Source organism: Cervus elaphus, chromosome 23 (genome assembly GCF_910594005.1).
Source record: "Cervus elaphus chromosome 23, mCerEla1.1, whole genome shotgun sequence".
NCBI lineage: Eukaryota > Metazoa > Chordata > Mammalia > Artiodactyla > Cervidae > Cervus > Cervus elaphus.
The window spans coordinates 5,606,347-5,750,525 of record NC_057837.1 but is presented as its reverse complement, the minus strand read 5'-3'; the positions used below and the strand labels follow the sequence as shown (position 1 = coordinate 5,750,525).

Here is a 144,179-nt window from a genome sequence, read left to right as displayed (position 1 = left end):
CTCAGAACTAAAATTAACTGCAGCCTCTCACTTCCCAGATTCATCATAACCCCGAGCAGCACAGGGAGATGTCAGTAGGCATCCTAATCTCCCTCAATTGACCTCTTTACCATCTCCTTATCACTACAGCAAAGAACACTTCCTTCCCAGGGAGGAGATTTAAAACCATTCCAAGTGGCCAGAATTGCCCAGAGGAGATAAGAGGGCACTGCATTAACCTTTTCACCCAATATGCTCCTGGTTCCAAGAGGAGGAAAAAACCAGACTGAAGTTAATTGAGGTTATTACTGACATACTTCAGGCAGGTGACAGATTTTAGTCTGACTCTTTCTCCCAGGTCTGGACATCCCCAGAAAAGCTTTCTCTGGGATACAGGAGCAGGTGAGTGATGTAACCTATTTACGACTAGCTCAAAGGGTTCCCTGGTGGCTCAGAGGTTAAAGGGCCTGCCTGCAATGCAGGAGACCTGGGTCTGATCCCTGGGTCAGGAAGATTCCCTGGAGAAGGAAATGGCAATCCACTCCAGTATTCTTGCCTGGAGAATCCCATGGACGGAGGAGCCTGGTGGGCTGCAGTCCATGGGGTCCCAAAGAGTCAGACACTACTGAGCGACTTAACTTTCACTTTCACTTTGAGATGGTAAAGCGTCTGCCTACAATGCGGGATACCTGGGTTCAATCCCTGGGTTGGGAAGATCTCCTGGAGAAGGGAATGGCAACCCACTAGAGTATTCTTGCCCCCCGCCCCAAAAAGGGGCTCAAAGAAATATGGGCTTCCCTGGTGACTCAAATGGTAAAGCGTCTGCCTGGAATGCAGGAGACCTGGGTTCGATCCCTGGGTTGGGAAGATCCCCTGAAGAAGGAAATGGCAACCCACTCCAGACTCTGGCCTGGAAAATTCCATGGACTGAGGAGCTTGGTAGGCTGCAGTCCATGGGGTCACAAAGAGTCGGACACGACTGAGCAACTTTATTATTTATTTATAAGATTTAAGAGACAAATGCATCTTGCAATATCTGCCAGCTACACAGCTTTCTCAAACGCTGTCTCAAAAGTACTTAAAAGGCAACTAGGATGGGAGGTCTGAAGTATAGTGTGGACAAAGGACTTGGCAGAGATAATTGGTCAATATGCCACACTGGTACCCAGTAAAGTTGAACTGGCCATAAATCAGCTGGGCAATCATAAATTTAGCTTTTGTTAAGTGTGTTAACAATGTTGCAGGGAAAGGTCAATTCTGACTCCATGATGATCTATTTCTTTGACTTTAACCTTTGCTTGTCATTCTTTTGTTATTATAATCATATAAAATGATTTGCCTCAGGGAAACCTGCCCCTCTGCTTGAAGAGATTAACACATCCCCTTCTTGAGATTGGCCATTCCAGCAGATGTCTGCAAGATAACGATCTTTATTTCCTCAACTCCTCTCCATCTCTGTCCTAGAAAAGAACCTGGCATCCAGGCCCTGAAGAGATGGTTATTTTGAGACATTAGTCTGCCATCTTCTCGCTCAGCCAGCTTTCCAAATAAAATCTCATTCCTTGCCTCAACACCGCCTCTCTCAGTTAATTGGCCTGTCATGTGGCAAGCAGACAGAGCGTGGACTTGGTAGCAATAGGAGAGAAGGACATGTTATTTCCCAAACCAGACATGAGAAAATACAATGTGTGCCATATGCCTTTCCCTACATTATCATAATCTGACCAGCATATTAGAAAGCCATGAACTTATCCACTTTATACTAGTGCTTATCATCTGTTATTGCAGTTCACTGAGATCCATCTCTCTGAGCTATCCCTGTTCCAAGATTCCAATTTTCAATGAGGATTGTATTTCTTCAGTTTAATTTCCTGTCAGTTCCTGTTTAAAATCAGTGTGGTTGCTTGATATTTAATTTAATTAACTGAAATGCAATTTAACTGATAAATGCTGTCTTTGCATCCATGTCTGTTCTGGAACTTTTGAGCCCCTCACATTCTGAGCTCAGCCATGTGACTTAGGCCAATATGAAGTTAGCAAAAGGGGAAAAGCAAAGGCGGGGGAAACGCTTGCATATTTCTGCTTCCTCTATTGCTTCTCTTGAATCCACTGGGATCAGAGTCACACATGAGCTAGCTTAGTGGAGCAATAGGAGAGATGCCTCAATAGAGGCCAGTTCAAACTGGTCAGTTCCAGTCTCAGAAAATGAGCTGGCCCAGACCAGACCAGAAAGTCTCCCAGTCAACCCACAGTTCTGTGAGGAATTATTTAAAATAATAATAATGTTTTAAGACACTGATTTTGGAATGATTGCTATGTAACATTATTGTGACAACAGCTAAGAAAAAGGAAAGGTGATGTGAATAATTTAATTTATGGCTGTTGAATAAGAACTAATAATAAGTCTTGCCAAATGAGTGAGAATACATTTTATCATTGATGAAATAATTTGCTATTTGGCCATCTTATGTCTTATGACAAAATCTGACTGTCCCTAAAAATTGACTTGGGGGCTGGGGATATTGCAGAAGTTGCCCTGCTCCTCCCCTGAGCTTGGGGGTTGTCCAACAGTAAGCCTGTCTGCTGGGGGTGGAACAGCATAATTTTTTCCCACCTGAAGAAAGCAGTGTGCTCTCTCCTGGATTTCTGGCAGTCCTGCTTCAAGCTAATCCCACATGGGCTCTAAGACATCTAGTGTGTATGCTTGATATGATAGTAATTGTTTTCCTTTTGGCTATAATAAATTTGCCTTTCTCTTTCTTGGAGAGAAAGTGTATTTGTGAAACTTTTACGCTGAATGAATGTTGAGAATCATCTAGTCAAACAATTTTCTTATTTGCATAAGGACCTTTCTTTCTCAAGAGGAAATATCTGGACACTGCTAACTAATTTTTTTTAAGTTAAAAACCAGAATTTCCTATTGGACACAGGTCAAAGGGAGCACAGTGAAGAGAACCCCTCTTCTCTGTAGCTTCTCTTTCCCTCTCCCACAGAGCCACCAGAGCCCCTGGATCAGTGCTTCTCAAACTTTACCAACTGTAGCAATCACATAAAATCTTGTTAAAATCCAGAGTCAGAATCCTTGGATGGGGACCTGAGATTCTGTATTTCTCACAAGCTCTAGGGTGATATAACACAACTGGTGCAGGAGCATACTTTGAGTGAGAAGGCCCTAGAACATTTCAGAACAACCCAAACAACACTGACTTTTCCCAGTCTCTCCTTTTTATAAACAAGGGGTCTGACTCCTGGAAGGTGACATTCAAGTTCAGGCAGGGACTCCCCACACACATCAGTGTCCTCTCTTCTCATCACTTTCTCTGATCCAAATCCTTGGAGATTCATATCCAATAATAAAAATACTACTTAATAAAAATGCTGACCTAGGTTTATACATAATTTTTCTTTCTGCTAAGGTATTTTCACTCACCAAAAGAATCTATGGTTTTAAAATCAACTAGTTCCAAGAAGTTTTGCAGGATAAAAATACATGCAAAGACATCAAGAGTTTTAAATAGCATCTCTTAAAATACCCTATATGCCAATAAAACACATATAAATACACAGAAGGCAAAACAAACAAAATGACCACATGACCGCAAAATGAAGGGTGCCAAGTAACCTAACTCCAGAATTTAGAAGGAATATCCTCTCTCTGTAATGTCAGTGAGAGGGAGTTGTTTGTGTTTTGCTTCCTGATACAAAGCAGTTTTACTTGCTAGGAAAAAAGAAGAGAAAAATATTTCTCACTGGTTTCTGATCCTGATTACTAGAATCTTGGCATCTAACCCCCCAGCAAAGTCACATTTAAGTGACAGACCACATGGGGGGAGACACATCCAGGTCAGCAACTTCACAGTGGATGAAATCCACACATCTAGACTGGTAGCACACAGCATTAGGTTTCAGCCTGGACCTGAGAAAGACCTTCCCCATCACCTTCCCCATCACTCAACAGCATGCCGAGCTTAGGCCAATCTGTAGGCTCTGTGCCCTACCCCAGTTCCAGAGAAAAACACCCCTCAAAGATAAACACAAAACTCCTTCATGTGATCTCCTTAAAAATCCTGCAGACCGAAAGAAAGAGGATTTGGGGCTTCTCTGTTGGCTCAGCAGTAAAGAATCTGCCTGCCAATGCAGGAGACACTGGTTCATTCCCTTGTCTGAAAAGACCTGACATGCCATGGAGCAACTAAGCCTGTGCCCCACAAATACAGAGCCTGTGCTCGAGAGCCCCAGAACCCCAACTACAGTGGCCAGAGCACCCTAGGGCCCGCGCTCAGCAGCAAGCCCAGCCACCACGATGAGAATTCCCTGCCCACTGCAACTAGAGGAAAGCGCATGCAGCGACAAACGAAGGCCCGGCACAGCCAAAAATAAAAATAAATGAAATTATTTTAAAAACAGAGAAAGAGGATTTTATCCTAAATATTCAGATGATGAGTAACTGGAAGGAGCAGAATCTTTCACCTCCTGTATACACTTTGCCTATCAGACTCTCAGCCCACTCCTCCATCACTAGTTTACTCTTGCTCCTCATTCAGGTTTTAGTTTCAATGCTACCTTTCCAAGGAGTCTGTTTCTTACTCTAGATTGCATACTCTCAAGGGACCCTGTGATTTTGTCAGGATATAATTATTTGTGTGATTATTTTGTTTAACGTCTGATGAAGATGCTACTGAGCATGATAGCTGTTTGGGAAATAATTGTTGAATGAATGACTGAATACCTGTTGAAACAAAACTTGTATTTTTTCTGTTTATTTATTTATTTTTGACTGTATAATGCAGCTTTCAGGATCTTAGTTCCTTAACCAAGGATGAAACCTGGGCCCTGGCAGTGAAAGTGCCAAGTCCTAACCTCTGACCACCAGGAAATTCCCAAAAGCCATGTCTTAATCAGTATAAAATGGAAAGAGAAAATCAAAACAACAGCAGCAAACAAGATGAAATATAGAACCTCAGACTAGAGTACCAAATATGAGTGAGGAGATAGAAAAGGCTTTTAAGGACACTGGTTCTGGAAAATCCAATTCAAATCCTTACTCAATAGAAGAGAACAGATCCAACATCATTGAGAATTTAATCCACGATGAAGCAGAGACTGCAAAGGATAGAATTGAGATTTTTTTTCCTCAGAATTTAAAGAAAAAAGATAAAGAAATGAAAACAATATGGTAGAAAATCTTATGTAAGGAGTTAAAAAATAAAAATCTAGTTTTAGAGTTATAAACATATCTGGTGGGATGAAACAAAAGAAAATCAGAAATAAATGCTGTAAAGACTAAGTTTAAATGAGAAGAGGTCAATAAATCACTGAAGGATGATGGTTTAAAACTTCAATTCCAAGAAAAACAGTAAAAAAAAAAAAAAAGAAAGAAAAGAAAACCCACAAATAGACACCTGCTAGTTGCATTCTTGAATGAATAGAACATAAAAATTAAAAACAAAAAATCCAACAAAACAATGTGAGACACAGAAATTATCTCAAATGAAAGGAAAATGAGTGCCGGTAAATAATGATGGAGAGTCTAGAAAGACAAAGTTGGTAAACCAGTAATTGCATGCACAGATTAAGTCACTACTTGTAGGAAGGAACAAAAATAAGATAGTAAGCCTGCAAGACTTCAGAAATTATATCAATCCTGTATCCTTTCTGAATAATATTAGTAATAAACTACCAAAAGCTTACATTACTGCTGAATGAAAGATGATTCAAATTAAAGTGTCATGTTTTATTGTTCAAATATACACTTGCTATGTAAATTCAGCAGTCATAAAATGGTATGCATAAAGTAACAGTTCACTCAATGTATAAATTAAAAACTCTAAGATGAAATGGGCAGAATTACAACTAATGGAGAAGACTTTAAACAAGGTGCTTTAGATTTTGTTAAAAGAAGAACACAGAAGCAGATGAAGAGGTAAATAACTGCATGAAGAATTTAAATAATATAAAATAAAATGTGCAAGGAAGGGCTGAAAGATATAATCTGTAAACATCCAAAAAAATGCACCTCTTTCCCAACTTGCTTTGAAACAGTTACAAAAATTGATCATGTATTAAACAACATCAACAACACTTTGCAACTTGTAATTAACAAAAATTATGTTTGTCACATTTTCTAGCACAGATGTTTTACAACTAGAAATTGCCAGTAAAATTTTAAACAGGATAAAAATAAATCAGCCTTTTGAAAAGTGGGAATTTTGTCATAACTTTGGTTGAGCCTTATATAGGAGTGTGAGTTTTCACCTTAAATTGTGTGGCCTGAAGCTTAAGATATTTGAGTACAAATAGAGAATAGATAGTGAAGGGAAAGTTGCTCAGCCGTGTCTGACTCTTTGTGACCCCATGGACTGCACAGTCCCTGGAATTCTCCAGGCAAGAATACTAGCCTTTCCCTTCTCCAGGGGATCTTCCCAACCCAGGAATCGAACCCAGGATTCCCGCATTGCAGGTGGATTTTTTTACCCGCTGAGCCACAAGGGAAGCCCAGAGAATAGATACATGTATGCATAATATTCCCTGGGGTCGCGCGCTGGCTGCGATGGACCGCGCAGAAGCGTGGCTGTGAGGAGCTACCCCTCGCCTAAGGTCAGGGGTAGCGACAAAGGGCGCCAGGCTGAGACAGCGCAGGAGCTGTGGCCGAGAGGAGCTTCCCCACATCCGAGGTAAGGGGCGGCGGCCGAGAAGAGCTACCACACGCCCAAGGTCAGGGGCGGCAGCAGAGAGGAACTACCCCACCCCCGGAGGTCAGCGGCCCCAACCGAGAGGAGCTATCCCACCGCTGAGCGGCTGCTAAGCGGGCACAGGAGGGCAGAGAGGAGCTACTCCACGTTCAAGATCGGGAGGGGCGGCCATGAGAAGACACCCCTCCTCCAAGGTAAGGAGCAGGGGCTGCGTGCTTCAAGGTAAGGAGCAGCAGCTGCGCCTTGCTGGAGCAGCTGTGAAGAGATACCCCACGTCCAAGGTAAGAGAAACCCAAGTAAGACGGTAGGTGTTGCCAGAGGGCATCAGAGGGCAGACACACTAAAACCGTAATCACAGAAAACTAGCCAATCTGATCACAGGATCAAAGTCGTGTCTAACTCAGTGAAACTCAGCCATGCTGTGTGGGGCCACCCAAGACAGCTGGGTCATGGGGGAGAGGTTTGACAGAATGTGGTCCACTGGAGAAGGGAATGGCAAACCACTTCAGTATTCTTGCGTTGAGAACCTCATGAACAGTATGAGAAGGCAAAATGATAGGATACTGAAAGAGGAACTCCCCAGATCGGTAGGTGCCCAATATGCTGCTGGAGATCAGTGGAGAAATAACTCCAGAAAGAATGAAGGGATGGAGCCAAAGCAAAAGCAATACCAGATGTGGATGTGACTGGTGATAGAAGCAAGGTCTGATACTGTCAAGGGCAATATTGCATGTGAACTGGGAATGTTAGGTCCACGAATCAAGGCAAATTGGAAGTGGGCAAACAGGAGATGGCAAGACTGAATGTCGGCATTCTAGGAATCATCGAACTAAAATGGACTGGAATGGGTGAATTTAACTCAGATGACCATTATATCTACTACTGTGGGCAGGAATCCCTTAGAAGAAATGGAGTAGCCATCATGGTCAACAAAAGAGTCCAAAATGCAGTACTTGGATGCAATCTCAAAAATGACAGAATGATCTCTGTTTGTTTCCAAGGCAAACCATTCAATATCACAGTAACCCAAGCCTATGCCCCAACCAGTCATGCTGAAGAAGCTGACTTTGAACGGTTCTATGAAGACCTACAAGGCATTTTAGAATTAACACCCCAAAAAGATGTCCTTTTCATTATAGGGGACTAGAATGCAAAAGTAGGAAGTCAAGAAACACCTGGAGAAACAGGCAAATTTGGCCTTGGAGTAAGGAATGAAGCAGGGCAAAGGCTAATAGAGTTTTGCCAAGACAACGCACTGGTCATAGCAAACACCCTCTTCCAACAACACAAGAGGAGACTCTACACGTGGACATCACCAGATGGTCAACACCGAAATCAGATTGATTATATTCTTTGCAGCCAAAGATGGAGAAGCTCTATACAGTCAGCAAAAACAAGACCGGGAGCTGACTGTGGCTCAGATCATGAACTCCTTATTGCCAAATTCAGACTTAAACTGAAGAAAGTAGGGGAAACCACTAGACCATTCAGGTATGACCTAAATCAAATTCCTTATGATTACACAGTGGAAGTGAGAAATATTTTAGGGGATTAGATCTGATAGAAAGAGTGGTATTTTCCAGACAAGAATTCTGAAGTGGATTGCTATTCCTTCTCCTGGGGATCTTCATGACCTGGATAAAGAACCTATGGGCAGAGATTTGTGACATTGTACAGGAGGCAGTGATCAAGATCATTCCCCAGGAAAAAGAAATACAAAAGGGCAAAATGGTTGTCTGAGGAGGCCTTACAAATAGCTGAGAAAAGAAGAGAAGCTAAAGGCAAAGGAGAAAAGGAAATATACCCATCTGAATGCAGAGTTCCAAAGAATATCAAGGAGAGGTAAGAAAGCCTTCCTTAGTGATCAGTGCAAAGAAATAGCAGAAAACAATATAATGGGAAAGACTAGACATCTCCTCTAGAGAATTAGACCTACCAAGGGAATATTGCAGGCAAAGACAGGCACAATAAAGGACAGAAATTGTATGGAACTAAAAGAAGCAGAAGATATTAAGAAGAGGTGGCAAGAATACACAGAAAAACTATACATAAAAGATCTTCATGACCCAGGTAACCACGATGGTGTGATCACTCACCTAGAGCCAGACATCCTGGAATGCAAAGCCAAGTGGGTCTTAGGAAGCATCACTATGAACAAAGCTAGTGGAGGTGATGAAATTCCAGTTGAGCTATTTCAAATCCTAAAAGATGATGCTGTTAAACTGCTGCACTCAATATGCCAGCAAATTTGGAAAACTCAGCAGTGGCCAGAGAACTAGCAAAGGTCTGATTTCATTCCAATCCCAAAGAAAGGCAATGCTGAAAAATGTTCAGATTACCACAAAATGCACTCATCTTACATGCTAGCAAAGTAATGTTAAAATTCTCCAAGCCAGGCTTCAACAGTACATGAACTGTGAACTTCCGGATGTTCAAGCTGGATTTAGAAAAAGCAGAGGAACCAGAGATCAAATTGCAAACATCTGCTGGATCATCAAAAAAGCAAAAGAGTTTCAGAAAAACATCTAGTTCTGCTTTATTGACTATGCCAAAGCCTTTGACTGTATGGATCACAACAAACTGGAATACTCTTTTTAAAGAGATGGGAATACCAGACCACCTTACCTGCCTCCTGAGAAATCTGTATGCAGGTCAAGAAGCAACAGTTAGAACCAGACGTGGAACAACAGACTGGTTCCAAATCAGGAAAGGAGCACATCAAGGCTGTATATTTTCACCCTACTTATTTAACGTTTATTCAGAGTTATATCATGAGAAATGCTGAACTGGATGAAGAACAAGCTGGAATCAAGATTGTCGGGAGAAATATCAATAACCTCAGATATGCAGATAACACAACCCTTATGGCAGAAAGCAAAGAACTAAAAAGTCTCTTGACGAAAGTAAAAGAGGAGAGTGAAAAAGTTGACTTAAAACTCAACATTCGGAAAACTAAGATCACAGCATCCGGTCCCATCACTTCATGGCAAATAGATGGGGAAACAGTGGAAACAGTGATGGACTTCAGAGAAATTACTTTGCCAACAAAGTTCTGTCTAGTCAAATCTATGGTTTTTCCAGTAATCAAGTATGGATGTGAGAGTTGGACCATAAAGAAAGCTGAGCACCAGAGAATTGATGCTTTTGAACTGTGGTGTTAGAGAAAACTTTTGGGAGTCCCTTGGACTGCAAGGAGGTCAAATAAGTCAATCCTAAAGGAATTCAGTCCTGAATATTCATTGGTAGGACTAATGCTGAAGCTGAAACTCCAATACTTTGGACATCTGATGGAAGAATTGGCTCATTGGAAAAGACCCTGATGCTGGGAAAGTTGAAGGTGGGAGGAGAAGGGGACGCCAGAGGATGAGATGGTTGGATGACATCTCTGACTAATTGGACATGAATTTGAGCAAACTCCAGGAGCTGGTGGTGGACAGAGAGGCCTGGTATGCTGCAGTCAATGGGGTTGCAAGGAGTTGGACACAACTGAGGGAGAGAACTAAATTGACAACTTGCTGCCTTTGTGTTAGTTGGGTATTTTATGGAAATTACTATTAAATCACCAGAAAGTAGACACATAGCTTTTATTGAGCCCAGAGCAGAGTTGTGTGGAGTCTGAAGTCTGCCTGCCAATCAATGTCTGTAGGTGAAGTAGAGCTAACTAGTTCTGAGACTTGGCTTCATTGCAACCTTTCAGCGGGTTCTCCACTATGTTGGCTGCTGAAAGTCCCCCTAACAAATAAACTGGCTGAGTTTGACCTCGTCAGTTTATGCCAGCCTTGTTTCAAATATGGCAAATTAATGGTATATGTTGACTTATTATAGGAACTTCTAAGTATAATAACACAATTTTTCACCTCACTAATTTAGAGTAAAATATTAGCAACAGTAATCAGTATACTGCTAGATATTAATACATAAAATGTGGCTATTAGAGTTAAGAAACTCATTTTCCAATTTTATCTCATAAATTAAATAGAAACTAAATAGCCACATATGGCTTGAGGCCACCATATTGGACCTCATAGATATAGGACATTTATATTAACATTGAAAATTCTATGGGGGTGACACCAGAGTCAAGAAGGTGACAGCATGACTCTCCTGACATATTGGTTTTCTTGATTCTGTTCATCATCTTGTTTAGTTGCTCAGTTGTGTCTGACTCTTTTCCAGGCCTCCCTGTCCATCACCAACTCCTGGAGTTTACTCCAACTCATGTCCATCGAGTCGGTGATGCCATCCAACCACCTCGTCCTCTATCATTCCCTTCTCCAGCCTTCAGTCTTCCCCAGCATCAGAGTCTTTTCTAACAAGAGTCAGCTCTTTGCATCAGGTGGCCAAAGTATTGGAGCTTCAGCTTCAGCATCAGTCCTTCCAATGAATATTCAGGTTTGATTTCCTTTATAAGGGACTGGTTCAGTTGGCCCATGAAAGGATATGTGACACAAGTAGAAACTTTCTACTCTTGGTTTTCTGCAAACATCATGAGGACATGTCCACGCTGACCTACTGAAAAGATTTGAGAAACATATGGAAAAGACTTATGTTGTCCCAAGTGAATTCAACCTAGATCAGTGAGTCTTTAGCTGACCCTCCAGCTGACCACAGGCAGATGAGTAAGTGGGCCCAGTCAAGATCGGCAGAACCATCCAATTGATTTACAGATTCACAAGAAACAATGAAAAGTTATGATTTTAAACCACTAAGTCTTAGAGTGGCTTGTTATAACTGTCCTGAAGAATCAGTTACGATCAATCTCAACTCTTGACCTAGCTGTTAAATTCAGTTACATAAGAGGAAATAAAAGTCTGGGGAAGTCTGGGCAGATGAAGGATGGTATTGTGGACTGTAAGTTTATTTTCTCCCCTATTTCACCTGCTGAAGTTCAAATATTAAGTTTGAAATTATTTGGAACTGGGGCATTTAGCAGATAATTAGATTATGAGGCTAGAGCCCCAGGAATGGCACAGTTCAGTTCAGTTCAGTTCAGTTCAGCCACTCAGTCGTGTCTGACTCTTTGTGACCCCATGGACTGCAGCACGCCAGGCCTCCCTGTCCATCAACAGCTCCTGGAGTTTGCTCAAACTCATGTTCAACAAGTTGCGGGGAGCCGGCCTGACTGCTCAGGCCCCTTCTCGGCCCTGAGAGAGATCTAAGAGGTCCCTCTCTGTCCCGCCACCCCTGATTTATTAAAGTGCAAATTGGCCTTTCTCACCTCCCTCAAGGAAATCGCTGCAGCCACCATTTGCCCATTTTCCTGACTCTAATAAGATTATCTGGCTCCTGTGAATGGCTTATGTCTAGGTAGTCTTTACCTGATTGTAAGACTCTGGTGCCATGCTCTGCTGGAGTTAAGATAAAACTCCTGAGCTAAAACTAGTGTCTGCAGTTCTGCACGTATGCAAGTCTTTGATCTAAAATTTGGTGAATCCTGTTAGTATATATATGTATGTTACCCCTCAATAAAGTCGTCGGAATCAGTCACAAGCTGATTCCGTCCCTCTCAACCCCATCTTTCCGAGTCTTTTATTTCTCAGGTGCTCTGGTGATTGCGTCCTCGACCTGTTCGTTTTGCCGGCAGGCCCGGCAGCAAGTCAGAGATGTCACTCAACCATCTCATCCTCTGTCGTCCCCTTCTCCTCCTGCCCTCAACCTTTCCCAGCATCAGGGTCTTTTCCAATGAGTCAGTTCTTCAAATCAGGTGGCCAAAGCTTTGGAGTTCCAGCTTCAGCATCAGTCCTTCCAATGAATATTCAGTATTGATTTCCTTTAGGATTGACTGGTTTGACCTCTTTGCAATCCAAGGGACTCTCAAGAGACTTCTCCAACACCACAGTTCAAAATCATCAGTTCTTTGGTGCTAAACTTTATAGTCCAACTCTCACATCCATACATGACAATTGGAAAACCATAGCTTTGACTAGATGAAACTTTGTTGGCAAAGTGATGTCTCTGCTTTTTAATATGCTGTTTAGGTTGGTCATAACTTTTCTTTCAAGAAGCAAATGTCTCTTAATTTCATGACTGCAGTCACCATCTGCAGTGATTTTGGAGCCTCACAAAATAAAGTCTATAACTGTTTCCACTGTTTCCCAATCTATTTGCCATGAAGTGATGGGATCAGTTGCCACGATCTTAGTTTTTTGAATGTTGAGGTTTAACTCAACCTTTTCACTCTCCTCTTTCACTTTCATCAAGAGTCTCTATAGTTCTTCTTCACTTTCAGACATAAGGTGTCATCAGCATGTCTGAGGTTATTGATATTTCTCCCAGAAATCTTGATTCCACTTTGTGCTTGATCCATCCAGACATTTTGCATGATGTACTCTGCATATAAATTAAATAAACAGGGTGACAATATACAACCTTTAGGTACACTTTTCCCTATTTGGAACCAGTCTTGTTCCATGTTCAGTTCTAACTGCTGCTTCTTGATTTGCATATAGATTTCTCAGGAGGCAGGTAAGGTGGTCTGGTATTCCCATCTCTTGAAGAGTTTTCCACAGTTTGTTGTGATCCACACAGTCAAAGGCTTTGGCATAGTCAATAAAACAAAAGTAGATGTTTTTCTGGAACTCTCTTGTTTTTTCTAAGATCCAATGGATGTTGGCAATTTGATCTCTGGTTCCTCTGCCTTTTCTAAATCCAGCTTAAATATCTGGAAGTTCACAGTTCATGTACTGTTAAAGTCTGGCTTGGGAAATTTTCAGCATTAACTTGCTAGTGTGTGAGATGAGTGCAATATTGCAGTAGTCTGAACATTTTTCAGCATTGTTTTTCTTTGGGATTGAAATGAAAACTGACCTTTTCCAATCATGTGACCACTGCTGAATTTTCCAAATTTACTGGCATATTGAGTGCAGCACTTTCACAGCATCATCATTTAGGATTTGAAACATGCCAAATGGAATTCCATCACTTCCACTAGCTTTGTTCACAATGATGCTTCCTAAGGCTCACTTAAGTTCACATTCCAGGATGTCTGGCTCTAGGCGAGTGATCACACCATCATGGTTATCTGGGTCATGAAGATCTTTTTTGTATAGTTATTCTGTGTACACTTGCCACCGCTTCTTAATATTTTCTGCTTCCTTTAGGTCCATACCATTTCTGTCCTTTATTGTGTCAATCTTTGCATGAAATGTGCCCTTGGTATCTCTAATTTTTTTGAGGAGATCCCTAGTCTTTCCCATCCTGTTGTTTTCCTCTATTTCTTTGCATTGATCACTAAGGAAGGCTTTCTTACCTCTTCTTGCTATTCTTTGGAACTCTGCATTCAGATGGGTATATCTTTCCTCTTCTCCTTTGCCTTTGCCTTTAGCTTCTCTTCTTTTTTCAGCTATTTGTAAGGCCTCCTCAGACAACCATTTTGCCTATTTACAGTTCTTTTTCTTGGGGATGGTCTTGATCACTGCCTCCTGTACAATATCATGAATATTTCCATAGTTCTCCAGACACTCTGTTTATCACAGAGTGATAGAATCCCTTGAATTGATTTGTCACTTCCACTGTATAATTGTAAAATATTTGATTTAGGTCATACCTGAATGGTCTAGTGGTTTTCCCTACTTTCTTCAATTTAAATCTGAATTTTGAAATAAGGAGTTCATGATCTGAGCCACAGTCATTTCCCGGTCTTGTTTTTGCTGACTGTATAGAGCTTCTCCATCTTTGGCTGCAAAGATATAATTATTCTGATTTCGGTTTTGACCGTCTGGTGATGTCCATATTTAGAGTTCTCTCTTGTGTTGATGGAAGACAGTGTTTGCAATGACCAATGCATTCTCTTGACAAAACTTGGTTGGCCTTTGCCCTGCTTCATTTTGTTTTCCAAGTCCAAACTTGCCTGTTTCTACTGGTGTCAGTTGACTTCCTACTTTTTTTATTCCAATCCCCTGTGATGAAAAAGACATCTTTTTTGGGTGTTGCTTCTAGAAGGTCTTGTAAGTCTTCAGCTTATTTAGCATTACTGGTTGGGACTTGACTTGGATTACTGTGATATTTAATGGTTTGCCTTGGAAATGAACAGAAATCATTCTGTCATTTTGAGATTGCCTTCAAGTACTGCATTTCAGACTCTTTTGTTGACTGTGGTGGCTACTCCTTTTCTTCTAAAGGATTCTTGCCCATAGTAGTAGATATAATGGTCATCTGAATTAAATTTGCCCATTCCAGTCCATTTTAGTTCACTGATTCCTGAAATGTTGATGTTTATTCTTGCCATCTCCTGTTTGACCACTTCCAATTTCCCTTGATTCATGGACCTAACATTCCAGATTTGTATGCAATATTGGTCTTTACAGCATTGGACTTTACTTCCATCACCAGTCACATCCACAACTCGGCATTGTTTTCACTTTGGCACTGTCTCTTCACTCTTTCTGGAGCTATTTTTGCACTCTTCTCCGGTAGCATATTAGGCACCTTTCGACCTGGGGAGTTCATTTCAGTGTCATATCTTTTTCCTTTTCATACTATTCATGGGGATTTCAAGGCAAGAATACTGAAGTAGTTTGTCATTCCCTTCTCAATGGACCACATTTTTTCAGAAGGGTGGCCCTACATGAGATAGTTCATAGTTTCATTGAGTTAGACAAGGCTGCAGTCCATGTGATCATTTGATTAGTTTTCTGTGATTGTGGTTTTCATTCTTTCTGGCCTCTGATGGATAAGGATAAGAGGCTTATGGAAGCCTTCAGATGGGAGAGATTGACTGTGGGGGAAACTGCTCTTGTTCTGATGGGTGGGGCCATGCTCAGTAAATCTTAAATCCAAGTTTCTGTTGATTGGTGGCGTTGTGTTCCCTCCCTCTTGTTTGACCTGATACCAGACTCAGTTCAGTTCAGTTCAGTCACTCAGTCGTGTACGACTCATTGTGACCCCATGAATCGCAGCATGCCAGGCCTCCCTGTCCATCACGAACTCCCGCAGTTTACTCAAACTCATGTCCATCGAGTCGGTGATGCCATCCAGCCATCTCATCCTCTGTTGCCCCCTTCTCCTCCTGCCCCCAATCCCTCCCAGCATCAGGGTCTTTTCCAATGAGTCAACTCTTCACATCAGGTGGCCAAAGTATCGGAGTTTCAGCTTCAGCATCAGTCCTTCCAATGAACACCCAGGACTGATCTCCTTGAGGATGGACTGGTTAGATCTCCTTGCAGTCCAAGGGACTCTCAAGAGTCTTCTCCAACACCACATTTCAAAAGCATCAATTCTTCAGTGCTCAGCTTTCTTCACAGTCCAACTCTCACATCCATACATGACCACTGGAAAAACCATAGCCTTGACCAGATGGACCTTTGTTGGCAAAGTAATGTCTCTGCTTTTTAATATGCTATCTGGGTTGGTCATAACTTTCCTTCCAAGGAGTAAGCGTCTAATTTCATAACTGCAGTCACCATCTGCAGTGATTTTGGAGCCCCAAAAAGTAAAGTCTGATACTGTTTCCACTGTTTCCCCATCTATTTCCCATGAAGTGATGGGACCAGATGCCATGATCTTAGTTTTCTGAATGTTGAGCTTTAACCCAACTTTTTCACTCTCCTCTTTCACTTTCATCAAGCGGCTAAAAAGTTCCTCTTCACTTTCTGCCATAAGGGTGGTTTCATCTGCATATCTGAGGCTATTGATATTTCTCCCGGCAATCTTGATTCCAGCTTGTGCTTCTTCCAGCCCAGCATTTCTCATCATGTACTCTGCATAGAAGTTAAATAAGCAGGGTGACAATATACAGCCTTGACGTACCAGTCTGTTGTTCCATGTTTGGTTCTAACTGTTGCTTCCTGACCTGCATATAGGTTTCTCAAGAGATGGGTCAGGTGGTCTGGTATTCCCATCTCCTTCAGAATTTTCCACAATTTCTTGAGATCCACACAGTCAAAGGCTTTGGCATCAGCAATAAAGCAGAAATAGATGTTTTTCTGGAACTCTCTTGCTTTTTTGATGATCCAGTGCATGTTGGCAATTTGATCTCTGATTCCTCTGCCTTTTCTAAAACCAGCTTGAACATCTGGAAGTTCATGGTTCACGTATCGCTGACGCCTGGCTTAGAGAATTTTGAGCATTACTTTACTACCGTGAGATGAGTGCAATCGTTTGGTAATTTGAGCATTCTTTGGGATTGCCTTTCTTAGGGATTGGAATGAAAACTGACCTTTTCCAGTCCTGTGGCCAGTGCTGAGTTTTCCAAATTTGCTGGCATACTGAGTGCAGCACTTTCACAGCATCATCTTTCAGGATTTGAAACAGCTCAACTGGAATCCCATCACCTCCACTAGCTTTGTTCATAGTGATGCTTTTTAAAGTCCACCTGACTTCGCATTCCAGGATGTCTGGCTCTAGGTGAGTGATCACACCATTGTGATTATCTGGGTCATGAAGATCTTTTTTGTACAGTCCTTCTGTGTATTCTGGCCACCTCCTCTTAATATCATCTGCTTCTGTTAGGTCCATACCATTTCTGTCCTTTATCGAACCCATCTTTGCATGAAATGTTCCCTTGGTATCTCTAATTGTCTTGAAGAGATCTCTAGTCTTCCCCATTCTGTTGTTTTCCTCTATTTCTTTGCATTGATCACTGAGGAAGGCTTTCTTCAGTGTTCCAAAGAACTTTGGAACACTGCATTCAGTGTTCCAAATGGAACTCTGCATTCAGATGGGTATATCTTTCTGTTTTTCCTTTGCTTTTTGCTTCTCTTCTTTTCACAGCTATTTGTAAGGCCTCCGCAGACAACCATTTTGCCTTTTTGCATTTCTTTTCCATGGGGATGGCCTTGATCATTGTCTCCTGTACAATGTCATGAACCTCTGTCCATAGTTCATCAGGCACTCTGTCTATCAGATATCAGTCCCTTAAATCTACTTCTCACTTCCATTGTATAGTCATAAGGGATTTGATTTAGGTCATACCTGAATGGTCTAGTGGTTTTCCTGACCTTCTTCAAGTCTGAATTTGGCAATAAGGAGTTCACAGTCAGATCACAGACTGTGATCTGTGCCACAGTCAGCTCCCAGTCTTGCTTTTGCTGACTATATAGAGCTTCTCCATCTTTGGCTACAAAGAATATAATCAATCTGATTTTGGTGTTGACCATCTGGTGATGTCCATGTGTAGAGTCTTCTCTTGTGTTGTTGGAAGAGGGTGTTTGCTATGACCAGTGCATTCTCGTGGCAAAACTCTGTTAGCCTTTGCCCTGCTTCATTCCTTACTCCAAGGCCAAATTTGTCTGTTACTTCAGGTGTTTCTTGACTTCCTACTTTTGCTTTCCAGTCCCCTAGAATGAAAAGGACGTCTCTAATGGAGGTAATGAAGATACCAGTGACTTCCTTCAAAAGGTCCCATGCATTGCCACACTCAGTGCCTCCGACCTGGCAGCTGGCCACTGCCAATCTGCACCTCTGCCAGACTCTTGGACACAAATTTGTGTCAGATTCTTGTGGGGTCACTACTCCTTTTTCCTGAGTCCTGATGCGTGGAATGTTTTGTTTGTGCCCTCCAAGAGTCTGTTTCCCAGTCCTGTGTAAGTTCTGTAATTAAAACCCACTGGCCTCCAAAGTCAAATTTCCTGGAGTTCTCAGTTCATTGGGAGATCCCCAGGTTGGGAAATCTGTGGTGCATCCTAGAACTTACTTAATAGTGCAAGAATTTATTTGGTATAATTATTCTGCAGTTTGTGTGTCGTCTGCTCTGCGGCTCTGTGGTGTGCTTAATGGTGTCCTTTTTTAAGACACATTTTGTGTGACCCAGGTCTTTTGCACCTAAAGCCCCTACCCCTGCAACAACTTTGCAACAGGCCACTACTGACCCATATTTCCACAAGAGATACTCAAACACTCAAAGACAGATCTGACTCAGTCTCTGTCGGGTCTCTGGATCCTGGTGCATGCAAGATTTTGTTTGAGCCCTCTGAGTGTCTCTGGTGGGTATGGGGTTTGATTCTAAATGCAGTCTTTTCCCTCCTACTGTCTTGCTGGGGCTTCTCCTTTGCTCTTGGACATGGGATATCTTTTTTGGTGGGATCCAACTTTCTCCTGTTGATGGTTGTTCAGCAAGTTGTAATTTTGGAGTTCTTGCAGGAGAAGATGAGTGCACGTCCTTCTTCTCTGCCATCCTGCCAGAAGTGTGAAAGGATGGCACTAGTGCCCTTATATTAATACCTTAAGAGACCTGAGATAGTCAGTCAATCAGTCTGGTTTGTCTCCCCTCACTCCTTCTCCATCAGTGTCCCTCCACCTCCTACCATGTGAAGAATCCAGAAAGAGGACCTTCTCCAAGAGTCCAACCATGCTGGCACCTTGACTTCACACTTTTTGCTTCTGGAAATAGAAGAACTGAATGTTGTTCAAGCCACTCAATCTCTGGTAGTCTGTTTTGGCAGCCAGAACTGGCCAGGACCAATGGTGTGACCCTATTCCTCAGGTAGTTATTTTGGCCCTCTCCCTCCTCCTCATGCAGGAGAATGCCTGCAAAGGGGTTTCTTGCTCCTCTCTCCTCAGTTATTTACTCCTCCCACAGAAGCATGAGTTAATAACCAGATGGACCACAGTATGAAACTCTTATTGGATTGGGTACTGTAGGCAAGGGGATCCTGTTTATAAAAGGCAGTGTCTGAGGCCCCACCTCTTTCACTTACTGTTCCACATGCGGAAGTTACTGCTTACTCTCAGCATGGTCTAAGCACACAAGGGAAGATTATAGACCTGCTTTCAGGCCCCCATGTGATCAACTGGAAAAGAGCTGTCAGAGTCACTTCATTGTAGCAACATGATTTAGATTCTGAATAGGACATGGGTGACAAAACACTTTGGCTCCAGTGCTAAGATCAGCTCAGCTGTAATTTGAATATTGGATTTAAGCTGTCTGACACTCGAGTGCCATAAATTAACAACATTGTTCTTTGCTTCTCTTTTGTCTACTGAGCCTTGTGTACATTTTTTTGCATGGTCAAGTCCTACCAGGAAAAGAAGAATAAGACAAAGCCAACCCCTTACAGCTTGTTTAAAAACAATCTAAATTGATTTAACTCAATCATGGCTGCCTTCCCTTATTCAATGTGTCCCACTCCTTAAATAAATGTCCAACAGGAAAAATTTCATACATTTTGATTAAATTGGCTTAGAGAATTGTCAGAGACATGTTGGGAAAAGATAAGAACAAATTTTCTATTCTTGGACAGTACACACTTAGAAAATCAGTAGTTCAGGTTGAGAAAGTGATTAATGTGAAAAAATAATCACTTTAAAATATTGGTATCATGACAGCAAGATGAACAAAGGCACAGAGATGGAGAAAATATCACCTTAAATGAAAAACTTGATATAGAGTTTGTTCCTTTAAATAAACTCAGGCTGCCTACACTCAAAAGAAAAGGCAAGAGGAAATCAGTTGAAATCCTATTCAAAATGATGGAATGTTGGTGATCCAAAGGGTGCAATATATCAGACATTAATGGAGGAAATCAAAGAGTTGGGTTTTTGTTCCTTATTCAAATGTGAGAATGTAAATTTGGAGCAAAGGTTTTGAGAGAAAACATTCTGCTTTATAGCTCAAAAGTTATCAGAAAATGTTACTCTTATTGGCCAGTCAGACCTGGGGTAGGAGGGGCATGGAGAGATTGAAGAAATGCAGAAATAGAGTGCCTATCAGCAGATTTCAACTCAGTTTTGGAGCAATTGCTTCTTCAAATTTCCCTCAAATAAATGAGGGCCAGTCTAAGAAAAATTTGACTCAGAGTGCATCTCCATTCTTGCCCCCAAATCCCAAAGCTTGCTTTCCAATCATCTTCACTCTGTCTCAATCCACTTATATCACCATTCTAGTCAATCTCGGACTACTCTATGTTTTGATGCTTAACACTCAGCATAATCTTAAAGGAAAGCTTCTAAGATGCTAGCATCTCTCCCTACCTTGAGTGCTCCCCACATGTAATACCATGACCTGCGTCAAATAAACAGATGCTCCCACAACTGGATGTAACCAGGTACCCTCCACAGCACAGTAGGTGTTAGTCACTTACTGCTCTGTCACAGACCACTCATTACATTAGTGGCTTAAAACCATGGTCATCGTCTAGTATCTGTTATATTCCTGTGGGTCAGGAGTTTGGGGTTGAGTCGGTCAGATGGTTCTGGCCTAGGGTCTGTCATAAAGCTGCAGTCAGGTGGTGGTGGAGACTAGAGTCACCTTTAAGCCTTCTTCACGCACTTGACAGGGCTGCAGAGACTTAAATACTGGTGACTTGAGTATCTAGGGTTCCTCAGGCTATAGTCCCTACCTCCATGTGGCCTTTCCATATGATTTCTTCAGAATGATGGCCTTGAGGTAGCTGAATTTTTCACACATCAGCTCATAGTCCCAAGGTGCATATCTCAAGAAAGAACCAGGCAGTTGCAGTGTGATCATCTCTAATTTAGCTTTAGAAGTCATGTAGAGTTATGTCCACCCTACTCTATTGGTTGAGGCAGGTGAAGACTTGTCTAGGTTCAGGGAGGCACAGCAACATCACAGTATAAGAGTTTGTACATGTGTTGGTGTAGCTGTTTCTGAAATATGCAACCTCTCTTGGTAACACACAGAGCTCTTCAATTTGTCCTGTCTGATTAAACATTATACTGAACATAAATGAAGTCAAATGAAAGAGTTTATCAAAGTGAGTAGAGAATGTTAATGCAAGATGCATCAAAATCAATATTCAAAATTATCTCTTGACAGCCTTGGACTGTTGCATTGAAAATAACAAGGTGAAGTTTATAAAGAGCCATGTGTGAAGTTTAAAAATAATTTCATGAATACACAATAGGGACCTCCTGGGTTGGCAGGAGTTCTGAAGAAAAAGAGCTGGAAATTTTTGTGGATAGTAAGCATGATATGTATAAGAATGGGATGTGATTGCTTAAACAAATGAGAAGCTGAGCTACACTTGAGTTGTATTTATGATATATAGCATTCATATTATGAAAAGTAAAAGCCCAACATCCCCTGCATTCATTTAACAATTGATTAATTCCATCAGTATATATTGAATGCCTATTATGTGCAAGGCACTGTCTTAGGTGCTGGCAATACAGGAATGAACAAGCACTCACAAAAACCTCCCCTCTTAAAACCTGAATTCGAATGGAAAAGACATATAATAAGCCTGATGAAAATGCTAGAGAAAAAATTAAGAGGGTGGAAAGAAGGAAGGAATGGAAAAAGGGAAGAAGGAAGGAAGGGAGGAATAAAGGCAAGAAAGGAGGCAGGGAAGAAAGAAAAGAAGGAAGAGGTGAAGAAAGAAGTGGAACAAATGTTGGGAGTGAGAGGGTTACAATTGGATAGTGAAGATAAATCAGGTAGGGAAGTCTTCACTGAGGAGGGCTATTTGAGGAAACATATGAAGGACAAGAGTAAGCCGTGCACACCTCAGGAAGGAAAATTCCAGACAGAAGTAACATCTGGGGTAGAGGCCCTGAATCAGTGATGTCTGGTGGTGAGAACCCTAGGGTAGCTGGAATTAAGTGAGAACATGGGAGAGTGAAAGTGAAAGTCGCTCCGTCTTTCTGACCCCATGGACTATACAGCTATACAGCCCATGGAATCCTCCAGGCCAGAATACTGGAGTGGTTAGCCTTTCCCTTCTCCAGAGGATCTTCCCAACTCAGGGACTGAACCAGGTCTCCCACATTGCAGGCAGATTCTTCACCAGCTGAGCTACCAGGGAAGCCCTGATTGAAGAGTAATGAGATGCAATCAGAGATGTGATGAAGAGCTTCTTCCAGGCCCTCATGGTTGTGGTGGCTTAAACTATGGTAACAATGAAGGGTCTGAGAGGTTGTCAAACTGAGGACATATTTTGAAGGAAGTGTAATAATATTTTTTTGTTTTTGTTTTTTTTTAATCACATACAGTTTATGAAACAGAGGATTCAATAATAATACTAACAGTGTGGGCTTGAGCATTTGTTGAGGTGAAGAAGATTGCAAATGAGCAAGTTTGGAGTCAATTAATGGGAACCCAGCTTTGGATGTGCTTATTTTAAATATCTGTGAGACAACACATTGGATATAGCAGTGGGCAAGAGGGGTTGGTTAAAAGAGTCTATAGTTGAGGAGAGAGGTCCAGGCTGATAAAATAAATTTGGTAGGTATCAATAAATATTTATTATTTATTTATTTACTTATTTTTAAGATATTTAAAACCATATCTCTGGTTGAAACAACCAATGCAGAGACTAGAAAAAGTTCCAAGAACTAAGTTCCTATATCCCCCAACTTTTAGAAACTGGGAAGATGAAGATAACTGGAAAAATAGTGGAAACCAAAGGAGGAGAAAATCAGGCAAATATGATCCTTGGAAAGCCAAATGGAAAAGGCATTTCCAGTAAGAGAGGAGTTTATCATCTGCTCAGATAAAAAAATAAAAGGAGTTAGACTGAACATATGATGACATTTGTAAATGTAGAAATCACCTGAGGCCTTGATGGAAACAGGTTTAATGGTATAATGAGGGCAGAACTTGATGGAGTGAGTTCAAGAGAGACTGGAAGACTGAGCAACTAACACCTTTTTGAGGATTTACTGTAAAGAGGATAGAAGTGAGTAATGGCTGGATAGACAGAACTATTGTTAGGAATGAAAAAAGCAACCATGTGCTTCCAAGTGTGAAAATTTCAGTAAAGCAAAAATATTATGAAAGGGAAAGAAAAAGAATTTTTGGATTGATGACCTTGACAACTTGAGGAATGGATGGGAGCTAGTGAGCAAATGGAGTTATTCTTTTAGCTTGGAGCATAGGGCTTCAGACATCCAAATAGGAGAAAAGTTAAATAAAAAGGCAGGATGCAGTTAGGTGCATATTAGTGTTGATGGGAGAGCACAGGAGTGCTTTTCTGAATGTTTCCATTTTCTTTATGACATGGAAAGTATGGCCATCATCTGAGAGTAACAATGAGGAGATTGGTGTAGAAGCTTAGAGATGAGAGGGTACAGAATGCTTTTCTAGAACGTTGAGAGCATAAATGAATGGGATAAATATAAGCGACACATCGTGGTAAGATGCACTTGACGCTGATGACCATGAATGAATGTGAGACCCATCCGTATGGCTGTATATTTTTCTCCAGCCACATTCAGCTATAGGTGAGAAGGTACAGGGGAGGATGCTCTAGACATATAAATGGAATCATGTAGCATGAACTCTTTTTTTGTCTGGCTTCTTTCCACAAAATACTCCACAAAATATCTATGAGATTCATCTATGTTGGTGCATGTATCACTTTTGTGGCCTTTCTTTAATTCTGGTCTTTCAGTTCTTAGCAAGAGCTCAAGTTCATTGTCAATGTGTAAATTAAACAATTATACAGATACAAGGACTGAAGGACAAGTTAAAGGTGAGAAATTCCAAAGAGGTTGAAACTCAACTAGGGTAAACCTTGCCATGAGAAAAGAAGGAATCCTTCAAGGTAAACCCCAGCAGAATCTCCAGGGGTAAATCAGAGCAGTGCTTCACACCAGTACCACCAACCCCACCAAGAAATCTAAATGTTTTCAAAACAATCTTCATGAATTGTGCATATGCTAATGTTTGAGAACCATTGCTGTGAACTTTAAAAAGACTGTAGATAAGGCGCTTTTATTAATGGAGTTGCCCACAGGCTGCTTAACAAAAGCTCAGGTTTTGAAATTTGGCTTACAGGGATTACCACCTGGAAGGTCTGAGTTTGAAGTAACAGTGAGTTTAAGTCAGCGCTTTTCCCCCCTCTTAATTGAAAGCTGTCTGCCCTAGGGTAAAAACTCTTTTGCATATGACTTAAGAGAGCATTTTTAACCTGAAGGAATAGAGAAAAAGATGGGCCAAACAAGAACAGTACTGATTTCTTTTCAAGCATAAGGTCAAAGCTGATTATCAAAGCCACTCTCAGGGGTTCCAGGGAGGATAGCCTTCAACAAAGCCACTGGAGCCCTCTGTTAACCTCTGTGGTCTGCTATGCTTCCACCACAAAGGCCGACAGATGCACCCACGGCAGAACCACTAGGCTCTCCTGAGCCCTCCAACAACAAAAGAACAGGAGTCTCAAATACAGTTTCAAAATTCTTTGTGAAACACTATGGCGGCCTTCCCTGGGTTAGTCTGTATTTATTATCTAACACAGTTTTCATGTGCTAAGTTCCAAGCAAATAAAACAGTCAATCAATGTGTTATACTAATCATAGCATTGCATGGGTTTCTGGTTGCTGCCCCTTAACTTTATTGCACTGTGGTCTTCTGAGGTAGGGTTGAACACAGGAAAACAAGTTTTACAGAACTCACAGCATCATAGACCCTCCAAAAATGTCCCACTGGGCAAACGTTTTATTAGAACTTTCAGTGACACTGACAACTGGCACTGGTAACTATGGCTCACAAACCTCTTGATATGATGGATTTTATTTGATTTCCCAGCAGAATCTTGTGAGATAGAAAATGCTCTACTCATCTTGAGGCAGGAATAGATGGGCTCCAAGTTAGACATTTACAACTGGCCTCCTGTTTGCCCTTCATGGGGCACAAAGGCTGGATACTTACAACTGTTAGCATTGCTCAAGACAAGAGATAGATGGGCTCTAGTTAAAGCATTACAATCAGCCTTCTGTTTGGCCTCGGAAATGGAAGTAACAACAGAGACAGGGTAAATAGCCAGTCTTTGTCTCTTGTAAACACCTTAAGGTAATACTGAAGGCAATGGTCAAGGTAACATTCAAAGCAAGGACAAACAGAGGCAAAACCCTGTTTGGGTAAAGGATTAAGGGATCTGCACTCCCCCCATTTTGGGGACAAAGGAGATGCTACACATGTGCAGAAAGGCTCTTTGGGTGTCAAAAGTCAGGGGATAACACCAGACCATAATGAGTCTTGCTCCTCACAGAGGTCTTCACTTCAAGATCCATCTTCACTGAGGAGGCATGTGCACTCAGAGGAGGGTCCCAGGGTAGGTCAAATGTGGAAAAAGAAATGGGGATAGTTGCCTACCTGTAAACAAAGGTCCGGGAAAACTGACCTACGTAAGTGACTTAACTGCCTCTTTACTGCACTCCTCCTCACTAGGAGGATGCTCACACCCTTTCTCTCTGGGTGTGCATTTCTTCCTTGCTTCTATCTTAACTAAACAAACCATTTCTCTGTGTCTTCTCCCACTTGCTGTTATCCTATGTCTCTAATAATAAACTTTGTACCTGCATTTACAGTTTCTGCCTCCATGATAAGTGTGTTTTTCACTGGGGGCAAAGGTCCAGGGAAAAAATAGTTTCTAGCCTCTAATCTTGCCTGGTTTGGTGGCTAGGATTCCTGGTTTTCATCCAGGCTACCCAGGTTCAATTCCTGGACAGGAAATTAAGATCTTGTTTCATGCCATGGCTCACTGCTGCCTCAACAAGATCAATTTCACTGATGAATAAACCAAGTTTAAGCAGTCACTTTGCCTGAAGCTTTTCAGTAAGTAGGCACAGGGTTCATTATGCAAACTAATGGTTTCTGGCACCAAATAACATGTGGCTTTATTCTTTATTTTTCTCTGATAAAATGCTTCTGTTAAGAATAAATCAGGAAAAAGTCATATTCCTAGAAGCAGAGAGTACAGAAGTGGTTCCCAAGGTAAGAGGGTTGGAAGATTTGGAAGAGGCTCATAAAACGGTACAAACTTTTAGCTATAAGATGAAAATAGGGTTCAAGGACTTAATGTAAAACATGGTGACTATAGTTGATAAAACTGAATAGCAAAATTGAAATTTTCTAAGAGTAGAACTTAAATATTCTCACCAAAAGTAAATGAATAAGGAAGTAAATAAGGAGATGGATGTGTTGATTAACCAGATTGGCTGGGGGGGGCGGGGTGAGGGGGGATTCTTTCACAGTGTGTACATATACCAAAGCTCCACAATGTATACTTTATATATCTTACAATTTTGTATGTAAATTTACCTCAAAAAAGCTGAAAAAAAATTAAGCTAAAGGAGGAAAGGGAAATATCAAGTTCTTAAAAGAATACATTTCAAAGCATCAGAGGATATTTTGCTTTGTTCTCATGTTAATATCGAAATTGTATTTGCAGAGTCCACAGTCCACAGACACAGCGCCAACATGTGTGCCCTGGAATGGACATCAGGAGTCTGGGTATCTGGTCGTGCTCTACCAAAACTCTGTGTGTGGTTTAAAATCACTCTTACCTCTCCCAGCCACTAGTAGACATCATGAAATAAGCCTCTTGTCCCTATACCATCTTTAAGGATCTCCTTCAGCTTTAGCTGTGATAAATGGAATATTGCCTGTCATAGCAGTAAGCAGAGGATGTCACAGTCATCAGGAGTTGCAGCCACCACTGATGGTAAACTGGTGAGCCCTGAGGGAACTCAGGAAAGAAAAGAAAACTTGCCACTTAGCAGCCATCAGACTGCAGCCACTAGCTACTGTGAGCCCTGAGGAAACTCAGGATGTGAAATACAAGATACTGGTCCCAGGTGGCTGAGATGCATTATCAAAGGAATGTTTTCAGTGAGCCCAGACTCTTCCATCTTCCCATCCATAGAAAAGTGCTAAATTTTTTTAACCTGACATATCTGGTTTTCCTTTAATTAACAATAATCTTTTGACATTCAGACTACCTGCCCTTTGTTGCAAAACACCCGGCTTCCCCCTCACCTCCACAGAGCAGTTCTCTCAGGGGTACTTGAGATGCTGCCTCCCAGGCTTGAAGTCCTAAAAATTCCTGAAGAATAAAATATAACTCTCAGTTGTTATGTTCTGAATAATTTTTTAGTTGACAGCTGGATTTCTTTAGGGTGGAAAGAACAATTACAAGCAGAAATATGAGTGTGCTATAGACAACACTTCCAGTGTCTTGTATCTATCATTTCAGCCTACCTGGTTTTTGTACAACTAGGGGTAAGATACAGGGAGTGAACAATAGCATCTCAGAGATAAAAGGTGGCCAGACCACAGGACCCCAAAACCCAGGGTGTTAATGTTCCTGGGGGCAGCTTTCAACCATAGGTTGGAAGGAACCATTGGTTAATTATTCCCAAGTCTCCATCATCCTGTGGAACCAATCAGGGGTACTCTCCACACAATTCACCAGAATCTCATCAGGACTGGACCCATCTCCCAGTATAGTACAGTTCATTAACAGACCTTTGTTGGCTTTCTCACTCCCAATAAACTACTTGCACTGGTATCCTTGTCTCAGGCTCTGCTTTTTAAAGAACCCAAAGTAAGGCTTAGGCTTTAGAGAGGTGTTACTATCTGAATACAGAATTGGGTGGTACACAACAGATTAGCAATTAATGTATATGCAATTAAACCCTTTCAGTTGTTTCCTTACAATTTACTGTGATATGTTCTAAGTAGCTCTTTATGTGTACTTTCAAAGTTTATATAGAGAGATGAGGCTCTGATATAATTATTGTGTGATATGGCCACTTCTATATAGGGGAATCCTCATGAAGCCTCTTTTTTTTTTTTTTTTTAATAGAGACTATTGCATACATCCCCTTTGCATTTACTACAATTATAATTCATTGATTAACATCCCAAATCATATCCTTGCTTAACTAATTGATTTGAGGGTGAGGCATTAAGGTGAAAATCTCCACCAAATTTCTCATTAGGTGATTTGACCACAATAGTTTCCTACCTTATTAGTCAGGACAATTTTGGTTGTCAATTTTAGAAACCCTCCTTAGAAATTCAAAGGTGATCAACTATCCTGATTTTGGGGGAATTATCCTGATTTTAGCCCTGAAAATCTTACTTCCTTGGAAACACCTAAGTCACAGAACAGCTGGTTACAGTACCAAGTTCCCCCATCTTTCTCCTTACCATTTAACCACCATTCTGTTTAGCCCTTCTTGGTTGCTTTTGTTGTTCAGTCAACTTTTTGTGATCCCATGACTGTAGCACACTAGGCTTCCCTGTCCTTCACCATCTACCAGAGTTTGCTCAAATTCACGTCCATTGAGTCAGCAATGCCATTCTTGGTAGTACACTCCATCCTCTTAGGGGATTCAGTGTTGCCCATATCTACAGGAACCACTTGATGGGAATCCAGGGGAAGAAGAATTATCCAGATGAGGGGGATGATACTGAGTTTTCCAAAAGAACTGGTATAGATCAGGGTGGGGGGAGAGGGAGGAGACTTGAATGGAGACAAATATATGTAAAATATGATGTACCCTCTACCCTTTCACTCCAGAGGCCTCATCATCAATACAGGCAGACCTCAGAGATACTGTGGGTTCAGTTCCAGACCACTGCAATAAAGTGAATCTCACAATAAAACAAGTCACACACATGTTTTTGATTCTCCACACATGTGAAAGTTATGTCGACACTCTACTGTAGTCTACTACTAAGTGCACAATAGCATGATACCTAAGAAAGCTACATACATGCCTTAATTTAAAAAAAAAAAAATTGTCAAAAAATGCTAACCATCGTCTAATCTTTCGGTGAATCACTGTAGTATACCAAAGTTCACTGATCATGGATCATTGCAGCAGATATAATACTAATTAAAAAGTTTGAAATATTGCAAGAATTACCAAAACATGACACAAAATGAGCAAACTCTGTTGGGGAAATGGCACTAGTAAAGTTGCTTGGCTTGTTGCCACGAAACCAATTTGCAAAAACTGCAGTATCTGTGAAACACAATAAAGTGCAATAAAGCAGGGTAAGCTGGTGTTATTTATATTACTTTTGCTCCTCTTTTTTCCCTCTATCTCCTACGTGAGTCTTCCTCATTTATATTCTGGTCCCAACCTCTCATTTTCTTAGCACCCCTAGGGATTCACACTTCCCTCCATCTTCACACTTCCCTCCACCATCTGCACCACCAGGTCCAAGTAAAAATATGCTGCAAAAAATATGTTACTCTGAGAAAGAAATGTATAGATGCATTACAAACTAAACATAAAAATATGTTATAAAAATTTTAAATGTATACCTTCTTCCTTTCGGCTCATTGCTTTGGTTAAAGCTATTTTCTCTAGAAATTTTAAATGCCCTTCTCTTAATTCATATAAAGCTTTTTGCTTACAAAAATTGTGGCCAGAAAGCAGGCATTTTGAATAGTCACTAGAGCCCTGTTTAGTGTCTAAAGTAGTAACTCACCACAGGCTTAAAATCCCACCAGATATACTGTTAAAGATGCTGACTAGCCAACTATTGAACTTGAGATTTAATTTCCATGTTTAAGGTGGAAATGGCAAAGCACAGAAACTCGGAAAGACCATTTTGACCAAAAAGGTCTTAACAGTCTCTTCATCTTGAGCAAACCCTGCAAGGGCTTCTTCCAGACTCTAATTCAGAAGACTTTCCTTTTTTGGAGCACCAACTTTAGGAACTTGTAATTGCTTTCTCTGCTTTTTGATATGTAAATCTTTTCTTAAATAGCCCCTTACCAGTTTTCCAACCCAGAAACGTCTTTCTCAGGAATCTGGGAACCACTTCTTTTTCTTTTTTTTTAATTTTTTTGCATTGAAGCATAATTTACAATGTTAGTTGTACAGCAAAGTGAATCAGTTATATAGATAGATACAGATGTATAGAGATATACATATTCTTTACCATTATAGTTTATTACAAGGAAATATGGTTTCCTGTCCTATACAATAGAATCTTATTGTTTATCTACTTCATATACAGAAGTTTGTGTATGTTAATCCCAAACTCCAATTTATCCCTCTCCCATTTCACTCAGACACGACTGAAGTGACTTAGCAGCAGCAGCAGCAGCATTTCACCTTTGGTAACTGTAAGTTCATTTTCTATCTCTATGAGTCTTTTTCTGTTTTGTAAATAAGTTCACTTGTATCATGTTTTGTTAGGTTCCACAAGCAAGCAATATCATATGGCATTTGTCTTCTTCTTTCTGGCTTACTTCATTTAATATGATAATCTCTAGGTTCATCCATGTTGCCACAAATAGCATCACTTCATTCTTTTTTATGGCTGAGTGGCATTATTGGTTGTATACACACCGCATCTTTATCCGTTCACCTATCGATGTCCATTTAGGTTGCTTCCATGTCTTAGCTGTTATAAATAGTGCTGCTACAAACACTGGGGTGCGTGTGTCTTTTCAAATTATAGTGTTCTCCAGATAGATGACCAGGAGTGGGATTGCTAGATCCTATGATAACTCTCTTTTTAGTTTTTCAGGAGGCTCCACAGTGGCTGCACTGATTTACATTCCTAGCAGAGGAGCAGGAGGAGGGGGTCGTCTCCTTTAATCACTTAGAAGACAGCGTCCCTGTCTCCCAGTCTCTGTGGGAAGAGATCCCTGCCTTACAAGTTGTAAAGTGACCTCTATCGTGAAGACATAACAAAGATTACTTTTATTTCAGACAAGCCCAGTTAGTAAACATGGTGAGCTACGATCTTCTCCTCACCTCAGCTCTTAGAAACCTTACTCTCTTCTGTATCATCAGAGCTGAATTCAGAGTCAGCTCTTGTGTTTCTCCTACTGCAATTGCCTTGAATAAAGTCTTTCTTACCTATTTAACTTTCTCCAGGGACACATTTGATCTGACAGTCTACAGAGATGCCGTCAGTTGATAAATAAACTGTAATTGCTATCAAGAACAATATCAGGCAAAATGGTGTATTAAGAAAAGTCTTTGTCCGGGACACCTCATCCTCCCACTCCTATCTGCTCACGTTCACATATAGAAACATACTCACTGCACCACATTGCTAAAATTGACCTGAAAACAGGACTAACATTTACATGGAGGAAGCTTAACATATACCAAGCCCTGCTCTAAACATCTTCCATAAATTAACTTACTGAATCCTCAAACAAGCCTGTGATGTAAGCAAAAATTTTATCTCAATTTTTTTACTTGAGGAAGCTGAGGTTCTGAAAGGTTAAATGTCTTTTAATCAAAATCACACAGTCAGGAAATTTCAGAGATGGGAATGGAATCTAGGCAGTTATAGATGTGGAGTCCTGTGTTCACACCTTTGAGTGAATACACCAATTATAGATATCGCTGGCCTGAAGAGTCCCAATTCCTCACACGTCCTCCTAGCCATAGCCTTTGGTAATGCCCTCCCATGCTGACTCTGCACTTGACCATGTGGCTTGCATTGTTCCATGATTACAACCAGCGTCTTTATGAAGTACCTGTGCATTTTGGTGTTCTCTCCTATGTCCCTTAGGGCTTCCCAGGTGGCTTAGTGGTAAAGAATCCACCTGCCAATGCAGGAGAAACAGGAGGCAGGGGTTCCATCCCTGGGTTGCAAAGATCACCTGGAGGAGGAAATGGCAACCCACTCCACTATTCTTGCCTTGAAAACTCCATGGATAGAGGTGCCTTGTGGGCTACAGTCCATGGGGTTGAAAAGAGTTGGACACGACTGAGCACTCACAGACGCACATACACACAAACATTACTGTTGCTTGCTACCAATATGTGAATAATACCAGGCTACCATGCAGGAAAATTTTGGAAACAAAGACCAGAGACAAGTTCCCCTAGCTGAGGTCATCCAACTAACCTATCAGCTGAATGCAGATGCATGAGAGAATCTAATCAAGATCAGCTAAGCCTGAACCATAGCAGCAAAACTCTCCTGTAAAAATTAATAAGCAGTTGTTACATTTCAGGTTTGTTTGCTACACAATAACAGCTAATTAACTGTTTGTGTAAAATTCCAAGTCTTCAAAACTTTGGTGTCAACGTCTTGCCACAGTCCTAACTTTTATCTCAAGAGTATTCCATATCATGTTGGGTCATTCTAAGGAATGAGTCCTATGCAGCACCAGCACTCTACTATCTTATCAAAATCTTGACGAACCCTTCAAGGTTTTGGAGCCCTGGCATCTCTCATATGAAGATTCTCAAGATCGATATCACCAGAATTGTTGTATTACTGTTCCTAATTCCTTTGGCATCTATGTTCTTAATCTGTCTTCATTTATTCAAGTTTTTCCCCTCCTGCTATGTTGCAGAAGAGTACTTTAGAGCAGGGCCCTATCTCTTCCATCTTTGGATTACCTAGGATCAGCCCGGTGCCTTGCATTGGCTCAGAACTGCTTGATGTGGCGGAACCTAATGCAGCATTGTAGAGCAGCCATGTTGCTATTGTGGCTCAGGTGCTCAGTCTTGACCAAATCTTTGCAACCCCATGGACTGCAGCACGCCAGGCTTCTCTGTCCTTCACTATCTCCCAGAGTTTGCTCAAACTCATGTCCATTGAGTTGGTGATGTAATCTAATCATCTCATCCTCTGCTGCCCTCTTCTCCTTTTACCTTCAAACTTTCCCAGCATCAGGGTCTTTTCCAAAGCAACTATACTCTGATAAAAATTAAAAAAAAAAAAAAAAAAAGAACATTGCAGAGTATTTTAAATACATGTGGACCTTTAATGAATTTTAATAGTATAAAAAATCTGCTGGATACAGTTTGGTCAATGATTTTATGTATTGGTTGGGATGGACTCACTGCTAAAGCAAACAACCCCCAAATTTCATCCAGGGACTAAAATGTTTATTCCTTGCTCATGTTACAGTCCAATGGGGGGTGACTGGTGGTTGAGTTGGGAAGGAGGAATTATCCCATACAGTCACCCAGTGATCCAGGATCCTTCCATTTTGTCCACTGATCTTTCTCTATTTCCTTTGAGTCCTCATTACTTGACCAGCCGATACAGGAAGAGAACACTGATGGCCACCTGAGAGTTTGTCTGAGGCAGCCTGGAAGTGATGCTTCTAGGCACATCACATCGCATCCCAGGACTGAGCCACATGCTACGTCCAGCCACAAGGGAGGTTAGAAAATCTAAAATCTCAGTGATTGAGAATCCTTTGTCTTATTGTTCAAAATTAGTGTTTGAATATTGTGTATCACTTCATGGGAAATAGATGGGGAAACAGTGAAAACAGAGTCAGACTTTATTTTCGGGGCTCCAAAATCACTGCAGATGGTGATTGCAGCCATGAAATTAAACAATGCTTACTCCTTGGAAGGAAAGTTATGACCAACCTACAGAGCATATTTAAAAGCAAAGACATTACTTCGCCAACAAAGGTCCATCTAGTCAAGGCTATGGTTTTACCAGTGGTCATGTATGGATGTGAGAGTTGGATGGTGAGAAGAAAGCTGAGCACAGAAGAATTGATGCTTTTAAACTGTGGTGTTGGAGAAGACTCTTGAGAGTCCCTTGGACTGCAAGGAGATCCAACCAGTCCATCCTAAAGGAGATCAGTCCTGGGTGTTCATTGGAAGGACTGATGCTGAAGCTGAAACTCCAGTACCTTGGCCACCTCATGTGAAGAGTTGACTCATTGGAGAAGACCCTGATGCTGGGAGGGATTGGGGGCAGGAGGAGAAGGGGGTGACAGAGGATGAGATGGCTGGATGGCATCACCGACTCGATGGACATGAGTTTAAGTAAACTCTGGAAGTTGGTGATGGACTGGGAGGCCTGGCGTGCTGAGATTCATGGGGTCACAAAGAGTCGGACATGACTGAGCAACTGAACTGAACTGAACTGATCATGCCTCTCCAAAACTGCAGATGTGGACTAGAAAGTGAACTCAAGTTAGAGTCAGGAGAAAAATAGTCTGTTTGGGCTCTGCCCCTAATTTTGTGGGCATGGTGATTTCCTTGGTTCTGATTTCTTCATCTTCAAATTGTCATTGGGTTGAATGGTGTTTGAGCATCTTATGAATTTCTGTTCTGATCTATAATTCTATGGGCCTCTCATCTCTGCCTTGGTTGCTCTCACAACTTTTGCTCTCAGACAATTTTTAGTCTGCAGATTTTACTGTTTTTCAATTCAAGAATTTCAGGGTCTCTGAGTCAGTGTCACTCTAATGTCATTTGAGTGACAATTTTAATTCTAACAAATGTCATTCTGATGACAATTAGGGAATTGCCACCTATAACAAACACTGTTTTTCTCTGCTCATGTTCTCTACCCCCATCCTACAGCTTCTGCTTGCCTTGCAGGCTGGATTTCAGACGTCAACCATTGGGCTGTTGGAATTGCTTCACCAATCTTCACACAGAATTAGAAGGCTCTGTTAGATCATATCCCTGGCATAGCCAATGACCTACGCGGGGAGTAGGAATCTTAGATTGTTTGCCTGTGTGCATAACTTCTTTTGAGATGTAATTTCCATTCCAGAGCTCTCCAATGGGATTAAGCTGAGACTGGGATTTTGCCTGAAAGTGAGTTTGTTTGTTTAACCAAAAGAAAAAAATCCACACTTTCATTTATTTACTTTTCAGTTAGTTTAAATCCTTGAATGGTACCACATTGCACAGATACTATGCCCAGTGGCCCTAATAGGACAGTTGCTTTGGAATTTGGTCCACACCATGCCACTCTTTCCGTGAGCCTGAGTTATCTTTCCCCAGATTACTCTGGCTTTTTAAGATTTTCCACCAGTAGTTACTGCATTCTTCCTTGCTTTGTGCACACAAGCACATCTCTTGCTTAGATAGAGGTCAGTTTCATCTCGAGCACACACACCTTCAGTTTTCAGAAGCGCTGAGTGCTCCCTCTGGTTCCATAGACCCTGCTCGTAGCCAGCAAAATTCGCCTTGGACCACAACCTTCTATATGTCCTTTTAGAAACCCTGTTCCCAGCAGGCCTCCACAGGATCCAAGATGGCTGAAAGACTAAAATGATCTATTGATTGACCTCTTTCCCTTCTCTGTCTTCCTTCATCCACCTAAGTTCTCCTGAGGGTGTTTCCTTAATAAATCGCTTGCATCTGGATCCCTGTCTCAGGATCTGCTTTTGTGGAATTTGTCCTAAGGTGTCATCTTCTGTAATAATTTTGATGTTTTATCAAGCTTCTCAACATGTCAGGCTCACTAGCGTCATGCTGACTTTCCCATCCTTATTTCTCACCTCTCTTTCAAGCTTCCCCAGTGTTTCATCCTGAGCTAACTGTTATTTGTTCAAGTTTCTGTTCTTCCATCTATTCATATGTTCTTCTCATTGCCCCATCCACTCACCCTTTAAGACTCATCTAAAATATGACCAGTGCTGGAGAACTTCCACAAGTTCTCTTCCTTCCTTCCTTCCAATTCCAGGAAGAGTTTCTTGCTTCCTTCATAAAAATAAAAATAAAAACAGCTCAAACATAATTCTTTAAAATATACAATAAAGTGATTAGAAGCCTGACCTCAGCAGAGGAAATGATGGGCAAGTTTAAATAACTTTCCAAGGCTCCAGCTTATTTACCGATGAGGAAGATACGATCCTATTTTCTTTACAAGTGAATATAAGGTGCTTGGCAGAGTATGTGAAACATAGTATGTGCTAAATTTATCATCGATGAGAGAACTGTATTTGTTTCTCTGAAACCTAATTGGATTTCAAAGTTGTAAATACTAAATCTTGTTTATCTCTGTATAACAAATGGACAGTGTCTGGCATGGTAGATACCCAATAAATAGTTGATGAATAAATAAATGATATGCAGGCATTGAGTACTGAGGCCAGTTCCTCTTATTTTTCTGTTTTAGAATATAGCTCTTCTACACACATACAACCAAGAAACAAACTCTGGAAATCTGCTTCAAAATTCAAACAGGAGAATGTAAAAGTAAACATTCTGGTATATGTGATATTTTCATTCTCTTTATCTTTTATTCTCTATCTTACTTTCACTCTCAAACTGTGAAAGTTTTCCCTTTTTTATTTGAAAAAAAATGATCCATTTTTGGATGGATTTTTGGATCATATATGATCCAACATATATGAATACAAGGTCTTTTTCAAGCTCACTAATATTTATTAGTAAGTGTGTGTTCTCCTTCATTCATTCTCTTCCTCTCTCTCCTCTTCCTTCCCTCCTTCTTCTCATTTCTCCCTCTGTGTTTCAGAAATCTAGAGATGAGATGTGACTTAATATTCTACTTTCTCCCTTTTTATTTTTGATGACTTTTGAAAACCTGTGACCCTGAAAACCTTAACTGCTCAAAATGAGATTCTTCATTTTCAAAAGATGCTAGAAAAAGCATTATTTTAATATATGGACTTCATCAAAATAGCTCTTCCCTGGGACTTTGTCTGTAGAGATTTCAGAAGAGAGTTTTCCATTTAGTGAGTTATTCTAATGTTCTCGGAAGTGAAGTGAAAGTCGTTCAGTTGTGTCCGACTCTTTGCTACCCCACGGACTATACAGTCCATGGAATTCTCCAGGCCAGAATAGTGGAATGGGTAGCCTTTCCCTTCTCCAGGAGATCTTCCCAACCCAGGGATCACATCCAGGTCTCCCAAATTGTAGGTGGATTCTTTACCAGCTGAGCCACAAGGGAACCCCAAGAATATTGGAGTGGGCAGCCCATCCCTTCTCTAGTGGATCTTCACAACCCAAGAATTGAACCAGGGTCTCCTGCATTGCAGGCAGATTCTTTACCAACTGAGCTATCAGGGAAGCTTGGAAGTTTTCTTTAAAAAGTTTTTAGATTCTCAAAGAGTTTGGGGAAAGTTTCTAGTACTGAAAATTACTAGAAGATGATTGCAGTATATAAGGAGATTAACTCATGAAATCATAGCCCTGTTTGTCCCTATTTAATGTGTAGAATTATTCAGTAATATCTGTAATGATGTAGATGATGGTGGCAGATATATGCTACATTTTCCTATAGCAGTCACTGTAGCTGAAGATGATTTTTCTCTTCCTAATCCCTGTGGTGTTTCATGTTTGTCATTTGCACCCTGATGTAATTCTATTTGTGTCTTTATTCCTTCATAAGATCATAAGGTTTCACCAAAGTCTAACACTAAATCAAGGGTACAGTAGGAGTTTTAAAATATTGGCTGAATGATTGAAAATGACTGGGAGGCACCTTGTAAATTTATTGATAAATCAGTGAAATACTCTGGACAGCACAGCTTTCATCATTATAAGATAACATATAGATTCATGTGACTCACACAAGCATATTGATCATATTAATGACCAAGAGCATTGAGCTTCCCTTCTCTAAATATATTCAATTTTTGTCTTCCAAAGAATTTAAAACCTGTAACCAATTTTCTTCACATACTCACATCTCCATGAAATCAGACAATGGAAACAAGAGAGAACACAAGACACATCTAAACGCAGCTCGTGTCTACAGTTCTCTCCCGACTGAGGGAACAAAACCAGCTCTGACTGTAATACTCTACACAAGTGAATGAAACTTCACCCTTCAGTCAGGTCCTTAGGGGAATATACTCATTTCCTTTCTTCTCATTTCCTAATTAGAATCTCTTGTCCAGTCACTCTGCCGCCAGAATTCCGTGTCTGACTCAGTATGAGGTGTCTAGTTACGCTTTTTGCATCTACATATTAATTTCCTCTGGGCATCTGGCTGATATTACAGAGAACATTCCCTGCTAGTCCATTCCCCTGTAGAGCCTGAAATCAATTTTATGACAATCCCAAACCACTCTACCTTCTATGGTTCCTCGATTCTATTCACCGGGGTAGCAGTAAAATTAATCTTAAGGTAAAGATACTTTACTAGATTGAAGATTCTTCTTTTCGGTGGTTTGACTATGTCAGTGAAATTTAGAGTAATTTAAGGTTCTGTAGGATTCAGTAAACATCTTACTTTCACACAGTGAATAGTTTCCTCCCTGTATAAAGATTAGTTTTATAAAATTTTCAGTAGAAGATACCTAAGTTTTACCAATTCATTTTAAAAATCAGGAACTAGAATGGCCAAGATGGTGTAGTAGGAAGACTCTGGGCTCACTTTCTTGAGCGGGCAGTTCAAAAGAAAAACTACAGAGCAACTATTGATGAGAAAACTAGCAGAAAATGTCTACAACTGAAGACATGAAAAACCACAATGAGATGGGTAGGAAGTACAGAGATGGGATATAATTAAGACCCACACCCCCCCCCCCCAAAGAGTGGCCACAAACAAAAGGATAATTACAAGTCAGAGGTTCTGACTTGAAATGGGTTTAAGTCACACATTAGGCTCCCCAGCCTGGGGTTTCTGCACTGAGATGATGAGCCCCCAGAATGTTTGGCTCTGAAGGTCAGTGAGGTTTTCTTTTGGGAGAGCCAGAGGACCAGAGGAAATAGACTCCACACTTAAAGAGTGTACACAAAGTCTCACCTCCCATGGACCTAGGGCAGAAGCAGTCATCTGAAAGGAGCCTGGTCAGACCCACCTTCTGACATTCCCCTAGCCCTCCTTGGAGGTCACACAGCTCTGGAGGGAAGGTCCTGACTGCAGGTTCCCACTCAAGACTCGACATCTACGTCTCTGTAAGGTGTTTTTCTTTGTTTGTCCTTGTTTTTGTTTTTTCTGGTGTAGAAGCCATTTCGGCTAATGGATCAAACTTCAATTAACCAAGAATAGGAAGAGGCAGACAAACTTTCCTTTTTCTTCCCCTCTTGGGGGAACAATTATAAAGTATATTTTATCAAGTATCCCAGAACATCTCAACAGGGTTTAATCCCAGTTGCACAAGAAAGCAGCTCAACAATCAGTGTTCCCATTACTGACTTTCTTCTTTCCTTGTCTCACTTCTCTACTTTGTTGAGAATCTGAGATCACACACCAAATAAGGTGCCTCCACTTACAATGCTTGTCTTAGTGTTTGTTTTAGGTCACTCTTCAAATCAAGGCACTTTTTAAGGGGATATTGTCTTAATATAATAGAATATATATTTAATGATCATTCTTTTTTATTACTTTTTACTAAACTATATTTTGAAGCATAAAGCTACCAATCAAACTTTCTTCACTGTACAGTCTAAAAATATTCAATAGACCATGCCCCTCAAAGAACCATTTTATAAACACTTAATTTTAAATGACCATTTTTTAAAGATGGAAGCACTGGTTAAACATAAATCCATCCCCCTACTAGAAGCATGAGGGGATTTTTCTCATGCTTCTGAGAATCTGAGATGATGGGAATCTGGTAGGGCTCCTGACGATAAAACTCATGAGTGTTCTATACTTCCCCACTCACCATGACTGGGTCCCCCTGGAGTTTTTAACTCTTAGGCCTGTCCCCACTAAACCAACTCATCAATTAAAATTGTGGGTTTTCTGTCCCAGTTCTGGTTCTTACAAAGACTTTTGCTTATAATTTTTGTTATAATTAATTATAACTTAATTATCTGGTAAGTTGTGATTCACTGTATCTGCCTGTCCATTTCCAATTTTGGGGGCAGTGGTTTATCCTCATGATCTCAATTTTCTGACAGAGCTAAGAATTGTTGATTTTCAGTTTGTTCAGCTTTTTACTTATTGTTATAATGGAGTGATCACTTCTAAGCTCCATGCATGCTGGGCCAGAAACCAAAAATGCACTTATTTTTTTTTTCCTTAATGAGTTGTGTTTCTTTTAGGAGTTTGATGAGCTGCTCCTTTCTCTCCCCTGCATCTTTATTTCTGTTTTTCAACTCTAAATTTTCTTAGCCAAAGCCGTCTTTACTGTTCTGATTAAAAGTGGCTTCTTTCACTGTTTTCTTCCTGTGATTATGGTTATTAACCTTCTCTACCCCAAGTCCATTGGGCCTAAAACTCATTATTACATCTCAAATGTTCTTTTTACCCTACTTATAAAGAAAGCTGTCACAGTGACTCAGTCATTAGGAATTCTTTCTTTATACAGTGGCACACCACATAATCATTTCAAACACTTACAGGGCATATGTGGCAATTATAGGATGCAAAAAGCAGTGAGTGAATTGTGATGGCCATTTAAGGCTTTTTTGAAGACTTTTCTCTGTTCATCAGAAGAAGAAATAAAACCCAAGTAGAGGTGCCATGTTATCTGCAATTTGTAGCTTTGTACTGGATAGCATGAACAAGGGACTTCCCAGGTGGCACTAGTGGTGAAGAGTCTGCCTGAAAATTCAGGAGACAAAAGAGATGCAGGTTCAATCCCTGGGTCAGGAAAATCCCACATAGGAAATGCAACCCATTCCAGTACTCTTGCCTGGAAGATTTCATGGACAGAGGAGCCTGATGGGCAACAGTCCATGGGGTTGTAAAGAGCTGGACATGACTAAGCAACTGAACTCACACACACACTGGATACTATAAGTACTCTGGATTCCTAAGGAACAGTCGGACTGATTACGGAATTTCAATTTCCCATACTTTGGCTTTCATATCAATATATGAATAGATAAAATATATTTTCATCTTGCCCCATCCTAGACATTTTTACAGACTTGTCAGCTTTGAGCAATCAGATTACAGTAAATTCAGGGTTATCCCACTAGGCCAGGGAATAATCTTGTCTAGTTAATCATGTTACCTTATTAATTGAGACACACAGATTTTCAAATAATTAAGAAATATGTCTCACACAGGTTCTGTGTTAAATGCAATCTAATTTTCTTTGATGATTCAGAGGGCATTTTTACCCTTATGTCACTTAATCATCATTATTAGGAAAATCATTTGCCAGTTAGTTAAGCAGGATTTCCAGTCAATAATATGCAGATTAAACAGTTGTTAGAACCTAATACACCAAGCTCCATTCTTTCAGAAGTTTTTCATATTCTCTACTATTTAAATCAAAGATCACATTTCTAAAGTTATATGTCTTCCTCCCATGATCTCCCCAGATGACACAGATTTCTTCAAAGTTGTCTTTTCTTCTGTAAACCAAGGGCCAGGAATAATGTCTAACACATATTAACAGCTCAAAAAGTATGTGTTGAATGGCAGAATGAATGATTATGTTCATAAAATATGTTCTGTGGCATCCTCCGTACTCAAGGGAGAACCATTAACTCGACCTGAGGCTTTCAGTTTTGCATGCTGCCATTCCTGCTGAACCATCCAGAGGATTCTTAGAAAATAACCGTTGCTCATTTTCTTCAGACTGTTTAAGGAAGAAACCTCAGAAATGGTATAGAATTACTACGTTGTCTCTCTATAAAGGCCCCTCATGTCAATTTATGAATATCATCTCAATATCAAATATTATCTCTTATAAGTAGTCCTTTCTGCCGGCCAATGCCAATAACGGTAGCCCTTGCAGAAGCAATGCTGATCACGTGATATCTCCCACCTGTCCTCAGGAGGCTCTTCCACTCAATAGTCAGAGCCACCTCAGAGAAGCCTGAATTCCATTTCTTAAACATTTATTTACCCAACTGTACTGGGTTTTAGTTGTGGCATGCAGTGTCTTTAGTTGCAGCATGTGGGGTCAAACTCTGGCTCCCTGTCTGATAGCACCAAAGTCTTATCCACTGGACTACCAGCAAAGTCCCCGGAATCCATTTAACAGGGAAAAGTCTGTTTGTTCTTTCACTCTTCCAGCAGAAGAGGGTTTAGATTCCAAGCCCCAAGCAGGTAAGAACAATGGCTTATATTCTTCCTAAGGTGGATTTCTGAGAGTAGATTTGAGACAGATGAAGGTAAGCAGATTCACAAAGACCTCTGAAGCCAGAGACTAGATCTTAGGCCTGGGGGCCTAAGAGTCAGGAGAGGATGAGAGAAAGCAAAACAAATGCAGCCTTATCTACCCATCTGGGGGTAATTTGAATATACAATAGCTTTTACACAGAGTTGAAAGTTTGTTCTTTAAACCTTTGGTTACCACCTGCTTCCAAACTGTCTTACAAAATGGAAGATGCTTTTTCCAAAGGAAAAGATGCTTTTGTTTTCAAATTTTACATTCTCACTTGGAAAAAGTAGAAGGACTAAGAAAAATTTCTATTAAATTCATGAATGTACTGCATAACTCATACTTTGCATCTCTTAACTTTTTTGTCTGAGATTCCTTTTCATCCTTATCTATTGATCACAGTCTGCACATATTAAGCAAGACAAAGTGTACCTCTGGTATTTCCATAAGTGCCTCTATTTTCCATTCTTTCTCAAACTTTGCACCCTAACTTTCATCACGTTTGTTTTAAACATGATGATTACACCCAATCTAGTTTCAAAAAGCTGTGACCATTTCAGCCTGTGAGTCTCAAATAGTAACAACTCACTAAGTCACACGTAACATTTTCCTCTTGCACTGAATATTCATTCCCTATGTCCATGCTTTCTTAGAATTTTACCTTAAAAACATAACAAATAGTCGATTTTATGCATCAATTTTGATTTTTTTAAAGTACTGTCCATTGCTCCACTCTTGCAGCAAAATAAAGTTTAAATGCAAGGCCCAGGTAAGGGAGAGCAATGCCTGAAGTTTCAAATAAGTAAAATCAGAAGTGAAAGAGAGAACATTACAACCTATGCTACAGAAATAAAAAGAACTATAAGAAAATGCTCCGAACTCTTAAAACTCAACATGCAAGAGGCTTCACAAATAAGTGAAGCACATAGGATCTCCTTTATGGCAGAAAGCAAAGAGGAACTGAAGAACCATTTGATGAAGTTGAAAGAGGAGGGTGAAAAATTTGGCTTAAAACTAAATATTAAAAAAATATTAAAAAAAAAAACTAAGATCATGGCATCTGGCCCCAGTGCTTCACGGTAAATAGAAGGGGAAAGGTGGAAATAGCGACGGATTTCTTCTTCCTGGGCTCTAAAATCACTGCGGATGGTGACTGCAGTTGTGAAATCAGAAAATCTCTTCTTAGCAGGAAGGCTATGACAAACCTAGACAGTATGTTGAAAAGCAGAGACTACTCTGTCAACAAAGATTCATATCGTCCAGGCTATGGTCTTGCCAGTGGTCAGGTACAGTTGCGAGACCTGGACTATAACGAAGACAGAATGCAGAAGAACTGATACCTTCTAACTGTGGTGCTGGAGAAGACTCCTGAGAGTCCCTTGGACAGCAAGGAGATCAAACTAGTCAATCTTAAAGGAAATTAACCCTGAATACTCCTTGGAAGGACTTAAGCTGAAGCTGAAGCTGAAGCTCCAGTATCTTGGTCACTTGAGGTGAATAGTCAACTCGTTAGAAAAGACCCTGATGCTGAGAAAGATTAAGGGCAGAGGAGAAGAGGGCACCGGGGGTGAGATGGATGGATGGCATCATCGATGCAATGGACATGAACTTAGGAGATGGGGAGGGACAGGTAGGCCTGCTGTGCTGCAGTCCATGTGGTTGCAAAACAAAAACAACCTCAACATAATAAAGAGACATTTATGAAAAGTCCACAGATAACATCACACTTAATATGAAAGACTGAAAGCCTTTCCTCAAGATCAGGAACAAGGCAAGAAAGGCCACTTCTGTCACTTCCATTCAACATGTTATTAGAAGTTCTAGCCAGAGAAATTGCACAAGAAAAAGAAATAAAATTAACCAATCAAAAAGAAAGAGGTAAAATTACTCTGTTCATATACAACATGACAAGAAGAAAATTCTCCATATTCAATATAACAAAGACGAAAAGACAGAGAACTTTTCAAACTAATCATCAAATTCAGCAAAGATGCAGGAAAGCAGGTTGAAAAATCATTACAAAAAATTAGTGTGTCCTATACATAAACAATCTGAAAAGGAAATTAAGTCAACAACTCCATTTACGATAGATTCAGGTACTATTATAAAAGACACGGGAATAAAACTGGCCAAGGAAAACTATCCTTAAAACTACAAAACATGGCTTAAAGTAATTCCAGAAGGCACAGATATGGAAATAAATCTTGTGTTCATGGATTAAGATTCCACATCATTAACATGTCTGTGCTACCCAATGGGACCTACAAACTCAGAGCAATCCCTGTTAAAAGCCCAAGAGCAACTTGTACACAAATTGAAAACTTTATCTTAAAATTTATATGGAATCTCAGGGGACACCAAATAATTAAAACAAGTTTGGAAAAGAAAAACAAAATCAAGGAACTCACTTTTCCTGATTTCACAACATTGAAAAGTTTCAGTAATCAAAATTGTGCTGTTAGTTTCTCAGTCAAGTCTGACTCTCTGCAACCCCATGGACTGCAGCACACCAGTCTTCCAGTCCTTCACCATCTCCTAGAGCTTGCTCAAACACATGTCCATTGAGGCAGTGATGCCATCCAACCATCTCATCCTCTCCCCTTCCCTTCTCCTCCTGCCCTCAATCTTTCCTAGCATCAGGGTGTTTTCCAGTGAGTCAGTTCTTTGCATCAGGTGGCCAAAGTATGGGAGTTTCAGGTTCAGCATCAGTCATTCCAAAGAATATTCAGGATGGATTTCCATTAAGATTGACTGGTTTGATCTCCCTGAAGTCCAAGGGACTCTCAAAGTTCTTCTCCAACACCACAATTCAAAAGCATCAATTCTTCGATACTAAACCTGCTTAATGGTACAACCCTCAAGTCCATACATGACTGCTGGAAAAACCATTATTTGACTATATGGATCATTGTTGGCGAAGTAATGCCTCTGCTTTTAATACACTGTCTATGATTGTCATAGTTTTTCTTGCAAGGAGTAAACGTCTTTCAATTTCATGGTTGCAGGCATCATCTGCAGTGATTTTGGAGCACCCCAAAATAAAGTTTGTCACTATTTCCAAAGCTTCACCAGCTATTTGCCATGAAGTGATGGGACAAGATGCCATGATCTTAGTTTTCTGAATGTTGAGCTTTAAGCCAGCTTTTTCACTCTCCTCTTTCACTTTCATCAAGAGGCTCTTTAGTTCTTCTTCACTTTCTGCCATTAGGGTGGTGTCATCTGCATATCTGAGGTTATTGCTATTTCTCCTGGCAATCTTGATTCATTCAGCCTGGCATTTCTCATGATGTACTCTGCATGTAAGTTGAATAAACAGGGTGACAATATATAGCCTTGACTCCTTTCCTGATTTGGAACCAGTCTGTTCTTCCATGTCCAGTTCTAACTGTTGCTTCTTGACTTGCATATAGATATCTCAGGAGGCAGGTAAGGTGGCCTGGTATTCCCATCTCTTTTAGAATTTTCCACAGCTTGTTGTGACCCACACAGTCAAAGGTTTTGGCATAGTCAATAAAGTAGAAGTAGATGTTTTTCTCCAATTCTCTTTCTTTTCTGATGATCCAGTGGATGTTGGTAATTTGATCTCTGGTTCCTCTGCCTGTTCTAAATCCTGCCTGAACATCTGGAATTTCACAGTTCATGTACTGTTGAAGCCTGGCTTGGAGAATTTTCAGCATTACTTTGCTAGCATGTGAAATGAGTGCAATTGTGAAGTAGTATGAACATTCTTTGGCATTGCCTTTCTTTGGGATTGGAACTAATACTGATCTTTTCCTGTCCTGTGGCCACTGCTGAGTTTTCCAAATTTGCTGGCATATTGGGTGCAGCACTTTCACAGCATTATCTTTTAGGATTTGAAATAGTTTAGCTGGAATTTCATCACCTCCACCAGCATTGTTCATAGTGATGGTATCTCTAATTTTCTTGAAGAGAACTCTAGTCTTTTCCATTCTATCATTTTCTCCTATTTCTTTGCATTGATCACTTAGGAAGGCTTTCTTATCTCTCCTTGCTATTCTTTGGAACTCTGCATTCACATGGATATATCTTTCCTTTTCTCCTTTGCCTTTTGCTTGTCTTCTTTTCTCAGCTATTTATAAGTGGTGTTAGCATAAAGATAGAAAAATTGACCAATGAGAGCATGAAGAAAAAACACCCTCATGTATATAATCAAATGGAGAAAGAGTAGTCTCTCAAATAGTGTTGGGAAAACAGGATGTCCACATGCAAAAAAAATTAAGTTGAAATTTTATCTTTCAATGTGTACAGGAATTACCTCCAAGTGAATTAAAAACACAAATATAGGACACAAAGCTATTAAACTCCTAGGGGGGAAAAAAACTTGGAAAAGCTTCATGACACTCAAGTTAGTGAAGATTTCTTACATCTGACACCACCAAAATAACAGGCTTACAAAAGAAAAGCCAGAAAGATGGGATTATATTAAATGAAAAACTTTTATGCATCAAAATACACAATCAATAGAGGAAAAAGTAAACCTACAGAATGGGAGAAAATATTCTTAATTACATATCTGATAAGGGGTTAACATAGAGAATATATAAAGAACTCTTACAATTCAACAAGGAAAAAGATTAAATAACCTGATTACAAAATGGGCAAATAACTTAAATAGACATTTTTCCAAATATGGTATGTAAGTGGTCATAGTCAACAAGCATATGAAAAGATGCTCAACATTATTAATCATCCGGGAAATGTAAACCAAACTATAATGTGACACCACCTCATAGCCATTCAGATTACTATTACTGAAAAGAAAAGCCGATAATAACAGTTGTTGGCAAGAATATGAGAAAGCAGAATCCTTGTGACCGTTTGTAGAATTGTAAAATGGTGCAATCTCTTTGGAAAACAGTACAGATATTCCTCAGAAAATCAAAAATAGAAGTACTGTGTAATCTAGCAATCTTACTTTAGGCTATACATCCAAAAGATTTTTAAATGAGTTTTCAAAGAGATACTTGCCCACTCATGTCCATAGCAGCATGATTTACAATAGCCAGGAGGAAGAAGCAACACAAATGTCCATCAATGGATGAATAGAAAAAGTACATTTGGCATACAATGAATGAAAAAGTATATTTTGTATGCAATGAACTTTTATTCAGTCTTATGAAAAGAAGGAAACCAGGTTACATACTCAATATGAATGAACTGAGAACATTTTACTAAGTGAAACAAGTTAGCCACAAAAGTACAAATACTACATGATTCCACTAGTATGAGATATCTAAAGCATTCAAATGCATAGAAACAAGGAAGCAGATTTTTTTTTTATTACCAAAAATGACAAAAGTGGAATTGTTGTTCACTGGGTATAGAGTTCCACATTTGCAAGATAAAAAACTTCTGTAGAGCTGTTTCACAGCACTGTTTATAAAATTAATGCCAAAGAACTCACTGGCAAGCCATTCAATATCACAGTAATCCAAGTCTATGCCCCAACCAGTAATGCTGAAGAAGCTGAAGTTGAATGGTTTTATGAAGACCTACAAGAACTTCTAGAACAAAACCCAACAAAGATGTCCTTTCCATCATAGGGGACTGGGATGAAAAAGTAGGAAATCAAGAGATACCTGAAGTAACAGGCAAATTTGGGCTTGGAGTGGAGTACAAAATGAGGCAGGGCAAAGGCTAACAGAGTTTTGCCAGGAGAGTGCACTGGTCATAGCAAACAACTTCTTCCAATAACACAAGAGAAGACTCTACACATGGACATCACCAGACGGTCAATACCAAAATCAGATTGATTATGTTCCTTGCAGCCAAAGATTGAGAAGCTCTATACAGTCAGCAAAAGCAAGACCAGGAACTGACTGTGGCTCAGATCATGAACTCCTTATTGCAAATTTCAGATTTAAATTGAAGAAAGCAGGGAAAACCACTAGACCATTCAGGTATGACCTAGATCAAATCCCTTACAATTATACAGCGGAAGTGACAAATCAATTCAAAGGATTAGATCTGATGGACAGAGTGCCTGAAGAACTATGAACAGAGGTTCGTGACATTGTACGGGAAGCAGTGATCAAGACCATTCCCAAGAAAAAGAAATTCAAAAAGGCAAAATGGTTGCCTGAGAAGGCCTTACAAATAGCTGAGAGAAGAAGAGAAGCTAAAGGCAAAGGAGAAAAGGAAAGATAAACCCATTGATAAACCCAAAGATAAACTCCCATGAATGCAGAGTTCCAGAGAAAAGCAAGGAGAGATAAGAAAGCCTTCTCAGTGATCAATGCAAAAAAATAGAGGAAAACAATAGAAGGGAAAGACTAGAGATCTCTTCAAGAAAATTAGTGATACCAAGAGAACATTTCATGCAAAGATGGGCTTAATAAAGGACAGAAACAGTATGGACCTAACAGAAGCAGAAGATATTAAGAAGAGGTGGCAAGAATACACAGAAGAACTATACAAAAAAGATCTTCATGACCCAGATAATAATGATGGTGTGATCACTTACCTAGAGCCAGACATCCTGGAATGCGAAGTTAAGTGGGCCTTAGGAAGCATCACAGGTGGAGGTGACGGGATTCCAGTTGAGTTACTTCAAATCCTAAAAGATGATGCTGTGAAAGTGTTGCACTCAATATGCCAGCAAATTTGGAAAACTCAGCAGTGGCCACAGGACTGGAAAAGGTCAGTTTCCATTCCAATCCTAAAGAAAAGCAATGCCAAAGAATGATCAAACTACTGCACAATTGCACTCATCTCACACACTAGCAAAGTAATGCTGAAAATTCTCCAAGCCAGGCTTCAACAGTACATGAACCATGAACTTCCAGATGTTCAAGCTGGATTTAGAACAGGCAGAGGAACCAGAGATCAAATTACCAACATCTGCTGGATCATCAGAAAAGCAAGAGAATTGGAGAAAAACATTTACTTCTGCTTTATTGACTATGCCAAAGCCTTTGACTGTGTGGATCACAATAAACTGTGGACAGTTTTCAAGAGATGGGAATACCAGACCACCTGACCTGCCTCTTGAGATATCTGTATCCTGGTCAAGAAGCAACAGTTAGAAGCAGACATGGAAAAACAGACTGGTTCCAAATGGAAAAGGAGTATGTCAAGGGTGTATATTGTCACCCTGCTTATTCAACTTATATGCAGAGTACATCATGCAAAATGCCTGGCTGGATGGAGCACAAGCTGGAATCAAGATTGCCGGGAGAAATATCAATAACCTCAGATATGCAGATGATACCACATTTATGGCAGAAAGCAAATAGGAACTAAAGAGCTTCTTGATGAAAGTGAAAGAGGAGAGTGAAAAAGTTGGCTTAAAACTCAACATTCAAATAATTAAGATCATGGCATCTTGTCCCATCACTTCATGGTAAATAGATGGGGAAACAAGGGAAATAGTGAGAGGCTTTATTTTCTGGGGCTCCAAAACCACTGCCAATGGTGACTGCAGCCATGAAAGTTAGATGCTTGCTCCTTGGAAGAAAATCTATGGCCAACCTAGATAGCATATTAAAAAGCAGAGACACTAGTTGACAAAGGTCCATTTGCCAAAGCTGTGGTTTTACTTGTAGTCATGTATGGATGTGAGAGTTGGATTATAAAGAAAGCTTAGTGCCAAAGAACTGATGCTTTGAACTGTGGTGTTGGATAAGTCTCTTGAGAGTCTCTTGGACTGCAAGGAGATCAGACCAGTCAATCCTAGAGGAAATCAGTCCTGAATATTTATTGGAAGGACAGAGGCCAAAGCTGAAACTGCAATACTTTGGCCACCTGATGTGAAGCACTGACTCATTGGAAAAGACTGTGATGCTGGGAAAGATTGAAGGCAGAAGGAGAAGAGGACAACAGAAGATGAGATGGTTGGATAGCATTACTGACTCGATGGACATGAGTCACAGCAAGCCCCAGGAGTTGGTGATGGACAGGGAAGCCTGTTGTGCTGCAGTCCATGGGGTTGCAAAGAATCAGACATGACTGAGCGACTGAAATAAACTGATCTGAACGCTAGATTTAAAAATGACTAAGATGATAAATTTTACATTATATGTTTTTACCACAATAAAAATATTGCACTAAATATTATTTGTCTTTATTATTGAGCTTTTACTGGCATCCACTTAAATTTTGCACTTTAGATGAGGGCCTTATCCTAGTCCCAATTCTTTACTCCCCTACTAACCAAACATTATAACAGAAGTGGTGGGGAGGAAATTGAAATAAAAATATTCTGGTGGTGCATGTATGCATGTCTAGTCATGTGTGACTCTTTGCAGCCCCATGGGCTGTAACCTGCCAGGATCCTCTGTCCATGAGTTTCTCCAGGCAAGAATACTTCTGGAGTGGATTGCCATTTCCTTCTCCAGGGGATCTTCCCAACCCAGGATCCAACCAGTGTCTCCTGCAACTCCTGTCTTAGGAGGCAAATTCTTTTACCACTGAGCTACCTGGATAGCTCATATCTTAGGGGTGAAACAGGCTAAATTTCTCCAAATTCCTTTCATTTCTCTATATATCAAGAAACACGCATATCTGGTCCTTAATAAGAAAGATACCAGGAAAGATACAAACTCCACTGAATACTTCAAAGATCCTGATATCATGTCCTGATCCCAAAACCATTCAAACAGTAGAGGAATCCTATTATTCATTCAGCACCACACACAGTCTCCCCAAATGGCCAGAGACCTCAGATGATCTGAAAAAATGTCCAAACTGATTTGTGAAATGACTAGTAATGCAATTCATAGAAATTGTAGCTTACAGCCCAGATATTATAGATATTCGAACACACAATTCTGAAACAGCTAATTTCTCTATAAGAAGCATACTCTCTACAAAAACAAAACAATCAGAATGCAAAAGAATGGGGAAGATAATTAGTATTTAATAAGACTTGTTCCACTTCAGTGAAAAGAAGTAAAGTTAATAAACCTAAAAGTAGGTTAATCTTCTATTTTATCCCATAAGCCTGCCATTTTTAAAGTCTTTACTGTATTCCAAAATGCACTCAGAAATGTCCATCAACAAGATATTTTGGAGTATTTGTTCAAACACATTCAAGAGGTATTTGAACACTCTCTCTTATGAACACCTAGGATACAGCTGTGGGGGAAAAAAGCAACAAAAATACTCCAATTTCTTGAATAAGAAAACACACTAGAAATCTTACTTTCTCTCCTGATTTTCACACATTGAAGAGAGATTTGGGAAACTTGAAAAGGGAATGAAATCCTGCATTTCTAAATCAAATGTCCCCAAATTGTTTACTGCAGACCTCAATTTTACTGTGGTCAGCCCCCGCCAAGCTTCATTCTTTGTGGCCTTCAGCCATCTTTACTATGTCAAGCTGTCTAGCAGCAGTAACCTAGAAGTAGTTTTTGTTTGTTTGTTTGGGCTTTTTGTTGCTGTTGTTTGATTTTGGGGGTTAGATGGACAGGGAGGCCTGGCGTGCTGTGATTCATGGGGTCGCAAAGAGTCGGACACGACTGAGCGACTGAACTGAACTGAAAGGCTTTTAAAATTTTTATTTTATGTTGGTGTATAGTTGATTGACAATGTTATGTTAGTTCCAAGTGCAATTGGAACTAGTGACTCAGGTACACATAAACATGTATGCATTCTTTTTCAAATTCTTTCCCATTTAGGTTATTACATAGCATTGAGCAGGGTTCTCTGTGTTATAAGTAGGTCCTTGTTGGATATCTATTTTAAATATATCAGTGTGAGCATGTCAATCCCAAACTCCCTAATTATCTCTCCCCCCACTTCCTCCCAGTAACTGAAGTTTGTTCTCTAAGTCTGTGAGGCTGCTTCTGTTTTGTAAATAAGTTCATTTGTATCATTTTTAAACCATTTTTCAAAAGTGATATTATATTTGTCATTTTCTGATTTAATTCATTTAGTACGATAATCTCCAGGTCTACCCATGTTGCTACAAATGACATTATTTTAGTCTTTTTAATGGCTGAGTAATATTCCATTGTATATATGTACCATATCTTCTTTATCCATTCATTTGTTTTTTTAATCCATTCATTCATTGATAGACATTTAGGTTCCTTACATGTCTTGGCTATTGCAATGAGCACTGGGGTGCATGCATCCTTTTGAAAAATGTTTTTCTCTGGATATATGCCCGGTAGTGAGATGGCTGGATCATATGGTAGTTCTATTTGTAGTTTCTTCAAGAACCTTCATACGACTCTTCATAGTGGCTGTACCAGTTTACATTCCCACCAAAAGTGCAGGAGGATTCTCTTTTCTCTGTGTCCTCTCCAGCAGGTATTGTTTCTGGACATTTTGATGATGGTCATTCTGACTGGCATGAGGTGGTATCTCATTCTAATTTTGATCTGTATTCACCTAGGAGTGCTAGAGTTTAGTTGCTCAGTCAATTCTGACTCTGCAACCCCACGGCCTGTAGCCTGCCAGGCTCCTCTATTCATGGGATTTTCCAGGCAATAATACTGGAGTGGGTTGGCATTTCCTTCTCCAGGGGATCTTTCTGACCCAGGAATTGAACCTGAGTCTCTTGCATTGTAGACAGATTCTTTACCAGCTGAGCCACCAAGGAAGACTCTACCTAGAGTAACTTTGCAAATGATTTGTTGACATAGAGCTGCCAAGAGAAACCAGTAAGGGAGAGCAGGAAGTGGGATGGAGCAGGGGAAAGGAGCTGATAAGAATGTGGTCTCAGCTGAAGTGTAGACACAGCATGAGCCTATGGGGAGCTCTGGAGTGTGAATTTTGCCTCTCATAGCAGTGTGGTCTGACTCGAAGCCAAGGGGTAGGCTTGAACATTCCAACATCATTCAGCCATCAGCCATGGTTCCCACTGACTTACGGTGGGTGGGTTCTGGACACTAGGGGAGAAGCATTAGGTATCTTCACAGTTGAGGCTCTCGTCAGCTAAGGACCACTGGAGGGTGGATGCCCAAGTCCAGGAAAGGAAATCTAGGCCTGACAGTAACAGCAACTACTCTGGCATAAAAAGTCCAAGTTTTTCAGCGAAGCAGCACAAAGTGACAGAGTTTGGAAAGCTAAAGGATGAAAATATTCCTTCTCCTACAGGAATGTTCTGAAGTGTTTCTCAGTGACGCCCAAGGCCTCCTCCAGACAACCATGTTATCTTTGATATGTGGCCTGTCCCCATCCATTCTCATATCCCAAGAAATCTGGAGCACAATTATTCAGTGGGTAGTAGAGAAAGCTCTCCAGGAATTGTGTTAGGCCCAACTTTAGAGATCTGATCCAACAGATTTCAGACATTTGCATCCAAGAACTTTCACCTGAAATCCTGTGGAAATTCAATGTAAAGATCCCATGAAAGGGGACTCTCCTTGGTTGGAGGGTGGAGGATGGAAATCAAACCCTCACAGATTACGGTGGATCCCATTTTTCCCTGGTGGCTCAGTGGTAAAGAATTCAGCTGCCAGTGCAGGAGACACAGGTTTGATCCCTGGGTCAGGAAGATCCTCTGGAGAAGGAAATGGCAACCCACTCCAGTATTCTTGCTTGGGAAATCTCATGGACAGAGGAACCTGGCAGGCTACAGTCCATGGGGCCGCAAAGGGTTAGACACAATTGAGCAATTAAACAGTAACATCACTGGACTACAAGGAATGCACTTCTCTTCAACTATTAGCATGTGCCTTTGTCTCCAACTATTAGTTTCTACGTCAGATTCCAAAGAAGCAAGTCTCATGGTGGGGTTCTTGCAAGTGATATGTTAAGAAACCTGTAAGGGGAGGGGGAGAAGAATAAGCTGAGGAAAGAACTAGAAAACAAACAAGAACAAGGAATGATCTAGCCAACTTAGCTACTGTGTAGCAGCATTCCTGAGAGGTCCAGACACTCACCCACAGCCGGCAGCTCCCCAGTCATGGACCAGGTCTTGAAGGTGGGTGCGTGTTGTGTGTGTGCTAAGTCGTTTCAGTCGTACCTGACTCTTTGCAACCTATGGACTGTAGCCTGCCCTGCTCCTCAGTCCACGGGATTCTCCAGGCAAGAATACTGGAGTGGGTGGCCATGCCCTCCTCGAGATCTTCCTGACCCAGGGATCGAAGCCATGTCTCTTAGGTCTCCTGCACTGGCAGGCGGGTTCATTACCACTAGCACCACCTTGAAGGTGGGCAAGCTCATACCTATTCCAGAGCTATTCTCCTGGAGTCTGTTTTGGAATAGGCTCCCTAGAAGCTGATCCTGAAAAGAAGAGTATTTTGCAAGTGTATTATTGAGAAGATGATCTCAGAAGAAAAAAAAAAAAAACTTCTAAGAAAGTAAGGGAAACGGAGCAGAGGGAGAAGCCGAGCAAGGGTATGGTCTCCTCTGGTGTCTGGCTTAAAGTTGAGTCCTTGGGGAAGCTTGAAGGGAAACAGAGTTATGCTAAATTGAGTGTAGGGGCCAGGATTTTGTCCCGCAGCATCAAGCCGCCGTGGGCTTGGGGCTGTAAGGACGTCACAGCTTCCCCGGCATTTGCTGAGAGCGCTGCCTGTGGATCAAGGGCAGAGCTCTGAGTAGGAAGCAGCTGTGAGTCATTAGCTTTCCACTTTCACAGCCGCTGGCGCAGGGGCTGAACAACGGGGCACGGTCAGGCCCTGGTAACTTCTCCGCAAATCTGCACGGGCCGCCTTGAGGTTTCAGTGACTGAATGTGACTATCAGCGTGGTAAGAGCCTAAACCCCGAGGAGCCTCTGGAAAAGGCGCAATCACAGCTCCCGCCCACAGCTTCCATTTGGTCTTCTGGGTTTTTGGTTTTGTTTTTTTTTTTTTGTTTTTATCCCCCAGAGTGTTAAGTTTTATCAAACATTTTGTTTTTTAAATATGCTTCTACTTAAGTCATTCCTAAAGAAGCCAACTTTGGAATCCAAAAGGAAGTTGCCAAAAATATAGATAAACCTCTATGTTCATAGAGGAGATTGGAGGCTTCCGATCGGCTGCTCATTTTCAAGCTCAGTGGTGGGTCTGAGCGGGGGAGAGCCCCCCCACCCAGCACAGCGCTGCCCTCAACACCCCAGTCCTTCCTCCTCCAGTCTGGAGTCATCATTCCCTGGATGTGTTACTTGGAGTATCATTCCCTGGGTGTGTTACTATGGCTACCCTCTTCTGAATAGTCTGTGTGGGTTTTAAATAGCTTTCCAATCAGCTGTGGGTTTTTTGCATTTTGTTGTGTTTTTCAGCCCCCACCAGTCTTTTTTTCTTGGTTCTTATTACTATGAAATCTAATTGCTAGATTTTTTGAAGGATCTTGTTTTGGTTTTCTTTTTAAGAGGAGAGGAAGCAGAGAAGGTATTTGTAGAAGGCAGTTTAGTAGAAAGATGTCAATCAGAGACCAGAGCTGGCGACATCCTTAAAGATCTAAACGGTACATTTTCAGACTATGGTCTCAGGAGGCCCTGCATTCCTCAGACGTGGCTTTGGGCTAGTTTTTCGGACCACCAAAACTAAGAGAACGCTGGGCTCAAGCACACACTCACCATCACAGAAGTCACAGTTGCTCCAATTTTTCCGGTTTTACATGCTGTTTCATATTCCATAAAGGGATTTGAGCAGCTAGACAAAAAAACATAATCTCGAAAATCAGGATTGAGCCTGGCACACGGGTTGCAAGGCACAATCGACATTTGCTGAGCTGCCATTTCCACACGTATCACTGACGTTTTCCTCTGGTTGCAAGAGTCCCCTCTGCTACACAGGCTCATGGCAGTGGAGGTATAAATGCCCCAGCTCCCTCACCTCACAGGTGGGCATCATATACGGTCCTCCTGCCTCTCTGGCCCCAGCAGGATTAAGCCCCAAGTGCCTGCAGCTGATATAGCTTGGTACTGCACCTCCTGTTAGCTACTTTCTCTCCCCTATCTCACATCCTTCCAGTGTTTCCTGGGCTCCCCTCCAGGGTTAACCATCTGCACGCCAATCCTTATCTCTGCATCAGCTTCTGGGCCAACCCAAACCAAGACATTGCCCAATGACATTGAACGCACTGATCAGAATTAAATATTCAAAGGAAACAATGTTATAATTTTTTCTAAATTTTACGTTCTTTTCATCTCTTTAAAGATAAAATTAAACTGAATGCCTTTTCATGATTGAATGATGAAGGAATGACTTCCTACTAAGGCCATAGGGAATTCCAGGCAATGTATTAAAAGCAACAGTCCTGTGCTAGAAACTCCTCCAGGTAACAAGCAAGTAAATTGTTGTTCAAAGAATTTGGGCAAGGAACTCAAGGGACATCAGTTCAGCAAAGCTTGGATTCAAAACCTATGTTGTTCCCCCTATGTTGTTCCTCCGATCTTCAGTTGATTCTCTTCTTATAGAGAAGAGAAAGTGAAAGTGAAGTGAAAGTGAAATTTGCTCAGTCGGGTCTGACTCTTTGAGACCCTGTGGACTGTAGCCTGCCAGGCTGCTCTGTCCATGGGATTCTCCAGGCAACCATACTGGAGAGGGTAGCCTTTCCCTTCTCCAGGATATCTTCCCAAGCCAGGGATCGAACTCAGGTCTCCTGCATTGCAGGCAGATTCTTTACGAGCTGAGCTACCAGCAAAACCCCACTTACAGAGTAGGGGTCCTCAATAAAATATACAGTCTCTATATATATTCAAGTTAGTTACAAGAAAATTAACCCTGTTTTAAATTACATCAAACACATATGACTTAATGTACAGTTTACATACTATGACTTTGTATTTCTTACCAAATATATTAATATGACATTTTGTCAATATTATATAGTTTAGCTCTTTAGTTCTATAAGCTGAAAGATCATACTAATTCTCTAACTTTCTGAATAAAGAGATAAAGGTGGACTAGACTGGAAAAGGTCAGTTTTTATTCCAATCCCTAAGAAAGGCAATCTTAAAGAATGCTCAAACTATCACACAATTGCACTCATCTCACACGCTAGTAAAGTAATGTTCAAAATTCTCCAAGCCAGGCTTCAACAAGACGTGAACCGTGAACTTCCAGATGTTTAAGCTGGTTTTAGAAAAGGCAGAGGAACTAGAGATCAAATTGCCAACATACGCTGGATCATCAAAAAAGCAAGAGAGTTCCAGTAAAACATCTATTTCTGCTTTATTGACTATGCCAAAGCCTTTGACTGTGTGGATCACGATAAACTGTGGAAAATTCTTAAAGACATAGGAATACCAGATCACCTGACCTGCCTCTTGAGAAACCTGTATGCAGGTCAGGAAGCAACAGTTAGAACTGGACAAGGAATAACAGACTGGTTCCAAACAGGAAAAGCAATGCTTCAAGGCTGTATATTGTCACCATGCTTATTTAATTTCTGTGCAGAGTACATCATGAGAAATGCTGGACTGGAGGAAGCACATGCTGGAATCAAGATTGTCAGGAGAAATATCAATAACCTCAGATATGCAGATGACAGCACCCTTATGGCAGAAAGTGAAGAAGGACTAAAGAGCCTCTTGATGAAAGTGAAAGAGGAGAGTGAAAAAGTTGGGTTAAAGCTCAATATTCAGAAAACAAAGATTATGGCATCGGGTCTCATCACTTCGGGGCAGATGGAGAAACAGTGGAAACAGTGGCTGACTTTATTTTGGGGGGTTCCAAAATCACTGCAGATGGTGACTACAGCCATGAAATAAAAAGATGCTTACTCCTTGGAAGAAAAGCTATGACCAACCTAGACAGCATATTAAAAAGCAGAGACATTACTTTGCCAATAAAGGTCCGTCTAGTCAAGGCTATGTTTTTTCCAGTAGTCATGTATGGATTTGAGAGTTGGACTATAAAGAAAACTGAGCACTTAAGAATTGATGCTTTTGAACTGTGGTATTAGAGAAGACTCTTGAGAGTCCCTTGGACTGCAAGGAGATCCAACCAGTCCATCTTAAAGGAAATCAGTCCTGAATGTTCATTGGAAGGACTGATGTTGAGGCTGCAACTCCAATACTTTGGCCACCTGATGCAAAGAACTGACTCATTGGAAAAGACCCTGATGCTGGGAAAGATTGAAGGCAGGAGGAGAAGGTGACAACAGAGGATGAGATGGTTGGATGGCATCACTGTCTCAATGGACATGAGTTTGAGTCAACTCTTGGAATTGGTGATTGACAGGGAGGCCTGGCATGCTGCAGTCCATGGGGTCACAAAGAGTCAGACACGACTGAGTGCCTGAACTGAACTGAGAAAAGTTAAATATTTTTTCAAAAAGTTTTGTTTTCATATTAAATTTCCTTTTGTTCTCAAAATTTCCTTTTTGTTCTCGTAAAAAAATTCCCCTTCTCTTTAACAATGGATCCCCCTTGTCTCAGTATCACATCTCTCTGCTTAAATCATGTGTGGAATGATAAGGTCTCTCTACCCTCTGTGATACAGGTTCTTCCCAGAAGGGTCTTTTCCTGGCACCAACTACCAATCTTTGAAATGTATGAGGAGAGGCTGGGGGCTTACAAGGAGAAATAGCAAGGCCAAGCCAGGACACTACAAATGCTGACAACTTGAAAAAGAACAGCAATGTTCCAGTTACTGCCTCTGCTCATTTTCATAAAGAAGTGACCCTCAGAGAATTTGCAAGACTGTTTTCCTTGATAGTCCCAATTAATGGCTTTCCTGTATCCATGTTCATTCCTCTGTAACTATGCCCACCCACTGTGACTCTGCTCTACCATGAGATTCACACTGGCCAATAAAATTCATCAGAAGTGATGCTGTGCAGTAGCAAACTTAGGCCATGGGAGCTGGTGTATACTTGCTACTGACCCACCTCTGGCAGGAGAACATGCTCTTTCCATGAGAGACCACATGCAAGAGAACCAAGGTGCCCAAACCAACACCCATCCACCTCTGGATCCAGAGCTGACGAGCTGAGCAGAAAACAAACCCAGAATCATAAAGGAGCCTGCCTGAGACCTAAAGAGTCTCTCAGCCAATCCCAGTCCAAACTTCCATTCTACACGATCAGAAACTAAATGAATACTTGTCTTAATGCACTAAGTTTTGGGGTCATTTGTTATGCAGCAATAGCTAGCTAGTACTACTTTCTTATTCTGAAAGAAACCTGGGAAAACATATTTAATGTCCAATGGGTTTATGATGCCTATGGGACCAAGTTATAGCACCTTAGTTTTACACAAGAGGAATTTCCCTCTCATCTTCTAATTATCTTTTAGAGTCTCACACTCACCTGTGTATATAAGTGATAATAAACCTGTCCTTGTGAACTTTTCTCTTTCTCTAATAAAGTTCCTCTTCCTTGTCCCATTGGATAATAAGAACAATACAATAGCAATATTTATTTAAAGTATGTTATAAACTAGGAATTGTTTTAAAAATTCCACAATTACTGTTTTATTTAATTTTCACCTTACTTGTAAGAGAAAATCCTATCATTATTCCAAGTTTAAGAATAAGGAAACTGAAGCAGAAAGAATTTAAGTTCTGATAGTTTGCCCATGGTCATGCAGCAGTGAAGCAGGGATTCAGTCCTAGAATACCTGCCTCCAGAGGCCCAGGGCTTGCTTAAATCTTACCCTCCCCTACTCCATGCCTGGGACACTTGGCCTCTCTAGCTCTCCTAACAGATCTACCTTACATGGAACTGACTGTGTTCTAGGCAGCATTCAGAGACGTTTACACACTGGAGTATTAATCCTCTCAATAGCCCCTATCTATTTGATTGTTCATCATTATCTCCATTTTACAGAAGAAATTAAGTCACACACAGGTCAGGTCACTCACTCAGTGACACAGCACATCAGGGACAAAACCGTGATTCAAGCAGAAGTCATCTGGTTCCAGAATTAAACTCTATAACATCATATAATATTGCTCTCATGTCTCCTGCTCACATCAGCGACAGCCTTCTGGTATCCCCAGGGAGAGCTAGTCCTTCCTTGCATCAACATCCCATGCCTTCTTATGCAGACCACTGTTCAAACTTGTATATATGCCAAAACGAAACTTTCCGACTGCCCATCTCCCCGTGAAAGAATTTGCTCTACAAAATTAGGAGTTGTAAACATTATAAGTTTCCCTTTGGAAAGAGAATCCTCCCATCAGTCTTGTCTGATGGGGAGCCATTGATCACACATTAACATATTTTAAAGCTAAGAGCTGCAGTGGACACTGGGCAGTTGCTCGGGGCCCTTCCTGGGTTGAGGCACCCATGCCCCGATTTTGGGAGTGCTGGCCGGACTTGGTTCACAGCTGTTCTTCTCTCTACAGGCTTTCCCGCACTCAGTAAGAGCCTGCCACCCTAGACGTGCCTGGGAGGGTCCTCCAGCCAGAGACTAATAGAGAGGCTCGAGAAACCGACAAGATTTACACTATAGAGCTCTCTGCGGAATCAAGCTTAAGTTAGCATCCGGCTGAGTCTGCATATTTTGGCTCTTTCCTCTTCCCTATTTTGCTTCCCTCAGTGCTTTATATGTTTCTCTTGAGAGTCCTCATCCAGTTTAGGGCAAGAGAATCCCCAACCTTGGCTTTGCTTTTAGGAAATCCAACCTAAGACCAGAGCCTTACAATGTAAGAAGCAATTTCATTGCAGATAAAAGTTATGTTTATTCAGGGAAAGTGATATGTATTTATTTTTTATTTTTTTCATGGCAAGGTGGTTGTTACTGACACCTAAGGCTAAAAAAAATATTTCCAAGAAAAATTAAGTCTGTATCTGCTTTAATGCAAGTTAGGGTAATAACAGCTGCTGTAACAAACATATCTCAAAAAGCATTGAGTCAGATGAAGTGGAATCTTTCAGGTGGACTTTCAGGTTATCAGACCACTTGACTACACACAGTCTTAAAGACTTGGGTTTCTTCTCACACTTTCCCACCGTGCCCTACTTAGGGTGGCATTCTTTCCTGAATCCTGAAGGCCGTGGTATAGGAGGCAACTTGCATCAAAGAACAAGGAGTATGAAGGAAGCGTATGAGCCCATTGAAAGGCTCTGTTCAGAAGTGATGTCGCTTCTGTCTGCACTCCACTGGTGAGAAGCAAATCACCTCACCCAGCTCTACGGGAGGGTAGGCACACGGTGTAGATGGTCAGCCAGGTACCATTATATTCTTACATTTAAAAAAAAAGATGATAATAGATTTTGGTGAAGAGTCAGTAATACCCACCATAGTCCATACTAATAGTTTTGCATTGGGTTGCTATCTTTTCCAATATTCATTATAAAGAAAATGAGGACATAGGACATGACAACTTCTTAAGTTAACTGCAAAGCCTGTCTTTTTGTAACTTCGAAGTTTGTAAAGCCTGTTTTAGAACATTTTTTGTCATTATAAATCGGCCCATTATAGAAAACAGTGTTAACTCATAAATTGTGCCTGATGTTACTCAAACTATAAATGAAGTTTAAAGTTCATACTATTATGATATAGTATATTGTATAGTATATATATAGTATATACAGTATATGATATATATATATATGTATGTGTATATATATATACATATATACACACTAGTTTCTTTCATTCCATCTTCTGTATCAGAGCTGATCGATAGAATTTTCTGTAATGATAGAAATGTCCTCTGTGCTAGCCAATACAGTAGTCACTAGACACATGCGACTTACTGAATATCTATAATAAAACTAAGATGACTGACAAAGTGAGCTTTAAATATTATTTAATTTTAATTCATTTAAACTTGAAGAACTATACATGGCAAATGGCTACCATATTGGACAGAGCAGTTCTATATAATACATCAAAATTCCGATGAGAGAGAAAGCAGTTCAGTTTGCTCATCTTGAAGCCCCTGCTTTTACCAAATGTGTATTGATGGTTCCTCTAACAGCTTCTGATCCAAACAAAAGGTAAAGCTCTATTTCTGCAAAGTCCATTACCCTTGCTGCTATCTTTTCAGCACCAGGCAGGGCTGCTGGCACAATGCAGGCTTTTAATAAATATTTACTGAGTAAATAAATGAATTAATAGTATGGGCTCTTCCCAGCTGGACTAGACCTTCCATATATACTATGCTTTGACCTAGCCCCTAGTTCAGAGCATTTTGCAATGCAAGTAACCAAGAGTGAAACAATAATTCATAGAAATTATGCACCAGTGTGATTTAGTTTCTTAGATGGGCACAATGATTGGACCAACTATATCATGGCTATAGAGTCCTCTGGCTAGATATTAGCAATGGTACAAAGAACTTACACTCTAAATAAATTCTTCATGTCCCAGATATGTTTCATCTCTCCCATACATGAAACACATCATTCAGTTGACAGCTGTAAGCAACCTTATTGGAGCAGCAATACAGTCAAGTACCACAAGTCATAAGCGCATCTGCCATCTGGATTCAAGATGAACATAATTTCTCCATGTCTGGGTTAATCAGAATTTAAGCTCAGTCAATTGATGGACCAGACATGAAGAGCCATCATTTCATAAACGTGGGCCAAGTCAGTTGCAGAGCTATTAGCACATGTATATTTTACATTTGGCTCACTTCTGTCTGTAGAGCCTCCTGAGCTCTGCATGATTTTTACATGCTTGCTGAATATCATGAAATAAGTCATCTTTGCAAAGATGGTCTGATTTAGAAAGAAATTCCTAGTTATGGAAATGGAGCTAGAGGCAGGTTTTTCCCTTCCCCAAACTGATAGGGCTTTACACAAAAGTATACACTCACAGACATGGTTAAAAACAAGCTTCCTAGTCACATCCCATTTCCCCTATATCCAGCATTGAAGAAAGGGAGAGCCCTTAACCAAAGCATGAAATAAAAGGATATAGATTTTCATCACAAAGGACAAAGCATAAAATGGAGAAAAAGATGAGAAGGACCAAGGAAAGAGGTGAGAAGGATTTGAATTGATGTTTCTCCAAAGAAGATATAAGTAGTCAATAAAAATGTTCAGCATCATTAGCCTTTAAGAAACTGCAAATTAAAACCCCAGTGAGATTCCACTTTGTATCAATTGGAATGACTTTAAGAAAAGAAACCTGACAATACCAAGCTCTGGGAAGAAGGCAGAGGCAACTAGATCTCTTATCCATTTGCTGGTGGGAGCATGAAGTGGAACAGACACTTTGGAAAGGGTTTGGTCAAACATATACTTGCGATATGAACCAGAAATCCCACTCCTAGTTATGCACCCAAGAGTAATGGAAACAAGTCCACAAAAAAATCTGTGCAAGGATATTTAAAAGAGTTTTATTCATGATACAAACCTGAAATTAACTCAATCCCTTTGGGAACAGATACAAAAGTGTGATAATACCAGTCAGAAAAAAATGAAATACTGATACATGTATCAACATAGACGAATTTCAAAAACACCAAGCTAAGCAAAGAAATCCAGACTCTGAAGGCTTCCCAGGTGGCTCAGTGGCAAAGAGTCCACCTGCAATGCAGTAGACACAGGTTCGATTCCTAGCTTGGAAAATCACCTGAAGAAGGAAACGGCAACCCAGTATTCTTGCCTGGGAAATCCCATGGAAAGAGGAGCCTTATGGCTGAAAGCGGGCCGCAGTCCATGGGGTTGCAAAAGAGTCAGACACGATTTAGTGACTAAACAACAACAAAGGCTACACACCAATAACAAAAAAGACGCATATGATCCAGCAATCCCACTACTGAGTATATACTCTAAGAAAATCATAATTCAAAAAGACGTGTGTACCCCAATGTTCATTGCATCACTATTTATGATAGCCAATCATACCCTGTTTCCATCTAGGAAGCAACCTAAATGTCTATTGATGAATGAATGGATAAAGAAGATGTGGTGCATACATATAATGGGATATTAGCCATAAAAAGGAACAAAACTGGGTCATTTGTAGAGATGTAGATGGATCTATGCAAAAATTTATACAAAAAATATCTTCATGACCCAGATAACCGTGATGGTGTGATCACTCACCTAGAACCAGACATCCTGGAATGTGAAGTCAAATGGGCCTCAGGAAGCATTACTACAAACAAAGCTAGTAGAGGTGATGGAATTACAGTTGAGCTATTTCAAATCCTAAAAGATGATGCTACTAAAGTGCTGCACTCAATACGTCAGCAAATTTGGAAAGCTCAGCAGTGGCAACAGGACTGGAAAAGGTCAATTTTTATTCCAATCCCAAAGAAAGGCAATGCCAAAGAATGCTCAAACTACCTCACAATTGCACTCATCTCACATGCTGCAAAGTGATGCTCAAAATTCTCCAAGCCAGGCTTCAACAGTAAGTAAACTGTGAAAATCCAGATATTCAAGCTAGCTTTAGAAAAGGCAGAGGAATAGGAGATCAAATTGCCAGCATACACGGGATCATTGTAAAAGCAAGAGAGTTCCAGAAAAATGTCTACTTTCGCTATGACTATGCCAAAGGCTTTGACTGTGTGGATCACAACAAACTGTAGAAAATTCTTAAAGAGATGGGAATACCAGACCACCTGACCTGCCTCCTGAGAAATCTGTATGCCGGTCAAGAAGCAACCATTAGAACTGAACATGGAACAACAGACTGGTTCCAAATAGGAAAAGGAGTATGTCAAGGCTGTATATTGTCACCCTGCTTATGTAACTTATATGCAGAGTTTATCATGAAAAAAACTGGGCTGGAAGAAGCACAAGCTAGAATCAAGATTGCCAGGAGAAATATCAATAATGTCATATATGCAGAGCAATATCAATAATCTCAGATATGCAGATATGCAAAATATCAATAATCTCATATATGCAATAACCTCAGATACACCATCCTTATGGCTGAAAGCAAAGAACTAAAGCACCTCTTGAAAAAAGCGAAAGAGGAGAGTGAAAATATTGGCTTAAAACTTAACACTCAGAAAACTAAGATCATGGCATCTGGTACCATCGGTTCATGGCAAATAAATGGGGAGACAATGGAAACAGTGACAGAATTCATTTTGGGGGGGCTCCAAAATCACTGCAGATGGTTACTTCAGCCATGAAATTAAATGATGCTTGCTCCTTGGAAGAAAAGTTATGACCAACCTACACAACATATTAAAAAGCAGAGACATTACTTTGCCAACAAAGGTCTGTCTAGTCAAAGCTATGGTTTTTTCAGTAGTCATGTATGGATGTGCGAGTTGGACTATAAAGAAAGCTGAGTGATGAAGAATTGATGCTTTTGAATTGTGGTGTTGGAGAAGACTCTTGAGAGTTCCTTAGACTGCAAGGAGATCCAACCAGTCCATCCTAAAGGAAATCAGTCCTGAATATTCATTGGAAGGACTGATGCTGAAGCTGAAAGTTCAACACTTTGGCCACCTGATGCAAAGAACTGACTCATTTGAAAAGACCCTGATGCTGGGAAAGATTGAAGGTGGGAGGAGAAGGGATGAGATGGTTGGATGGCCACTGACTCAATGGACATGAGTTTGAGTAAGTTCCTGGAGTTGGTGATGGACAGGGAGGCCTGGTGTGCTGCAGCCCTTGGGGTCACAAAGAGTTGGGCATGACTGAGATGGATCTAGTGTCTGTCATACAGAGTGAAGTAAGTCAGAAAAACAAATATTGTATATTAATATATACATGTGGAATATATGGAATCTAAAACATAGCACGGAAGACCCTACATTTGCAGGGCAGGAATAGAGACACATGGAGAGAACACGCATGAGGACGCGGGGTGGGACGGATGGGGAGATCAGGACTGACACGTCCACTATTGTGTGAAATGGACGGGGAGTGGAAGGTGATGTGTAACACAGGGAGCTCAGCTCAGTGCTCTGTGATCAGCTGGAGGGGTGGGGTGGGGGGGCCAGGGGAGGGCCAGGGCCGAGACAGGGCTGGTTCACTCTGCTTGTCGGCAGACACTAACACAGCATCATGAAGCAGTTATAACTTAATAAAAGAAACAGCAGCAGCAGCAGCAGACTCAAGACAGGGAGAACAATCTGGTGGTTACCGGTGGGGAGAGTTACCGGGAGGTGGCGTTCAGGTAGGGCACCAAGAGATTCACACTATCAGGTACAGAGTAAGCCACACAGGTATATTGTACAACGCAGGGAATACAGCCCATGCTGCTGCTAAGTCGCTTCAGTCATGTCCGACCCTGTGCGACCCCATGGGTGGCAGCCCACCAGGCTCCTCTGTCCCTGCGATTCTCCAGGCAAGGAGACTGGAGTGGGTTGCCATTTCCTCCTCCCAATATAGCCAACATGTTAACATAATTATAAGCAGTGTATAACCTTTAAAATTGTGAATCACTATATTGTACACCTGTATTTTATACACAAACTCTGCTGCGGCTGCTGCTAAGTCGCTTCAGTCGTGTCCGACCCTGTGCGACCCCATAGACAGAAGCCCACCAGGCTCCTCCATCCCTGGGATTCTCCAGGCAAGAACACTGGAGTGGGTTGCCATTTCCTTCTCCAATATAAAAGACCACACACTGTATGATTCTACTTATATGACATTCTGGAAAAGGCAAAATTATAAGGACAGAAATTACAGCAATGATAGGGAGGGGTGTTGATTGTAAAGAAGTATAAGACTTTTAGGGTGATGGTGTAGGAAATATTCTTTATGTGACTATGGTGGTCATATCACTACTTGCATGTCAAAACTCTAATAACTATATTCCTATATAATGTGAATTTTACTACATGTAAATTATGCCCCAATATTCCTAAAAAAGGAAATGTGCCCCAGGAACTCAGTACCAATTGTTCTTATATCAGTTCATTAACTATTCATATTTTCAGCTTTTTTTCTCTTCTGGCACATAGGGGAAAAAATGGGGGTAGGGGAGAGGAGTGCTCTCAGAGGGGCTCCTCTTTAAATCTCATCTCAGCAAAAATAAGCCGGAATAAATGGCATGCTGGCGCTCTGGCGGCACAGAGAAGAGACAGGCAGACAAAATAAAATAACATGATTTCATTTGTTGAGACGTATGAGGCCGTGTATTTGTAATGGTTACAGCTGCACAGACAGCCATCCCGGGGTGCACAGATACACCCTCTGCTGGGTGCCCCCGGTTCCCTGTCTAAGGATGTGGACCTGGGGGACTTGCAGGCACACAAAAAGCCTGAAGGAACACAGGCCTTCAGGACAGACTCAGCCAGCACCAAAGCACGTTGCTTGGTAGATGATCAAAGCCGAGCCTGATCTCCACTCAGAACTATAACTCTAGATGCAATTAATATATAGCAAAACTTGGATTGTTTACAGCTTATATGCCTGTCAGAAATTGTCAATATTTCTTAGTGTTTCCAATTACTCGGTGGGGGTGGGGGGGATAAAGCTAGGAAGATGGTTGGTGTTTTCCAGCGTACACTATTTTCTTCCAATCTCATCAGCCTATAATAGAGATTTATGGACTCCGTTTAGCATAATAATAAACAAATTATCTTTAAATCAAGGATCAGCCGTTCGTCTTTAGCAGAGAACATCTGCTGTGAACCTTAGAGGAGGCAGCCCTGATGGAGAGTTGCACACACACTCCCTGCTCCTCCTGAGCCTGCTGGGGGCTGCCAGGTCGCTCCTGCAGTTTGGATGCCAATCAACGCCCTGTGCTGAATTGGGGTGTGAGGGGGGAAGAGGGTCTCAGCAGGCAGTTTACTGGCATTGAAGCTAAGAATCCACCATATTCATACTCTTGAATCAGTTACCATCTTTCACTTTAGAATATATTAACAACCTGCGATAAGAAAAGAAAAGCAAGTTGGGGGTAAGAGCTATTTAACTGTAAGCTAACTGTTCAATAGCATGTCAGATCACCTCAAGCCTCTAATAAGCAATCTTTTGCAATCTGCTGGCCTCATATCTAACATCCTTCCATCAGAAAGATCTGAGAAGTCTACAACACAGATCTTTTTGCTCTCCTCATTATTAAGGAGGAGATCAAAACCAAATAAAGATTGGTTTTGAAAAAAATATATATTGTTGACATAAGATTTGTATAATTTCTTTTTGTACCTGGGTCATTTAGTTGTTTCCATGATATATTTATTCATACCCAAAATACAAAGTTACTGTGACTTTGTACTATTGTGATCAGATGAATGTCTAGTCCATTCATCCATTTAACTCATATTGGCTGGCACCTCCCATGCTGATGGGAGATATGACAGTCAACAAGATGGGAAAATTCTAGGGCCCTCGTGGAACTTAATTTTCTATAGGTCAATAAGAAAATGAGAGCAAATAGGGGAGATAATTACAGAGAGTGATGACTAAATGAAAGGAATAGGTGACTGAAGGGACTTCCCTGGCAGTCCAGTGGTTAAGACTTGCCTTCCAGAGCAGGGGGTTCCAATTCCGTCCCTGGTTGGGGAGCTAAGATCCCACACTGCAGGGTGTGGTAAAAACAAAGCAAAACATAAAATAGAAGCAACATTGTAACAAATTCAATAAAGACTTGAAAAAAAATAAGTAACGAGGTAGAAAAAATCATTGCACAAAATCTAAGAAGAATTGGGGTGGGGAGGCCTTTCCATCTCTCAGTGTCTGACGTCTGATGCTCCGGCATGATGTGATTTTATAGCTGAAAGGGAGTTGATTGTAGACTACTGATTCTACATAAAATGACACTTTTAAATACAAAAAAAGCAGATTCTAATAAAAAAGTCAAACTAGACCGCAGAAAAAAGGTTTGGATGAACACTGACGCCTAGAGCCCACTGCAAATATTGAATAGAATTAGGGGTCATCAGGATCCTAGCTGTGGACCTTTGAGACACCTCACTCAGCCCCACCCCCAGCCCCACACTCCCAACTTCTTTCAATTTTCTCTGCCAGATCTGAGATAACTGGTGTTAGAGCCGAGCTCACTGTGGACCTGGAGGAGTCTTCGGGACACAGACCATTAGCCTTGTATAACCACCTCCATTCTGGAAGTCTCCAAGTGGTCCCTGGAGGCCCAAAGAAACGGCATCTCGCATGACTGCACTTGCTGAGACTGGCGTAGTACCACCCGAGACGCAAAGCCTGCGAGTGGACGATCCCACACTCAGTTCCTGCAATAGGACCCGGTAGGTGTTGTTCTTTCCACCTTAGAAAAGAGGGGTCAGGCCTTAGGAGACCATGGCACCTGTCCCAGTCCATGTAGCTTGTTCTATTAACAAATGACAGACCTTTGGCTCAGGTTCACACAGAGTGACTGACTGCACTGGTTTGCTTAGGATTGAGGGTTTCAAAGGTAAAACCAGGACACAGCCAACCAAACCACCCGCTTAAACTTAACACCAGATCCTGGCTTCCCAGGTGGCCCAGAGGTAAAGACTCCTCCACCTGCCAATACAGCAGATGCAGGTTTAATCCCTGGGTCGGGGAGAGCCTTGGAGAAGGAAACGGCAACCCACTCCAGTACTCTTGCCTGGGAAATCCCATGGACAGAGGAGCCTGGCGGGCTGCAGTCCCCGGGGCCCCAAAAGAGTCAGACATGACTTAGCAACAGAACAGCAACACCAGGTCCACATTTTTGTAATGGCAATTATGCTCAGCATCAAATGAAAGCCAGAGCAGGACTTTGAGGATTTGTTCTTTCTCGGGGCCCTAAGGCAAGTCATTCTCATTAACCTGTGCCCTGAAGATGTAATGAATCACTCTTGTCACCCCACCAGCCTCCAGGAACTGTGGATATCATATTATAGTAACTCACAGCTGGGTGGCCTGGCTTTGAAATATAAACCTAGGAGAGGACAATACACCCCTTAGACTATCAGAGCATTTCCAAGCACTTGGGTACCACCCACTCCACAGCAACATCTAGCTTCTTCTTATCTAACGGGAGCATTGGTTGGAGAAGAGGAAGGGAATTATTTCAGAAGTTTTGCATACAACTTATCAGCGTGTTTGGCAATGCCACTCTCATGCTGGGTTAATCACTGCCGTGGGTGTCTTGAGAATGACAGTGAGCAATTTTATGAAAACTTTATAGTCAGTAACATCACTCCCATGGCATGGCAGGAAGGGGAGGAAGGGAAAGTCAAAGCGATCCTCACTGTCACTTGAGCTTGAAGGGAATGACAAATATCAAACCGAAAGACAGAAAGAAATTTCCTTTTGCAACAACTTACTGGAAGTAGGAAAAGAAGTTTGCAAAGAAGTTAGAAAAACAACCAGAAGAGGTATTCCAGACAAAAAAATCATGTAAGTTTTAAGTTGAGAATAACTTTCAAAATATTCAAGAAAAAAGTCTGGTTCTTTTAATAAGAGGAACATGTATTGAGTGCTTACAACTTGTCAGATACTTCCTCAGCATTTTACTCTGTTGAATTACTTAAAATAACTGTATTAAATCATCACAATACCTATATGTTGTAAGTATTTTATTCCCCAGACAGCTGAGGAAACACTACATAGAATGATTAGAAAACCAGAGCTATCAGGATTTGAATCCACAGCATCACACAACACTGCTTTTCCTTGATGCCAAGGAAAGCATTTCTGTCCACCAAGACTGGTACCAAGGTCTCCAGATGTTCAGAAGTATAAATAAACTCTGAGCAGAATGATACAGTGTTGCTAAGAGAAGATGTGAAGTACAGCTCTTTGACAGGAGGGTAAAGGGTGGTTTAGCTTCCTCGAAGTTTCAGTTCAGTTCAGTTCAGTCGCTCAGTCGTGTCCAACTCTTTGCAACCCCATGAATTGCAGCACGCCAGGCCTCCCTGTCCATCAACAACTCCTGGAGTTTACTCAAACTCATGTCCATCGAGTCGGTGATGCCATCCAGCCATCTCATCCTCTGTCGCCCCCTTCTCCTCCTGCCCCCAATCCCTCCCAGCATCAGGGTCTTTTCCAATGAGTCAACTCTTCGCATGAGGTGGCCAAAGTATTGGAGCTTCAGCTTCAGCATCAGTCCTTCCAATGAACACCCTCGAAGTTTAGTTGTGGTGAAATTCAGTCAAGGAGGGGCCCTTCTAAATGCTACTGCTTGTATGGCATAAACATTTTCTGCCTGAGGAGTTTAGAATAGTGTTGCTCAGTCCTGAGAATACATATACATGATTCCAGGATAAATGGAGTCAGACACACATTCTCTCTACTTTTATAAGCACATCCAAATGTGTAAACCAGTTAAAGGAGAAGATGGAAAATGACAATAATGACCCAAGCACAAGTTATAAGCAGATGACACCAAGAGGGAGAGGAGCTGATCCTGACTGCAGTGACAGAGGATTGGATGAGGGGCTTTATTCTTAGACTGCAGATTCTTCCTCTGCACTCAGAACAAATTCAAAACAGGCCCTGAGAAAGCGCAGGAAGACAGATTCTTCCTCCTTCCAGAACGACAGCCTGGATGAAGGAGCTGCACCCTCAGAAAGACGGGCAGCCAAGTCCCAGAAGCTCAGAAATCATGTCCTGAGCTGTCCTGGGGTCTTCCTTCCACCTCCGGCCCCAAGCGTTTCCCTTTTTTCTTTTTTTTGCATGCTTCTGAGACTACAGTTCCCAGTATACACTGAACAGAAGGCTGAGTGGGAGATTCAGAGATGAGTGTGTCCTGAACTGTTTATTTATACGAGGATAAGCTTTGGAAGACAGGATGGCAAGGTGAGGCCCTTCAGGATAAGCCTGGGCATGGGGGTAGGAGAAAGTAAGTTGGGAGATAGAGAAGTGTCTGAGTCAATCTCTGACAGTATTTTACAGAAGGGGAGGGTAGGCCATGAAGAAGGTAATTACTCTTCTAATTAGTAAACACTTGAGCTCTTCATTTAAGGACAATTAATCTGAAAACAGTACTTTTTTTAACTTTAACATAAAAAATAAAATGTTGCAGAAAGGTATATATCTAAATAAAATCTACAATCCATAATAAAATTTAGAATATATATGTGTGCATATACATTGTTGTTGTTCAGCCACTAAATCGTGTCTGACTCTTTGCGGCCCCATGGACCCCACCAGGCTCCTCTGTCCGTAGGAGTTCCTAGGCAAGAATACTGGAGAAAGTTGCCACTTCCTTTTCCAAGGGATCTTCTCTCTCTACCCAGATATCAAACCTGTGTCTCCTGCACCGGCAGGTAGATTCTTCACTGCTGAATCACCAGGGAAGCCATATATATATACATATATATGGAAGCCCAATATATAAGCCATATATATATATATATATATACACACACATATATATAATATTCATTTCTTCTCAAGAAGAAAGCTAGTATCAATAAATCAGAACTAAGGAAATAAGTACAAAAAAGGAGCTCAAAAGAGATCTAAGAAAGACTGATTGAAATAAAATTTAAAACTAAATGAAAATGGAAAATTCAATTCACACAATTAAAATGGAAAGCAATAAAGGACATTATGGTCACTATGAAAACTCAAAGGATCAAGTTAAAGAGCCTGTCTCAGAATGAAGAGGAAAAGCAAATAAAGATAGAAATAGGAAAGAAAAAATGAATACACGTAGAGAAAACAAATTCAAGTAAATAAGTATATAGCTCTTCCTAGGATAGAAAACAGAGCATCAGACCAAATGAAATAATCTCAGCTAAAAAAGGGAGAGGTTTTTTTTTTTTTTCCCTGACATAAAGCAAGCCTGAAAACTTCAAACATGTAGAGAGAGCTCTTTGAATTCTAGGGGAATTCAAAAGAAACTACATCTAGACCAACCCCAGAGGCTTATTTTCTAGCATAAAGAGGTGGGGAAAATCTGGAGCACTCAGGCAGGGCAAAATCAACAAATAAAATCAAGCAGGTTGGTATTACTCATCTCGACAATGTTGCCTATATCAGATTAGTAAAACAGCATCTGTATGTTTCCAAAGGCAAAGCTTGTAGGCTTTGTATTCCATACTCCACCAAATTGTATCACTAAAGCAGGATCAGGGAGACATTCTCAGTTCTGTATAACAAAGAAAACATAATAGGTATGAACCCTTCCTCAAAAATATTACTAAGAAAACTCATGAATCAAACTCCAGGATACAAGTTGTAATAAATGTTGAAATAATTTAAATATATTACTTCAATGAAATTGTAAATAATGTTTCAAAATTGAATATAGAAGCTAAACAATTTCTGAAGATGAAGGCTTTTTTGGTCAAAAGTGAAGTGAAGTGAAATTCCCTCAGTCGTGTCCGACTCTCTGTATAGTTCATGGAATTCTCCAGGCCAGAATACTGGAGTGTGTAGCCTTTCCTATCTCCAGGGGATCTTCCCAACCCAGGGATTGAACCAAGGTCTCCCACGTTGCAGGTGGATTCTTTACCAGCTGAGCCACAAGGGAAGCCCAAGAATACTGGAATGGGTAGTCTATCCCTTCTCCAGTGGATCTTCCCAACCCTGGAATCAAACTGGGGTCTCAGGCGGATTCTTTACCAACTGAAATTGGTAATTATTTAGTAATAGTCTCCAACATTTTTTAAAAAGATAGGTGGAGGAGAGAAAGTTAAAAGATGTGTCATATTCTCCTTGTTTCCACATATAGATAAAAAAGCCAGCCTTCAGATGAGATTTTATAAGGTTAAAGTTATCCACATGTGTAATTTAAAACAAATGTCTATTTTTAAAATAAGCACTAAATGAAAGTATAAATAAAATATAGCCAAAAGACAATCACAAGAGAAAAGGCAAGTTCAACAATAGCTACAAAATTTGAGCCAAGTATTTGTTTTCCTTAGCAATATAAAGAGGTTAATTTTCCCTTCTGAAAAGGGACCATTTTTAGAGTTAGTGAAAAATTTGACCATACCCAATATCATACCCAAGACCACAAAATCTATTTAAATAAAACAAAACACAATAGAAAATTAAAATCAAATTCAAAAAGAAAAATATAAATTATGTTGTTTTACCATTATTCAGTAAAACTAGAAATTGTTAAAGAAAGTAGAAAGAAGAGCTCAATTCCTTGACATTTAATAATCCTCTATATGCTTCTAAATGATGATTGGTTCAAGGAGATGGCATTTAGATTATAGAAAACATGAGAGCATTTCAGATGCAAATATATGGAATGCTGCAACTTGTACTTAGTTGCACTGTCAACCCTTTCCTGGTTGTGATGTTAAAGAAGAAAGTAAAATAAGGGAGATACTTAATAAAAATGAGAGCATGATGAAAAGCAGAAGGAAAGAAATAACAGAACGAAAAAGAGCATTTAACAGATTTGAAATGAAAAAGGAGAATTAATAGATACATTCAAGAGCTAGATTGTGTGTGTGTGTGAATGTTGGTTCAAAACTGGCCGTGGAACATGGAGGGCAAAGCAGAGACTCAAGGAAGAGCAGAGGACCACAGATGTGCAGGGGGCAGGGCTAACATGCAGCCGAGCTCACACACCTGGCGAGGTTTGTCTTGGGCATCCATCGCAAGATGAGTGATTCTTGGCACCTGTTTCCAGAATCTTGGAAGTTTATACAGAGGCCTTAATGGGGTTAAGCCATGTATTCAGTCCGGATGGTCCCCCAAACACATGCTCTGTCAAGGATGAACAGAACCTGGCTCCCAGGGTGGGAACAGTGGGCTGGATGTATGTTTCAAGGACAGGCGAGGGGCGAGGCACCTCTGATTAACGGTCCTGGGCGGGAGAAGGTGATGACTCCTCAATAATGGGAAATACAAAGCTTATAAATTTGAGATACAAAATGGTCCCTAAATTCACACACTTCTAGTTGTGAATCTTGGGTCTCTCACTTACATAGCTGTGTGACTGACAAGTTGCTTAACTGCCCTGATCCTCAGATTCTTCATCTCAAAAATGGCAATAATGATAGTATCTCTTTCACTGGAAGATATATTGTGTGACATTCAATTAGCATTTTGTGCCTGGCATAGTGTAAGTACTCAATATATTCAGTAGTTATTCTATCTAATATAATACTTAAAAATATGAGAAACATACAATTAAATACAATTTGACATAAAAAGAGCATTGTAACAATAGTGTGATACCAAAATCTAATATTGTATAATGAGTATGATAATAAAAAGAAGCTTCTTCAAGTATCTTAAAATTTTCTGGAAAGAAATGTAAATTGCCAGGATTGACTAGAAACTTGGTCATATATTTCTAAATTAAGGAAACATAATTTTTCATGTAATCTGTATTGGAAAAAGGCCATACATTTCTTTCCTTTTTAATGAACAAGCCTAAGTAACCTTTATATCAAAACTTTATATAGACAACACTTTGAGCCAACATATTTCAAAATGATGTGTCCTATTTGCCTTAGAGCTATGGAATACTAATAAGTTTAAGCTTCAAGAGCTTTGGAGAATCCTACCTTAAGTACTCCCATCCCTACACACATACACAACCCAATCATGGGTAGGAAATTCTGTCCTCCCACAGCACCCCGACATCCCTTATTATAACATTTATCAAAATGTATCATACTTGCCTATGCACTTGTCTATATCCTCTACCGAATGGTTTCCACATTACTTAGTGCAAGCACCATGCCTGTCTTTTCTGTCATTATAGTCCCAGCTCTGTTATTACTTGTTTGAACAAAACTGTCACGGACAAAAAATATCTTCCAACAGTTTTGGAAAATACCAAGTTACGAAAAAACAGTCAGAATTCTGGTCTACAAAATTGTTCATTTTGGATCTCTAGCAGACTATATATATATATATATATATACATATATCTTCATTAGAATTACTTGACCACAGAAATATTCTTTTCAAAAAAGATCCGCTCAGTACTTGTTGCCACATAACACCAAATGAGGAAATACCCATCAACAAATTTCACTGATGAATATTGCAAAAATTCTGAATAAAATATTAGCTGATTAAGTTTAATATTATATTTTAAAAATCTCTCTCCACAATAAACTAGAGTTTATTTCAAGAATATGAGGACTATTGTTGTTGTGCTCAATCATGTCTGAGTCTTTGTGACCCCACGGACTGTAGCCCACCAGGCTCCTCCGTCCATGGAATTTTCCAGACAAGAATACAGGAGTAGGCAGCCATTTCCTCCTCCAGGGTAGGATCTTCCTCACCCAGGGATCGAACCCATGTCTCTTGCATCTACTACATAGGCAAGCAGATTCTTCACCACTGCACCACCTGGGAAGCCCTAAGAATATGAGGATGACTTGTTAATAAGAAATTTATTCATTAAATATAGCAATAGGTCAGAGAAGTTAAAAAATGTATATTATCAACTTAACATATTAGCTGAAAAGTTGGCTCAAAATTCAACATTCACAAAACTGAGACCATGGCATCAGGTCCCGTCACTTCATGGCAGCTAAATGTGGAAACAATGGAAACAGTGACAGACTTTATTTTGGGAGGCTCCAAAATCACTGCAGATGGTGACTGCAGCCATGAAATTAAAAGATGTTTGCTCCTTGGAAGAAAAGCTATGACCAACCAAAGCAGCATTTGCCCACAAAAGTCCATCTATTCAAAGCTATGGTTTTTCCAGTAATTATGTATGGATGTGAGAGTTGAACCATAAAGAAAGCTGAGTGCTGAAGAATCGATGATTTGAAGTGTGGTGTTGGAGAAGACTCTGGAGAATCCCTTGGATGCAAGGAGATCCAACCAGTTCATCCTAAAGGAAATCAGTCTTGAATATTCATTGGAAGGACTGATGCTGAAGCTGAAACTCCAATACTTGGCCACTTGATGTAAAGAGCTGACTCATTTGAAAAGACCCTGATGCTGGGAAAGTTTGAAGGCAGGAGGAGAAGGGGACGGCAGAGGATGGGATGATTGGATGGCATCGCCGACTTGATGGTCATGAGTTTGAGCAGATTCCAGGAGTTGGTGATGGACAGGAAGGCCTGGTGTGCTGCAGTCCATGGGGTCACAGAGTCAGACATGACTGAGCGACTGGACCGAACTGACCTGAATTGAACACATAAGCCCTCCTTTAGGCTGGAAGCTTTTATGAATTATTGGTAAAAAACATTTTTCTTGATATAGGAAAATACCTATCTTCTAACCAATAATCATAGATAACTCAAGCCTTCCCCTCTCTTGTCCATCTTGGTCTCCTAAATTTCCTCTTTCTCAAATTAAAGCAAATTCCTTAACTCAGACCATGTGACAAGCAGGAATTCATCTTGAAGTTTCATGCAGGGTGGGTAGTAAACATGAAGGGCTTTACTTTATATGTGAAAATTATGTTTAAAAGTCATAAACAAAATTAAAAACCAAATAATCTAGGAAATGTTTACAAACATATAAAAAAAGAGAGAGCATCCTTAATATACTAAAAGTACTTATACATCAATAAGAAAAACAAACTATAGGAAAGTGAGCAAAAGATATGAACAAAAATATAAAGATAAAACAATTTATCTCTTTATATTCTATTTATATTTATTTAATATATTTATAATATATATTTTATATATCTGCTTACTTTTTATTCTACTCTGGCTTATATTTTTAATCTACAGTCACAAGGATACTTAAGAACCCTATCCCCTCTTATTTATCATTCCAATCCCAGTCTTTCCTCACCTAAATAAATGCTATATACTCCATGAAATTAACTGTCAAAATGCAAAACACAAAGTTTTTTTAAAATTTTTTTTGGCCATGCTGCATGGCTTGTGGGATCCTAGTTTTTCCAGCAGGGATCAAACCTGGGCCCTTGGCAGTGAAAGCACACTTTTTTAATCACAGGGCCTCCAGAAAATTCCCTAAAAGTAAAATTCTGATTAGTTTCTTAAATATCAGTGACTAAGGATTTTCAAATATATTATCCAAACTGGCAATAAATATAATTTTATCTAAGGCAGTTTTGACATTGAAGGAAAACATCTTGTAAGCATGTGGACTCATAAGAGTATCTGAACTCCTGTGGAATCAACCAAGTATTTCATCCAAAATGCCAGGCTGGATGAACCACAAGCTGGAATCAAGATTGCCTGGAGAAATATGAACAACCTTACATATACAGATGATACCACTCTAATGGCAGAAAGTGAAAAGGAACTAAAGAGCCTTTTGATGAGGGTGAAAGAGGACAGTGAAAAAGCTGGCTTGAATCGGGTGGAGAGGGAGGTGGGAGGGGGGATCGGGATTGGGAATACATGTAAATCCATGGCTGATTCATATCAATGTATGACAAAACCCACTGGAAAAAAAAAAAATTTTTAAAAAAAAAAAATTCAACTTTCAAAAAACTATGATCCTGGCAACTGGTTGCATCACTTCATAGCAAATAGAAGGGGGAAAGGTGGAAACAGCGACAGATTTTATTTTCTTGGGCTTCAAAATCACTGTGAATGATGACTATTGTCATGAAATTTAAAGACACTTGAGCCTTGGAAGGAAAGTTGTGACAAACCTGGATAGTGTATTAAAAAGCAGAGACATTACTTTGCTGACAAAGGTCCATATAGTCAATGCTATGGTTTTTCCAATAATCATGTATGGATGTGAGAGTTGGACTGTAAAGAAGGCTGAGCACTGAAGAACTGATGTTTTTGAACTGTGGTGTTGGAGAAGACTCTTGAGAGTCCCTTGGACTGCAAAGAGATCAAACCCATTAACCCTAAAGGAAATCAATCCTGAATATTCATCGGAAGGACTGATGCTGAAGCTGAAGCTGAAGCTCTAATACTTTGGCCACCTGACATGAAGAGCCAATTTATTGGGAAAGACCCTGATGCTTGGAAAGATTGAGGACAAAAGGAGAAGGGGGTGGTAGAGGATGAAATGGTTAGATAGTGTCACCAACTCAACAACATGAAGTTGAGCGTACTTCAGGAGCCAGTGGAGGACAGGGGAGACTGTGTGCTATAGTCCATGGAGTGCCAAAGAGTCAGACACAAATTAACAATAGCAATAGAGCCAGCCTCCCCGAGCCAGCAGTTCATTCTCTCATCACATTTGTGTTAAGCCTCCAGTGATACAGTATTGCCGCAGGTCACAGGGGCCCAAAGATGAATAAGACCAAGTTCTCACCCCTAAAGGTCTCACAGGCCAGAGAAACCAAGCAAGAAAACAGGGTCAATGTACACTGAGCTAAGGGTTACTCAGAATTACTTGGCCCCATTCACAGAAAGCTCAAGAAACAAAAAGAGCCATACTTGATTCAGTCTAATCTTCCTGGAGGATGGTACACCCAAGCTACAACTTACAGGCTGAGTAAGGGTCCCTCAGAAAGGGGGAAAAGGGACAGAGCATGCCTGGTAGAACTGATGATATAAACAAAGGTGGGAAGACAAGAAGTAGGGTTTTATATGTGAGGCATATTTCTAGATCAGGAGTGGTAAAAGATGAGACATTAAACGATATGTAAGACAGGCCATGGGAGTCCTTTGGTGAGTTTCCTAGAATTTGACATGTAATAAACTATAAGCTCATTGAGAGTAGGAAGTGCTGCATCTTCCTTATAGTCTTAACACATTGCCCTCTCTGAATTGTCAGCTGGAAAATTGCATACTCATCGCTTAGAATCCAGTGATTGGCCTCTTCTATGTCCTTGCATTTCCAAATTAGCCAGAAGAAGGTAAATGCCAAGCCTGTCACAGAACCCTTGTCTCAAGCCGCAAATTTATGTTTCTAGGACAACGCTTCTCGACAGCTCAGAATGCACAAACTTCATTTCTCTGGGGCTCTTTCTCACTCCTCTAGTCACTTACATAAAACTTCATGGATGTGTTTTGCTAGGATATGAAGCAGATATAACCAGAGGGAGAATGTGTTTGAACTCCAGGTTCAATTCAGTTCCAGACCAAGGCTCCAGCGTGTGCATTATTTATCAATAGCATTTAAGTGCTTGCGGTGAGCCAGCCGTGATTTGGCTCTATAAATAAACTATGTCACACTTCATCCTGTCCTCTGAGTCCTCACACCCTTAAGAGGAAAATGGGGAGCGTATATACAGTTTACATCCAGATAATTATGACTAAGTGATGCTTAGCTAATCAGCCAACTGTGACAATAAGCCATTTAAACCTGTGGGGTAAGGACTGCTGTGGGTACCTTAAGCCTTTTTTGCATGCTTTTTTTTTCTTTTCTTTTTTTCTTTTTTAAAGCTTTTGCTTCTACCTGTTCTGCTTCCACCCAGCTGAGAAAAGGCTGGTCTCTGAGTAAGGAAGTCTTTGATGATTGAGCAGAAGGCCTCTTGCTGTGCTAACATCTGACGGAGGATCACTGAATCTCAAGAATGAAAAGGAGCTCAGTGGTGCTGCTGGTCCCCATTTATGTCCCTTACAAAACAGGTCTATTTTTAGTGGTAAGAGAGAACCAGGAAAGAAAACACGTAGGCCCTAGGACCAACATCTGGAGATCCTCGGTAATACTTGTTGAGATGGAAGCAAGAGATGGAGTAAAGGGTCTGCATTGCATTCAGTGGCCAAGGGCAGTGGGGCCGCCTGAACATCACAGAAAAGCCCAGGGTCAGGTGTAGTTCCAACAAAGGAAGGAGGGAAAGGGATTCCGTGCATGGCAGGGATGTAAGAATTTGGCAGAGACGGTACCAATGGAGAAGGAATAGAAGAGGACAGATGTTGAAAAGGAAATCCCTATTAAATGAGAAGGAAAGACCAAGGATAGAGTTTGTAGATGAACTAGTGGCTGAGAATCCTCCTCACTCAGAGAATGATCCTGGCGGGAGGTATGAGTGTGGAGTTGTGGGAGCCCCCGAAATAAATAGCCATTTGAGATAAACAGCCAAGATGAGACAACAGAGAAAGTATAAACATTACTGGGTAAGGGGAAGGACGGTGTGAGGATGGGTACAAAAATGAATGCCAGATGCAAAATCAAAGGCTTTGAAGACGCAGGGAAGATCCCAAGGTAACAAATTTGCATTGAGTTGCTTTTGATAGACTGAAAATATGAAGGGACAATGATCCGACCACAGCGAAAAATAGAACTCTGACCCACAACCCACAGCAACCAGCCCAGAAAGCCAAACCACAACCACTATAGCTGTCAGCCCCAAACATCCAGGATCTCATCGGTTACCGGCAGCTTCCCTGATCTTTGCCCCTAATCTTTGCCACTTCCAAGGTGGGAGCAAGTGGAGAGAGCCAAGTATGTCCCCGCATCCTATCCCATAGGATGATGCTCAGTGGCTCAGCTCTGGCTTCCCCACGCTGACAGCCTCCATCAGGTCAGCTGATGCTTTCCTGGGCTTCCTTTTCCCACTGTCAAGCTTCCCTCTCTTCTGCCTGCCTTGGAGTCTCTGCCAAACACAAGTGACAGAGCCTGACGCCATTGCTCTAACAAGCTCTGGACTGACAGCCTTTGCTTATCCTCATTTGGAGGCTCTTCGTTTCCATCCCTGTATGTACCCAGCACTGTTCTGCGTTCTAGGAATCATGGTGAACACGGCAAGAAGAGAGCTCTGCCTTTATGAGACTCACATTCTTTTGGGACAGACAGACAGGAAGCAAAGAGAGAAATTAAGTTAGCATTGTGGTGATAAATCATTTCAAAGGAAACAAGACAGGATGATGTAATGTGGGTGAAGAATGTTATCCTGAAGAGTGAAGAAAGTCCTCCTTGAGGAGATGACATTTCAACCAAAAACTAAGGGGTGAAGAAGATCCAGTCTTGTGAATTTCTGGGGAAAGAGACTCCAGACAGTGAGAACAGCAAACACAAACTGCACTGGGTCAGACCACCCTTGGTTTTATTTGGAAGACATGGAGTAGCAGAGCTGTGATGAGTGAGAGGGAGGTGGGGTCTGAAACACAGGGTTGAGGCTGGAGGGACAGCCTCGGGAGGTTTTAGGCAGGAACACATAATATCCTAAGACAAGTGTAAATATACAAGCAGAGACAGTTTTCAATGTTCCTTTCCAGTCAATTACCACTATCAAATCAGGGCAGTTCATCCTAAAGATTTCAAGTGTTCACAGTGATAACTGAAGTGCTGCTGGGACAATAGTGCTTCAGAGTAATTAAGCACCTCTGCCCTTCCGTCACGAAGATGCAACAAGCATCCAGCTTTTCTCTGCAATCCCATGTACAGCTGACAATGGACAATCCATCAATATCTTCTTCCTGCCACACTAGGACTGTTTGATGAGAATGCTGAGAGCTTTAATAAACCACTTAGATAACTTCTTTATGAGACAGGGAATTAGTAGAGCTGAGCATGAAGTAGTTTAGGGTCTGTCAACAAAGAGGGCATCATTGTTTTTATGACTTCTCCAATGGTCCCTGGGTGGAAAACTCTCATTAGCTGGAATATTGATAACATAGGTGGCTGCATCGATCTGCTCTGTAAATAGCAGCTGTCTCTTTGCTCAGACCTGCTGTCATCACGCCTGCTCCATTATGGCAAATGGGACCCTCGGAAGGCTAAGCTCACCCATTTCTCCCAATTGCTAGAGTCGCAGGCCTCACACTAATTCTCAAGTCCCCAAAGAAAAACAGAAGTGTCGTACAGGGATGATGCTTGTAATTTCTGCCTCCATTTAATTTATAATACACAGCAGTTCAGGTACTGGTGCAATCTTGCTCCTTGTTTTTTACAACGTGCTCCAGACAAAGAGCTGTGTGTATCGATGCAGTGAAAAATGGGTCATCTGATCAGGCTCACCATGCTGGTGACCATGCTGTCAGCAAGGATGTCCTCATTAGCACCAGTCATCACTGGAGAAGACCTCTGAGAGATTTCCCAGTGTGTCCCTGTGTAAACCTCCAACAAGCAAGTAAAAAGAGATGAGAAGGGAAATGCAGCTAGCTGGTGGGCTGGAAGGCAGCTAGCATTTCATCAGATGTTTGCTGTTTGTCCCGGGCACACAGCTAGACTACTTCCCCAGGCCTCCTGGCCCACAGGCGCAGCCATATGCTGGAGTCTTAGCCGACTGAAAGAGTGGACATGACGCTTATCACGTCCAGCCCCACCAACCCCACCACCACCTCCATCTTCTCTTTCTCTTCCCTTGACTTGATGCCAATGAAAACACATTCTTAGAATCTACACTGGAAGTAGAAGAATCTCAAGGTGGGAAGGGTCTAGGTCCCTGAAGAGCATCTGAGGGAGACCCACCTACCAATGAGGAGTATCTGTTGTAGACTTAGAACAATAGAAAATACACTTGTATTCCTTTAAATTGCTAAGATATTGGAATGTATCTGTTTCAGCTACTAGCCTTAGCCAACCTAACAGAGTGGATCTCTGAATACTAGAACCAGATTCTCAGAGAATTCACATCAAAGTATGTTTGTGATATATTCATCACCTTAGAGTTTCTACCAAGACCTACCAAGTGAGAAAAAAGTAACATTTTTAATAGCTTTATTGAGGTTTAACTTACATATCCTACTCATTGTAAGTATATAGTTTGATGGGTTTTAGTACATATATACAATTATGTAAGAACACTTCTCTCAACCCCCAAATTCCCTCATTCCTATATGCAATCAATCCATGCTCTCAGTCCTAAGTGAAGTCACTTAGTAGTGTCCAACTCTTTGCGACCCCATGGACTGTAGCCTACCAGGCTCCTCCGTCCATGGGGTTTTCCAGGCAAGAGTACTGGAGTGGGCTACCATTTCCTTCTCAGCCCTAGGCAAACACAAATATTCATGCAGTATTTCTGGCATTTATCATTTGGCGTAATGATTTTGAAGTTCACCTGTGTTGTCACAGGTGACATTACTTTGTTCCTTGTTGACAACTGCATAGTACCCAGTGGTGTGGCCCAGTGGTGTGCATAAACTAGCTGGTGTTTTTCCATTCCCCACTTTATGGGCATTTGAATTGTTTTCAGTTTGGTATCATTATTTCTGATGCTGCTATATAGAAGTCCTTGCTTGTACATGTCTTCCTTTCTCTTAGGTAGATGCTAGGAGCTTAATTGCTGGGTTGTATTAACTACCATTTTATACTTTATGGAAGCCCTCTCTGACCCCCTTTGAGTCTGTTCCTTGGCATTCCTCACTTTGTTTATAATTGAAATGCTATATTTATCACATTGAATTTGTTGAATTTTTGTTTCTAGTCACATCTCTCTCTGCTAACTAGACTATGAGCTACTTAGAGGTCAAAACCATGTTTTTTATGATATGTTAATGCCTAGAATAGTGAGGAGTACCCAGGACATGTTTATTGAAATACTAAGTAGCCAGAGAGCCTGAAGTGAATGAGTTACTGTAGAGTCAGAGGGGCTGGATTACATAATGTCAAGTTGGCAGCCATGTTTCCAAGAATTCCAAGAATTCTGTCTCTGCTTGCCTCCAGTTAGGGCTAGCCAAAGAAGAACTTGCCTGAGACTTGGAAGGAGGAAATGAAAAAGAAGTCCTTACTTGCCAAATGCCAGGCTGGCGGGACACAGCCATGGCAGAGGCAGATGGTCTGGCTGCTCTGGCTCGTCGCATCAGACACTGGCCCAGCTCTCCTCCTCACTGCAGCCCAGGCCCCCACCAGCTGCTTGGCTGTGGAGGTGAGGTCTACACAGAAGCAACCGCTGCCATAGCCTTCTACAGGCCCCTTCTTTCAGGGTCTATGCCCTGAATGTTGGCTACAGAATGTCCCTTCCGGCTCTAATGGCATCCACACCAGAACTGCAGTCAGACGCGCTAACGGCTGATGCTCAGATTCTCGGGTTCCTCCTCCGGATTGCACTGACCCAGCCTTGCTGCATTTTTTGGCACCAGGTCTATTTCCCATAATAAAGCCCTCATTTCATGTTACTCATATTAGCTCTGTTTTCCTGGTGAAACCCTGCCTGCTAGGGTCCTCCAGGCATGGACCGTATATAAACCATTCTTCCGAGAGCCCAGTGGTGTGGCCTGGAGCCTCTGAGGAGATGCCTGGTCTGCTCTAAGCAGGAGAGCCCTCCCTGTCCTATGTGACATTTATTTAAAAAGGTCTCTCTATGCACAAAGCATTACCCATGAGATCTGGGAAGAGTTTTGTTTCCAGCATTAAAATGTCACTGAAGATTTTTAAGTGATATTTTCTTTTTCTTTGGTTGGAATTTAAATTTATCCTGATAACATTCTAATTGCTGGTAGAACTCCCAGATAACTGACATCCCTTAAATTTCTGTTACAGGTGTTAATCGCTATCATGAATCTTGGGGAAGATAAAGAGAATTTAAAAGTAAACAGAAAGGAAGAGACAGATCTAGAGTAAATTGAGAGACAGAAATCTAGGAAGCAATTAGGGGCAATGCCATCTTATTTTCTTCTTTTTTGCTTTCTTTCCATCATTGCACCTCAATTGTTTATTTTAAAGAAAAATTACTTTACTGGATACAATTAACATTTTGTATCCTTTACGCTTTTCAAGGAGCAGAGCTAGGACTTTCAATGCTCCTGCCTGGTAGTGGATTATCTTCTGATATCTTGTCATTAGTAATTGGAAGGTATTGCGGATCAGAGGCTGAAGGAATGTCACCACTAATGGTCTTTATGGCCAGTTATTACAGAGGGATGTTCCCCTGCCAAGGAGGCACTTGTCTGGCCATGATCTGTGACAAAAGCAACGCTCTAGGAGTCATGAGATAATTGATGATGCTGTCCCTACTTAGGGGTGCTAATGAGTCCAATTTCTGAGAGCTTAACTATGAATTGGATGCAGCTTTTTGTTGAATTTTGATTTAACTGAGAGAGACAGACTTTCTTCAACTTGTAGAGGCTCCCTTGGGCTCTTTCTTGCATTGTACCTTTCCAGGGTCAGTATGGGACCCATTTTCCTGGAAACAGGATGAATGGGAATCTACTGTTTTTTAGAAGCTTGGCCAAAGATGCCATACTCATAGCCAAGATGGTCACAGCAGAGGAAATGGCTTTACTTAAGTAAAAGAAAAGACTAAGACCCAAGCTCAGCTCCTTGAGATGCACACGTGAAGAAATCCATTCCTCACAGACCAGTTAAGTGGAAGGTGATGGTAGCAAATCTCCACCAAAGAATCTGTTTTTCAGAAAAAGGAATTCATTCTCTGTTGGAGAGCCAAGCTCAAAAACAGGGTGCAGGTGTTAGGTGGTTGTGGAGAGGGGAAAAGGGGTTGAACACACCCTGTGTCTGCCCTTCTAAAATATATCTTGAGAGCAGCTCACAGATGCCAATGCCGTTCTGAGCAGGGACTCAGAACAGCAACTCTGATGAGGCCAGGTGGCTAAGTCGGAAGTCCCATTGCCTGAGTTCCAGGGCTTAGAAGTTCCGTGACTGTGGGAAAGCGAAATAAGGGTTTCATGTCTCCACTTCCTCTTCTGTAAAGTGGCTATAACAGCATCTACATCACAGACTTCAAAACATGAAGTGAGCTAATGTATGTAAAGTACTTTAACAAATGGCTGGACCAAGAGTTGCTATGCCATTTCCTCACAAAACCTGCATGTGAGGACGTCCTTACAGAGACGCTGTTGCAGACCTCCCACCTTCCATAATCACAATTCCACCTTGGTTTGGAGCTCCACCGACACACAGGTTCAGGTACACACACACACGCACACACACACACACATGCACACACACATGCACACACACATGTGCACACACACACATGCACACACACATACACATGTGGGCGCACACACGCACGCGCACACACATGCACACATGCGCGCACACACTCACACGAACTTTGTTGCTGTCATGGCCACTTAGTCTATGAAAGACATGTTCCTTGTCAACAAGCCACCTAATGGGAGTCTCTGGCCCACTTCCTGTCTCTAAGGCACATGTTCACAGTGGTTTGGGGTGCCTCTGGCTTCTCCTCAACCCCAGTAGACTGACAGGAGCACCAGCCTCAAGAACTGAACCCCACTGTCAGAGTGGTTGCACATAACAACCTGTTCTTCCACCTCACCACCATGTAGTTAGTTGTGGATGAATCCGGGACCTGCTACCCAAATCACCTCTCTCTTCCACCTCAGCATATTCACTAAGCCAGTTAGGTATGCTGCATCGGGACTGGAGCAATTTTGGGCTACCTGAGACATGCAGGGAGCTTAATACTGGTAACATTTCCCCATTTTTATTCACTATGAGTATTGGCTTCTACCATCAAAGCTGATGCTCAAGAAGTTTTCCCACTTGGATGTCAACATGGTTTTTTCCTAAATCAACTGACTCTCTTTTTATCTCGCGAGAAAAGAAAATTTTTCTAGACCACACTTCCCACTATTTCCTTGAAAATCTAATACATTTCTGGCTCACAATATCTCTGAGATTTTCCACAAGTCGCCAACTAGATTTCATTTCAATAACTTCCTCAATAGCTATAGGTTTACATATCATCCAGCTTATGAAATATTTTGGCCTCTGGTAAGTCTTTATCTCATCACTGTGACTTTAAAGATTGGTATTTCATCATATGAATGTCGATGAATTAATTTATGCATTCACTCATCCCCTGTGTGGTTTCATAAAAACAACTTAAAGTAATGAAAAAAAAGAGTATATGTGATTCCCAAATTACTGAACAGTACGCCCAAATGTTTCCAGTTCTGCAAAAATACTTAAACTGTGTTACAGACTCAATCCTGAGTTTCCCAGTGGCCAAGTCAAGAAGGAAACACACTCACTGATAGGTAGCATGAGAACATCTGTGAACTCTGGCCCTAGATCTTTCGGAGATATGCACAGGTGTACCTGTCACTAATGTGTCACACCCATCATGAGACCTTGACAAATACTGGTATGGCAGCTCTGTTCCATTTCACTAAATCCCCAGATTCCATCATACACATGCCTCTCTCCCTGCCAACCAGCAGGGCTGTGTCAACATCTGCATTTCAGACCAAAAGTTCTGCTGCTGGATTTTAGAACAACAGTCTGGACCCTGATCAGTTCCTGATGAACCCCAGAAGACTACATTTTCTCTGTCTATTTTAATTTATATCACACAATATGCTATTAATCTTCATTGATCCTCACATTCTGCTTGTCCCTTCTGTTTTCTAGGAAGCGGAATTCATTTTTCTATGCAGGCAACCTGCTCAGCCGTCAGGTGGTTTAGGAGTTCTGTGTGGGCATCACGGTCACATTACTGAAAGTTCCAGATGAATGGTTGCACAGAGGAATGCATTAAAACACTGGACAGATTCCTCATTAAAATGAGAAAAATTGTTGCAATGGTGTCAGAGATATTATTCCTTTTATTTTCTTCTGTTTTATTAAAATCAAATTAGTAGCCAACATGACATATATAATCAACTAATAAGTTTGAGCATATATTAATAAAGTTTAGATCTGAAATCAAACTAAACTTCAATTAAGTCAATCTTGCAAGTGTAATAATTTATATGTTTATTTCTTTGCAGAGTGGTAGTGAGGTATACATGACACACAGTACACAAGTAATTATAACTTGCATTATAACATAATCACAATAAGCATTTTTTTAATAAACTAGAATGAAACAAAATGAAACTGGAGAAGTTCTGTAGCTGCTTCTTTAAATGTCCTTGAGCCTGAAGTAAAGGAGTTCCAAGCTTCATATTCTCATAAAGGACCTTGATAAGTAAGTATAGTAGAAGATAAAGCTCACAAATTTTTCTTCTTTCCTAAGGAATATTTTCTACACAAGTTAATAAAAATTGTCCAAATTATAAAATTTCCACCTGGAAAGATATAAACAAATATTTTTAAACCCTGGAACTAAGATGTAAATTGCTTACAAATCCTGTTCTGTACCCAGGCTATTTACACATGAACATATAAAATTTTAAGCTGGTAACATAATAGATAATATGCATGCTAGATGATGTACTAGATAATGGAGAACAGATGTAAAATTTGTCAGTCAGTCATTTCAGTCACTCAGTCATGTCTGACTCTTTGTGACCCCACAGACTGCAGCACGCCAGGCCTCCCTGTCCATCACCAACTCCCAGAGCTTACCCAAACTCATATCCATTGAGTCAGTGATGCCATCCAACCATCTCATCCTCTGTCATCCCCTCTCTTCCTGCCCTCAATCTTTCCCAGCATCAGGGTCTTTTCAAATAAATCAGTGCTTCACATCAGGTGGCCAAAGTATTGGAGTTTCGGCTTCAACATCAGTCCTTCCAATGAATATTCAGGACTGATTCCCTTTAGGATGGACTGGTTGGATCTTCTTGCAGTCCAAGGGACTCTCAAGAGTCTTCTCCAACACCACAGTTCAAAAGCATCAATTCTTCGGTGCCCAGCTTTCTTTATAGTCCAACTCTCACATCCATACATGACTACTGGAAAAATCAAAGCTTTGACTAGACAGACTTTTGTTGCCAAAGTAATGTCCCTGCTTTTTAATATGCTGTCTAGGTTGGTCATAACTTTCTTTCCAAGGAGTAAGCGTCTTTTAATTTCATGGCTGCAGTCACTATCTGCAGTGATTTGGGAGCCCAGAAAAATAAAGTCAGCCACTGTTTCCTCTGTTTCCTTATCTATTTTCCATGAAGTGATGGGACCAGATGCCATGATCTTAGTTTTCTGAATATTGAGTTTTAAGCCAACTTTTTCACTCTTCTCTTTCACTTTCATCAAGAGGCTCTTTAGTTCTTCTTTGCTTTCTGCCATAAGGGTGGTGTCATCTGCATATCTGAGGTTATTGATATTTCTCCTGGCAATCTTGATTCCAGCTTGTGCTTCTTCCAGACCAGCATTTCTTATGATGTACTCTGCATAGAAGTTAAATAAGCAAGGTAACAATATACAGCCTTGACATACTCCTTTCCCTATTTGGAACCAGTTATAATGCTATTTGCTATTTGGAGCCAGTTATAATGCTACTGCTGTTCATTAATATATTACTTGTAGTACCTATAGTTCTCTAAAGCAGAGGTAGGAATACTGTCCCCTGCATGCTTTCAGTTAGTTGAGATTCTCCAGACGTGAGCAAAAATGCTATGCATTGTTTGAAGAAGAAGCTTTATGAGTCCAGACATGGTTTTTTATGCTCCTTCCGTTCTGCCATGACAACCAGGAATTCACCAGCTATTCTGTCAGCCTGAGTCTCTAGGTAAGCATGACATGGAGAAGAGTCTCCAGCCAACACATGATGTACATTTAGTGTACAGTTTGGGGCTACATCGTGTCATTATGGGGCTGTGTGTTATAGCAGCAAACTTAACTGACCCTGACTAACTGGGTTATTCTAGCAGCTAGATTAAGATAGGCTATTTGTTTATGCAACAAAAATAAGTAATTCAACCTCTCAAGTGTTCAAATCAAGTAAGATTTACTTGTCACTCATGCTATATGCACCCCCATGGATTGTCCAAGGAATCTGCTCCGCATAGTCAGTCAGAGACTCAGATGATAACCCTACACTATGATGCAGAAGGGGTGTGGGACATGGCAAGTTGTTCACTGCCTCTTAAAACATCTGCCTGGAAGACATACAATCCCTTTTACTCACAAATGCAAGTCCCCTGACCACACCCACCTTCAGATACACGGGGAAATTCAACCCATTTATATGCCCCAAAGGAAATTTTTTTTAATTGTCTGTAATATTCCTTAAAGATCACAAAGCAAATATGATGCCCATTTTCAAGATGAGATGGCTAGTTGAGACAGGTTTAGTAACTGGCTTAAACTCAGAGTTAGGAAATGAAAGGGGGAAAAAAAATGTCTGAACACTAGCAGCCAGAATTCCAGGTCCAAGACCCTTAAAAGCTATAAAAATCACAGCCATACTCTGATACTAATAATAATAGTATACATTTGGAGGTGGGACAGAATAGTGTTGCAGAGTATTGGCAGCAGGGAGCATTATTGTTAACCAACAGCAATAATAATTAAAATAGCAGCCAATTAGTTGAAGAATGTACATTTATTATTATTTGGAAACTCTCAGCTGTGCATCTAGAAAATGAAATTATATCAAGTGAGTTGAAAATAGGTTCCAGTGTAGGCCCTTCATTAATTACTCCTTACAATTTTGTGGGAAGCAGGGGAAGCCACATGATTCCCCTCTGCCCTTGTGTCTGGCACTAAAAAAGGAAACGAGGCCCACGGATGGGGACGTTCACAGAGCAGGACTATCACACATCAGGTCAGCTCTAAGATGTGAAGCTTGCAGACCTCCTTATTTGAAGGCTCTTCTGCATCTTTACAGAGCATTGTCGCCTCATATTAATTAATTTTAAGTGGGCTGTTGGCTGAGAACATCAAAGCCAGGAACTCCAGACTTCCATCACCCTTCTGGTCAAGACTTAGAAGACAGGCTTCAATACTTTTGTCCTGTTTAATCTTTGAAAATGTCTGTGCTTCTGCATTGAATTAAGCCCTCTTTATCTGATGCTGGCTTATTGGAAATAAATTTTAATAAGAATCATAAGAATCATGCCTGCTAAATTAATTTTACCCTCAACTCCCAAAGAGTCAACAATATGAAAAGGATTTGCTAAGGAAAAGTTGTTTGGGGAACAAGGAAGAAACAACTTGCTGCGAAACTTGGTGAATAAGAGGTCTCCCAAGACAGAAAACAGGGACCTGCGGAGGGGGAGGCGACCAGCTGGGATCCCACAGTGTCAGCGGCTAAGTCAGCAAATACCTCATCGCAGGTCAATGGCAAGAAACTGATGCAGAATCAAGCTTATGCATGAGATAAAAAGTGCAGAGTCTGAGAAGACTCCAGCACCCCAAGGCCACAGGCCTCCATTGAGGATTCTTTGATTGGTTACATCTTTACTGTCCTGTTGGTCGTACCATCATCCATGGAATCACCACTTACCTTCATGCATTTGTGTTAAAGAAGCAATATTAAGCAAAATACAAATTAACTATGAGATGTAGATACACCATACAGATACACATATATGCACATATACTGCATTTGAAGTATTAGCAGATTATAAAGTAACGTTAAAAAATATTATCATTTACTAACTGACATATGTTAGATTAATATCAAAGATACATCATGGTTAGTTTTGCTAATGACTATATCTGTTCATTTGCCATTAAGAAGCGCGCCGGCTGCTGCAAAGGACCATGCAGAAGCGCGCCCAAGGAGCTACACCACCTCCAAGGAGTGGTGGCTGCCCGGGCGCGGGAGGGCCGAGAGGAGCTACTCAATGCTCAAGGTCAGGAGAGGTGGCCGTGAGGAGATACCCCTCATCCAAGGTAAGAGAAACCCAAGTAAGACGGTAGGTGTTGCAAGAGGGCATCAGAGGGCAGACACACGGAAAACATAATCACAGAAAACTAGCCAATCTGATCACAGGACCACAGCTTGTCTAACTAAGCCATGCCATGTGGGGCCACCCAAGACGGACGGGTCATGGTGGAGAGGTCTGACAGAATGTGGTCCACTGGAGAAGGGAATGGCAAACCACTTCAGTATTCTTGCCTTGAGAAAACCATGAACAGTATAAAAAGCCAAGAAGATAGGACACTGAAACAGGAACTCCCCAGGTCAGTAGGTGCCCAACATGCTGCTGGAGATCAGTGGAGAAATAACTCCAGAAAGAACAAAGGGATGAGCCAAAGCAAAAACAATACCCAGTTGTGGATGTGACTGGTGATAGAAGCAAGGTCCGATGCTGTAAAGAGCAATATTGCAGAGGAACCTGAAATGTTCGGTACATGAATCAAGGCAAACAAGAAGCGGTCTAACAGGAGATGGCAAGAGGGAATGTCAACAATCTAGGAATCAGCTAACTAAAATGGACTGGAATGGGTGAATTTAACTCAGATGACCATTATATCTACTACTGTGGGCAGGAATCCCTTAGAAGAAATGGAGTAGCCATCATGGTCAACAAAAGAGTCCAAAATGCACTACTTGGATGCAATCTCAAAAATGACAGAATGATTTCTGTTCGTTTCCAAGGCAAACCATTCAATATCATGGTAATCCAAGCCTATGCCCCAACCAGTAATGCTAAAGAAGCTGAAGTTAAACGGTTCTATGAAGGCCTACAAGACCTTTTAGAACTAACACCCAAAAATGATGTCCTTTTCATTATAGGGGACTGGAATGCAAAAGTAGGAAGTCAAGAAACATCTGGAGTAACAGGCAAATTTGACCTTGGTGTATGGAATGAAGCAGTGAAAAGGTTAATAGAGTTTTGCCAAGAGAACGCACTGGCCAAAGCAAACACCCTCTTCCAACAACACAAGAGAAGACTCTGCACGTGGACATCACCAGATGGTGAACACTAAAATCAGATTGATTATATTCTTTGCCGCCAAAGATGGAGAAGCTCTATACAGTCAGCAAAAACAAGACCAGGAGCTGACTGTGGCACAGATCATGAACTCCTTATTGCCAAATGCAGACGTATATTGAAGAAAGTAGGGAAAACCACTAAACCATTCGGGTTTGATCTAAATCAAATTCCTTATGATTATACAGTGGAAGTGAGAAATAGACTTAAGGGACTAGATCTGATAGACAGAGTGCCTGATGAACTATGGATGGAGGTTCGTTACATTGTACAGGAGACAGGGATCAAGACAATTCCCATGGAAAAGAAATGCAAAAAAGTGAAATAGCTGTCTGAGGAGGCCTTACAAATAGTTGTGAAAAGAAGAGAAGCAAAGCAAAAAGGAAAGGAGAAAAGGAAAGATATTTGCATTTGAATGCAGAGTTCCAAAGAATAGCAAGGAGAGATAAGAAAGCCTTCCTCAGTGATCAATGCAAAGAAATAGAGGAAAACAACAGAATGGGAAAGACTAGAGATCTCTTCAAGAAAATGAGAGATACCAAGGGAACACTTCATGCAAAGATGGGTTCAATAAAGGATAGAAATGTTATAAACCTAACAGAAGCAGAATATAATAAGAAGAGGTGGCAAGAATACACAGAAGAACTGTACAAAAAGATGTTCACAACCCAGATAATCACGATAGTGTGATCACTCACCTAGAGCCAGGCATCCTGAAATGTGAAGTCAAGTGGGCCTTAGAAAGCATCACTATGAACAAAGCTAGTGGAGGTGAGGGAATTCCAGTTGACCTATTTCAAGTCCTAAAAGATGATGCTGTGAAAGTGCGGCACTCAATATGCCAGCAAATTTGGAAAACTCAGCAGTGGACATAGGACTGGAAAAGGTCAGTTTTCATTCCAATCCCAAAGAATGCTCAAACTACCGCACAGTTGACTCATCTCAAACGCTAGTAAAGTAATGCTCAAAATTCTTCAAGCCAGGCCTCAGCAATACATGAACTGTGAACTTCCAGATGTTCAAGCTGGTTTTAGAAAAGGCAGAGGAACCAGAGATCAAATTGCCAACATCCACTGGATCATCGAAAAAGCAAGAGAGTTCCAGAAACACATCTATTTCTGCTTTATTGACTATGCCAAAGCCTTTGACTGTGTGGGTCACAATAAACTGTGGAAAATTCTGAAAGACATGGGAATACCAGATCACCTGACCTGCCTCTTGAGAAACCTGTATGCAGGTCAGGATGCAACAGTTAGAACTGGACGTGGTATAACAGACTGGTTCCAAACAGGGAAAGGAGTACGTCAGGCTGTCTATTGTCACCCTGCTTATTTAACTTCTATGCAGAGTACATCATGAGAAATGCTGGGCTGGAAGAAGCACAAACTGGAATCAAGATTGCCTGGAGAAATACCAATAACCTCAGATATGCAGATGATACCACCCTTATGGCAGAAAGTGAAGAGGAACTAAAGAGCCTCTTGATGAAAGTGAAGGAGGAGAGTGGAAAAGTTGACTTAAAGCTCAATACTCAGAAAACTAAGATGGGGAAACAGTGGAAACAGTTTCAGACTTTATTTTTGGGGGCTCCAAAAATCACTGCAGATGGTGATTGCAGCCATGAAATTAAAAGACGCTTACTCCTTAGAAGGAAAGTTATGACCAACATAGGTAGCATATTAAAAAGTAGACACATTACTTTGCCAACAAAGGTCCATCTAGTCAAGGCTATGGTTTTTCCAGTGGTCATGTATGGATGTGAGAGTTGGACTGTGAAGAAAGCTGAGCACGAAAAATTGATGCTTTTGAACTGTGGTGTTGGAGAAGACTCTTGAGAGTCCCTCAGGCTGCAAGGAGATCCATCCAGTCCATTCTAAAGGAAATCAGCCCTGGGTGTTCATTGGAGGGACTGATGCTGAAGCTGAATCTCTAGTACTTTGACCACCTCATGCGAAGAGTTGACTCACTGGAAAAGACCCTGATGCTGGGAGGGATTGAGGGCAGGAGGAGAGGGGGACGACAGAGGATGAGATGGCTGGATGGCATCACCGACTCGATGGGCATGAGTTTGAGTAAACTCCGGGAGTTGGTGATGGACAGGGAGGCCTGGCGTGCTGCAATTCATGGGGTCACAAAGAGTCATACATGAATGAGCAACTGAACTCAATGACTATATCTAAAACCGTACTCTGAAATATAATTTCACATCAAAGAATTCAATATAGAAACCACCAAATATGAATCCATGTCATCCGTATTGTGTTTCTTGCATTTTGAATAACAAGTTTAATGGTTTATGTTTACAATTTTTGTGCTATGCCTCGAAATCAGTAAATATGAGAGGAGGTTTCTGACATATTTAGGCAAACTTCTTTCTAAAATATATTGTGGAATTAGAGTCAGTCTTTATTTCTATAAATAATATGTCATATATCATCTTGAATATAATAAGCATCACTATATTTTTCCTTTTTAGCATTTGTTCCTGAAGGTCCATGGAAAGTTCCCCTGCTATATTAGAAAGAGTTAACATGAGTCTTTGCCACAGACTTGGCAAAGAAAATCTTAACAGTATTTTAGGTGTCTCTCAACCTTTTCCTAATCAGTATTTCTTTCTCCTTCCCTCGAAACACCATTCTCACTGGACAAGAATTAAACCATATATGACTAAAAGTGAAAACACGTAAACCTGACAATGGCCCAAACCACCATGATGACTGGAGGGTTCCTATAAGTAAGAAACAGGGGGCTCAGGACCCTGCAAATTCCTCTGCTCCTTACTAACAGAAGCACAGGCTCACTTGATATGCATTTGAATCTCTCAGCTAAATTTAAACAACAACTAAATAATTATCACCATATCAATAATTTTGGGGAAAAAATTTGATTAAGAAGGTCATCAGCTCCTTCGAGCCCCCAGAATACCAGAGAGTTGGGCAATATTGATCAGCCCTATGACAGAAACAGCCTAGCTGCCTAACTACTGTGTTTTCTTATCTCTCTCTTCCTAATATATACAGATCAAGAAGCAAAGTTAGAACCAGACCTAGAACAGACTGGTTCCAAATTGGGAAATGTGTACGTCAAGGTTTTATACTGTCACCCAGCTTATTTAACTTCTATACAGAGTACATCATCCAAAATGCCAGGTAGGATGAAGCACAAGCTGGAATCAAGATTGCATGGAGAGATGTCAATAACCTCAGATATGCAGGTGATACCACCCTTATGGCAGAAAGTGAAGAGGAACTAAAGAGCCTCTTGATGAAAGTGAAAGAGGGGAGTGAAAAAGTTGGCTTAAAACTCAGCATTCAAAAAAATCAAAGACCATAGCATCCAGTCCCATGATGTCATAAAAATATATGGGGAAACAAAGGAAACAGGGACAACTTTATTTTCTTGGGTCCCAAAATTTCTGCAGATGGTGACTGCAGCGATGGAATGAAAAGATGCTTGCTCCTTGTAAGAAAAGCTATGACAAACTTCAATTCAGTTCAGTCATTCAGTCATGTCTGACTCTGTGACCAATGGACTGAAACACACCAGGCTTCCCTGTCTATCACCAACTCCCGGAGCTTGCTCAAACTCATGTCCATCGAGTCGGTGATGCCATCCAACAATCTCATCCTCTATCATCCCCTTCTCCTCCTTCCTTCAATCTTTCCCAGCATCAGGGTCTTTTCAAATGAGTCAGTACTTTGCATCAGGTGGCCAAAGAATTGGAGTTTCAGCTTCAGCATCAGTCCCTCCAATAAATATTCAGGACTGATGTCCTTTAGGATTGACTGGTTTGATCTCCTTGAAGACCAAGGGACTCTCAAGAGTCTTCTCCAACACTACAGTTCAAATGCATCAATTTTTTAGTACTCATCTTTCTTTATGGTCCAACTATCACATCCATTATATGACTACTGAAAAAACCAAAGCTGGGACTAGATGGACATTTGTCAGCAAAGGAATGTCTCTGCTTTTTAATATGCTTTCTAAGTTGGGCAAAAATTTTCTTCTAAGAAGCAAGCCTCTTTTCATTTCATGGCTGCAGTCTCCATCTGCAGTGATTGTGGAGCCTAAGAAAATAAAGTCTATCAGTGTTTCCATCATTTCCCCAACTATTTGCCATGAAGTGATGAGACTGGATGTCATGATCTTCATTTTTTGAATGTTGAGTTTTAAGCCAGCTTTTTCACTCTCTTCTTTCACTTTCATCAAGATGCTCTTATATCCTCTTCACTTTCTGCCATAAGGGTGGTGTCATCTGCATATCTGAGGTTATTGATATTTCTCCTAGCAATCTTGATACCAGCTTGTGCTTCATCCAGCCCAGCGTTTCTCATGATGTACTCTGCATAGAAGTTAAATAAGCAGGGTGACAATATACAGCCTTAATGTACTCCTTTCCTCATTTGGAACCAGTCTGTTGTTCCATGTCCAGTTCTAACTGTTGCTTCTTGACCTACATACAGATTTCTCAGGAGGTAGATGAGGTGGTCTGGTATTCCCATTGCTTTAAGAATGTTTTATACTTTGTGGGGATGCACACAGTCAAAGGCTTTGGCATAGTCAATAAAGCAGAAGTAGTAGATCTGTTTTTCTGAAATTCTCTTGCTTTCTCTATGCTCCAGTAGATATTGGCAATTTGATCTCTGATTCCTCTTCCTTTTCTGAATCCAGGTTGAACATCTGGAAGTTCTCGGTTCATGTACTGTTGAAGACTTGCTTGGAGAATTTTGAGCATTACTTTGCTAGCATGTGAGATGAGTGCAATTGTGTGGTAGTTTGAACATTCTTTGGTATTGTCTTTCTTTGGGATTTCAATGAAAACTGACCATTTCCAGTCCTGTGGCCACTGCTGAGTTTTCCAAATTTCCTGGCATATTGAGTGCAGCATTATAACAGCATTATCTTTTAGGATTTGAAACAGTTCAGCTGGAATCTGATCACTTCCACTAGCTTTGCTCATAGTGATGCTTCCAAAGGCCCACTTTCCTTCACATTCCAGGATGTCTGGCTCTAGGTGAGTGATCACACCATTGTGATTATCTGGGTCACGAAGTTCTTTTTGTATAGTTTTTCTGTTTATTCTTGCTGCCTCTTCTTAACATCTTCTACCTCTGCTAGGTGCATACCACTTTTGTCTTTAGTGTGCCCATCTTTACATGAAATGTTCCCTTGGTATCTCTAACTTTCTTGAAGAGATCTCTAGTCTTTCCCATTCTATTGTTTTCCACTATTTCTTTGCATTGATCACTGAGGAAGGCTTTCTTATCTCTCCTTGCTATTCTTTGGAACTCTTCATTCAGATGGATATATGTTCCCTTTTCTCCTTTGCTTTTTACTTCTCTTCTTTTCTCAGCTATTTGTAAGGCCTCCTCAGGCAACCATGTTGTCTTTTTGAATTTCTTTTTCTTGGGAATATTCTTGATCACCGCTTCCTATACATTGTTACGAACCTCCATCCATAGTTCTTCAGGCAATCTATCAGAGCTAATCCCTTGAATCAATTTGTCACTCCCACTGTATAATTGTAAGGGACTTGATTTAGGTCATACCTGAATGGTCTAGTGGTGTTCCCTACTTTCTTTGGTTTAAGTCTAAATTTTTCAGAAAGGAGTTTATGATCTGAGCCACAGTCAACTCCTGGCCTTGTTTTTGCTGACTGTATAGAGCTTGTCCATCTTGGGCTGCAAAGTATATAATCAGTCTGATTTTGGTATTGACCATTTGGTGATGTCCATCTGTAGAGTCATATCTTGTGCTGTTGAAAGAGGGTGTTTGCTATGACCAGTGCATTCTCTTGGCCAAACTCTGTTAGCCTTTGACCTGCTTCATTTTGTACTCCAAAATCAAACTTACCTGTTACTCCAGATATCTCTTGACTTCCTAACTTTTGTATTCCTGTCCCCTATGATGAAAAGGATATAATATGTGTGTGTGTATATATATATATATACATATATACATACATATACATACATACATATGTATATATATATAGGTGTTAGTTCTAGAAGGTCTTGCAGGTCTTCATAGAACCATGCAACTTATGCTTCTTTAGCATTAGTGGTTGGGGAATAGACTTGGATTACTGTGATATTGAATGGTTTGCCTTGGAAATGAACAGAGATCATTCTGTTTTTTTTGAGATTGTACTCAAGTATCGTCTTGGACTCTTGTTGACTATGAGGGCTACTCCATTTCTTCTAAGGGGTTCTTGCCCACAGTAGTAGATATAATGGTCATCTGAAATAAATTTGCCGATTTTGGTCCATTTTAGTTCACTGATTTCTAAAATGTTGATGATCATTCTTGCCATCTCCTGTTTGACCACTTCCAATTTGCCTTAATTCATGGGCCTAACATTCCTAATATTGTTCTTTAAAGCATCAGACTTTACTTCCATCACCTGTTACATTTACAACTGGACATTGTTTTTGCTTTGGCTCTGTCTCTTCATTCTTTCCAGAGCTATTTCTCCACTCTTTTCCAGTAAGGTATTTGGCACCTACCAGCCTGGGGACTTCATCTTTCAGTATCATATCATTTTGCCTTTTCATACTGTTCCTGGGGTTCTCAAGGCAAGAATACTGAAGTAGTTTCCCATTCCCTTCTCCAGGGACCACATTTTGTCAGACCTCTCCACCATCTTCAGTGGCCCTACACAGCATGGCTCATAGTTTCATTTAGTAAGACAAGGCTATGATCCATGTGATCAATTTGGATAGTTTTCTGTGATTGTACTTTTGATTCTGTCTGGCCTCTGATGGAGTTATTTCTCCACTGATCTCCAGTAGCATATTGGAGATCAGTGGAGAAATAACTCCAGAAAGAATGAAGGGATGTAGCCAAAGCAAAAACAATACACAGTTGTGGATGTGACTGGTGAGAGAAGCAAGGTCTGATGCTGTAAAGAGCAATATTGTAGAGGAACCTGGAATGTTAGGTCCATAAATCAAGGCAAATTGGAAGTGGTCAAACAGGAGATGGCAAGAGTGAATGTTGGCATTCTAGGAATCAGTGAACTAACATGGACTGGAATGGGTGAATTTAACTCAGATGACCATTATATCTGCTACTGTGGGCAGAAATCCCTTAGAAGAAATGGAGTAGCCATCATGGTCAACAAAAGAGTCCAAAATGCACTACTTGGATGCAATCTCAAAAATGACAGAATGAGTTCATTTGTTTCCAAGGCAAACCATTCAATATCATGGTAATCCAAGCCTATGCCCCAACCAGTAATGCTGAACAAGCTGAAGTTGAATGGTTCTATGAAGACCTACAAGACCTTTTAGGACTAACACCCAAAAATGATGTCATTTTCATTATAGGGGACTGGAATGCAAAAGTAGCAAGTAAAGAAACACCTGGAGTAACAGGCAAATTTGGCCTTGGAGTACGGAATGAAGCAGGGCTAAGGCTGATAGAGTTTTGCCAAGAGAACGCACTGGCCAAAGCAAACACCCTCTTCCAACAACACAAGAGAAGACTCTACACATCGACATCACCAGATGGTCAACACCGAAATCAGACTGATTATATTCTTTCCAGCCAAAGATGGAGAAGCTCTATACAGTCAGCAAAAACAAGACTGGGAGCTGACTGTGGCACAGATCATGAACTCCTTATTGCCAAATTCAGACTGAAATTGAAGAAAGTAGGGAAAACCAGTAGACCATTCAGGTATGACCTAAATCAAATCCCTATGATTATACAGTGGAAGTGAGACATAGATTTAAGGGACTAGATCTGATAGACAGAGTGCCTGATGAACTATGGACGGAGGTTCATGATATTGTACAGGAAACAGGGATCAAGACCATCCCTATGGAAAAGAAATGCAAAAAGCAAAATGGTTGTCTGAGGAGGGCTTACAAATAGCTGAGAAAAGAAGAGAAGCGAAAAGCAAGGAGAAAAGGAAAGATATTCCCATTTGAATGCCGAGTTCCAAAGAATAGCCAGGGGAGATAAGAAAGCCTTCCTCAGTGATCAATGCAAAGAAATAGAGGAAAACAACAGAATGGGGAAGACTAGAGATCTCTTCAAGAAAATTAGAGATACCAAGGGAACATTTCATGCAAAGATGGGTTCGATAAAGGACAGAAATGGTATGGACCTAACAGAAGCAGAAGATATTAGGAAGAGGTGGCAAGAATATACAGAAGAACTGCACAAAAAAGATCTTCATGACCCAGATAATCATGATGGTGTAATCACTCACCTAGAGCCAGACATCCTGGAATGTGAAGTCAGGTGGGCCTTAGAAAGCATCACTACGAACAAAGCTAGTTGAGGTGATGGAATTGCAGTTGAGCTATTTCAAATCCTTAAACATGATGCTGTGAAAGTGCTGCACTTGATATACAAGCAAATTTGGGAAACTCAGCAGTGGACACAGGACTGGACAAGGTCAGTTTTCATTCCAATCACAAAGAAAGGCAATCCCAAAGAATGTTCAAACTGCCGCACAATTGCACTCATCTCACACACTGGTGAAGTAATGCTTAAAATTCTCCAAGCCAGGCTTCAACAATATGTGAACCGTGAACTTCCACATGTTCAAGCTGGTTTTAGAAAAGGCAGAGGAATCAGAGATCAAATTGCCAACATCCGCTGGATCATCGAAAAAGCAAGAGAGTTCCAGAAAAACATCTATTTCTGCTTTATTGACTATGCCAAAGCCTTCGACTGTGTGCATCACAATAAACTGTGGAAAATTCTGAAAGAGATAGGAATACCAGACCACCTGACCCCCCTCTTGAGAAACCCATATGCAGATCAAGAAGCAACAGTTAGAACTGGATGTGGAAGAACAGACTGGTTCCAAACAGGAAAAGGAGTACATCAAGGCTGTATATTGTCACCCTGCTTATTTAACTTCTATGCAGAGTACATCATGAGAAATGCTGGGCTGGAAGAAGCACAAGCTGGAATCAAGATTGCCTGGAGAAATACCAATAACCTCAGATATACAGATGACACGACCCTTATGGCAGAAAGTGAAGAGGAACTAAAAACCTCTTGATGAAAGTGAAAGAGGAGAGTGAAAAAGTTGGCTTAAAGCTCAACAATCAGAAAACTAAAATCATGGCATTTTAAACATTTTAAACATTTCTCACTTCCACTGTATAATTATAAGGGATTTGATTTAGGTCATAACTGAATGGTCTAGAGGTTTTCCCTACTTTTTTCAATTTAAGTCTGAATTTGGCAATGAGGAGTTCATGATCTGAGCCACAGTCAGCTCCAGGTCTTGTTTTTGCTGACTGTATAGAGCTCCATCTTTGGCCGCAAAGAATATAATCAATCTGACTTCGGTGTCAACCATATGGTGTTGTCCACGTGTAGAGTCTTCTCTTGTGTTGTTGGAAGAGAGTGTTTGCTATGACCAGTGTGTTCTCTTGGCAAAACTTCATTAGCTTTTTCCCTGCTTCATTCTGTACTCCAAGGCCAGTATGATACTATAAAGAGCAATATCGCATAATTTTTAGGTCGATGAATCAAGGTATCTTGGACATGGTCAAGCAGAAGACGACAAGACTGAACATTGACATTTTAGGAATCAGTGAATTAAAATGGACAAGAACATACAAATTTAATTCAGATGACCATTACATCTACTACTGTGGGTGAGAATCCCTTAGAAGAAATAGAATAGCCCTCATAGACAAAAGAATCCAAAATACAGTACTTTGTTGCAATCTCAAAAATGATAGAATGATTTCTGTTCATTTGCAAGTCCAACCATTCAATATCATAGTAATGCAAGTCTATGCCCCAACCACTGATGCTGAAGTTAAGTGGTTCTATGAAGACCTACAAGACCTTCTAGAACTAACACCAAAAAAAACATGTCCTTTTCCTCATAAGCAATTGGAAAGCAAAAGTAGGAAGTCAAGATATCCCCAGAGTAACAGGCAAGTTTGGCCTTGGAGTACAAAACAAAGCAGGCCAAGGTCTAACCATTTTGTCAAGACAACCTGCTGGTTGCAACAAACACCGTTTAATAACAGTGCAGAGACGATTCTACACATAGACACCACCAGATGGTCAGTACCAAAATCAGATTGGTTATGTTCTTTGCAGCCAAAGAAGGAGAGGCTCTATATAATTAGTAAAATTAAGACTTGGAGCTGACCGTTGCTCAGATCATGAGCTCCTTATTGCAAAATTTAGGGTTAATTTGAAGAAAGTAGGAAAAACCACTAGGCTATTCAGGTATGAACCAAATCACATCCTTATGATTATACAATAGAGGTGACAAATAAATTCAAGGGATTAGATCTGGTTTACAGAGAGCATGAACAACTGTGGACACAGAGGTTCATAACACTATACAGGAGGCAGTGACCAAAACCATTCTAAAGAAAAAGAAAAGCAGGAAAACAAAGTGGTAGCCTGCAGAGGCTTTACAAATAGCTGAGAAAGGAAGAGAAGTGAAAGGCAAAGGACAAAGGGAAAGATATACCCAACTAAATGCAGAGTTTCAGAGACTAGCAAAGAGAGATGAGAAGTCCTTCTTAAACAAACAGTGTAAAGAAACAAAGGAAAGCAAGAGAATGGTAAAGACTAGAGATCTCTTCAAGAAAATTGGAGATATCAAGGGCATATTTTGTGCAAGGAGGAACATGATAAAGGACAGAAATGATAAGGACCTAACAGAAGCTGAAGAGATTAAGAAGCAGTGGCAAGGATATCCAGAAGAACTATATAAGAAAAGTCTTAATGACTGGGATAATCACAATGATGTGGTCACACCTGTAGAGCCAGACATCCTGGAGCTGAAGTCAAGTGGACCTTAGGAAACATCACTATAAACAAAGCTGGTGGAGGTGATAGAATTCCAGCTGAGTTATTTCAAATCTCAAAGAAAGATACTGTTAAAGTGCTACTCTAAATATGCCAGCAAATTTGGAAAACCCAGCAGTGTTCACAGGACTGGAAAAGGTCAGTTTTCATTACAATCCCAAAGAGGGGCAATGCCAAAGAATGGTCAAACTGCCATAAAATCATGCTCATTTTGCATGCTAGCAAGGTTATGCTGAAAATCCTTCAAGTTAGGCTTCATCGTGAACCAAGAACTTCCAGATGTACAAGTTGGGTTTTGAAGAGGCAGAGGAACCAGAGATCAAATTGCCAACATTCACTGCATCATAAAGAAGGTGAGGGGGTTTCAGAAAAATATCTACTTCTGTTTCATTGACTATGCTAAAGCTTTTGATTTTGTGGATCACTATAAACTGTGGAAAATTCTTAGGTTTGGGAATACCAGACCACCTTATCTGTCTCTGAGAAACTTATATGCATGTCAAGAATGAAGAGTTAGAACCAGGCATGGAACAACTGACTGGCTTCAAATTGGGAAAGGAGTACCTCAAGGCTACATATTGTTACCGTGATTATTTAACTCATATACAGAGTACATCATGCAAAATGCTGAACTGAATGAATCACAAGCTGGAATCAAGATTTCCAGGAGAAATATCAACAACATTAAATATGTAAATGATATTATATTAATGGTAGAATGTGAAGAGGAACTAAAGAGCCACTTGATGAGGGTGAAAGAGGGGAGTGAAAAGTTGTCTGAATCTCAGTATCAAAAAAATTAAGATCATGGCATCTGGCCCCATTTCTTGATGGCAAATAGAAGGTGAAAAATTTGAAGCAGTGATAGATTTTATTTTGTTGGGCTCCAAAATCACTGTAGGCAGTGATTGCAGCCATGAAATTAAAAGACATTTGCTCCTTGAAAAAAAAAATCTATGACAAAACCAGATAGCATACTAAGAAGCAGAGACATCACTTTGTCAACAAAGGGCCAACAAGTCAAAGCTCTGATTTTTCCAGTAGTCATATATGAATGTGAGAGTTGGACCATAAAGAAGGCTGAGTACTGAAGAACTGATGCTTTCAAATTGTGGTTCTGGAGAGGACTCTTGAGAGTATCCTAGACTGCAAGGAGATCAAACCAGTCAATCTTAAAGGAAATCAGTCGTGAATATTCATTGGAAGGACTGATGCTGAAGCTGAATCTCCAATACTTTGGCCACCTGATTCAAAGAGCCAACTCAATGGAAAAGACTCTGATGCAGAGAAACTATTGATTAAGTCAGTAGGAGAAGGAGGTGACACATTTCTAACAATAAGAGATGGTTAGGTAGTATTACCAACTCAACGGACATGAATTTGAGCAAACTCCAGAAGACAGTGGGGGACAGAGAAGCCTGACATGCTACAGTCCCCAGTGTTGCAAAAAGTCCAACATGACTAAGTGACTGAAAAATGAGCCTACTCTAGAGGACAGCCCAGCATGGGACAGACACCATTTCAAAAGCTGTATACCTAGAACAATATTTGGTGCCCTGGAGAAAAGGTTTAAAAAATGTACACAGAACAGAAACTAAAATGAGAAATCCTGCAGACAGATTTCCCTAGGAATATAGAGAAAATACATAATATTGGAGAACTGACAGCATTTATGTGTTGGGGTCTTTGGAAATTCATTAATCCATTCAATAAATATTAATCAAATTCCTTGATAACTGGTTCATAATGATTCTTTTCTAAATTTAAGGAATGCTCCCTTACTTCTCAGGATACTGAAGGGCTGTCAGATACAGAAACTTTGAAGGAGATAGAAATATCATCTTTCCTTTTCCATCCCCTTCTCTCCTTCCCTCTTTTATCCACACTTTCTCTTCTCTAACTTTCCCTTTCCTTCCATTCCTTTCCCTTTCTTTCAGGAAAATAAGTTAGGGAGAAGCCTTTCATTAAAATTCCTTTTCCTTCTTTAGGTCTGTGGTTCTCAAACAATGGAACAAGTGATACCAATATTATACAAGGAAGCTTTAGATGCAAAACAGACAGGGCATTATTAATAGTGTCGAGATACATGGCAAGAAGGTTTTTTATTTCCCATTTTCTTTCTTTATCTCTTTGCCTTCAACCTTTAAAAGTTTTAATAAATAGTAATGAAAGGGCTGTAAAAATAATAATACAAAAATAGTCCCTTCCCTTCACAAGTCTCCTCAGAGACAACCACTATCTCTTCATTTTGTTGTTGTTGTTGTTTTTTTGTTTGTTTTGTTGCAAGTCTTGTCTAATTCTTGCAATCCCATGAGCTGTAGCCCACCAAACTCCTCTGTCCATGGGATTCCCCAGGCAAGGCTACTGGAATGAGTTGCCATTTCCTCCTCCAAGGGATCTTCTCGACTCAGGGATCAAACTCATATCTCCTCACTGGCAGGCAGATTCTTTACCACTAAGCCACCAGGGAAGTCTTTCTTTCTTTTAACTATTTTTAATAGTACTGAACTTCATGTTATAATAAAAAATATTTTAACACAGTATACTCTTTTGGTTCAAGTTATAGTTTATCTTTGTACACTTTAAAATTGATAAAATTGTTACATGAACTTTCAAAAAAATATGTCTACAGAGTCTCTAATACTCTGCTTGGCTTAATCTTCCTCCTCTTGAATATGGGCTGGAATTTGTAACTCACTTCTGACAAATGGAATAAACCAGAAGTGACAGGGTTTAGCTTTGGAGATCAGGCCATAGAAAGGTCCTGTGGGCTCCATCATGATCTTTCTCTCTCTTGTCTGGCTCTGTCTGTCTGTCTCTCAGATCACTGGCACTAAGAGAAACTGGCCGCCATGGTGTCCTATATGGTAAGAAACCAAGGTTTGCTGACAGCCGCCATGTGACTGAGTTTGAAGTGGTTCCTTCAGCCCAGCCAGATCTGCAGATGACTGTAAACCCAGCCAGCATCTGGACTATAACCTCATGAGAAACTAGGAGCCAGAGCCATCTGTCTAAGCTGCTCACAAATTCTTGATCCATGGGATGTGTGAGGAGGTTAAATATTGGGTTGGCCAGAAAGTTTGTTCAAAATTTTCCATAAGATGTTATGGAAAAACCCAAATGAACTTTTTGGCCAACCCAATATGTATTGTCTTAAGATGCAAAATTTGGGGGTAATTTGTTATTCCAGCAATAGATAATAAAGTACTTTAAAACCATTTTCCCCATACTCCTAATACAGTTACCTGACATTTACAGTTAATCAATGACATCTCTTTATTTCATTATTCCTATTAGATATAATTCACTAAGCCAATTATTGTATTATAAATAAATATCCTTCCTTTTATAACTTTTGTTTTTCCTGGAATAAATAATTGCCATTATTCTACCAGACATAGTTACCTATGTATTTATCCTCATTACTTTTCCAAATATTTCATCAGATCTACCACATACCTTCCAGAAGTTTCGTTTGCTCCAAGTGGCATATCACAATAGATCATCTAACAATCACATATTTTTGCCTCCACACAGTCTTTTCTCCCAAAGTTATTATCTTCTTGCTCCAAAACAGATAGCCTTTCTCTAGGCCTGTCATCCTGGGTTGTGTCTTTCCTCCATTCCAAGCTTTTGTTCACTGCTCTTGTGCATCACGGTACCTTCTTCTTGGATCTTATCTCCCTTGTCTGGGTGTCATTACTTCTTTTACAAGAGAACATTATGTAATAACCTCCAAAGTACGGTTGCATGGGTGAAAATTATGTGGATTTAGATGTACAAAAATATTGAATTTACCTAAGATTCTAAATTAGAGTCACTTGGACTGCAAGGAGATCCAACCAGTCCATCCTAAAGGACTGAATATTCAGTCCTGAATATTCACTGGAAGAACTGATGCTGAAGCTGAAACTCCAATACTTTGGCCACCTGATGTGGAGAAATGACTCATTGGAAAAGACTCTGATGCTGGGAAAGGTTGAAGGCGGGAGGAGAAGGGGACAATAGAGGTTGAGATGTTTGGATGGCATCACCAACTCAATGGACATGAGTTTGAGCAAACTCTGGGAGTTGGTGATGGACAGGGAGGCCTGGTGTGCTGCAATTCAAGAGGTCACAAAGAGTTGGACACAACTGAGCGACTGAACTGAACTGAACTGAATTGATAAATTAGGAGAAGACATTTCATGTGAAGATTTCTTTTAATTATTGAAATTTGTTTCTTCCAGATTTCTCTTATTTTTTTTACAGTTTAGTTTTCCTCAGTCAGAAATCATATCCAATATACAAATATGTGAATGGACAATATACATTTAATGTATTGTAAAAAGATTTTAATTTCAGAAGAAATGTGGGTATGAGCCTATTTCAATCTTAAAGCTTCTATTCTCACTTCTAAATGCCCACAATCCTTCTTTATGTATTTCTTTCAGTATTCATTCACCTGCCAGTCTCCATTAAAATGTGAACTCATTACTAATCTTCAGTTGATGCTATTTCATGAAGTCTAATTTACAAGTGAAAATTAATGGTTTAGCAATTGTTATGACTACCTTTATTCCTGCTCAAGATGTCTGCACTGGAAGTTCTTTGCTGGGGAAGATGGAACCCAGTTCCAGATCATGTGACTTAAAACAAGCTAACCCAACTTTGTGCACCTCAGTGACTTTATGTCAACAACGACATGTTTCTTGGATGATCTGGAAAATGAGGGACTTCTCAAGTCTAATGTCCAAATGGGAATGGTAGACATTAAGTCCCAACTTTCCCTTCTCTGATCTTAGAGGTTATCTTTATTCAGAAAATATTGGGGATGAGAATTCAGGTTTTCTAGCTTGCATTGCTGCCCTGGAGGCTCATAATTCTCATGCTCCATGTAAATCACTTATTTTCTTCATTTATGAGACATTTTAGCTTCCTTCCTTATATATTAAGGGCAGTAACTACTTGCCACTGTGGTGTGAAACATGAGTTACTATGGAAATAAAGCAAAAAATATAAGCTATCATGTCAGTGTAAATAGCTAAGTAAGTCAGTCATCATTGCTATGAGCTATTTCTGTTCTACACGCTGTAAGAGGAGAATTCAGAACCACCCAAGTTAAGTTGGTGGTCCCAACACCAAGTCCCTGTGGGAACGAGAATGCTGGTCCCGCCCCACTGTCTCTCCATCCTCTGCCACACACACTGCATTTCTCTCACTGACTCCCCACCGGCCTATACCTCAAGCCCCTAACCTCCCAGACAAAAGCATGGTTGTTTTCAGTGACTGATGGGGCCTAAATCTCCTGGCTCATCTTTAACTAACTTCATCTGTCTGCCTTCATCTCCTGTGACTTACTATCCCTGTCATTCCCAGTCACATCAGAATCCTTTGCACTGGCTTTTCCATCTTCCTGGAAGGCACTTTCCCAAGGCACCTCCTTCAGGTCTTCAGAGAGAACTCACCTTCACTATGGGACTGCCCCTGGCCAGCTGCACAAGGCTTTAGTCCTCTGTCCTGAGTCTGGACATGCCCCTTCCTACATTCTTTTCCTTCTTTAGCATGCTTTAGCATACTACATGTTTTATCTTATATGGTGTGTATATTATTCTCACCAAAATATAAGCTTCAGAAGTGAGGGTTTCTATATGTTTTATTAACATTTGTATACTCTAGGGATTCTGATGAATGTTTTCTGTAATTGTCCAAATAGTAAATATTTTAGACTTGGTGGGCCATATGGTCTGTTACAACTAATCAATTCTGCCTTTGTGGTGCAAAAATAGTCATGCAATATGTAAACGAATAAATGATATGGCTGGATTCCAACAAATATTATGAACACCAAAATTTAAATTTCATCTAATTTTCAAGTATCATGTATATTATTCTTCTTTTGATTTCTTTATCAACCACTTAAAAGTATTAAAACATTCTTAGCTAGTAAGCCATCCAGAAGCTGACAGCAAGCCAGATTTGGCCCATGGTTCAGAGTATGCAGACCACTGTTTTCAAAGAATTCTCAATGCTGTTCAGTATAGTTCAGTCACTCTGTCATGTCCAACTCTTTGAGACCTCATGAACTGGAGCATGCCAGGCTTCCCTGTCCATCACCAACTCCCAGAGTTTACTCAAACTCATGTTTATTGAGTTGGTGATGCCATCCAACCATCTCATCCTCTGTCATCCCCTTCTCCTCCTGCCTTCAATCTTTCCCATCATCAGGGATATGCAGACAACACCACCCTTATGGCAGAAAGTGAAGAAGAACTAAAGATCCTCCTGATGAAAGTAAAATAGGAGATGAAAAAGTTGGCTTAAAGCTCAACATTCAGAAAACTAAGATCATGGCATCCAGTCCCATCACTTCATGACAAATAGATGGGGAAACTGGCTGACTTTATTTTTCTGGGCTCCAAAATCACTGCAGATAGTGACTGCAGCCATGAAATTAAAAGACGCTTGCTCCTTGGAAGAAAAGCTATGACCAACCTAGATAGCATATTAAAAAGCAGAGACATTACTTTACCAAAAAAGTAGTCAAAACTGTGGTTTTTCCAGTAGCTGTGTATGGCTGTGAGAGTTGGACTATAAAAAAAGCTGAGCGCCAAAGAATTGATGCTTTTGAACTATGGTGTTGGAGAAGATTCTTGAGAGTCCCTTGGACTACAAGGAGATCCAACCTGTCAATCCTAAAGGAAATCAGTCCTGAATATTCATTGGAAAGACTGATGCTGAAGCTGAAACTCCAGTACTTTGGCTACGTGATGCAAAGAACTGACTCATTTGAAAAGACCCTGATGCTGGAAAAGATTGAAGACAGGATGAGAAGGGGACGATAGAGGATGAGATGGTTGGATGGCATCACTGATGCAATGAAGGTGAGTTTGAGTAGGCTCTGGGAGTTGGTGATAGACAGGGAGGCCTGGCGTGCTGCAGTCCATGGGGCTGCAAAGAGTCAGACACGACCGAGCGGCTGAACTCACTGACTGACTCTATCATTATTAATCTGATAGATGAAACTATATCAATGTTTGATGAAAATATATCAGTGAGTCTATCAATAAAAGAAATTGAACAATAGAGATTATAGGCATTTGCTGATTTTACATGCTACACCAGGAAATCAAAACTTTGCAAGTATTCAAAGAATGTCTATGAAGTTTTGTCATTTTTTTTTCAAACAGGTACACATTTGTTGTCATTCTTCACACTAAAGTAGTGTCCCTGTCCACTCAGTTTGAATCTGGGTGGCCTTGTGACTGCTCTAACTACTAAATAGAAGTGATGCTGGGTGACTTCTGAGACTAGCCCAGTAAGGCCATGCAGTTTCCCCCATCACCTCGGTGTTCACTCTTTAAATGCTTCCATTTGGAAAGCACATCTCAGAATCCAGCCACCATGCTGTGAAGAAGCACAAGCCATTTGGAGAAGTGATGTGTGAGTGCTCAAGTTGACAATCCCACCAGAGCTGAGTCTTCAGCCTATCCCAACCTGAGTTCCAGCAGCCCCCAGGGTTGACAACCCTTCACACTGCCCCAGACACAGTTTCCCTCGCTAAGGCCCCAGACATCAGGAAGCACAGACAAGTCATTCTCACCGTGCTCTGACTGAATGCCTGGCCACAGAAATCCACACACAGAATAAAATGGTAGCTGTTGACTGACTCCTTACTGTGGGTGGTTTTTTATTTAGCTATAGTTCCTAGAAAAAATTAATCTTGATATCAGGCCAAAAAGAAAATTACAATATAATTCAATAAAATCAAAGAAAAAAAATTTAGATAACTCATGAAAATGACTAGAAGTTAGAGCACAGATAAAATACAAAATCTAAATTTACTTTAGCAATAGTGCCTTGAAAAGTAATTCAGTGAAGAACATGAGACTAGGTTCAATAGTTTCCTTAAATATAAATAAATTGAAGTTTTAGAGAGTACCAATGAGCACAATAATGGAATACAGAGAAGAAAAGGAAATTCTGAAAGAGCCTCTGGCTTAGAACCACACATTTTGTTTGATTATTTCCATGACCAACCATTGTGAAATTCTGCAACTTTTACCAGTATTTCCATTATTTCTTCCTTTAAAGTGCCACAGACAGACTGAATTCATCTTTCTCAGCTTCTTGGCTTCATTAATTGAATAACTTCTCTATGATTTCAAGGCTCTTATTCTTCAAAACAGCTCTCCCTTTGCTTCCAGAGGCTTTTATTTTAAGCATAAGTATATAGGCTGCATCATATCAGTTCCCTCTTCCAAAAATTTTAACTAGATCCTTTGTGTATAAATAAGTATAAAAACCTTTAACATGGTAATCAAGGTCTTCAAAGGCTACCCTCAAAACACTTATCCAATCTCATTCCCTGTTAAGACACCCACCTTCTATTCACATAGTATATTTGCTGTTGATAATGTGGGTATTTGAGTTGAGCTGAGTTGAGTACATCATTCATTCACATTACCTTAGCCAAAGGTGTTCATAATAGAGAGGAAGAGAGTAAAGAATCTGGAAATTTATAGTTCTAGAAAGGATTGTTTTGTAGGCAATTCACAGAATGCAAATCAAATGATCTTATTTTTTACAAAATGGACTTGATTGGCCATGTGTATGAAAAGTTGAGACATATCTGGCTTTAGGTAGGGTGTTGTCTAGGGATTCATGCAATGTCCCCAGTCTCTCTCCACCTTTCCAACTCTTGGTGCAGCCTTCCTCTGTGTGGGCTGCACACTCAGGTAACCTCTCTGCAAGTACTGATTCCTAGAAGTTCTGGGATTACATCTCAACATCTTCACTTGGCAACACCAGTAGTAAGCCTCTTTTTCCCCTACTGGTTGCAACAGAAGGCCTGGAGATGATTTCTATTGGCCTAGGTTGAGTTGCAGTTACATCCCTACAACTAGGGAGGAGGAATTCACTGCTTCATCAGACTGAGAAAAATGGATCTAGTGGTAGAGTCAACACAACTGGAACATGTAGAATAGATGGGGACAAGCATAGTTACCCCAATACAGTGTCATATCAGGAAGAGAGATGAATGCAAGACCCACGTGGATAGCATCAGCTATTGTACACTTATCAAAACTTGTTGAATAACATACTTTTGAGTGTAGAAAAGAAACTATTTTAAAAAGCATCCTCAGGAGCTATCTTTGAACACTTACTCATGAAACATAAGAGGGAATTACTTGGTCTTTGCAGCTGTGGAGGGTTAATGGGCTCAGGGCTAGTGAGTGGCAGTGATGAGAGAGAACTTTGTTTTTGTTTTTTCCAAAAAATAGGACAAGCTGACCATCAATAGAGTGTGTGTGAATGGAGCAGAATCCAGGAGAATTAGCAGAGTTAGCAGAAACACTTAGCTTTATCAAAGGCTCTAGGGTCTTGAGTAGGGTTTCAGCCGGCACTTGCATAGCTAGCTTGATATGTCTAGAATGCAGTGGACACATTCAGTTGTCCCAGGAAATTTACCTTTATTCACACATCAATTTCCAGGGTTTTGAGTTAACCAGAAGTATATCTATGTCAATCCTTGTCTAGGCCAGTCACTAGTATAGCAATCAATAACACAGGCCTACAGTGCAATTGTTAAACACAGGATTCAGCACACGACTTAGACTTCAGTCCTCACATACATTTAACTTTGCACAAATAATCTACTGAATAATTCCGAGACTCCTTTTCTTCACCTGTAATGAGAAATAATAATATATCCATACCCTTGACAATGCTTAACGACCAAGCAAGGATGCTTAATCTAATGCAGGATTAAAGTGGCCAGTAGTATTATTATGCATTCTGGGTTTTTCTGATAATTTGGATAAGAGACTGGTTTATTCTTACTTGACTTTGAAAACTTTACAATGTAGGAAGGGAAAAAAATCAGCAAACAAATTAGGTGTTAACCTAAATATATAATAATATCAATTTGAACTCAATCTGATAACTTATTATAGTTTTAAATCAATCTTATTTTAGTCTAGAAATAGTCATTTGATTTCAATTCTCTGTCTCACCACCCACTCCCTACCCCCTCCCCATAAACTATTTTTATTAAGTATTATCAATTTGTCTGATGAGTCTCTCATGCAAAACAATAGTTTCTCTCATTTCTTGTCATAGTGTCTGCTCAAGAAATGACTCTGTGCAGAGTTTAGAGCAAAAAAAAGAAAGTTACTAGAATATTAAAGCAACACAGTTGATTAAAATATCACACCTTGCCTGTTTCTTTGGCAAGCTCAGTGAAGAAGCAAAGATGAAATATTAGCATGTGTTTTTCACATGAATGTGGCTGGGGAAAAAAGAACTTAAAAAATATTTTAATTTTTTTTTCACTTACATTTGATATTTTTTAAATCTTCAAAATGTATCTTGATGTTTCTCCTAAATAATAGCTTGAACAACCCAGTATAGACTACTTCATAAATAGGGTTCAGAAAAGTATAACATTATCTTGACAAAGGAAGGAAAACCAAATACTTCTAGTGTTCAGGAAGTCTGTCCTGAGTTGAAAGATTTGAGTTGTACATATCTATCTTTTGAAGAAATATAGACTCAAAATTAGAGATTCCTCCAATGTTTCTTAAATATCAAAACCTCTCAAATTCATTTTTATTTGGTGAAGAACTTTATGGTTTGGGTAGTTTATCCACATGAGGTCAAGTCATATATTTTTTAAAAACATAACAGTTTCATTGAAATATCATTCATATACCATGCAATTCACAAAATTAAACATTTCAGTGGATTTAAGTATATTCACAGAGTTGTGCAACCATCACCACAATCTACTGTTGGAATATCTTCATCATCCCCAAAAGAAACCTCATTCCCGCCTCCCACCAGCCCTTGGAAACCCACTAATCTGTTTTCTGTCTCTGTGGATTTGCCTCTTCTGGACATTGCATATAAATGAAATTATATAAAACACGGTCTTCTGTGGCTGGCTTGTTTCACTTAATATGTCTTCAAGGTTCATTCCTATTACGTGAAGACACACAGATGGCCAACAGGCAAATGAAAAAAATGCTCAACATCACTAATCATCAGAGAAATGCACATCAAAACCACAATGGGATTTCACCTCACACCTGTCAAAATGGCTACTGTCAAAAAGTCTATATATAATAAATGTTGACAAGGATGTGCAAGAAAGGGAATCCTATTACACCGTTAGATTATAAATTGGTTCAGCCACTATGAAAAATAGTACAGAGGTTTCTCAAAAAATTAGAACCAAACTACCACATGATCCAACAATTCTACCACTGGGTATATATCCAAAGAAAACAAAAGCACTAATGCAAAAAGAAACACATGCACCAATGTTCGTGAGCGTGTGCTAAGTCACTTCAGTCATGTCCAGTTCTTTGTGACCCTACAGATTATAACCCCCCAGACTCCTCTGTCCACGGGATTCTCCAGGCAAAAATACTGGAGTGGATTGCCATGCCCTCCTCTAGAGGATCTTCCCCATCCAGGGATCAAACCCCTGCATTTTTTACATTTCCTGCATTGACAAGCAGGTTCTTTACCACTATACACACACACACAAACACACACACATACACGTAATGAAATATTTCTCAACCATAAAAAAGAATGAATTTCTGCCATTTGCAACAATGTGTATGGACTTGGAGGGTATTTTGCTCAGTGAATTGTCAGACAGAGAAAGAAAAATACTGGATAGAGCCAATTACATGTGGAATCTAAAAAATGAAACAAATAAATGAATATAACAAAACAGAAACAGACTCACAGGTATAAAAACAAAGTCACAGTTTCCAGAAAGGAGAGTGAAGAGGGGCAGAGCAAGATGAGAATAGGGGATTATGAGTTACAAACTACTAAGTGTAAAATAAATAAGCTACTAGGATATATCATAGAGCACAGGGAATATAGTAAATATTTTCTAATAACTTTAAATGGAATAGAATCTATACAAATATTGAATCATTATATTGTATACCTGAAACTAATATAATACTGTAAATCAACTATACTTCAAAAGAAATGAAAACAAAAATGTTTTAAATTTTAATGAAATCTCATTCATCTTTCTTTTCTTTTGACACTTGTACTTTTGGTATCATATCTGAGAAGACCTTGCCTAATCCAAAGTCTCAGAGATTTTACTACTATATTTTCTTCCTAGAGTTTAATAGTTTTAGCTCTTACATTTAGGCCTGTAATCCATTTTTAATTAAATTTTTGTGTATGATGTAAAAAGCAGCTCCAAGCTCATTCTATTGCATGTGATATCCAGTTGTCTAGGCTCCATTTATATGAACAGACTATTATTTCCCCAATGAATGGTCTTGGCACCATCCTGCAATGTTTCATCCTTGAACTAGTTGTGTCAAATCTAAATAACCTAATCTAGTTGTTTTGAACTGTGGTAAATCTCAATTGTTAAACTTTTCCTTTTGAGTTTTTTTCTAATTTGATAGACTTTTTAAAAACAAAGATAATTCCTCAATCCTGAACTTCAACTGGACTTCTGAATTATTTCCTAAAGAAAACTAATTTTCACTATCTCTGAAAGTATTTGGAAATGTCCATTGAGTTTCTTGAATAATGCTGAGCAAATCTTTGTCTCTATTAGTTGGAGAGCTGAAAATCCTAACTAATGCTCCCTCATGAATTTTATAGTTGACAAAATCTGACAAAACCTTCCCAGTTCAGTCTTTAATCTCAGTTTAATAGCCCAGTTCATTTTGTTCTGGTGGTATCTCAAGGCAGGTTTGATGTACAGAGCATTGCAAAGCATAACCTAGGTAAATGTGTATGAATATAAATAGATGCAAGTATTTTAGCAAGAATGTTTTTAGTACAAGACATGGAACAATGAAGAGAGTCACCAGAAATTCTGTGAACTGAAAAGCTCGTCATGTATTGAAAGACATATTTATTAAACATGCACTATTAATTAAATAGTTTCTGTTCATTTCTCAATGATTTTATCCACTTTGATCTTGTTAGTATTCACAGGCTTCCTATGAGATGTTAGGCAAAATGCTCCTATTGATAGAAAGTGTTATTCTTTGGCCTTTAATAGATAACTAAGGTCCAAAACATAAAACAATGACCACTCATTCAGCTCACAGCTCACAGTGCATCTGACCTTGGATTGTTTAAATGGTCTTGGCCAGGGTCACTCAGGAATCTATGGCCAGTAAGCAGGTCAGCTTGTGGCTAGATCTTCCTGCAGGGCTTCACTCGTATCCTAGATGTTGAGCATCTCTTGGGGACCATCATTCAGCAGTCTACTCAGATTTCTTCAGAGAGAAATCTCAGATTCTGGGCTTGCTTGGTGGTTCAGTGGTAAGGGAGCCACTTGCCAGTGCAGGAGACACAGGTTCAATTCCTGATTCAGGAAGATTCCACATGTCTCAGAGTAACTAAGACCCTGCACCGCCACTACTGGGCCTGTGCTCTGGAGCCAGGGAACCACGACTGCTGAGCCTCCATGGCCGAGAGCCCGTGCTCAGCAAGAGAGATCACCCCAATGAGAAGCCCATGCACCGCAGCTAGAAAGTAGCTCCCAACTGCTGCAACTAGAGAAAAGCCCTGCAACAACAAAGACCCAGCACAGCCCAAAATAAAGAAAATTAAATATATATATATATATATATATGTATATAAAAGAAATCTCAGGTTCCAAGAGCAGCCAGTGTAAGCCCCAATTTACAAGTAATTTTCAAGGCTCTTGAATCATATTTTCTACTATTCCACTAGCTCCAGCAAGTCACAGGGCCTGCTAAATTCCAGGGAATGAGAAAAATCAACCTCTAAGAGAAAAGAGCTGCAAAGCATGAGGCTAATTTGGCAATCTACACAGAAAGCAAAATAAGGTTATTTCATAGGGGCACCAAAATAAGGCCTTTAGCATGGGACTTCTAATGTGAATTTTGTGTATGGGCTACTACTCAAGCCTTTCTGCTGCTTGGTAATTTAACAATGATTTTTGTCTTAATTGAGAATTTGTTATATTTTTAGTTACTATTTTTATAGATGTAATGCAAAGAAAGAAAGAAAGCATGCAGAAAGAAAGCATAAGGAATAAAAGAGGCACAAAATGAAAAGGAAGATACTCCCTAACATCCTTCTCATTTCCTCACTCTTCAGAAGCAGCAATTTTTGTTTATTCTACCTTTAGGCCTTTGTATGTAACACTAAGTAAAATGATTGTGCCTTGGTGTCTGGATTTATCAACACTAAACAGTGTCTGTTCTGTCTTTATAGTGACACAAGAAATATTTATTTTCTCTGTATCTCCTCCATCTACATTCTCTTTCTCCTTCCATGCTTGCTAATTACATTTTTTAAAAAATTTAAATCACATGCTAAGCTCTCTATTTTAGACACATCGGCTTTAAGCTGTAGCTCTCAATTTCTCACCATAGAAGATGAGGCATTAATGTTCTTTGCACTTGGTTCTCACAGCTCCCATCATCGCTACCACTTGTCAGAATCCGCCAAGCATTGCCTCACATTGACAATACAATAAAGTAATTATACTCTGATCTCTATTCATAATAAGGTTTTGCATCCATAGTTTGGTTCTGAAAATCATGACCCAGTGTTAAAAAATATGATGATTATGCACAAATCAGTGATGGGATTGAATTCACAAAGAAGTAATCCTATGCCCCTTAACCTGAATCACTTGAAGGGAAATGTTTCAATCAAAGTCTGAAGTATCCTATTACACTCCATCTGTTCAATATAAAGACACATCATTTCGCTTCAAATTTGTAACATAATTTTCTTCTACAACTTTATAAGTCTCTTGGAATTTTGCTGCATTTCTTTTTTCTTGTCAGAAAGAATTTTTGTTTTATCACATTACTTAAAACATCCACTTGCCTTATTGTGCTACTTATAGGATGATATAAAATGCTTCTAGGTCAAAATCACAGCTGTCTTCTTATTATTTCTTTTTATTGTTCTTCTGAGGTAGCTCTATTGTTTCCTAAGGCCTTTGAATTTCTCCTGGATTCTTTTAAGAGTGGTATATAAGAGGTGAATTTAATGAATCCTTACATGAATGAATATATCTTTTATTTCCTAGAATTCTGTTCCTCTGTTTTTTTCCCTCAAAATTTTGAAGACATAATTACACCATCTTTCAAGATACAAGGCTGCTGATGTGAGAATTTTAATGCCAATCCAATTCTTTAGTATGTAATTCAGTTCTTGTTTATTTAAAAAATTTTAATTAGGTATAATATGCATATAGAAAAGAAGACAAATTACAGCTTGATGAATTATCTCAAAAATGATCCCCAAAGTAAAATCACAACACTAGTCAAAAAATAAAACACTAGCTCTGCCTCAGAAGCCCCTGTGTGCCCCTGTCTCAATTACCACCCTCTCCCTCTCATAAAGCATTATTATCCTGATTTCCATGGTCTTGCCTGTTTTAGAAACTTACATCCATAGAAACAAAATCCTACATATTCTTTCATGGCTGACTCCCATCCCTCAAAATTAGGTTTGTGAGATTTATCCACGCTGTTGCTTATAAAAGTGGCTTATTTATTTCAATTTCTGAATAGTATTTAATTTTGTTGTTGTTCAGTTGCTCAGTCATGTCTGACCCTTTGAGACCCCATGCACTGCAGCACGCCAGGCCTCCCTGTCCTTCACCCTCTCCCAGAGCTTGCTCAAACTCATGTCCATCGAGTCGGTGATGCCATCCAACCACCTCATCCTCTGTCATCCCTTCTCCTGCCATCAGTCTTTCCCAGCATCGGGGTCTTTTCCAATGACTCGTCTTTTTGCATCAGGTGGCCAAAGTATTGGAGCTTCAGCTTCAGCATCAGTCCTTCCAATGAACCTTCAGGGCTGATTTCCTTTAGGACGGACTGGTTGGATCTCCTTGCAGTCCAAGGGACTCTCAAGAGTCTTCTCCAACACCACAGTTCAAAAGCATCAATCAGCCATATGTGTACATATGTCCCCTCCCTCTTGAATCTTCCTGCTTGGATTTTTAAATGTTGAGTTTTAAGCCAGCTTTTTTACTCTCCTCTTCCACTTTCATCAAGAGGTTCTTTAGTTCTTCACTTTCTGCCATAAGAATGGTGTCATCTGCATATCTGAGGTTATTGATATTTCTCCCGGGAATCTTGATTCCAGCTTGTGCCTCATCCAGCCCAGCCTTTCTCATGATGTACTCTGCATATAAGTTAAATAAGCAGGGTGGCAATATACAGCTTTCATGCACTCCTTTCCCAATTTTGAACCAGTCCATTGTTCCATGTCTAGTTCTAACTATTGCTTCTTGCCTGCATACAGGTTTCTCAGGAGGCAGGTAAGGTGGTCTGGTACTCCCATCTCTTGAAGAATTTTCCACAGTTTGTTGTGATCCACACTGTCAAAGGCTATCATGTAGTCAATGAAGCAGAATTAAATGTTTTGCTGGAATTCTCTTCATTTTACGATCATCCAACAGATGTTGACAATTTGATCTCTGGTTCCTCTGCCTTTTCTAAATTCAGCTTGTACGTCTGGAATTTCTCAGTTCATATACTGTTGAAGCTTAACTTGAAGGATTTTGAGTATTACCTTGCTAGCATATAAAATGAGTGCAATTGTGTGGTAGTTTGAACATTCTTTGGTGTTGCCTTTTTTGGGGATTGGAATGAAAACTGACATTTTCCAGTTTCATGACCACTGTTGAGTTTTCCAAATTTGCTGGCATATTGAGTGCAGCACTTTCACAGCATCATCTTTTAGGATTTGAAGTAGTTAAGCTGGAATTTCATCACCTCCACTAGCTTTGCTTGTAGTGATACTTCTCAAGGCCCACTTGACTTCACACTCCAGGATGTCTGGCTCTAGGTGACTGATCACACCATCATGGTTGTCTGGATCATTAAGATCTTTTTTGTATAGTTCTGTGTATTCTTGCCACTTCTTCTTAATTTTATGAATATTCAAAAATTTATCCTTACTAATATTTAAACACATTTGGGCTTTTTCCCAGTCTTTGGCTATCATAAATAAAGTATTAACAACATTTTTTGGTACACATATATTCACGTCTCTAGTGTTTTCTATTTTATTGCATCTAGGGCATAGAATGTGGTTATATTGTTTTAGAAGATAATATCAACCATTTTCAAAGTGCTTGCACCAATATTGCTCCTACCAGCAACATAGGAAAATTCTAGTTACTCTAAACCTTCAACTCTTGGTATTGCAGTATATTTAACTGTGGTTATTCTGACTATTGAGTAGTGGTATTTAGTTTTTCAAATTTTAATTGAGCATCTTTTTAATATCTGGATTGGCTGTTCATTATATGGCTGATCAAGTCTTTTGGTCATTTTCCCTGTTGGGTTGATACCCTTTTATTTTGTAGGAGTTCTTGGCATATCTGGATAAGACACCCCACTTGGTCAAATGTGTAGCAATTATCTTCCCCCATTCTTTGGTTTGCCTTTTACATTTTTTTAATGATGCTTGGAAAAATTGAGGGCAAGAGGAGAAGGGGACGGCAGAGGATGAGATGGTTGGATGGCATCACTGATTCAATGGACATGAGTTTGAGCAAACTCCAGGAGATGGTGAAGGACAGGGAAGCCTAGTGTGCTGCAGTCCATGGGGCTGGAAAGAGTCAGACACGATTTAGCACTTGAACAACAAAATGATACATTTTAATGAATGTTAATGCTTTTCATGTACTCTTTAAGTTCCTTACACTTAGGTCAAGAAGATATTTTGTTTGTGGTCTTGAAGTTTTGCTCTTTAGCTATTAACATTCTGATCCATAGTCACCTGGAATTGATTTTTATGAAAGCAGGAGTCAAGATTCAAATTTTCCATACTGATATCCAATTAACCCTGTGCCATTTATTCAAAGGAAAGATGTCCTTCGCCTCTGGGTTAAAAGCTTCCTTTGTCATAATCAAGAAACCACTAGTACATGGGTCTGTTTCTGGACTCTGTTTTCTTCCACATCAATGAGCCCTGGCACCATGCTACCCATTCTTAATTTATGGTAGCTTTAAACTGATATGGCAGGTATATTTAGTAGTGTAGGTCTTCCAACTCAGTATTTTTACACATTGTTTTTGCTATTCTTGACCCCCTTCACATTTCCATATATATTTTAGAATCAATTTGCCAATTCCTACAAAATAACCTTCTATGGTTTTGATTGACATTTTATTGAAAATATGTATTTGAGAAGAATTGATCCCTTAACAATATTAATTCTTCCTGTTCATGAACATAGTATCATTATACATTCTTGTTGTTGTTCAGTCACTAAGTCCTGTCTGACTGTGATCCCATGGATTGTAACACACCAGGCCCCCCTGTCCTTCACTTTCTCCCAGAGTTTGCTCAAATTTGTGTCCACGGAGAGGGTGATATTATCTAATCATCTCATCCTCTGTTGGCCTTTCTCCTCCTGCTATCAATCTTTCCTGGCATCAGGGTCTTCTCCAAAGAGTTGGCTCTTCACATCAGGTGGACAAAGTATTGGAGCCTCAGCTTCAGCATCAGTCCTTCAAATGAGTATTCAGGGTTGATTTCCTTTAGGATTGACTGGTTTGATTTCCTTGCTGTCCAAGGGACTCTTAAGAGTCTTCTCCATCACAATTCAAAAGCATTAATTCTTTGGCACTCAGCCTTCTTTATGGTCCAACTCTCACATCCATACATGACTACTGGAAAGTATGCTTTGATTATATGAACCTTTGTTGGAAAAGTAACATCTCTGCTTTTTAATATGCAGTCTAGGTTTTCCAAAGCTTTCCTTCCAAGAAGCAAGGGTCTTCTAGCAATAATGTCATAATTTTCTATTCAGAGGTCCTATACATTTTTAATTAGACTTTATCTATGCATTTGACATTTTTGATGCTATAATAAATAGTATTATGCATTTCAGTTTTATGTTATGAATATTTGCTACTGCTTTACATGACACAATGATTTTAATGGTCACCTTAAACCCACTAATCAAATTAAATGCTATTGCTGAAGATTCTTTCACATTTTCTATGTAAACAAAATAATCAGGTCATGTTATCCCCAACAAATGACAATTTTATTTCTTACTTTCTCAATTTTAATAATAGCTTTATGTTTTTGCCTTATTGCAGGAGATAGAACCTCTTTTTTAAAAAAAATGAGAAAAATATATGGTGATATCATTCTTGTCTCAATTCTGACCTTTTTTTTCCTTCTAGACACTCAGATTTAGATTAAGAGATCTTCTTCTCATTCTTAGTTTACTAAGGATTTTTTAAATCATAAATAATAAAATGAATGAATTTCACAAACTGCTTTTTCTGCTTCTATAGAAATGATTAGTTTTTCTCTTTGACTCTGTTAACGAGATAAAATACTTTGATTTTTTAATGTTTAACCCACTTTGCACTCCCCAAACAAACTTAACTTAATCATGATTCATTTCATGTATTGGTATATATTGTTTGCTGAGTTTTAAAGAACCCTTCACCTATTTTCACATAAGATATTGACTTGCTATTTTTAGTTTCTTAGAATATAATTGCCAGGTTTTGTTCTCAAAGTTACACTGGCTTAATAAATGAGTTGCAAAATTTTTCTTTTATTACTTTTGGGAGAGTCTATAAAATACATATTATTTCTTTCTGATATATTGGGAGACATATTCTGAAGAGGATATATTTTCCTGATGGATGCTTTTCCCTTTTTCTTTAACTATTTTCCTAACAGATTTGATTTATTCAATTCTGAATTCAATTTATGCTGTTTCTCTCTTGTATGTGTGCAACAGCACCTCAATTACCTCTGAGGACCTTAAGAATTTGCATCTGTTTCCCTACATTTTTTAATGTATTCCCTTGAGTCCATTTTTGCTTATCTTCTTCTTTCTCTTTTGCATTGTCAGTTTTCTTCAAATAGTTAGAAATATTTGGTCATCCAGTGATTTCTTGTTTGTCTTTTAAGTTTCATTATTTATTTATTTATTTTTAATCGTTGCTTTTTAAAAATTATTTGTGCTGAGTCTTTGTCGCTGCGTGGGGGCTTTCTCTAGTTGCAGAGAGCTGGAGCGACCCTTCAGCTCGTCTTTGCTGAGGGGCCTGCGGGCGGCTTCTCCTGTCGCGGGGCACACGCTCTAGAGAGGCAGGCTCGGCAGATGCAGCTCACGGGTTTAGTTGTCCCGCTGCATGTGTCTTCCCGGATCAGGCAGATTCTTAACTGCCTGAACCACAGGGAAGTCCTATCCAGTGACTTAGTGCTGACGGACGAGGTTAATAGCATCACAGCTGTGCTCGGCCCTCACCTACATCACAGGAGAAGCTCCGCGGTAAATCTGTGTGTGTGATGAGAGGGCGTCATCTGGCAGCCTCTCTTTCACTCCCTGCTAAGGGAGCAATCGGGAGGCCATGCCTTTCTCCCAAATGGCATCGGAAAACAGGCCCTGATTTAGAGCGCTAACCCCTGTTCTGGGAGCTTAAGCTCTGCTCCACAGATGCTTAAATTTCTGTCTCTTTAGAGAGCATGTCTCTGGATTATACTGGGAAGGAGTCCTGCAGCTGCCCTCCAGGGATAATGAAGGAGTTATAAGGCCTTTAGTGAAGAAGTCAGCTCCCACTAATTCCTGTCCCTGCTCTCAGCTCTGTCCTCCGTATCATCTGATTTTACCGGTCACTGAATGAAGGACCCGTACTCAACTAATAACTTCCGTGTGCATTCAAATCACCTGTTGGCATGATTATAACTACCTTCTGCCTTCGGAAATTTGGCAGTGCCTTCATTCTGCTGATACTCCCTTCCCTATCATTTCAATGTCTTACTTTTTGTTTTGCTTTGTTTTTAAAATTTATTTTATGCTTATTTTTAGGAAGAGACAAGATTAAACGGCTTAGTGAGGCAGGATTCTTGAATTTAAATATTAATACTTTTAAAATTTAAATATCAATTATTACTTACTAATATTATATCAGGTTTCATGCAACTAGGGAATTTTAAGGTGCTAGTAGAATATTTTTAAGATTACTCTTATAACACTTGAGAGATACAAACATATATGAATATGGAGAAAGAAAGTGAAAACAAGAAAGAGAGAACAGGTATAAAATTTAGACCAATATGCAGACAGCTGCTTAGGTGTTCTTTTTAAATTTTATTTTAATGAAAAAGAATTACAAAAGCGCTGGAAGAAGCTTTCAAATTTGCATATACTATAAATCTCTGAATAAATTAGAAATTAGCAAACACTCTCAAATTCCTGGTATGCTTAAAATACTATTTTATCTTCATTTTACTCATACATATCAAGTAGATTATGCATACTTTGTGTGAGATATATGACCTAAGAATGTCCTAATTTATCAATAGAACTACTCATTCTACTAACATGATAACTTTGTGCTCATACTATTTTTAGGGCATGAATATTATTGGACTTGAAAATAAAAATATACATCCTCAACTTCCCTTTCTCGGCCTCCTCCCCCAGTGCACACCGCATTTCCCTACAGCTAGCTAACCTACAGGGAATTGGAAAAGTTAAAAATAAAATAAGGAGGCAACACTGGCCCAGGGTTGATGAGTCAGTGATTCAATTGTCAGTCTCCACCTGTTTGGAAACCACTCTGGTAAATTATAAGGCATAAAGTATGCCCATGTTATGCCTCTTCTTAATCTTCAAAATTTATTTCCTCAACCTGAAAAAAATGTATGAGTTCCAAGGTGTGATGGTTACTCTCCATTTTGCCTATGCAGTTCCATCTCCTGTTCTCTGCCCTGCTTGGTACCCCCAGGAGGTCTTTCCCTCTGGACAGCCACTCCCACCCACTCGGCAGCTGGCTTTCCCTTGAGCTGGGCCACTAGGAAGTTCTGGTAGGAGATGAGAGGACAGCAGATGATAAAGGCCCGAGGACTTCTGCCTCCCCCTTTCCTGCTTGTATACCTGGTCTCCTCCATCTCCAGCCTCTCTCCAGCTCCCCATGGACTCCAGGACACCTAAGCCCCACAGGTGGTAATGACCTCCCACTGATGGTGCTCTCATTTGCATCTCTATCCCTCTATTGTTCCCTGAGTCCCATTTACATCTCTGCAATTAATCTTCCCACCAATGGCCCTTTGGTTGAACTATTCGGGTGAGTTGTTACAGGGTGGGACCTTGACAGATACAATAGATTTCAGAAAGGGTGTAGTTTAAATCCTATAGGCAGTGCTTTTTTCAGATGATATTTCTACTGTGAGTCCTTCTACCCCACAGTTAGATAGTCTATTGATGTCCCTTAATTAGTGAGATTTTCTGATGACTCAGTTCAGTTCAGTTGCTCAGTCCTGTCCCACTCCTTGCAGCCCCATGGACTGCAGCACTCCAGACTTCCCTGTCCATCACCAACTTCCAGACCTTGCTCAAACTCATGTCCATTGAGTCGGTGATGCCAACTCTTTCTGATGACTAGAAGATATATTTATTTTAAAGTTACTGTGGCTAAAGGTCACTTTTACACTGCCCTTAAAATATGATAGATTTAATCAAGTAGTTCTCACTTTCAGCTGGGTAGTTGTTTAATACCAATTATGGTAAGCAAAATTCTAAGATGGTCCTAAGATTTTCTGGACCCTCAATCCTAGTTTACATACTCTGCATAATCTCTAGGACTGTGAGTTTGATGGCCTTCATTTTTATGATTACTTTTTATAACCACAGTTGACTTTAAAGAAGGGAGATAATCTATTAGTTATGCTATAGTGCCAGGCATGTGGCAATATAAAGGTATCAAATCAGTATGCTACACACCTTGAACTTCCACAATGTTATATGTACCATATTTCAATTTAAAAAATGAAAAGAAAAAAAACACATAAAAAGGAAGAAAGCAAGATTATCCGGATAGACCTCTGCTAATCACTCAAGCCCTTTAAAAACAAAGAATCAAGATCTGAAGAGCAAACTCCAGCCCCAGCCAACAAATTGATTTTAGCTTGATGAGATCCTGAGCTGAGAATCCAGCGATCATACACCCAAACTTCCAACCTACAGAAACTGTGATATAATGAATTGGCTATTTTAAGCTCCTCAGTTAATCTGGTAATTAAGCATGTAATGTGTTAATTGTAACAGAAAACTAATACACCAATGCCCCAACCTCCAAGAATCTGGGTTTTTTGGTTAGAGTCTGGGTTCGGGGGTTGGGATCTAGCAACCTCCCATCTTAGGTGATGCTAATATTCACTCAGGAATAAGAATCACTGCCTTTTCTCCCTTAATTGAATTGGGACCAGCTGAAAAACAGTCCTGGAATAGTTTTCTTCTTTCCTGTTTATCCATTCAACACATAGTTATTGAATGTTTACTGGGTACCAGGTGCTTGGCCTTGAGGATTTATTTAATGTAAACAAAATCAGATATAGTCACTTCCCTTATGGAGCTCACAGTCAAAAGCGGGAGATAACACATCTTTTAAACACCATATGTTTTCCTGCTCATAAGGCAGGGTTCATTTTCACAGAAATTATCTGGCAGGAAATAAGCACTTGCTTAGGTCTTGGATCCTTGGGCTGCCTCTCATATTTCAAGGTGCCTTCTCAGTGGCCTTAGTTTGAACCACAAAGTTCTGTTTGGGAAAGAGAAACTTGCCAGAAATGACCTGGAATGGCACTAGGTTGGTATGCTTACAGAGGGCATTTGATTAATTCAGAAAAATAAAGCAGAAGAATTTAACTCAGACCCAGTCATCAGACTTGTTCATCATGAAGACACCAGGAGTAAGAGGAAGAAGAAGACATTCCCTGGTGGTCTGATGGTTAGGACTCAAGAGTTTCTATTGCTGAGGGTGTGGATTCAATCCCTGGTTGGGGAACTAAGATCCTGCAAGCCGTGTGGCACAGCCAAAAAAATAAAAAATAAGTAAAAAGATGGAGAGGAAATACATTAAACAAATAAATATTACACGATAATGTATGCAGTTGGCCAAAAAGTTTGTTAGGGCTTTTCAGTAAGCTGATACGGAAAACATTGAAGGAAATTTTGGCCAACCCAATAACCTAACTACCATGATAAGAGTTTCCAGGGGGGAGGTGGAGGCCCCAAGAAGGATATGACTTAGGGCTGGGGCAGAGAAATGCCAGGAGGTGTGTCTCTGGAGGATCAATAAGCAAGGAAGGCAAAGAGGAGCAGGTGTTACACAGGCTGGGAGGCAGGCTGACAAACAGAAAGCTGGGGTGCTCTTTGGAATCCCCTGGGGAACATCAAAAGTCACTGATGCCTGGACCCTGCCCTGAGATCCTGATTTAATGGGTCTGAGATGTGGCCTGGGCACTTCCAGGTCATCCCAATGTACATCCAAGCAGACAAACAGAGCACACACAAAGCCCCTGTGGTAGCAGCTGCCATGACAGATTCCAGAAGCTGAAAGAAGGCTCACCTGAAGGAAGTCACAGCCCCCAGAGACTCCCAACAACGGGCAGACGCTTTGTGACACAAACGCGCCCTCTCCCGGTTACTACCGCCCGAAGAACTTCCAAACGTTTTACCTTGTGCTGCAAAGTACTCTAGGGATTCAATAGATGAAGGAAGAGAGTTCACCAAAACTCAGAGGATCATCCCAGGTTAAAATAAAGGAGCTGATGATTCATTTTTACACCCCCCTACTCCCACTGTTCCCTGAGCCTTGGCCCAGGCGGAATTATGTTTCTAGATTCCAACAAAATGATGGCAGACGAGCAAAAGTGCTTTCCTAACAGAGAGGAGGGAGGCAACGTTTAACAGCACTGGTATTTTCTTCCTGGCTTGCCCAACTGTGCAGGCAACTTTATATCCCAGACAGCGTATGAAGAGTTCATCATTACTGACAGGAGAGCAAGCTGTCCCCTGACTGGCATTTTGGTTTCAGCTGCATAATTTGCATAGAGCATAGGAAATGAAGTTGATTGATTTGGGATAATGCTCCAAAATCTCTTTTGGCATCAAAAGAGCTGATTGCTCTCAAATTGCCAAATCAAATAGGTTTACATAATTTACCTCAGCTAATCTCCTCTCTTGCTCAGCTTTGGCCAAGTTAGCCCGACTGTTATTTCTCTAAAACCCAGCATGTTCCTGCCTCAGGGCCTTTGCACTCTCTGCTCCCTCTGTAAACCAATATTATACCATTTTTTATTTTTTCTGTCTCTCTCCCCAACTCCAACCCATCTTGTAAGTCTCAGGAGATTAGTAGCTTTATTGGCTTGTTATTAATTTATCCTTAAGACCTAGAGTGGTGGCTGGGACATATTAATATAGGGATATCAATAGTAACATTAGAGAACAAAGAAAGTGTTTTAACAAAATGCACCCCCTTCTGAAGAGACTGAGACTGCAAGATACAGATGGACACAAAAATGAAAACTATAACATGTTTCACAGCTGTTTTCTGGACTTGGTGATTACATTTTACAGAATTTCAAAGTTCATTGAAAACTGCTCTTCAATAAATGTGACCACTAACATAAAACTTAAATTAGTTCTCTATGGCATTCCATTATATTCCACAGGCATTTTGTTTCATAAAGGTAAATAAAAATATGACTTGAAGCTGACCAGTTCATCCTTCTGTTAGAAATCTCTGTGGAATAGACAGTGATGTGTTTGCTATATATCAAAAGAGAGCTTTATAATTTTTTAAATCAAAAAGCAATATACAAGGTAGAAAGATGCTCAAAATGTGGGAAATAAAAAGTATGAATATATTTTTCAGTTCTCAACTTTGGTATTGGACTAAGATGACTAGTGTAAAATAAACATATTTCAGGGAAATAAGAGTTGAAATTCCTGCTTTATCTTTCCCATTTCCCATCACAGTCTCATGGAAAATTCATGTAAACATTTTTCAGTGAGATTAGAGTGTTTACTTTGATGCAATTAAGTATTTAAACAGAAGTTGTGGCCATGTTTTTCAAAGTTGGCTGTGCACTAGAATGAACTGGAGGGCTGGTTAAAAGAGAGGTTTCTGGGCTCCACCAAGATACCAAGCTTCCCAGGTATCTTGACTCAGAAGGTCTGGGGCAGGGCCTGAGACTTTTCATTTCTCTCAAGCTCCAAGATGATGCCTATGTTCCTGGTTCATGGACCATTCTCGGAGTACATCTGGACAAGTTGGTTCTGAGGGTTCCATTTTCTCCTCCCATCCCTAAACTATTTCAGGACCACTCGGTGACATGATTGAGTTACGGATATGCACATAGTTGCACGTGAAACGTTTTTATTGCCATCGTTGTCTGGATGACAATACCTCTACCGACATTTTCTTACAGTCCGTTTATCTATAAGTGGACCCACTCTTGGTTTTGACTGATAGAGGCTGGTTTGCTTTGACAATTTGCTTGAATACTGAGCAGACGGCTCCTTGATCCACTTCAGTTATGACCCTTGTTTACATCACCAGCCCTGCTCTCATGTCATCCCAAGGAAATGTCAGGTTATTTGCACTGGTCCATTTAGTGACTAGTAAATAGACTTTTTTCTTAGATGGGTAATAAGGGTTCTCACGTTGTCCTAGATAAACTCTCTGGGTGTTTCATGTGTACAGAGTATTTCCCTCAGAATTTTTTAATATTATGAATTATTTCAAAATTAAGAAGAGTAAACCAGGCCGATAGTTCTACCACCAATTTCTTAAAGACGTAATTCAGGAACAAAAGAATTCAGCCCTTTCCTCCCTTCCTTTCTGCTTCTCTTCCTCTCTCCCACCTTCCCAGAGAGAACCACATAAGTTGGTATTTTACTGCATGTGTTTCCATAAACAAAGAATCACTTTCATGCTGTATTTCTGTTATTTTCATTTTCCTAAATAAAATTATTCTCCCCATATCCTTCTTTGATTTCCCTTATTTTACTTAATATTTGGTTTTGAAGATTCATGTCTTGTGTAAGCTATAGATCTAATGTACTCATTATCACTCCATCATGTCATCTGTTGTATGACTATCAAATTTTTAACTCTTGGTGAATATGTAGGTCCTTTCTAATTTCTTTTTATAATTACAAGTGATATCACAATCAGTCCACCTGTATATGTCACCTTGAATACATAGATCAGAGATTTTATGAATGGAATTGTTGGGTCTTAGGATACGTGAGTCTTCCATGCAACATAATGAGTCAGACAGATTAGAAAAATGACCCTATTTAATGTCATCCCCCCATCCACACACTTTTTCCTAGAATAGTGTAACCCTGAGCTTGGCCATGTAATTTACTTTGGCCAATTGGATAATAGTGAATGCGACTCAAACATAGGCTTGAAAAGTGACTGTGCATTTCTACTTGCATCCTTGCATGATTAAACTTGCTCATTCTGTCTTCTCTGAGACGTCTAGGAGAATGTGCCTAGCCTGCTAGAGAGTTAGAACAGTCATATATGAGACAGATGGAGGAGAGAGCCCAAGCATATCAACAGCCATCCTAGACCAGGCTTCAGCCAGCCCAAAACCTACTATGTGACTTGGTGAGACTTATTAGACTCTTCTAGCTGACCTACTACTGACCACAGATGTCTGTGAGAGCCCATCAAAACAGTAAATGGTTCTTGTTTCAAAATACTCAAGTCTTAGGGTATTTGTTACACATTATTATTTGTTTCACAGTATTTGTTACACAGTATTATTGTAGTGAGAGATAACTGATACACCTGATATTGCTAAATGTTTCCCCTTGATATCACTAAATATTTCTCCAAAGTAGTTAAACCAATTTATACGCACATCAACAAAGGTTTCCCACATCCCCCCAAACACTTGATATTATCAGACTTACTGTCTTTACCAATAAGATGGTTGTGAAACTATACCTTACTATATAATACCGTGTATGTGTGTTAATCACTCAGTCTTGTCTGACTCTTTGCAACCCCATGGACTGCAGCCCTCCTGGATCCTCTGTCATACCATATAATAAACTATAGTTTTAATTTTATCCCCATAATTACTAGTGAACACCAGCATATTTTCACATCCTTTTTGGTCATACATCCCCTTATATTTTGTACTTTTCTTTACCTAAGCCTAAATTGACAAGTTAAAATTGCTCTAAGATCTTTAAAGATTAGATTTCCTGATAAAAGAATGGAACTATGATCAATGGGAATCACTCTCCCAAAGATCTGATGGATCATATTAATTACTCTGACTAGTAGTAATAGGAATTGTGTGTGTGTTGTATGTGTGTGTGTATGTATAAGACAGATGCCATTATGATATCTAAGAACTGAGTAATATTGCTAGATTTGCCATAAACATGCCAGCAATAATATTCCCAGTTTTTACTGAAGGCAGACAATTGCAGGCTGATTCTGTTTATTCTAACATTCTTATTGGTAATCACAAGAATTAAGGTAATATGCCCAGCTAGTGTACAAAAGAGTCAAATCTTCTGCCTCGAGAACAAGAGGCCTTTTCACTGTGAAGAGACACCTTCATCTGCTGTTTAATTGGCTAATCATAATAATGCTATATAAAGAATCATCTATATACACACTGATCACTTAAACATCATCGTTTTCTGTTTTGCACTTGGTGTATTAAAGGAAATATTTTAAAATTATATGTACATCATTGCTTTGGGGGTATAAATATTTTTAATCATATTTTCCAGATATCCCAGGGACACTTTTCTTCATCAACATTACCCTGAAATTTCTTCAGAGACTCTGAAAGTATTTAGACATTTTGTTCCCTCACTGGAACCATAAAGCACTGTTCCTTCATTTCCTTTCTACGACACATATCTTGTACAGTGCCTGACATTTATTGGATGGTTAAAAAAAAAAATGGCAATAAAAGTCCTAATAGCATTAGAAGTAATAGTACGAGAAGGTGGATGAAGGAAAACATAATATCACTTGTAATCTCATTTTACAACCTTTCTTTCTCCTGAACAATAGCTGTCATTTCTATTTTCTGTCACCTGTACCTTCTAAGGAAAGGCCTTGGTGTGCCTTCATTTTTCTGTTAGAACAACGCACATGTATTTTAGGATATCCCTTTGTTCTGAAAGCTTCACACTTCCTACCCTACTGCTGGCTGAGAACTCAGGAAGTTTGTTGTGCCGTGAAATGGAGAGGTTGTGCATTTCAGTGAGGCAAACATTGTTCAGTGGGAGCCAAAAATAACAAGGAAATGCCAGGAGGAAGAGCATGACACAGATCATGGTAAATAGCTCAAGACAAATAGCAAACTCTTCAATTTGTGGTAGGTAGTTTTCTAAGAGCTGTGCATGAAATAGCTCATTTAATCTTCACCAGAATAAATAATGAAAATAAGAACCACTATTATCTCCATTTTACAGACAGGAAAATGAAAACAGTATTAAGAGGCTGGCCAAGTTCACAAAGGGCAGGACCCGCGTGGGCCTAGTCACAGCTTCTCCCTTCACAGCACTTCCTAATCCTTTAGTCCATCGAGTTGACCAGATGTCCCTAAGACCCCAAGGCCTCCTGCCCAGGCGGTTGTCCTGGGGGTTCCAAGAGGGTGCTGTGATGAATAAATCATTTTGCTGGCAGTCAGAACAGCAAAATTTCTTTTGTGAGACTGCATGAATTTGGGCCACTAAAACAGTGCTGAATTGCTAAATTTGGGTGACTCTCACTCACATCAGACGTAATACAAGATCAGGGCTCCTGGCTGCCAACAATCGATGGCCACCCTTCAGCTTGGTCACTGCTCATCTATTTGCATTCTTATCAGGGGGCTCTGTGGCTGAAGCATCTGAAGGCAGTGGGGGTGGCACAGCCATCCTCCACCCAGTGAGCGCCCTGCAGCTGGTCCCCAGAGTGGACACTTGCTCCTCCCTCAGACTCAGGCTCTGTTGAGTAAAAGGTTGGCCACACCTATCTTCTCCACAGGGTTTGCTGACCATCAGGTCTCCACTGTAACGCAGCTTCAATCCATGTGGTGGAGTGATGCTTTCTGAAGAAGCCTTAAGTCATGCCATCATCCCTTTACAAGGGATGGATGTTTTTTGCTCTTGGGACCACACTATGTGCTCCACCTCTGGGCCCCTCACCCAACCTTCCTACTGGTATTGTTGAATGGTAAGTAGGAGATCCCATTCTAGAAATACAGTGACTATAGCCTCAAGAGTTTAAGAGAAGAAATGGTTGGAAGATATGCTGTTCTATTTTTAATCTATAATATACCTAATTATAAATTCAACAGTATCAGAAAACAATTATCATGCATATGTCCCTGCAAATTCTAAGCAGGACTTACAGTTGAGGTTGTCCTTGATGAAGCATGGCAATGACCTTTGAAAGACTCCAGTACTTATGGTGGCATGACGGACGATGGACCATGATGATGGACAGATGATAAATCACCATCAGTGAATACATGGTATTAGGGATCTGCAGAGTTAAAAAGTGTCTATATTGTTTCCAAATGCTATTATCCAAACTGATTATGAAAAATCTGGTTCTTCATAGTGCTCTGAGTAATAAGAGAGTTTTCACTTTTTTTTTTCTTTTGTAGTGAGAAATACAAAATTATCCCAGAATAGTGTATCTAACAATAAGAACATGAAGAGATAATCCCTGGACCTGAACAGAAGGAGATGATGCCTAAACTATGCAGAATCTTCCCAAGCATTGATTGGACAACAACCAAACACATAAGCACCTCTTCTCCACCTAGTACTATAAATCTTCATCAATATATCATTATGTATGTCAGATGGGCATATTCATTTTATAAAATCTTTTAAAATCAAATGGTCTATATAGATAGGGATCCTGTAAAAAATTAGCAGAAGTCCCACATACCCTCAACACGTCTCTTAACCATTATTTTAGTGGCCAAAGAAAAGCACATGGTTTAGTCATGGGACTCCCACAGTGGAGAGCGTACCGCAGTCAACGGCAGAAGGAATGGACACATGCAGGGATGCAGAACAGGGATGCTACTGCAGTCTCGTACATCCTATACATCCCCAGTCTATTTGCTTTCTTCCTGATTACCCAGCATCTTCAAACCTTTGCTTCTCCGAGTTGCTTCCCTTGTCTTTCTGTCCTTCCTCACTGTGTAGTGGGTGTAGGGTGGTTGTCACAGTACCAAACCTCTGGGACACTTGTTTCAGAAGTGCCCCCTCCCTTCACTCTCCTCCCCTTTCACTTACCCCTGACTCTCCTCTCATATCTGTTTGTAATTTCAATAAATATTTATTAGGTGCCTACATGTGCCAACACTGCAGTGATGAGACCAGACACAGCTGCAACTCCTGCCTAGCACAGAAGAAAGGCATTTAAAAGGTAATTATAATTCTCCCAGGGATTACATTAGCCCTCTATTACTAGCCCCTGCCAGAAGTCATAGCTCTAGTTTGCTGCTTTACAGGAAGTGCCTTGAAACTTAAGTGAAAGCATAACCCATATGTTTACACTGCTAGTTTCAAGGTTTAGATTGATTCCTGTCCTTATTCTGTACCAAGAGCCACATTTCCTCATTCTCATTCTCTCCATAGTAAAGAACCCACGCACGTTAAAAAAAAAAAAAGAATAAATTTAATTATGAATCTGAACATACTGTCACATTCATTTCAATCTTATGGAAAAGCTGGTTAAACCTCCCAAAGGATCCCTGTCTGTGTCACAACATCATCTTCCTTGTGACAGATTTCACATTTCTTTTATATCACAGGGTAATGACTAAATTGCTGCTCAGGGAAATGGTATTTGGCTAAAGGGAAAAATATTGGTGCAGGGGGAGAGATTTGTGCTGCCTGAATGCCTAGGCCAATTTCTGATCTGAAGAAAAGAATACAAATTATGTAATGAATCAATATATCCCCCACACCACAGTAGGAAAAATGGGTGGGTGGGCTATTCCCAAATGAGATATACTGTAGAGTAGAATATGGTACCCACTCATGGCCATTTTCTATTATATGCATGCCATGCAATTTGTTTTTTAAAGAAAGAGGAAAAGAGAAAAGTGCCTTTTATGCCAAACATATATCAGATAATGACATATAATGAAATACACATATCTTCTGGGAGAAAAAGAGAAGCTATTATATTCCTTTGAGTGGTATAATGTATCAAAGAACTAAAAGGCTCCCTTCAACACCATAATTTTCTTCAAAAACTTTCTGGAAGCATTTCACAACTGTAACATATGCCCATTAAGACTAATATTATCTATAATAATTTGGAAGACTATAGATTGAACATTAATACAATCCTTCATATCTAGTCCCTTGCATACTGATAAGAGAAAACAACGAATTCTGCAAGCCAGAACACCCACTGCCAGAACCTCATAATAGCTCCACATTTCTCTACAGACACTTCACAACTGGTGCTTCTTCTCATCCATCCATTCCTATTCAGCAAATATATATGAAACACCTACTCTGTGCCAAGCCTTCTTCTAGGATTGAAGAGAAAATGGTAACAAGAAGGATGAAATCTCAGGCTTTTGTGGAGCTTCTATGGGCAGAGAGATAAAATTTGGAAATAAATAAATTTATGGAGCAAGAAGTACACCAAAGAAAATAAAGCAGGGGGGAGAGGTGGGGAGTGATGCTGAAGATGGGACCTACATTAGACAGGTGGTCATGGAAGGGAGCCGAGACACAGAGGATGCAGGAGGCAGCCAAGTGGAGACATGGAGAAGGAGTGTCTGATGGAAGACATGGAAGACCAGGTTGCTAGGAAAGTTTGAGACCCTGCCCCACTCCCATGCCTTTATTTTGGAAAGTCATGAGAAAACCTGTCCCACTTCCATGCCTTTTATTTTTATCTGCAGCACACACCAGTCTCTGGCACCCTTCCCTTCTAACACCCTGGACCTGCAGCTTCTTCAGAGGTCTTTTCTTGGGCTGCTGGAACCCCTTTAGGCACAAAAAATTAGAATTCTATGTCTCCTGAGACAAACTGAAGACAGTGACTGATTAAGAGATGTGAAAGCCCAGCTCTGTGATCCTGAGCAGGGAGGTCTCTGCAGTGTAATTTCTGCACTTCTGAGGTCCCTGCAGGACCAGGGCAGGCAAACCTGTGCCTGGGGTCATACCTTGTTTGGCTCCTTTCGCTTCCCTGGACTCACTTCTTTTCACTCCCTGGTTTCTCCTGGGAGCACGTGTTCAATGGCCCACCTTCATTTAAAACCTTACTGTCTAGTCTATTTCTGGGGAAGCAGCCCTAAGTCATCCTCCAAGCTATGATGAACTCCTGAACATACGTCATGGTACATGTATCTCTAAGAGCTAGTTGTGGGGAAAAACACTGAAGATGATGATGATGGTCATAACGATGAGGAGGAGGAAGAGGAGGATGGCTTCTGGTCCCAGCTTTTCCGCCATGTAATTTTGTGACCCTAAGCAAAGTCACAGCTCTGGGCTTCAGTTCCTTATCTATAAAATGGAGAGACTGAATGCATGGTGACCTTCAGGGAACTTTTCCTAGTACAAAATAATATGTTACATATGTGTGTTGGTAGGAATGATGTACTGATACACAATCGCATACATTGCACACACCTGGAGAGCTAATGGCATTATACCAAATGGGACGTGGAGGGATTAGTGAGTGACTGGTCCAGTAAGCAGTGTCTGCTCACTCCTGTGAGCAGTGATGAAGAACAGCTGGTTAAACCCAAGGGGGTGATCAAGGCAGGTTTATTGGGAGTCAGGAGGGTTTTGGTGCAATCATGGCAGCTCTACCTTAGACATGAGTAATACTGGAAGACAGGCAACCCAATCAAGGAAGGGAAAGATGAAGGACCCAAAGCAGAACACACTTAAACATCCTCTGGATGGGAGAAGCAGAGGCGAGAGGAGCCATAAATAAAACAACCAAATGATAACCCCTACTGAGTCACTGGACGGGGATGTGCCCAGTAAGTCCTGCTACACCTGGCTAGAAAGTATCTTTCACAGCTAACAAAATGGGAAAGACTGAGAACAAGCAGAAACCATCTCAACCTGACACTAAGCAAAGGAAATAACTCTTCACATAACAAGTTATCCAAAACTTCTTATTGATCATTACCATAACAACCATTTTGTTGTTGTTCAGTCACCCAGTCGTGTCCGACTATTTGAGACCCCATGGACAGCAGCATGCCAGGCCTCCCTGTCCCTCACTGTCTCCCTGGAGTTTGCCAAGTTCATGTCCATTGCATTAGTGATGCTGTCCAGCCATCTCATCCTCTGATGCCCTCTTCTCCTTCTGCCTCAATCTTTCCCAGCATCAGGGACTTTTCCAATCAGTCATCTGTTCACATCAGATGACCAAAATACTGGAGCTTCAGCATCAGTCCTTCCAGTGAATATTCAGGGTTGATCTCCCTTAAGATTGACTGGTTTGATATTTGTGCTGTCCAAGGGACTTTCAGGAGTCTTCTCCAGCACCACAGTTCAAAGGCATAAATTCTTTGGCGTTCCATCTCCTTTACGGTCCAGCTCTCACGGGACTGTATGTGACCACTGGGAAGACCATACCCTTGACTATACGGACCTTTGTCATCTGCTTTTCAGCACACTGCCTAGGTTTGTCATTGCTTTCCTGCCAAGAAGCAATCATCTTCTGATTTCATGGCTGCAGTCACAGTCCGTAGTGATTTTGGAGCCCAAGAAGAGGAAATCTGTCAGTACTTTTACCTTTTCCCCTTCTATTTGCCATGAAGTGATGGGGCCGGTTGCCATGATCTTAGTCTTTTTTAATATTTAGTCTTAAGCTGGCTCTTTCACTCTCCTCCTTCATCCTCATCAAGAGGCTTTTTAGTTCCTCTTCGCTTTCTGCCATTAGACATCTGCGTATCTGAGATTGTTGATGTTTTCCTGCCTATCTTGATTCCAGTTTATAACTCATCCAGCCCAGCATTTCTCATGATGTGCTCAGTGTATAAGTTAAACAGACGGGGTGACAGCAGACAGCCCTGTCGTATTCCTTTCTTGATTTTGAACCAATCAATTGTTCCATACAGGATTCTAACTGTTGCTTCTTGACCCACATACAGATTTCTCAAGAGACAGGTAAAATGATCTGGTATTCCCATCTCTCTAAGAGCTTTCCACAGTTGGTCATAATCCACACAGTCAAAGGCTTTAGCATAGTCAATGAAACAGAAATAACTGTTTTACTGAAATTCCCTTGCTTTCTCAACAATCCAGCGAATGTTGGCAATTTGATCTCTAGTTCCTTTTTCTTTTCTAAACTCAGCTTGGACATCTGGAAGTTCTTGTTTCACATAATGCTGAAGCCTAGCATGCAAGATTTTAAGCATGACCTTACTAGCATGGGAAATGAGTGTAACTGTCCGATGGTTAGCACATTTTTTGGTACTACCCTTCTTGGGAACTGGGATGAAGATTGACATTTTCCAGTCCTGTGGCCACTGCTGGGCCTTCCAGATTTTCTGACATAATGAATGCAAAACCTTGATGGCATCATCCTTTAGGGATTTGAATAGTTCTGCTGGAATTTCATCATATCCACGAGCTTTATTAACAGCAATGCTTCTTAAGGCCCACTTGACTTTGCACTCCAGAATGTCTGGCTCTGGGTGACTAACCACACCATCATAGTAATCTGGTTCATTAAGATCTTCTTTATACAGTTCTTCTGTGTATTCTTTCCATCTCTTCTTGATCTCTTCAGCGTCTATTCTGTCTCTGTGATTTTTATCTTTTATCGTGCCCATCTTTGGTCAGAATGCTCCCTTGATGTTTCCAACTTTCCTGACGAGATCTCTAGTCTTTTCCCCTTTGCTGTTTTCTTTTATTATTAAGCACTGATCATTGAAGAAGACCTTCTTGTCTCTTCTAACTGTTCTTTGGAACTTATGCACGGCATGGCTCATAGCTTCATTGAGTTATGCAAGCCCCTTCTCCATGACAAGACAGTGATCCTTGAGTGGGTAACAACTATTGCAGTTAGAAAAAATAGATCTAAAACTAGCCATGTAGTATCAGTGACATTACTGAGTCTTAGCTTTCCAGCTCTGTAAAATGGGGAAACTATCTGCGTTTCAAAGGGACAGAGTCGGGTTACAGAGCTGAATAGTTGGCAGGGGTTGGGAAGGGTGTGAGGAAAGGGGAAGCAAAGCATGTAATGAATGGGTCTGAATTAGCCCTGTTTAAACCCTAGCTCCCTTTGCTAGCTATGTGACCTCAGGCTAGTCACCCAACCTTGAGTCTAGTTTCCTCTACTTGAATATGAGACATCAATTGTGCATACTTCACAAAATGATTACATGTCAGGCATTTCTGCCCAACTCATAATGTATGTGCTCAGTACAGACCATTCCCTTTGGCCACGTCTGTCAACCAAACTTTTTCTGGAATACATAAAAGATGTCAACAGGTACCTCTTCTGGCACAGACAGCTCCTTCCCATGGCGATATCTCCTCCCTTCCCACCTCATGACTGGTTCTGTCCTCACTATGAACTTGGTGACTGTTGCCTCTGTGATAAACTACCAACTGAGGACTTGGTTTTCCGGTTTATTTTTTGCCTTGTTCCTTGGAGCACAGACTCCATCACTCACTCCCTGTTCAACACACAGTGGCTGTGGATGCGAGACCCACCCCCGCCCCACCACCACACACTGTGCCAGGCTGCAGCCTTAGGACCCCAGAGCCAGACCACTCTGAAGAGGGGACAGCAGGTCCCCAGCCTTGCCCTGACTTCAGTGTAAGTGAAAAGCATGACATACTTTACTCTCCTGTGCTTCCTGCAGGCTTTTTCATATAATTTGATCTTGTAAGGGGGGAAAAAAATCACATCTTTACATCCTCAGGCATTTTATGTCCTTATCTAAAATTAGCACAGTTTCTGCTCTGCTATTTTAGGAAATGCAGGACAACCATCACTCTTCAGACCTATTGGCTTAACCAGCCTTATGCAACAGAAATGGTGGAGTGTGTGTGTGTGTGTTCAGTCCCTGAGTCACATCCAACTCTTTGCAACCCCATGGACTGCACCACACCAGGCTTCTCTGTCCTCATTGTCTCCTAGAGTTTGCTCAAATTAATGTCCATCAAATTCATGATGCTATCTAACCTTCTCATCCTCTGCCATCCCCTTCTCCTTTTGCCTTCAGTCTTCCCCAGCATCAGGGTCTTTTCCAATGAGGTTTAGCCAAAACCTGAAGCTGCCAGGCTGCTCATTCTCCTCCACTTACCAACACAGTTAGCAAGCGTGTGATTATTGGGTGCAGAGGTCAGTAGAAAGGACTCATGAGATAAGGAAATGAAGCTGTGACTAAGAGAGGGAAGATGATGCCTGAGGCCAGAGTCCCCAGAGCAGTGTGAGATGGGGATTCTTGTTAAGAGAGAGAGTGCTCAGGAGGACCTGGTCAAGAAGGAAGAGATGCAGAAGAGAGCAGGGGAGGAAGGCAAGAAAAGAAGTGTTTTACGTGAAGCCTACTCTCAGCCTGACCCCATGGGGAGTTCCGACGTGTGTGGCACCCAGATCAGTCTGTCACTGGCTGAAAGCTGCCCCCAGAGACAAATCTATCCATGAAACGGGGTCACAAACATGGACAACAGACTGGGGCTTGCCAACAGAGAGGGGCTTAAGTGAGGGACGTAATGGGAGGGAGGTTAGCAGATGCAAGCTTTATATACAGGATGGATAGACAACAAGGCTCCACTGTATAGCCGGAGAATTAGATTTAATATCCTATGATAAACCATCAAGGAAAAACTACAAAACAGAATATAAATAACATAAATGTAAACCATACTGGAAAAGAAGAGATAAATAACTGAATCATTTTGCTGCACAGCAGAAATTAACACAATGTAAATCAACTATACCACAATGAAAGTATTAAAATTGAAAATTAAAACCAGAGAAGAGCATAACCTTCAGACATTTCTAACTGGTGCAGCGCCTGGAAACCGAAGGCAAGTCTCTCAGAAGAAGGGGGTGTCTGGGAGCCAATTACAGCCAACACCCCCTGCAGCCAGGAGAAGCAGCCTCACACAGGTCAAGGATGGCAAAAATAACAGAAACATCAGCACAGTTTTTAAAAAGCCAAAGAATCTTTAAGTTCAAGGGTGAGATCTTATACATGTATTAAAATTTCCAACACCAATATCGGTCCTTATGTGAGACAGATACTCAGATACAGGTACTCAGGGATTAAACCAAATAGCAATGTATTGGGGATGGAGTGAACTGGGAGAAGATCTATTTCTTAATCTCAGAGTGGGGACATCACAGTTAATAGGACATTTGGTGTTGTTCAGTCAGTCATGTCTGACTCTTTGTGATCCCATGGACATAGAGCTTTTTATTTCAAGAAAAATGAAAAATTACACCTAATCAAATATTAGGATTCTGTCTCATCTTACTTTTTCTGATCTCTGGCAGTAGACAAATTGTGTGGAAAGGAAGAAAATTATTGGAGTTGGTGTTAAAAGAGGGGATTTCTCGTTTCAGCTTGGTCACCTACTGAGTTGTGTCTCTGTAGATGAGTCTCAGATGAACAGAATCTCAATAAATTTCCAAAACAGAAATTGTATTAACTGATGCCTTACCTCTGGTGTGCTTGTGAGGTTCAAATGAGCAATAATGCACCGGAAGACACAGCTGACAAGCCCGGAGTGTAGGGGCCTGGGGGAGGAGTCGACTGTGCTCCGCCATTATCAGAACGCCATTTTGGAGCGGGGTGGTCTGGCCACAGCGGCCGGCACCACTCACTTCAGACCATGGGACTCCCTATCTCTGTCTCTCATCTCCCTTCCCCTCCTGCTGTCAACTCTGTGCTCATGATCTGGACTGCCTTTCCCAATGACAGCACACAGCCTTGACGTTTACCATAGGAGAGAGAGGGATCTCCTTCCCCTGGCTCGTTGTTGCTGTTGCTCAGTTGTCTGTGACTCTTTGTGACCCCATGGACTGTACCACGCCAGGCTTTCCTGTCCTTCACTATCTCCCAGCTCCGCTTAAACTCATGCCAGTGATGCCATCCAACCCTCTCATTCTCTGGCACCCACTTCTCCTTTTGCCTTCAATCTTTCCCAGCATCAGGGTCTCTTCTCTTCACATCAGGTGGCCAAAGTATTGGAGCTTCAGCTTCAGCATCAGTCCTTCCATAAATATTCAGAGTTGATTTCCTTTAGGATTGACTCTTTGATCTCCTTGCAGCCCAAGGGACTCTCAAGAGTCTTCTCCAGCTCCACAATTCAAAGGCATCAATTCTTTGGCGCTAAGCCTCCTTTATGTGCCAACTCTTACATCCATACATGATTACTGGAAAAACCACAGCTTTGACTAGATGGACATTTATCAGAAAAGTGGTGTCTCTTCTTTTTATTGTGCTGTCCCTTGGTTCTTGCTGCCTAGCACTGTTTTGATTGCAAACACCCTAAACCCTGTGAAAGAGACAGCACTGGGGGCCAGTGTTTGGCAGCTATTCTACAATGTTCACTTGAAATTGAGAAATAGTTTTCCAAAGGGAGGTATGGTCCCAAAAGAAAACAGAACTTCAGAGAGACCAAAGAGGAATATCCACTTAGATGCCAGGTGTGGTATCAGAACATAAGCACTCACGTGTCTTTTTTAATGGATTGTGTCCTTGTGCACATCGACAAATCTATCAGAACATCTTCTTCAAGGACCAAATGGCAACACTGAGATATATTTCACCAGGATGGTTGAGGATTAAAAGAGACAGTTTATGGGTAAAGACGTTTTGTGAGATGTAATGTGCCTTCAAAAATTATAATAAAGTATTATTATGAATTATTGTGCATTAAATACAGAGCACTTCCAAGGCACACTTGTATATATGCCTTTTAGATCAGTTTTTAGAATAATTTTTTTTAAAGAAAATGTTTAGTGTCTGTCATCTCAAAGTTTGCAGCTGATGCCAACACTCCGTAAGAAGATAAAGACAGATACTCCCAAGAAACAACCTTGACTAAAGGTGGCGCACCTTTAATCCCTCGTCTCTGTAGGGATTGACACTGGGAACCATTCAGAGAAGTGTCAGTTCTACAGTTTTCTCCTTTCATTCTGAGAAATCAAAAGTGAGCCCAGCATAAAGCATTTGCAGCTGTGTTGGGAAAATGAGCTAGTCACGCCTCGGCAATTTATGACCAATTTTCCATTAATAAGGGAGAATAGAGTGTGGTTCAATCACTTTACAATCCAAACACTTGTTCTTAAGAATGGGAGAGAGAGAGTACAATAGTTTTGTTCTGTCGCTGAAAGACATTAATTCAATATTGTGTATCTTTGAAGAAAAACATTTAGACGGCATTAACTGGTGGGAAGGTAAGTTTTGCCGGAAAACACTTATCAGTACATACGTTAGAAAGCCCACCCAGAGTCCACAGGTGAGAGAGGGGCAGGAGGCCAGGGCCGGAGTAGAGGTAAGAGGGAAAATGGGGAGGAAAAGAGAGTTGGAAGTGGGCCTTGGAGTTTCAGGACAGAAGTCCAAGACCAGGTCTCGGCTAAGTGGTAAATTCCTATAGTCAGGAGCCCAGAAGAACCACAGGTAAACTGAGGTCTAGAGGAAG

General features: G+C 40.5%; 1 pseudogene; it reads right to left on the bottom strand.

Moving 5' to 3' along the window:
• Positions 1–34,927: 34,927 nt before the first annotated feature.
• On the bottom strand, positions 34,928–142,299 carry LOC122681782 (annotated as a pseudogene).
• Between the last annotated feature and the right edge of the window lie 1,880 nt (positions 142,300–144,179).